Consider the following 144,179-nt stretch of genomic DNA (forward strand, 5'->3'; position numbering starts at 1 on the left):
ATACCACTTCCCTGATACTTGCTATTGGTGAGTCCTGTGTTAATCTGAGTCCTAGAGTCTGTAGCAGGAGAACTCTAAGGACAGATTGTGACTGCAAAGTGCCGAGGCGGTCCGTTCCAAGAGCCTGTGGCCACTGGGTTGAAGGAGCCGGGTACTTCCCATGGTCACCTTCTGGGTGGGCTGGGGCTACCAGGCTGAGTGCTGAGGGGTTCCGTTTGTTCAAAGCAAGATGAGCAAACCCGGGGACTTAGGATATTTTCTTGGATGGGTGGGTTTGTTTTGGTGGGGTTCCCAATCAGAAAAGTTGGTAGCTGCCCTATTTCTGCAGGATCCAGGCTTTCTACCCGTGCTCAGTAAAAAGTCACAGGTCCAGAAACAGGTTTAACAGAAGGAAGGGTCAAGATTCTGGGCTGGAGAAGACAGCACGGACAAAGATGGGGCCACTGCTGGAAGCCATATTGAGAGAAGATAGAAGAGCAAGGAGATGGGAAATTTTAATAATCCCATTAAAAAATTAAACACCAGGCCCCAGCGGTTGTCGCTTTCCATCCGCTGAGATTCACAACACTTGACATCCAATTATAATTGTGGGTTCCTCTAAAACAGCCCGTTAACTGCAACGATAAATTATTATTGCTTATGTGGAGTAGGCTGCTGGCTTAGTAGCTGATACTGAGGACTCTGGAAATTATTAACAATGTCTCTTGGAGTTCTCTTGCTCTGGGGAAGATGGATGGACCCTGGAGGCATGAAGACAGCTGCCGATTGGAACGACATGTTCTAGCACAAAGTACAGCTGCCTTTGTCTTTGATGGAGGGAGGGCTTTTCTCTCTACTGCTCCTCAAATTTCCATCTGGTCACCTTCCGTAGAAAGGAGCCTATGCGGCTGCGCCTGCGGACCTGGGATGTACAGGCCTGTACACACCCACCCCCCCATCCCCACAGTGCCCCCCCCCGCCCCCCCCAATACACAGATACACACATTGTGTAACTCCTGCCAACAGCACCTTCCTCTGACGGAAATACCAACATACACCACGGATCCAAGGAAATACTTAAAAATTCTGAAAGAGCTTATTCCATTCTCTATCAGCCCCTGACTGGGCATCTTCGCCCCTCTGCCTCCCTCGCTCTCAGGCAGCACTGCTTCCTGTGAAGGGCAGGCCAGCCACGGAGCCCTGGGGGAGCAGCCTGGCCTTGCCCACAGGGCAGAAGAGGCGTGCTCAGCCCTGATGGAGTTTTCTGTCAGTCTGTCTGCAACCATTTCCTATCTTCAAGGAACTCCCTAGAACTTCTTGTCTCTTCTCTCTTTTCCAGGGTTACTACGATTTTTACTTTTTACCACTTCAGTGGTATTTTGGGAGGGAATAGAGAGAGAAACGTGTAGGCTAAATTCGCCCTCTGGAAACCAGAAGTTGTCCATTGCATTTTAAACATTTGATGTTTTTTTTTTAAAGCAACAAAAAGAATAAATAACATTAGTGACTGTTTTGCCAGACATTTGACACCTATCATCACATTGATCTTCTCGAGAAATCTATGAGGTGAGGATTACCATTAACAGCCCTTTTTACAGATGAAGAAACTAAGGCACAGAGACGTCGAGCTCAGGTAGCTAGTAAACGGAAGAGCCAAATCTGAACCTGGGTCATCTGAATCCAAAGCCTGTCCTTTTAACTTATGCCTTCTTTTGGCTAAAAATAGTATTTCTTAATTACTGTCTTTTTTATAAAATGTAATGCCTTTTAAAATCACAAGAAAATATGAAATAAGAATCATTATAAAAAGCTTTCGCTTTTCTTGGCTTACATCTAAGCATAATCTTTATTTAAAGCCCTGAATCTTCTCTTAGTTTTTTTCTTCTGCCCCCTGTAATTTTCTTCTCCTTGCACATCTTTATAGAGGGAGATTTTCTTGTCCATTCCTGGCTTTAGAAAAAAATAGTTTCCGTCAGAGAACCCACGGGTCCTTGTTCCATCTATTTGTCTCAGACAAAGGGGAGATTTGGAAGCTTGTGTTTTTGTAGTTTTCTTTTGCTGGATTGCAGTTTCGGTTGCCTGTGATGAGTAGGAAGTGAATTTCCGGGAGAGTCAGCATTGCAGGAGAGAAGTTTCCTGATGGGCAAAGCAGTTTCCTTTCTGAGTTTATTTCCTCAGCAGAAGTTAGCAGGGCACTGCCCTCTCCTCTAAATGCCCTAATGAGGAGCTCACTGCAGAAATGCCTAGAGTGGCTTGGCGTGCTGCCGGGGGACTCTCCAGGGCCAACAGCTCCCCAGACCTGCGTCCTGTGCTGTCCCCATTGCTCTGAGCTGGGGTTCTTTGTGGAACTCCCACATTAGGCTTGTTGATTGGCAAGATTCCTGTTTCTCAGGGCTGATCTCCCCCAACCCACCTGTTTTTACTTATTTGTCTGTGATCATTTCAAGTGGGATTTCTGAAGGAGAGGCGTTAAAAGCATGTGCTTAACTAATTATAATAAAAATGCAAATTTTAAATTTCCTTTTGCACATGAAAAGGAACTGAAAGGATAAATACCCAAAGGTATATCTGGGCAGTGGAATTTTGGATGATTTTTATTTTTTTCTTTGCGATTTTTCTGATCTCAACTGGGAATCTATTATTTTTACTTGATTTTTAATCTTTTAATTTCAAAATTCCAAGCATATAAAAAATAACAACAGACATTCTTGCACCCACCATAGAAGTTTAACAAATGTTAACATTTGTCCTACTTGTTGTAGATCTTTTTTTTTCTTTTTTTTTTTTTACATCTATTCCTTTTATAATCAAAGGCTTCACTTTAACAATCAGAGAAAGTTAACTCAGGGACTCTCTAAAGTTTTTCTGGAAATAACTTCTTTCTTGACGTTGGAACAGGCAGCCAGCACTGTCAACGGGAAGCCCTGTACCTGGCTGTCCAGGGACCCAAAGAAGATTCTGGGGCACTGCTGCTATTGCCAGAGCCCCCAGGAGGGCAGTTGGGGGTGCAGACACAGCTTTGATGCCTGGAAGCTTTGTTCAAATTCCAGAGTCTAGTGACATCCATCTCTGCCTTACAGAGAGCGTGACCGCTCCAGGTGGGGTCTGCAGACTAATATCCCTTGGCAGGTGTTTCTGTTTTTTATGTTTTGTTTTGGGGAGGAGAAAAAAATCCTTAGTACTCTCTCTCTCTCTTTCTTAGCAGTTTTATTGAGATATAACTGTATACCAAAAAACCCTGTACTTGTTTAATTTATACAATTTGATGAGATTGAACATATGCATATATACCCGTGATACCATCTCCACAATCAAGGTAATAAACATATCCATCATCACCTTCAAAAGTTTCCTTGTGTCTCTTTGTGATTTATTATTATATTATTGTGGTATAAACACTTACCATGAGATTTACCCTTTTAACAAAATTTGAAGTGCACAGTACCAGAGTCTTTACTGCATGCACTGTCGTACAGCACATCTCCAGAACTTGTTCATCTTGTGTAACTGAAACTTCATACCTGATGAGCAATAATGCCCTGTTTCTCCCTTCTCCACTGGCAGTTTTTTAGAAATGCAGAAATGCACTGTTCTTCTCACACGTTCAGGTACATAGGAATCACCTGGGGATCATGTTAAATGTGGATCCTGACCCAGCAGGTCTGGAGTGAGGCCTGAGAGACTGCATTTCTACGAGCTCACAGGGGATGCTGATGATTCTGGTCTCAGGCTCTGCTACCAAGAGTGGTCTCACTCTTGGTAGCAGAGCCTCCGAGGACTTGGCGTGGTCCCCAGGCTGAAGGAGGCCACCCTGGTTATACATGGCCGGAATCTGTTCTCGTTGGTCACAGCCAATGTTGTATGGGTTTTTAAATCTTTTGAATATCACCCTGTTCCTGAAGAAAACATTTGACCACAGAATGCCTTAGATTTTGCTCTCAGTTTTCAGTGCCCCAGTTATTACAAATGATTATCGTTAACTCTTTGAATAGAATCCATCAAGGTAAATGCAAAGTGTAATCTATTCTAGCTAGAAAACAAAGATAAATTTCTGTGTCTCAGATCACTGTCCGTTTTTAGCATATCCCAAAGTGAGATGAATGCCTCATTGTTGGTATGTGAGAGAATTTTACGTATCACATTGATAATTTTTAAAGACTTTAAAAATATTCTTTCCACCTGAATTCTTTTTTTTTTTTAGTTGAAGTATAGTTGGTTTACAATGTTGTGCTAGTCTCAGGCGTACAGCAAAGTGATTCAGTTTTGTGTATATATATACACACACACACACATATATGTATGTATATATATATACTCTTTTTCAGATTCTTTTCCCTTATAGGTTATTATAAAGTATTGAGTATATTTCCCTGTGCTATACAGTAGATCCTTGTTGGTTATCTATTTTATATATAGTAGTGTGTATATTATCCCTCCCCCGCTTCCCCTTTGGTAAGCATAACTTTGTTTTCTATGTCGGTGGCTCTATTTCTGTTTTGTAAATAAGTTCATTTGTATCATTTTTTTTTTAGATTCCACATGTAAGTGATATCATATGATATTTGTCTTTCTCTGTCTGGCTTACTTCACTTAGTATGATCATCTCTAGGTCCATCCATTCACTGAATTCTGAACCAACTGAGAAAAAGGATAAAAGCACAAGGCAGATGGAAGATTACCATGACATTCTTATTATGACAAAGGCAAGGCTGAAACCTGGCTTTATTAACCTTACTAACGCCCTCGCCTCCTTGCTGGCATCCTGGGAATCCCACTTCAGGGAAAGTGAGTTGGAGGAACAGACCCACCTACCCAGATCACTACTTGATGCCAATCTGTGGGGAGAGGGAAGAAGAAAGAGACAAAAACTAGGATTTTGATAAATTAGTTATACCCACCCAATCAAGAAATATGGACCAGTGACTATGCCCAACAACCAGGTAAATTCTCACCCCTCTGGGAAGAGGAGAAAGGATAGATGAGAATCTAAGGGTGTTTTGTGAAAATCCCTTCTCTCTGAAACCAGAGAAATGGGGGGAAAACATCCCCTCATAGCAATAGTTGTGCTTTTGTATTTTAATTAATCAGGGTTAGTGGAGCTGATTCTCCATGTGTGATAGAAACAAAAGCTTTACTTTTAAAATAAATTTAAGTGAACAAAAAGGAGATGATTAAAAGAAAAAGGTTAAAGTAATAATAGTACAGGTAACATGTGGATATATGAAAAACTGTAAAGATGATGCTCAAATATCTAATGTTTGGGAAACACTGGTCCAATTAATATTCCTTGAAATCTCAATGCAACATTTCATATTCACAAACTGCAGATCAGGGTCGGTCTCTCATCCTAATGTTCTCCTAAGGCAGCTTTAGCTCAGTTATTTGACCATTGATAATGGTGTGATTGTTTCATTCAATAGAGAGTGGTTAGAACGAATAAACCAAGACCCTTGATATATTATCAGCTTTGATTTCATATGTATGCATCATTTTTGGGTCAAGTCATACGATCTTAATAGTATTGATCCCAGGCTTTTAATTCCCTATCCCCTCTCCCTCCCTCTCTCTCTAATTTTTTCTAAATTCACTGTGAGAATAGGAGTAGGTAGAATAGCAAATTCTTTTTCTTTGATGGCATAAAATAAGACTGTGTCCTTCAATAATTTGATGCAGCTTCTAGGTGAACTAGAAGCATGTCCTACTGCCACAGGAAACAAGGAGACCAGTATACTTCCATGCCCTGGATGTCAAGGTTACATTCACTGGTTCCAGGAGACAATAGAAAACAGCCAAACCTGTTGGCTAAATGGTGCCAGGTAGAACGAGCTAAATGTGAATTATGCCAAAAAGAAAACCTGCATTTGGCAAAAAAAAATCTTGACATCCAAATGGGAAACATTAAATTATCCTATCCTATCCTATCCTTGACATCCAAATGGGAAACATTAAATTATCCTTCACTTGGTTACCTGGGCACCATTTTGCTGCCAAATTTTCCCAAAAGGTTAATTGCTGTACACTTGTACACGCAAAATTGAAAGCAGTTTCCAAATATGTTTATATGAGGGGTGACAGCTCTCCCCACTAAAAAAGTCCCTTAGAGAAAATGGAGTCTTATATCTGAGTCCTTAAGAGGTATCTAATTTAAAGGGCATTCTCTAAATAACTTTATTTTGAACCATGAGGACACCTGAAGTGAGCTGATTCACTTATCCTAAATGCTAACTTAGGATATTCATATAGATCACTGGATGGACTTGGTAACAGAAAAGGCAAAAAAAGTTAACACTAATTCAGTCGTTATTCCTTGAGATGTGAACTCACAGTGCAAGTCTGGACATAAACAAGCCATTGGAAGGTCATCTTAAATGAGATGTTCAGTGATTATGTTGACGGGATCATGACTTCATGTCTCCTGGGAATGGATACATGGAACTGGAAGACTGCCATGGTAGAGGACTGTTAGATTAACTCAGACAAGGTCCTGATGCCAAAGATTAATGAGAAGAATTTAAATAATATCATTTCATGAAGATGCAAGAAGGTGAACAAAGCAGTATTTTAAGTCCTTATAATTGTCCAGATAATGTGATTTTAAATTCATCTGAGAATCTACAATAAATGAGACACTACAAGTAGATAACTATTCCCTTTAAATTTCTAAAAGTTTATATTAGGTCGGACCATATGAGATTGCGATTTTTTCAGGTTAAAACAGCTGAACGTTGGCAATTTCATATGGTTCAACTTCATAAACTCAAGTTGGCAATACGCACAAAAAGATATTATTGGGAAAATGATGGGTCACCCTAGCTGTGGGGTCACCTTATATGCAGGTGTGTACACTTCAAGGTGAAAGTGGAACATTGGAATTTTCTAACTGCGGAATCTTCAAAGTTAGGGTCATGATGATATTTAGTAGCTTTATTGAATTTTTAATTAACGGAGGACCATTTGGGGAGACAAACTGTTGGCTTTGTCAGTAGTTACTCCAATAACCCTCCTCTTTTTAGAATAATCAAGATTTTAGTTGTTTTCATTATAAACTATCATTTTTGTTCACTATTTGCCCAATTTCTTTATTAGAAGGTCTACCTTCACGTGAAGTCATGGAATACTTATTTCATGTGCTGACTAGTGACATCAGTGGCGAATCTTTTGCCTACACCTAATGCCAAAATCAGGTGGCTGATGCTCTAGGAAGGATAAGATCACAATTATTCCTTCTCAGAATTCTCCAGCCTTTATTTATCCCTCTGTCCATTGGGACCAGCCATCATTTGCAATTCTGCACAATATCACCTTGATCTCCCACAGAATCCCCTTAATAGACTCATCATTCTTACTATTTCGTGTTTATCATCACTTTATGTAAGAAAGACAAATATGTGGATATTCCAGGAGTTCCTGTAAAAGGAATTATCAAGGATACATTATGTTGACCTCCAGCTCTCATGTAAAGATCGCCCTCAGGACATTGATTCTTTCTCCTTTGAGCTTACATTAGGTCGTAGGAAGCACATCACCCATCAGTTGTCCTCTTTGCCTTGACTCTTTGGAAGCTCAGAGCCACTCTTGAGTTCATTCAATGTGGAACATTTATCACATATATTTCTTTTTTTTTAAATGAGATAATATGAATATTTATATTGATAAAAGGCATAGTCCACATAAAGTTACAAATATTGTAAATCAAACAACATAGCATTCGAAGTTAAAACTCTTAGATATATAAGAAGATATTATCAAAAATTATTACCACAACGGGGCACATTAATATAGTGCTATGCAAAAATAATAAAGTAATAAAATTCCCGGGGGGAGGGATAAATTAGGAGTTTGGGATTAACATACGCACACTGCTATATATAAAATAGATAACCAGCAAGAATCTACCGTATAGCAAAGGGAACTCTACTCAGTATTCTGTAATAACCTATATGGGAAAAGAATCTGAAAAAGAATGAATATATATCACATACATTTCTTGATCTGATTCTATCTTCCTCTTGATAATTTAACTTTTGATCTGGAATTTTATCTTGATCCCTGCAGCAACTCTTCTCTCCAAAGTTAGTTTAATTTCCAAGGGAAGGCTTGGGTCAAATCCCCACCTGTCTCTGCTTGCCTTTGTTGCCACAGACAAAACACCCAGACTTGTGCCCAATTTCTTATTTTCTTCACTTCTCAAATATTATTTTCCTGCACTTAAAGAATGCTAGCTAAAAGACAACACATGTCGTTTCTTCATTCCCAGGTCTAACAACATTTGTTGATGTCAAGTTCTTCCTAAAAGACAATTTAAATTTTTGTGCTGCAGCCCAAGTCTCTTTCTCATAAAGAAGGAATCTGGAGTGAGAAGTTACAGATTTGAGTCCTGGCTGTGTGACCCTAGACAAGTAGCTTAAAAAAAAAAATCTTTGGGTCTCGGTTTCTTCCCTCTGCAAAGTGGGAATACAGATCTTAGTTATTATAAAGAGAAAATTATGTAAAGTATATGAAAGGACTTTATGCCCTTAAACAAGTTTATGGTCAAGTTAATATTACTCAAAAGCAGGAGACATTGAAGTCCCGTATAAACATCTTTGTTTCCCTGGATATTAACAAGTTTACGGTCAAGTTAATATTACTCAAAAGCAGGAGAGATTGAAGTCCCGTATAAACATCTTTGTTTCCCTGGATATTTTGCCTCTGCCATTTTATCTTTGTGTCTCTGTATTACCCAGAGTTTCCTGGCTGTACCTCTGCCCGAGGGCTCTGAGTGGCTGCAGCCTCTGGAGAGAGGGTTCAGGACTCTGAAAGTGGCATGAGGTGCCTTGAAGAGCCACTTTGAGGAGCCCAGAACAAACCCCATTAGGACCAGGTTCATCTGGATAGTGTGAACTGCAGGGCTCATACTGGGCTCTGATAGAGCTAGATGCCCAGCGTGGAAGGACAGCCAGGTCAGGGGCTGAGGAGCTGCGGCAGCAAAGCTACAAATGCATCCTTTGCTCCAGGCTTAAGGGGGCACAGAGCCCCATCCCAGAAGCCTGAGGGCAGGACTGCAGGCAAATGCCAGCTCTACTGCAGGGCTGAGCATGAGTCAACCTGGTATTCCTCAGACAAGCTCCCGGCTGAGGTGTGCTGGGCAGGCTATTCCCACAAAGCATGTGTCAGCCAGCCGTGATCCAATTAGCCATGTGTCATCAATCATGTTCTGGTTAGACGTGGGTCAGCCTGACACGTGTCAGTCACACAGACTCATCTCCAATCCTTCAAGGCGCATGGGAGTAAAATAAACGGCAGTCACACACATGGTCACTGGGTGCATGTCTGCCAAACTCTGAGTGAGGAATGGACACCAACCACGTGGTTCCAGCAGGAGAATGTGGATGTAGAAAACTCTCCATCCTCCCCTGCTTTTCTTTCGCCCCCTTTCATTCATGGTCTGGTCCCTTCCCCTGCAGACTGTGTGTGTGTGTGTGTGTGTGTGTGTGTGCGCGCACAGAGGGGGGATGCCAAGGGGTGGGAGGCAAGCAAAGGGAGTTGCCTCTTACTCAGAGAGTGGGTTCTAAAGCCAACAGGCCACATGACAGAGACACAGAAGCCAAACCGCCTGGAGAAACTCCCCCAATCTGACACTGCCGCTTCCATCTCCCATCACTGCTACGGAGGTGTTTATTTATCCAGTTGGGCATTTGAGAAAGTAACTGGCTTGCATTTAGGGGCTATGGAGGGTGAAGAATAAGTAAAAATCTACATTAACCTCACAATCAGCGAGGCAAAATACTCACATGGTGATGGGCATGCAAGGATGGAGGGGACAGAAGACCCCAGCGTCTTCTCATCGTCACTGTCATGAAGCAAAATGGCAGCTAGAACTGCTCACACTGCTTGAATCACCTCTCTGACAGAATATAATTCAATTTAGGTGAATTAAATGCTTGTCTGACATGACTCCCTCTCATTATCGGATGAAATGCAATCTGACTCGTTTAGGCTTGGTTAGGAGGAGTGTCTTTCTGACTTTCTTTTTTTCTTTCTTCTAACTGAAACAGAGATGTGGTGGCCAGAGCACCAGCATCCATCTTGGACCATGAGGATGAAAGCCAATGGACTAAGGATGATGTAGCAGAAAGACAGAAGGTGCCTGAGTCCCTGTTAACATAGTGGAGCTGCTGTACCAGCCCTGGACTGTCCAAGTCCAGACTTCTTTCATTTGAGAGAATAAATTCCTAATTTGTTTAAGCTACTGTTGTCAATAAAAAGCAGTTAGGAATATAGTTCCTAAAAGGCACAGTCATAGTTCCATTTCATACTAGAAAAATGGAATAAATTTTGTTCTAAGTTGTTTTGGAGGCTGAGGTATATATGTTTCTTTCTTTCTTCCTCCCTCCCCCCCTCCCTCTCTCTCTCTCTCCCTTTCTTTCTTTCTTTCTTTTTCTTCCTTCCTTCCTCCCTCCCTCCTTCCCTCTTTCTTTCTTTCTTTCCTTCTTTCTTTCTTTCCTTCTTTCTTTCTTTCCTTCTTTCTTTCCTTCTTTCCTTCTTTCTTTCTTTCTTTCTTTCTTTTTCTTTCTTTCTTCTTTCTTTCTTCCTTCCTTCCTTCCTTTCTTTCTTTCTCTTCCTTCCTTTCTTCCTTCCTTCCTTCCTTCCTTCCTTCCTTCCTTCCTTTCTTTCTTTCTTTCTTTCTTTCTTTCTTTCTTTCTTTCTTTCTTTCTTTCCTTCTTTCTTCTTTCTTTCTTTCTTTCTTTCTTTCTTTCTTTCTTTCTTTCTTTCTTTCTTTCTTTCTTTCTTTCTTTCTTTCTTTCTTTCTTTCTTTCTTTCTTTCTTTTCTTTTCTTTTCTTTTCTTTCTTTTTCTCCAAAATGATAAAAGCAACATGTTTTCCTTATTTATTTATCAGGAAGCCAATTTTATCAAGAGCCAAGTTCATTGTTGAAGTGTGAGGGGCCCCTTGGGGCGTCTGTTTATCCACCTGAATTCGTTCTTCAGCTCTCCAGTGCTGGGCAATGGGAGGTGGGGGAGATGAAGAGATTACGTATGTCTCCCATAGAAGGCATCCAAGCTGACTAGTGGCCCATCTTATCCTGGAAAAAGAGCGGACATCCATTTCTGCCCTTAGTATTGGGTAGGCAGGTGTGGGGTACACCCTGAATTTGTGGAAAGACTGAGAGTAGCCCTGGAACTGGGATGTGGTGTAGATGGGCCCAGGGTCCAATCCAGTGAACAGAATTTAGCCCAGTGCCCTTAATCCTTGTTCCCAGTTGCCCCAACCTAGAAAAACACACTCCTGGGCATTTTGGGCTGGCATGTAACACTCTTCTCCAAAGGATGAATTCCTCCTCATCCTTTAGGACACGGCCCCACTGTCACTTCTGCCAGGAAAGTTCCCGTTCTCTTCCCTGTAGCCCTCATCACCAAGTTTCAGTTTATTACATTATAGAGTAATTGTTTGTTTATGTGACTCTCATTCTCATTAGTCTGAGAGCTCTGTGAGGGGAACAGGAACAAAGGTTCACACAATTGTGTATCCTCCGTGTCCGGCTAGTCAGCCTAAATTGTTCAGGAAATATATGCAGAACGAATGAAATCCCATTGATTCCTATATTTTTTGTATTTCATCTAGTAGTTTCTTCACCACATGTGAGGAGCAGACCTCCTAACTTCCTTCTCGTTCCTGGGAGATGTAATGTCGTCGCACCTGCAGTGTCTGATAAACAAGCTGAGCTTTATGCAACAGGTGGTGAGATTTGTAATAAGGGGAAGGAACTCCCCGTCCTTTTTCATGAAGTCCTCACTGACTGTGTTGTTTCCTCCCTTACACCACCCTCCCCCCTGCATTTGCTCCAATTATTGCCCTGGACTTATTTGCTCACATCTCTCTTGTGTGAGTTACTCCAGGACAGTGTCCATACTGCAGCCATTAAGGGTGTGGCCTTGACACATATATACAGTGGAATATTACTCAGCCAGAAAAAGAAATAAAATTCAGTTATTTGTAGTGAGGTGGATGGACCTAGAGTCTGTCATGCAGAGTGAAGTAAGTTAGAAAGAGAAAAACAAATACCGCATGCTCACACATACACATAGAGTCTAAAAAAATGGTTCTGATGAACCTAGGGGCAGAGCAGGAATAAAGACGCAGACGTAGACAATGGACTTGAGGACATAGGGAGGGGGAAGGGAAAGCTGGGACTAATTGAGAGAGTGGCATGGACATATATACACTACCAAAGGTAAAATAGGTAGCTAGTGGGAAGCAGCTGCATCGCATGGGGAGATCAACTCGGTGTTTTGTGACCACCTAGAGGGGTGGGATAGGGAGGGTGGGAGGGAGGGAGACGCAAGAGGGAGGGGATATGGGGATATATGTATACGTATAGTTGATTCACCTTGTTATACAGCAGAAACTAACACACCATTGTAAAGCAATTATACTCCAATAAAGAGGTTAAAAAAGGGAGGGAGGGGGTGTGACCTTGAGAGGAACGCCTGGTCTGGATCCTGGCTCTGCTACTTGTGTGAACTTGATTTCTCCACTTTTTTCAGCCTCAGTTTCCTCACCTCAAAAATAGGGGTGATATCAGTGACCACTTTAGAATGTGATTCTCAACCCTTCACATGGATTAACTTGACATGGATTAACTTGTCTAATCCTCATAAAGCCACTACGATGTTGGCACTGTTACTAGCACCCCTGTTTTACAGATGAGGAAACTGAGGCACAGAGAGCATAAAATAACTGGCCCAAGATCCCAGAGTAAGAGAGCAGTGAGTTGAGTCAGAACTCAGGCAGCCCATGTTTGTAACCACCACACCCGTCTGCCCTGTGTTCACTGGACTTTGAAACAGGACTTGCTTTGTAGGGTTGATAAGATATGGAAAGCCCAACAGCCGACACAGAAAAAGCATTCAACAAAGGTTGTCTGTTGTGACCTCCATACTCTCCTTTTGCAAACACTCAGTAAACGTTGACTAGTTTTGAGTGTTAATAAGTGTGTATGAGGATATAGGAAAGAGACAGACACACACATACGAGAAGACACAAACCCACACGTAAGCATGCATCCTCAGACACGTGTGCACAGACCAGAGGGACTGAATGTGGAGTGTGGGGAGCCACTACGCATCACGACACCAGTGGGGATGGAGGAGCGCCTCAAAGACAGGGCAGGAAGCTGGGAGGACAGAAAGCATCCTGGATGTCTCAGTGCTACTTTCAGGTGCATTCAGGGCCAGGGAATCTCAGTGAATGGGAGGAATGGCCGTCAGGACTGCCACGCGTGATGGTGCCGTCTGTGCCCTACACAAAGATGTCAGCTGGGAGTGGCAGGGGGCGTGGAGGCTGATGTCCAACCTGCACTCTGTTTGCTATAGTGTGTCCCCCAAAGGCTGTGTGCATACCAAAGGGGCACCCTTTCTATTTATCTGCCAAGAGGGAGTGCCTTTTCCTAACCCTCACAATGGTGCTGTATAGGCTAATAATGGCAGTAAAGACCCCAAGAGACCTAAGAGATCCCAGGCAGAAGGTAGAGCTATGGACAGCATCCTTTCTTGGGGTTAAGCAGTGGGGTTATGCGTTCAGGGTACAGAACCCCAGTAGTTCATTCATTTACTCAAATAATAATTAAGTACCTACTGTACCCTGGGCACTGTGCTGAGGAAGATGGACATGGTCTCTTCTTTCCTGGAGCTTCCAGACCCAGGGGGGAGAAAGGTATCAACCAGTAAACTCACATATAATGCCAGATAGCAGTAAGTCCATAACGGAAGGAAAACAGAATCACAAGACTGAGAATGACAGGGGGAAGGGAGGACAACTCTAGGTAGATATTTGAGCTGAGAACTGGACGATGAGAAGGAGCCAGCCATGCTATCTCGAGGATCAGCTCTTTAGGAAGAATAAACTGCTTTTGGAGTTCAGGGTAAGATCAGAGTAGTAGGTATGGCAAACGGTCAGAACCAAAGAAAACCTAGAAGAAGACTGGACCCAAGGTCTAGGCCAGCAGGAGCAGAACACTGGGACAATTTTGGCCTGGGGGCAGTAAGGACACCAGGGAATTTGCCACCCAAACTGGGGCCCTGCTGAGTGTGGAAGGGGCAGTGTCAATAATTTCTCCAGGACATCAGCTATACACTGGATCTGTCCTGGGAAAACCAGGGTGAGTGATCATGCTGCCCTGGGCGTAATGGGTATTGAGTTTATTGGGCCGAAATCTTTGCAGCTCATCAGTTTAGAGTCAGCCACTTGCTCCTGGGTTGTGAGAGTAACTTAATTCCTAGGCACATTGGAAGAGATAGGATGGAGGAAACTGCTACGAGCTTGGTTCTGTTAGAGCTGCGGTGGATCTAAGCTGACAGGAGTGGTGGATTCCACTGCCAGGAACCGAATAAGTGAAAATAAAGGGAATACAAGTGAGCACCTACTGTGTGTCAGGCGCGTACTTTCTCACCTTAGACTCACAACAAACCCCTTATCGTAGGTACAATTTCTGTCCCAGTTTACTAAGGATAAAACTAGCTCTAAGAAGTTGACAATCTGACCAAGATCATATAGGTAGGGAAGAGCAGAGGTAGGATTCAAACTCAGACCTACTGGGCTCCCAATGATATATTGTCTTTAGACAGAGGCAGGGAAAGCAAGGCTGACACAGGTGTAGGCACATTCGGATAGGCTCAGAGAAACACACAGAGCGACACTCAGACGCAAGAGATCCAGACGCAGCTGGAAGCTTTGATGCGTGGATAGGGTTCTGTGCCCCGTACAGCTAGGTGTCCCCCAATATCTGCTCTCTCCTGCTTCTATAGAAGACCCCAGTTTTAGCCGAGCCCTGTGCCACCAAAATGACAGATTATATTTCCTTACTCCCCTCGCATCTAAGAGTTCTACCCAAGGTGATGAGAGCGAAAAGAGTACCACTATCCTCGCACAAGCTTAGGGGGCGCTGTTCACAATACGAGGAACATGTGAGTAAAAAGGACGTTGCAGCCTTGACTGGCAGAGGTTTGTTCTGCCCATTCTCCCTTTTGCTCCCAGGAGACTGAATATTTGAAAGGAAAGCGGCCAGACCATATATGACAACAGAGCTCTGACCCATACCCCTGGAGCAACTGGCCTGGAACGGTCAGGACCTGCTCGGTGACTGCCAGCTGTCCTACTTTAATGTCCCTGCTTCTAACTGAGGCCCCACCAGAGAAAGTCAAGTATGCCCATAAAACACTCACATAGGATGCCCGCTTCTAGTTAGCCCACCTCCAGCTTCGCGGAGCCAATAGCCACCTTCAGGGCACACCTGAAGAGTCAGGAGGCTCTGCGGGTTCTCTTTCAGGCAATCTCCACTGATTTCTACACTCCCTGCTGGTGAGTGTGGAATGAGCCTTCGTGAACTGTGAGCTCCAGGATGGAAGGAACCTGATTCTCCGGTAGTTTGGAATCACCGTGCACCCTGGACTGTGAGTGAGAGAGGAAAACGATTCACACACACACACACACACACACACACACACACACACTCAGGCCCGGAGGAGGCTTTTTTGTCTCGGATTGAATAGTCAGACCTCATCTATTTAAACCACACTAATTTGGAACTTGTGCAAGTTTGCCCTTGGGCAGCCTGGGAGAAAGTGTACTTTTGCACTGGATTAAAAATCAGAGGTTGCTGAGCAGACTCACGTATACACCTGATTTCACTCGTTTAGGATTTTTAAGGTACTTTAGCGTCTTCATTTGCATACGATGATTGATATGCTAATTACAATAGACTCTGACCTATTTATTAATACTTAGAGGCTACTTAGTCTGGGAGGTCTGTGAATACTAATAATGCAAGGGAATAAAGCTGCATTAATTCTGACCGGATTCTCCCTCATCAGGATAAACAACCGAATTTCACTGCCTCTTTCTTGGGTTTTTCCTTTGTGTCCCAATGTAATTCTATCACCCTCTGGATACAGCCTTGGCCACCGTGTGGCCCGGGATCACAGGACACCAAATACTTTTGGATGGGGAATTTATAAGGGCAATTCATTAATGTCCACATACAACTCATCCTTCTTCTGATCACCAGAGATTCAGGGCTCAGCTTCTGGGTGGTAGCAGCTCCCATTGGCCTCTGTGTCCCTTCTCCATGCCCATGGGGGATGCCCAGAGGGGGCAGGCTCCCAGAACCGGATTCTTGGTACCATGTTCTCAGTCATTTGATCTCCTGAGATGCTTGGGGTGGAAAGATGGGCTAAGACCCAGAGCTAATATCTTATGTTTGTAAGTCTTGTAATCCAGACTCTTATTTCCAGGAAGCTTCCATGACGCCTGACAGAGCAGACAAAGGCAAAATGGCCCCTGGAGGTTCAGCAATCCTTCCCAGCTACCTGTGTGTCCTGTGGAGCTACCTGGGAAGTGTCCCAGAAGTGCAGTTCCATGGGGCATTCCTGTCCATGCCACCAGACCTCCAACATCCATCCACACACTCACACCTTCATCCATCAAACACTTGCTGTGTGCCTACGACAGGCCAGCAAGATACAATCTTGACTCTTAGGGAGTTCACGGTCTATGGTCAAGACAGGCATTTACACAAACGATACTCTAGTGTGATAAAAGCTGGAACTGAGATGCATACAAACTACCAAGTGCAGAAGAGTGAGCGGATAACTCAGCTTGATTGGGGAAGGTTTCACAAATATCAAGGCAGCGACAGCTGAGTGAAGTCTTACAGGAGCAGGGGTTTCCATTAGCTGGAGACACACGGGGGAAAGCATTCCAAGCAAGGCATGGAGACAGAAAAGGATCAAGAAAAGACACGTAGTTCTGTAAGGCTGGGTGAGGGAGGAGACGTGGCTAATCCCCAAACCGACATTGGGGTTGTTTTGGGCACCACGCTGGAGGATTCGGACTTCATTCTGAGGCCACGGTACACACTCAAAGCAGGGCTGTGAACGCAAATGCCTACAGGGTCAGGCAGATGGTGAGGGGGGCCAGGTGGGAACTGAAACACCGAGGAGTGCAGGTCCCATCCAAAGGTGACGGCCATTGTGGCCATGCTGGAGCACAGGCTCAGTGTGGCCAAGTCTCTATGTCATACTGACTGAAGTAAGTCAGACAGAGAAAGACAGATATCATATGATATTGCTTATATGTGGAATCTAAAAAACTAGCACAAATGAACGTTTTTACAAAACAGGAATAGAGTCACAGATGTAGAAAACAAACTTATGGTGAGCAGCGGGGAGCGGAGGAGGGATAAATTGGGAGATTGGGATTGACATATACACACTACTATGTATAAAATAAATTAACTAATAAGGACCTACTGTATAGCCCAGGGAACTCTACTCAATACTCTGTAATGACCTATACGGGAAAAGAATGTAAACAGAGTGGCTATATGTATACGTATAACTGATTCACTTTACCGTACAGCAGAAACTCACACAACAATGTAAATCAACTATACTCTAATAAAAATTTTGAAAATAGAAGCTGGAAATCCATATTTTTATATGAACACTCCCGAGTTTTAAATGTTGGAAATTATTTCAAAACATCATGCTGGCCAAGCGGAAACATGTCCGATGTCCTATCAGCCTCTGGTTTGGCTTCACTTCAGATGTAAAGCTTCAACAGAGAGCTGACACCGTCAGACTATGTTTCAGAAAGAGGATGTCCCCACTGACCGCCCCAGGCTCTGCCAGCAAGAACCTCTTCTTCTCCCTCCTCCACCCCCTTGCTTCTTCCTTCGCTGCCCTCCCAGACCGTCCCCAGCGCAGCCCCATCTTGCTTGGAGGAGCTGGGTGAATGCGCCGTGCTCCAGGCCTGACAGAGAAAGCCCAGCCACGAGGACACGAGAGAGCCGTATTTATTTCACATGGACAAGCGTGGTTCTGTCGCATGCTGAACATGAAAGCTCGTGTGAGGAAAGTACCCGTAACAGCAGAATTATGTGCCTTTGCCCACAGGGAGCAGGGAGAGTCACAGAGCGGTTTTCAAAGACAGTTCAAGCAGAGTTGAGACCACAGGCTTTGAACTCACTGGTTTATTTCATCAGCAAAGGGTCTGTCTCCTAGGAGTGGCCAGGGGGACACTTCCAGCTCTGTAATCTCGCCACGAGCTGCTAAGGTCAGGAGGACGAGGCTGGTCCCCCATCCATCACCCAGGGTGCCTTGGAGACTTAAGCTGAGAGGGGAGGTACATGCCGCTCGAAATTAACAAACCCACTCCAGGGTGGACGGTGACAGGGACAGACTGCTGTGTTCATAGCAACAGACCATCATCCCTTATAATATGTATCATAATTGGAAGATGCACTCCCACTCTTCCTAAAGCAATTTCCCAAGGCCTCTTAAGGGCTGAAGGGAAACCATTCAGAATTGACCAGACATGTCAGAAGCAGATCAGCTTTGCATGGACAGACTGGGAGGGCTAGTGTCAGGGACCCCCCTGGTCTCTTGGCCTTAGCTGGGCTCCCGGGTTCCAGGATGATGAAATCTGAGATGGGAACAGGGGTTGGAGCCTGGGTTCCCTGGGGGAAGAGGGTCAAGGGCTCTCAGGGCAAACCTCACGGAAGAGACAAGTGGAAGAGCCCTGGCATCTCGATGGCTCACTCCCACCTGAAGTCCTGCCCAACAGTTTCATAAAATTTAATATTATAAGGTCTATAAAATTCCCGGAGCTGGTCTATCACTTCCGGATCGATCTGTACATGAGTTCTGCCTTTCGATTTGCCCAGGCATCGAGGCAGGAGGCTCGATTCTGTTTTTTTCAAGCAAGGGAATCCTTTGGTCTTGTTGAAGTAGAAGTGCTTGTCCGTGATGAGCCTCTTAATGCCCAGGAAGTCCTGGACCCGCCCCATCTCGCCGGCTGGGTCAGTGATGAGCCGCTCGCCGCTGACGAAGTGGATCTGGGCCAGCGGGAAGTAGCGCAGCCAGCTCTCCAGGTGCAGCGCGTACATGCCTATGCGGATGGCGTTCCAGGACACATCCACCAGGCCCAGGGTGCGGTTGCGGAAGGAGAGGCCCTCGAAGGTGGGGATGTCCGGCTTCTTGGAGAGCGTCTGCGTGTAATCGGAGATGGCGCGGGTCACGGGGTTCCGCACGACCACTATCAGCTTGGTGTCTCGGGACATGTTGAATATCCGGCGAGGGGCCTCTTGAGTGACGAAGTAGCTGGGGGTCTTCTCCAGCGTGATCTGGCTCTCGAGGGTCCGGGGCATCAGGCTCCTGCGGGGCAGAAACGCACATGATCAGCCGGGGCTCTGTTGGGGGCCTGGCGATCACTTCCTTCCGCCCAGCTCCCTAGTGAAGCACCCGCCCCCTCAGCAACGGGACATTTGAGGCTCACCTGCTCTCATCTGATGAAGAACCCACTTTAACTCTTGTTGACTTTGTTTTTTAGGTCTTTAACAGTTTGCTTTAAGACAAGAACCAACCTAAATGTCCATCCGTGTGAAATAAATAAATTGATGGAATAGCCGATTAATAGAGTTAGGTAGATCTGCGTGTACTCTTATGGAATGATTTCCAAGATTTAGTGCTTAAATGCAAAAAAGCAAGATACAACTTGTTTATCTCAGGAAAGATACCAAGAAACCAATCAAATAATTGCTTCTGGGGAGGGGACTTGAATGGGAGCAGAGCCAGGAGGTCAGGGATAAATGAGAATTAGTTTGTATTGTGTAATCTTTTACGCTGCTTGAAATTTTTATTGTGTTTATTACATATTAAAAAAAACAAAGGAAGCCACCGAATATTGTTCTGGCAAAAGATACTTCTCTAAATATATTAAGAAAATCTTTTGGGGGGAGGAAAGGCATGCTTTGTAGGAATAACATGTGTTTTAGAAATGAGTGCTGATGTCTTTCCCTCCTTGGTATAAGACTGAAGAAGCACAGAACTGCAGGCTGGTTGGGACCTCAGTCGGAAGCCCTAATGCAACCTCTTGCTCCCTTACTTTTTAATTTCCTGGTTTGCTTAAGGTTTAAGGGAGGATGGTGGGACACGCTGATGTCTCCTTCTCAGGTGTGTCTCTTTCAGGCCCTTGTGAAGGAGAACACCTCTGGCTTCCAGTCGCTACAGTTTTCTTAAATAAAATAAAAATTTTGTTTTTATTTTTGGCTGCGTTGGGTCTTCGTTGCTGGGCGCGGGCTTTGTCTAGTTGCAGTGCGCGGGCTTCTGATTGCGGTGGCTTCTCTTGTTGCAGAGCACGGGCTCTAGGTGCACGGACTTCAGTAGTTGTGGCTCGCAGGCTCTAGAGCACAGGCTTAGAGCACAGGCTCAGTAGTTGTGGTGCGCGGGCTTAGTTGCTCTGCGACATGTGGGATCTTCCCGAACCAGGGATCAAACCCGCATCCCCTGCATTGGCAGGTGGATTCTGAACCACTGCGCCACCAGGGAAGTCTGCTACTTCTTTCTGAAGGTTGTGTTTTACCCTTAACCAGTTTTTCTTAATCCTGGCTGTTCATTAGATCACCCAAGAAAGTTAAAAAAAAACCCCACAAATGTCTGAGCCCCATCCTAGACCAACTGATTAAAAATATTTGGGGGTGGGTTCCTTTCTGAAGCTCCTCAGATGATTCTAATGTGAAGGTACGGGTGAGAACCACCAACACAGCATCCTTCCCCCACTCTTAACACTACAGCTTCCCAACGCCCACAGAATGCATCTTCACAGTCCTCTGGAATAGAGGTGCCTGGTACCTGGTCTTCTTCATCCCAGCCCCTATCGTCATCTCTCTTCAGTAATCTGGTCTTACAGTTCTTTGACCAAATATCTCCTTTTTCTCTTCCTTTTAGCAACTCTTTCTCATGGCCATACCATAGGTCTTGTCCTCGGAATTGCCCTAATTCTGAAAAGATTCACACTGAAATTCCACTCTAGGACGATGTTGTGGGTTGAATGGTGATCCTCCACCCAGAACCTATGAATGTGACCTTATTTGGAAAAAGAGTCTTTGCAGATGGAAGTACGTTAAGGATCTCAAGATGAGGTCATCCTGGATTAGGGTTCCTTGTAAGGAATATCCTTAGAAAAGAAGAGAAGGAGAGAAGAGATACACAGAGAAGGAGGCAATGTGGCGATGAAGACAGAGCATGTAATGATACGTCTACAAGCGAAGAAATGACAAGCGCAGTTGGCAGCCACCAGAAGCCAGGAGAGAAGCACGGAGCAGATTCTTCCTCAGAGCCTCCGGGAGGAACCAACCCTGCTGACAGTTTGGTGTCAGAATTCTGGCCTCTAAAACTGTGAAGGAATAAATCTCCATTGTTTTAAGACATCCATTTTGTGGTCATTTGTTATGGCGGCCACAGGATACACACACAGACTACAACCTTCTTTCTTTCTACCTTTACCACGGTTTCGGATTCATTGTATTGATACCCGATCTTCAGATTCATCTGTGATATTCTTGATTTCACTTTCTTCTAAACCTTCTCTGGACCCAGTGAACAATCATTTCAATAGCATCATCTTCACATCTAACCCTAACCCTAACCCTAACCACCATCGCCATCATCATCAACATTAATTTCTTTGTAATACTTGCTCTTCCAATCTCTAATAATGCGTCTTGCCAGCTTTTCTTTCTAATTCCGTCTTTGTGTTGTCAAACAGCAGTAGAGAAAATTGCTGATCCTGACAGAGGATTGCTTCTCCTTTATATATTTATTAATTCTAGCTTAAATTGAGCCCTCAACACTGCTCAATAATCTTTTATGTTTGTCTTTACAGTGCCCCCATCATTCCTCATAGTAAGTGTTCCAAATTCTCACCATAAACTCTCAGCCATGCTCAACCACCCTAACACACAACTAGTCTCCCACTACTCTAGAAAAGGATAAGCTGCCACCCCTCCACTCCTTCAGTCTTCCTCTCCTTCACCTTGAAAGTGACTATTATCCATCCTGAACCCCTCCCACTAATCTCAGAAGACAAGGTAGGCAAGGGCTCACCTGCCCACCTGTGCTGTCAGATCCCTTCCCCTACTGCCTTCCCTGCAAATCTACCCATTATCCCCTTGAATCTTCAAATTCTCTTTGCAGCTGATAAGCTGATACGACTGATAATTTGCTTCTAGGCCCAGAGTCTATAACGCACCCTCATGGCTTGAAACTTTGAAAGTATTTATTAATACTGAGAAGGCCATTTTCTAAGTTGGATATCATTCTTGGCAAATAATCACAGGTGTACTTGAATAGAATTCTTTGGCTGGATTTTCTTAGACATCTGCCTGTAATATTTTACGACCTTGGCATACATTGTAATGAGGTTTTGGCCTTTATGACAAGAGTAGATGAAATTACATATATGTGACAGTGCATTTAAACTTAAGGACTTTCCAAACTTCATGGGGGTTATTGATATCAGCACACAAAAAGTTGACCTGATAAGCCATGAAACAGATTTCTTCACAATATCCTTTTTTAAAAAAGATTTATTTATTATTTAATTATTTATTTTATTTATTTTTGGCCGCGTCAGGTCTTAGTTGCAGCACGCGGGATCTTCACTGAGGCATGCGGGATCTTTTGTTGCGGTGCGCAGGCTTCTCTCTAGTTGTGGCACGCGAGCTTCTCTCTAGTTGCGGTGCACAGGGCGCATGGGCTCTGTAGTTGTGGCACACAGGCTTAGTTGCCCCATGGCATGTGGGATCTTAGTTCCCTGACCAGGGGTCGAACCCAAGTGCCCTGAATTGTAAGGCAGATTCTTTACCACTGGACCATTAAGGAAGTCCCTCTTTGCAACTTCCTTTAATACGCTAAAGAACATCCAAGAGAGGAGTTGAAGGTGCAGCATTTCCAAAGCTTATGTGACCAAGGAGCTGTGAACTTTTGCCAGGAGCACCAATTGACACACCTTTTTGTTACCAGTTTGGGAAATTCTGACCAATTCCAGTGATCTTCATTCCCCCAGCTGTGCACTGAAGTGACGTTCCACCCTTCTAATTCCTAATTGGCATATCAGCTACAAAACCAAATTACAGATACGAAGGAAGATACAAACACCAGACTGTAAACAACATGACACCAAGGTCATCACATCGTGAGTCAAACGTGTACTCCAATCTATCCCACCAAAGGACACCCCTATATATTTATTTCTCATTCGGTCACTGGAATAGAGCACAGGAGGCCTGTGGGATGATAATGTACAAGGAGACCATCTGGACACACACCTCCCTGCTCTGTGGTGGGAAGGGGCCATCAGGCTTTTCCTTAGGCTCATTTTTCCTCCGCATGTCATTGTTCAAATTTTGCTGATTTGTTTCCAGCTGCTAACAAACAGCTGAACTTTTCTCTCACCCTGTAACCCTTTTAAGCTTCAGCGTCCTTTTCTGTGTAGCTCTGCAAAAATTGCTGAAAGAATGGTCTAGCACTCGTCATTTGGACTTACCTCCCATCTGTTATTTTAACCTGCTAAGCAACAATTTCCACCACATCTGGTAGCAGCTCCCAGATTTTTTTAAGGAACCACCACTCCTGCTTTAGATAAAATCTTAGCAGCCCAAGGGGAGGGTGCAGGACTGAAGTTAGGCTAATTAGTGCCAATTGTGTCATAAAGACAAAAATGTATCATAAAGACTGAAAGTGGACTGAATCTTCCAACCAGACACAGGAGCAGGGAAGAGCCTCCCTATCGGTTTCTTTTACCAAATCCCTTCAGCTCTCTGGGTTCTTGCCCTTTCTGAGACCTGCTTTTCCCACTCTCCTCTGTATTCCGTGAGTTACTGCACATCCTTCTAATTTGTTTGTTTCTGGACTACTTTAAGTTAGAGTCCGTTTCTGTAGTTTGCAACCCAAGAACTCCAACGTGCCATACACAACTTGGCTTCCTCTCTGTGGAAGCTACGCTCACCCCTACTTGATTATAAACTCCATGAGGGAGGGCAGGTGCACCTTATTTGCATCTACATCTGCAAAGTCTCCCACAGCCATGGCACAAGTAAAGTTTCCATCAATATGTCTGAGATTACATGAAGCCAACAACCTAATCCAGTTATGCAATGAAGCTCTCATCCCTTTTCACATTCTCAACTCTCTCCAAACCACTGGGAACCTTCCCAGGAGTCTATCTCCCACTTCTCTTACTCTACATCATCTTCCTGGATGACCTCATGCCTTCCCCAGCCATTAGCACTGCCCAGGAGCTGTCGACTCCTCACAAGCCTGTAACTGCAGCTCCAACTTTCCCACTCTAGGGACTGGAAGGTCCAACTGTCTGTGGAGTGGACACCTCATCTCAACAACTGAACTCCCCATTTTCCTTCCAAGCTTACTTCTCTCTTTTGCCTGTTTGTGTAGGTGATATCACTGTGAATCCACTCACAAGGCAGAAAAACGTCAGAGTCATTTTTGACCCCTTCTCACATCTAATGTCTGTCGTTCTTGTAAGTTCTCAAGTTTCCCCCTCCCCCTCCCCCAGCACTCATACACCACAGATTTTTCTCTGACCTCCATGCTTCTACTCTCGTCTCCCTTTCAATTTATTCTGCAGTCTGTGTCCACCAGGGAACTCCTTCTCAAGCAAATCCAATCTTGTCAACCATCAGTTATTCTTTTGAAGAAAGCCCACATTCCTTGACCTGGTACTCAAGGCTGCTGCCTACCTTTCCAGAATTTATCTCTTGCCACCTCCTGGCAATCTGATGCTCATATTATGCTGGACACAAAATCGACTCCCCAAACACATCCTGCTCTTTCATATGTTTTGCACTTGCTGGGTTTTTTTTTTTTTTTTTTTAAGACTCTTGATCATCTCTCTTGTCTCTTTCACCCTGGTAAATGTCTACTCATCTTCCCAAGTCCAAAGGAAAGTCATATCCTCTGTGAACCCTTTCTTGTAATTTCTTGGCACTTCCTGCATCCAACTACTAAGACCTCACCCCCTTGTGTAGAACGTACTAGGTATCCATCCATTTATTTCCACAGACACCAGCATCTTGGGTGTGTTTCTCGTTCGTTTTTGCCTTCCTAGCACAATACCTGGCATGACATAGGTGCTCAATAAATTGATCAAAGATCCAGTATCAAAGGTAGGTGCCTATTCAGAGGTTACCTCGAGTCCTCAGAAGTTACCGGTGTTTACCTTATGAAGCTTGGCCTTTTCTTGACATTCTGGCCTTGGGCAGAGGAAGGTTCCAGCAGATAGTCCTGGGGCGAGGGGGTCGCTGTGCCATTTTAAAAACTTCATCATGGCCACATGTGCTCAGGCTCACAGGCTGAGGGGAATCCAAGCTCTGCTTCAATCAAAACCTCCCAATAGGGCTTCCCTGGTGGCGCAGCGGTTGAGAGTCCGCCTGCCGATGCAGGGGACGCGGGTTCGTGCCCCGGTCCGGGAGGATCCCACATGCCGCGGAGCGGCTGGGCCCGTGAGCCGTGGCCGCTGAGCCTGCGCGTCCGGAGCCTGTGCTCCGCAACGGGAGAGGCCACAACAGTGAGAGGCCCGCGTACCGCAAAAAAAAAAAACCAAAAAAAACCACACCTCCCAATATATGAAGGTAAAATGAGATTGAAAGGAACACATCTTGTGCCATTTCTGTTTTGCCATCTGCACTCTGTCCGTTGCCCAAGGCTCCCTCTAATGTTGAAAGAGGACAGGGCTGTGGTCATCTGTAGTGTGGCTGGGAGAGGAGGAGTCGGGGAAGTCAAGCTGGACTCTGGGACCACCTGGAGGGCTTTGGAAATATGTAAATAACCCCACACCAGACTAATTAAATAAGAATCTCTGGGTGGGCGCGGAGGCCTCGGTACCTGCAACTTTAAAGCTCCTCAGATGATCCCAGTGGGCCCCCCAGGGCTAAGAACCATGGCTGGGGGCTGCGTGTTCCTTTAGCCGCATAGCCTTCAATATGGTAGCCCAGGAGTATCACCTGGGGGTGCGCCTTAAAGAGTCCCAGGACATTCAGCTTCAGTGGGTTTGGGGTACAGCCCAGGAGCCTACATTTTTAACAAGCCCCCTGCCCCAGGACTCACGATCAGAGAAGCTTGGGAAGCACAGCCTTAATAAAAGGCACCCTCATAAGTAACACGATGGCGCTCATTACTACCTGAGATGTTATATATTTATCTGACGGATGTCTCTGCCCACCCCTGCCCCGAGCCATGGACTGGAAGTTCCAGAAGGAGAGTGTTGGTGTGTGTCTTGCTCATGACTGTGCTCTCAGCACCTAGGAGATGGCTGGCACTTAGTAGGGGCGCAGTCAATATTTGCTGAAGAGAAAAAATAGAAAGGCAAGGTTTTGGTTCCCAAGTCTGGGAACAACGAGGAAGAAGCATATTTGTGTATGCCGGTGGAGATGTGTGCACAAAAGTCCATATTTTATCTTCTCCCTAATGGAAAAATCACAGACTTCTGCGGCCCTTACCGAAAAAGACACACACACACAAAATCCAAACACTCACTTGTCAGCTTGAGGCTCTCTGGAAATGGCATTTTCTGACCCACCCAGTGGGACAGAGACAGCTTCTGTGGCTCCACTGTCCACAGAGGGACGTGCTGTGCGGGGCCTCTGAGCAGGGCCGGTACACCCCTGATTATCACTGATAGGGTTCTCTGGAAGATTTCATTTCCTGCTCAGTCTGTACACTCTGTGTATGTGTTCTGAAAGGCCTGGCTGCCTGGGGGACTTCAGTGATGTATTAGCTCCTAGCTGGGCAAGCAGGCTCCTTGAAAAAAAATAATTGCAGTCTCCAGAGGGATAATTAGGAGGGAAAGAGGAGGGGGAAGGCTTTCTTGCAAGAAACTCGTTCTTAAAACTAAACCTAGAGGGGTGGGATAGGGAGGGTGGGAGGGAGACGCAAGAGGGAGGAGATATGGGGATATATGTATACTTATACCTGATTCACTTTGTTATACAGCAGAAACTAACACACCATTGTAAAGCAATTACACACCAGTAAAGATGTTAAAACAAAACAAAACTAAACTAAACTAAACCTGCTCACCCGCTACGTGCTGGCTGAGCGCAGGCACAGCCTGTGTAGCGTAGCTCACAGCCACTGTGAGCGTAGAAATGAGGCCCCTCTAGCATCGTGGCAACTCCTCCTTCCAAGTCCACAGCCCCACATCCTTACATTGATGTGACACAGGAGGAAACTGCTGAGTCCCAGCCTGAAACCCATCAATAATTCTTCACTGCTCACAGGATAAAGGCTTAAACAGGATTCATGTGGCTCATCTTGATCCGGCCCACAGCCACCCTGGGCTCTGGCCAGACTGGACTATTCAGGGTTCTCCCCCGAAACTGCATTTTTCATGCTAAGGGACCTCTGACATGTTTTGCCCTCTGGGGGAAGGCTCTGTAGCCTATCAGGCAGAATTTCTTCATCTCTCAGCTCTTAGCTCATCATCACCTCCACCAGGGAGCCTTCCCTGATTGTGCCCTTATTATTTCCCCCTTCCCAGGAGTTAGGCAATTTGTTACCCTTGTGATTCCATGGTAGTCACTACAGACACATCCCGTTTTTTACACATTATCTGCATCTGTCATCACCCTAGAGTGTTAGGTCACGGAAGGCAGGGACCACCACTGTCACATCTCTATCAACAGGGCCTGTCCTGTGCTTGGTATGCATTCATGTATTCATTGGACAAGGATTTATCGAGCACCTGCTGTATGCCAGGATACAAAGACAGGCATGGTGTAGTCTCTGTCCTCAAGGAGTTAACAGTCTTGTAAACCCCAGGGGTAAGGGGGTTCCCTTTTCTCAGTGTAAGGGGCTGCACTGAACTTGGCTTCCCACTAGGGCTGGTGGCTTCCTCCTCTGCCAGGAGGGGCCATGCCTGAACCCAGTCTCTGACAGTCATCAAGGCCCCCAGGGGCAGGAGAGCTGGCTTTCCCAGATAACTTCTGTACACAGCTGGTCCCTCAGCCCAGCCTACCTGGTGTCCTAGTAGTTTGATTGTCCCCCCAGCTGACAAGGCTGTTCTCACCCCTGCCCTATAAGAAGGGAAGTTCATGTAGGTGTCGGGGCAGAGTCCCTTCGCTGGAGCATAAACCCACAGCTGGTCCAGGCTCTGGTATGTCCCTCAGGGTGATGGTGAGAAGACAGAGTAACCCCTTGCCTGCCTCTTCTAGTGCAAGTTTCCCCAGTGACGCGTATTCATTTTCTTTTTTTGAGATTTATTATTTATTTATTTATTTTATTGTTGGCTGTGTCGGGTCTTAGTTGCGGCATGCAGGATCTTTTGTTGTGGCACGCGGGCTCTTCGTTGCACGGCTCGAGTTTCTCTCTAGTTGTGGCATGCAGGCTCTGTAGTTTGTGGCACGCAGGCTCTGTAGTTGAAGGGCGCGAGTTCAGTAGTTGTGGTGCGTGGGCTTAGTTGCCCTACAGCATATGGCATCGTAGTTCCCTGACCAGGGGTCGAACCCGTGTCCCCTGTATTGTAAGGCGGATTCTTTATCACTGGACCACCAGTGACACCTATTCTTTCACCCATACTTTGTGCATTATGGAATTTGTCTTGAGTCCTGCCATGTGACCGATGGAGACAAGAAAGGGATCCTCCTGGGCTTCCCTGGTGGTGCAGTGGTTGAGAGTCCGCCTGCCGATGCAGGGGACACGGGTTCGTGCCCCGGTCCGGGAGGATCCCACATGCCGCGGAGCGGTTGGGCCCGTGAGCCATGGCCACTGAGCCTGCGCGTCCAGAGCCTGTGCTCCGCAACGGGAGAGGCCACAACAGTGAGCGGCCCGCGTACCGCCAAAAAAAAAAAAAAAAAAAAAAAAAAAGAAAGAAATGGATCCTCCTTGCCTGATATATCCTAGAGATGTTCGGAGGGCAGTGGGCTACTTTAGCAGCTGGTTGTGAGTATAGGATTTGGAATCAAAGAGATCTGAGTTAAGAGTTCTGCCACTTGCTAATCAGAAGAAATGGGCACATGGCTTATTTCACTTCGCATAATGTCCTGTGGGTTCATCCACGTTGTCACAAATGGCAGGCGTTGCTTCCTTTTTTATGTCTGAGTGAACTAAGCCAAGCACAGAAAGACAGATACCAATACTACATGATTTCACTTAGAGGTGGAGTCTGTATGTCGAGCTCATACAACCAGAGAGTAGAATGGTGGTTGCCAGGGGCTGGGGTGTGCGGTGGGGAAATGGGGAGACGTTGGAAAAAGGGTACAAACTTTCAGTTATAAGACGAATAAGTTCTGGGGATCTAATGCATAGCCTGGTGACTACAGGTAACAATACTGTGTTGTATACTTGAAATCTGTTACAAGGGTGGGTCTAAAGTGTTCTCACCACACACATACAAAAATGGTAACTATGTGAGGTGATAGATACGTTAATTAACCTGACTGTGAACATCATTTCACAATGTAAACGTATATTGAATCATTACGGTGCATACACAGAGCATACATCAGCCATCACATAGTCTGCTACAGACTGAATGTTTGTGTTCCCCCCATCCCCAGCCCAAATTCATACGCTGATGCCCTAACTCCCAGTGTGATGGTATTTGGAGGTGGGGCCTGTGGGAGTAATTAGGACCTGAGCGTGGAGGCCTTAGTGCCCTTATAAGAAGAGACATGGGAGAGATGATCTCTCCCTCTCTGCCACGTGAGGACACAGTAAGAAGGCATCCGTCCATAAACCAGGAAGTGAGTCCTCACTGGGAACCAAATCGTCTGGCACCTTGATCTTGGACTTCCAACCCCCAGGCTGTGAGAAATAGCTTTCTGTCATTTAAGCTCCGTGGTCTATGGCATTTTTGTTATAGCAGCCGGAGCTGATCGAGCCGGGGTCATTGATGCCTTCGATGTGACCGAGGGCCAGATGCGGTTCTCAGCTCCGTGTATGAACCACCGCCCTCAGCCTTCACATTAACTTCCGGCACTCTCACTATTCCTGTTTATGGGCTGAGGAATCTGGGACACAGGGAACTAAAGTCAGTCACCAAAGCAATGCAGCAAGTTGCAAAATCTGGATTCAAGCAAGTGTGACTCTAACACTAGAAGAAAACATGAGAATATAAAATTAATCTTGGCACAAGGACAGCCTTTCTAAGCATGAGACAAAACTCATGGAGGAAAAGACTGAAAAGTTAGATACATAAAAAATGGAAGTCTTTGGGATGGAAAAATACCATAAATAAAATAAAGGGAAAATGACTCACTGGAAAAATATTTGCAGATATAAGATAGGGAAACAAAGGATGATTTCATATATTTTTAATATCTATATATGTGTTTATATGTTTTATATATTTTTCAAAGTTCTTGCAAATTAATAAGAAAAAGAGCCAGCTGGTAGAATAAAGGAACACAGGCTGTGAAAAGTTAATAGCAAAAGAGCTACCTATGGGAAATAAATACATGAAGAGACACTCCATCTCTCTTAAAATTAAAGAAATGCAAATTAAAACTAAGATGAGATCATATTGTTCACCTCTAAGACTGGAAAATATACTTTAATAAATTATAACCGTTATTGCTGGCAAGAGTACTTGCCAATGTTGGAGGGAGTGTAAATCAATGCATCTTTAGGAAGACAATTAGATATTATCTACCCAAATGCAAAATACACATAACCTTTAACCCAGCATTTCCACTTCTGGAAATTTAGTTGTGCAAGTGTGTAAAGACCTGTGTGCAAGAATGTTTGTTGCAGTATTTGTGGCAGAGATGGGGAGGTATCCACCAAAGATCCCTGCCCCTCACTCCATAGTGTAGCTCTGTCTCTAGAGGGCGGTGGCCCAGCCAGGGTCTACATTTCCCAGCATGCCCTGCATCCAGGTGGGGCCCTGTGACTGGTTCTGTGTGTTACCTCCAGAGCCAGGTGCTTACAAAGTAGGTGTGTCCTTTTCATTTTCTTTTCCATCTACTAGCTAAATGCAGAGAACTCTGAGGCCCTAGAAGGTCCAAAATGTAGAAGGGGCATGAAGACCCCTTATAACTGGGAAAACAACCCCCTTGGACCACCATGAGCAAGACATACACTTTTCTCTTGGCGTTTGTTACAGCAGCTGGCATTGACCTAATGACTGAAACACTGTTTGTAGCGGAAAGAGACCAGAACAACCTACGTGTCTATTGGTAAGAAGCTGGTTGAATAAAGACAGACAATAGCTTATTTTGTGGCTGTTAAAAAAATAAGCTGGTTCTATAGATATTGACACAAAAAGGAGTCCAAGATGTATTCTTAAGTGAAGAAAAAAGCAAGATGCAGAAGAGCGAGTTCAATATGCACCTTTTTACATACAAAATATATGCACAGATGCCAGTGTGGATATGCATATACCATCTCTAGAAAGATACACAGTAAATTGTTAGCAGTGATCACCTTGGGGGACCTGGATGGCCCGTGGTATAGGATGGGCTTTTTTTCCACCTTTATCTTTCTGCACTCATTGGATTTTTTTTCCTTTGCCATGAGCATGCATTGTTTGTAGTTAAAAAAAAACTAGCTAATAAAAAGCTATGTTAAAAAATCTCCATTGATATTGTTTACGGAGAAGATAGCCTGCGTGGAAACAGTTTTGAGGCGTGAGGGGGAGGAAATGTGTCTGGAGGAGCTGGGGTGTGGGTGAGAAGCAAAGATATGGAAGGCCGGGAATTCACAGATCTGCTCTCCAGAATCTTGGCTCGGAAAGGAGGAAGGGTGACCGTGGGCGTTGAATGAATGGATTTTGCTGCTGCACGTAGAGTTCTGATAAGTTTCCGGGCAACTGGACCTCAGTTTCTCAGGTGCCATCAGGCTAGTCTGGCCTGACCATGGTCACACTAGCAGGGCACCTTGTGTGGGTAACTCTGGGTCTCTCACCTTCTCTCACTGTCTGGGCTTAGCTCCTTCCCCACACCAAGTCTACCCTCCCTTTTCCCCAGGAGTGGGTCCCTTACGTCAGCCCTTCTCACACTTGGAGGCACATTTGTATCACCTGGGGGTCTTGTGGAAAGGCAGATTCTGATTCTATAAGTCTAGGCAGGGGGCCGAGATTCTGCATTTCTAACAGGCTCTGCAGTGAGGCTGACAGGCTGGTCCATGGCCCACAGGTTGAGTAGCCAGGTCCTGGCCAGCCTGGCATGAATTGCACAGTCAGTGAATGTTTATGCACTAAATGGAATTGGCTAATGGATATTGGATGACGAACTGCAGATGATGTGAATTCAGAAAACCCAGATTGGAGGCCCAGCTTTTCCATTTCCTGGCCTTGTGACTTTCATAGTAGTTTCCTCAGCGCAACAGGTGGATGATGAGAAGGTGGGCTTCCCCTGGCTGCTGTGAGGTCTAAGCTGTATGAACACATGAGGGGCCTATGTAAGCCATAAAGCACTGTACCCAGCCATGAATGGATTCCTCTTTCTCTACTTAATTTTCCCGCTTTCGTTTAAGTCTTTTCTTTTTTTTTTGTTCTTTCATTTATTCAGTTATTTTTAAAAATTGAGATATAAAAGACATATAACATTATATTAGTTTCAGGTGTACAATGTAATGATTCAACATACATATATATTGTGAAATCATCACCATTATAAGTCTAGTGGACCTCCATCACCACACAGACTTACACACAGAGTTACCTTTTTTCCTCGCGATGAGAACTTGTTAGAGCTACTGTCTTAGCAGCTTCCGCATATGCTATAGAGTATTATTAACTATAGTTACTGTGCCATAGTGCTTGTCTTTCTCATTTTCAAAAAGCCAATCATCTGTCCCTTCATGCTCTCCTGCTACAGCCCTATCTAAGCTCCATTTCTTCCCAAAGGTCATGAAATAAAGCTCAATGGTTCTGGGCTTCCCTGGTGGCGCAGTGGTTGGAAGTCTGCCTGCCGATGCAGGGGCCACGGGTTCGTGCCCCGGTCCGGGAAGATCCCACATGCCGCGGAGCGGCTGGGCCCGTGAGCCATGGCCGCTAAGCCTGCGCCTCCGGAGCCTGTGCTCCGCGGCGGGAGAGGTCACGGCAGTGAGAGGCCCGCGTACCGCAAAAAAAAAAAAAAAAAAAAAAAAAAGCTCAATGGTTCTACTTTCTCACCTCACATTCATCCTCAACTTGTCACATCTGCCTCCTTCCTCCTCACCCCCTTAAAGCAGCTCTCTCTGAGCACATCCATAAATGCCGGTGCCATTCTGTCCTGGCCTTGTTTTAACTTTCTGTGGCATCTGAGGCATTAGCCCACTCCCTGCTTCTAGAGGAATATGCTCTTTCTTGGCTTTGAGAACACAAGGTCTTGGTTTCCTTTTTACCCCTCTTACCAGTCCTTCTCCATACGTATTTCAGTTATTTTTCCCGCACTTACCACTTATCTCTTTATGTCTCACTTAATGGCCCCACCATCCACCAGTTGCCCCAGCAACACTCACATCTAATCTATAACCAAATCCAACTGGTAACCTCTCACCCAGTCTCTTCTGACATTGGTCCCTGCCAGCTTAGGACCCATCACAGCATCCTCGTTCATGGTCGGAGCTCGAGGAGCAGCTCAGCATCTTTCTCTAGGTAGACTCTGCTTGCCAGCCTCCATTCGGAGCCAGCTTGCTCCACCAAGTGGCCCCAAGGCTACCAGGGGTGGTACCAAGGGGTGGCTTAGGGGACCTTCATCCTCCTTGCAGTCTCCTGAAATCAATCTAAGTGAAAACAGATGGAGGGGAAGAAGCGAAAGTGCTGCTGGAGAACGTCTGAAACTGGCAGGATGGCTGCATTACAAATACCTTATTCTTGACACAAAGGGGGCCTCAGCACAGCCAGCAAATTCCACCACGTTCCTCTGGCCAACTCACTCTCCCATTCTGCGCAATGACTATCCCAGACCTTTTCCATTCTCTGCAAATGATCAAAGCCAGCCCTTTTCTGTCCCTCTCAGCAGATGAGCTCGCACCGTGGAGAATAGAGAAACTGTTAGCATGAAACATCTTCATGATCCTGCTGCCAAACACATAAATTTTTCCACACTGACCAGCCGAGGACGGAGATGGTCAACCCGGTGGCCTTCGGATGCTAGTCCCCCAGGCCTGTGCGTCTCCACCTCCCTTCACCTCCCAGTGTTCCCTGCCTGCAGTGTCCACGGAGGCCCACCTTCCACCTGTGCCTGGATCCATGCTAAGGACCTATCAGTCCCCACCAAATCTGAATGCATCCCAGGTATCTGCAAGTACCCCAGCCAAAGACTGGATGAATCAGTGCGTTCATCTTATTTTTTAATACCAAGCTTTACAATATCACACTCCAGAGTCCCTATGGCTACTAAATTTTGCAGGGTTGAGCTCCACAAGCCTGCCCCCGCTTCCTGCAGCATAACAGTGCCCCCTAGTGGGAGGTGATCCAACTGCAGCTGGTGGCGGCAACACCTCCTGCCTGGTCCTCCACAATTCCGTCGCTTCCCTGGGAGACGTTAGCCACCATCAGGAGTTCTTTCCATTTTGTCTCCCGAAGAGGCAGGTGTATCCGAATACACGAAGCCCAGTGGTTGCAAAGGTGAGCAGGGCTTGGCTTTCTGATCATGCAGGGAGTAAGGAGAGCAGTGCTGTTGAGCAAAACACTGGGGAGTCAGCTGCTCAGATATCACCCAGGCCAAAGCTGCATGTATGGTTACTGAGTCAACAGCACTTCTACAGGGTCCAAGTCTCACCCAAACTGTGCAAATCTGGATTCTTGTCCAGGCTGTGGTGTGGAATTGTCCAGCTCTGCATTTCAGTTCTGGAAGGCATTCAGGACACCTTGCAAGATGAGATAGCAGACACTCTCAGATCCTTCAGCCCTACCCTTTCCTGCCTCCAGGGCTTTTCTGCTCTTTCTGCCTAGAACACTCTCCCCTGACTCTTCCATGGCTCAGTCCTTCTCATCCTCAGGTCTCTGTTCAAATGTCACCACTCTCAAATGTCACTCTCTAAACCCCATGGTTTATTTCCCTCCTCGCACTGAGCACAACCTGTAAATCTCTTGCATATCTGTTTGTTTATCTATTGCCTTTCCCCCAGTTAGTCTGCAAACCCCATCAGGAAAGGATGCTGTCTTCCTTGCTGAGTGTGGAGTCTCAGTCCTTGTCACTGGACCACACCACCACAGGCAGTCAAAAAAGCATATGACTCATGCTGGTCAAATGAATAACAGGGGGAGAATCAAAGCCTAAAGGCAAGAAGATCTGGGCACCTTGAGAAAATGCAGCAGCCTGAGCTCTTTAGAAAGGGTTTCCCAAAGTGCAGTCACATATAATCTCTGGTGTGCAAGTGATTCATGGATGAAAGTTACATTTTTTTTAAAACAGTTTTGTGTTTATTTTAATGCGTTTTAGAAAATTAGAACTAGAAGATCATCTATATTTAATAGATTTTACTGCCTAGGATGAGGCTTAAATATGCAGTGAGCATAGAAAATGTGACTTGATCTAAAGACAAATACTAAGTAAATAGTACAAATGGTACGTGAATATGGAAAAAAGGTGATCCTTATAATGACTCAAGCTTGGGAACCTCTGGCTCAAAACAATGTTAGTTTGGCCAGAGGAAATCCAAGCCAGAGTAATGTGGACATAGACTCATTCAACAGATAATTATTGAGTACCTACTGTTTACCAGCCATTGCTGGTGCCGAGGCCATGGCTCTAAGTAAAACAGATGTAGCACTTGCCCTCATGGAGCTTCTGGTCTGGTGGAGGACGTAATGAACAAAAAATAAGCAAATATATAATTACAATTTGGGGTGGAAGAAAAGAAGAGCAAGTGTAACGAGGGAATTGAGGGGTCGAAGAAACCCCAGAGTGGACATTTGAGCAGAAGTTCAGGAGATGAGTACCGGCTTGGATGAAAAGACCATACAGTGAAATGAGAAAAACAATAGGGTAAGACAAAACAGGTATGGATGAGGTAAGACGGTACTGTAGAGAATCTAAAAATGCACTAGCAAACTACACTGACAGAAATCGAGAGTGGAACTAGCAACGTAGAAAATAAAAATCAGAGCAAACTTGGGCCTGATCTTGGGCTTCTCAAGTAAAAAGCCACAAGATTGAACTCTTGGGAGAAAAGATGACATGGAAGACAGAGTAGTCGTAGGCAACGAATAGTTTGCGATGTTACTGAAGAGGAAACCTGAAACAAATTGGACAGAGCTATTGGCAAAGATTTCATTAAATAGACACTTCCAGAGATAAAAGATGGCAATGTGGGCAGATCAAAAGGCCAGAGTAGTCCAAACAAAATAAAACTTACATCAGTGAACCCATCCATCCATCCATCCATCCATCCATCATCTATCTATACAAACATGTGTCAGGTCAAACATTTAACCTTATACGTAAAATGCAAACATTTTGTAAGTATTATATATACCCAGGATGGATAAAGCAAACAAAACAGTTTTTCTACAAATTCAAGCCAGACAAGGACTTTGTAGCAGCAGTAAATGCTAGAAAACACAAATCATCATTCATAGAGTTTTGCAGAAAAAAGAATTGTTACTTCCAATACTTAGTAGTTAGACAATTTGCCTGTGAAGCCAAAAGAAAAGCACTATAAGATAAGCTTGAAAAGCATTCCACCTCATTCTTCGAAAAGTTTTCTGAAGATAAAAGCAGTGACCTGAGTGATGGTGTGAAGGAACTGGGGAAAGGGAAGTTGAATATAAAAAGATAGTGACTGGGATTGAACTCAGCACAGAGTCTAAAGAATTAATACATTTAGCTCTTAATATCAATAGTTTTCTTTAAAAATTAGATGTAAAAAGTAATAATTTATACCCCAATACAGGTGAAAACATTAATAATTTCATCAATCAAATTCAAGATCCCAGGGTAAATTAACACAGACTGAGAAATTGGCAATAGAGGACGAGGGGGAGGGAAGGGGCAGAGGGAAAGTACAGGAGATCCTTTACCAGAAGGTCCCTCCTACTCATTTGCTCTATTAGAGAAAAATACAATGAAGAATTAAAAACAGGACATGCATCCTTCAAAACACTGGAAAATAGAAAAGCAAAGTAAATGCAGCTCCTATAACAAAAGAGACGGGAAAGGAAAGCAAGGAAAAAAGAGCCAAAATTGTAGAGCAAGATGACAGAGGTGCAGAAGTAGGATTGACTGTGTTAATATTCAAAATCGCTGGAAATAGGCTAAACCCCATAATTAAAAAAAATGACAACAATAAAAGTTTCTCATTCTCACATAAAACCTAGTCAGTCATATTTGTGTTTATAAGACCACCCAGAACACAGGGGTGGAAACATTTTATATGAAAATGGAGGGGTTCAGATGCAGCAGGAAAATGCCAGTCTAAAGAAAGCTAGAGTCACGTTCTTAACACCAGAAAAAGTAGAATCCAACGCAAAAGACATTAAATGAGACAAAGGGCATCATTTAATATTGATAAAGGGCCCAATTCATGGTAGTGCGTTCATAGAACGTGGGGGAATCACGGTGTTCATCTCTCTTCCTTCTCTGGTCACCACTAAGTTGATAATGAATGGATAAAAGGTATAAAGTCAAAATATCAAGAGAATGGGTGAAGAGTTGGTGGCAGACAAGGAAGAGAGACTTACTTTTGGAAGAAGGGAGGCTGACTTATGAGGGGTATTGGTCTTGGAAAAGAAAGCTGAAACTTAAGTGGCTGCAGAGAGGAGGGGGTGTCACTATTGAGAAGAAAGTGGAATCTTCCAATAGCTCTGGAATCGGAGGCACCAGGGACCCTGGTGGGGTGAGAGGGCAGAAGCACAGTCAGTGTTACAGGTCTCTAGCACGAGCAGCTGGACCTACAGAGCTTCCCCCAGCCCTACAGCCGGGCTGGAGCCACTTTTCCTAGTAGGGCAGTGATGGGGAGATTATCTTGTGGCACTATTACAACAGGCAGCCCCCAGACACTGGCCAAGGTGAAGAGGGGGGCGAGACACCTGCCAGAATGCTGGCAGGCAGCTTATCTACCTCAAGCTGACAAGTGAAAGATCCCTCTTGAGAGAAACTGACCAGTCAAGATTTCAAGTAATATCTACCAAAGCACAATTTATTAAGATAAAAGCTGCCACGTCCCATTGAGATCCATATCATTGCATGTAATACAGAATCATAACTCAGTGCAGAAATAGGTCAAAAGGAAAAATGATCCTCTCAACTGATTCTGAAAAGGCACTTAGTAAATTCAACATCCATCACTAATAAAGAAAAAAATTACCTTAAGAAACCAGGAAGGCTGCATCTTTAACATGAAAAAGAATATCCATCTCAAACCCACAGGGACTTGTATATTGAAGGATGAAATAGTGCCAGTAGCTAACTTAAAAAAAAAGTTCTTATTGAAGTATAGTTGATTTACAATGTTGTGTTAATTTCTGCAAAGTGACTCAGTTATACACACATACATATATGTATTCTTTTTCATATTCTTTTCCATTATGGTTTATCACAGGATATTGAATATAGCTCCCTGTGCTATACAATAGGACCTTGCTGCTTATCCATCCTATATATAATAGTTTGCATCTGCTAATCCCAAACTCCCAATCCTTCCCTCCCCCATCCTCTTCCCCCTTGGCAACCACAAGTCTGTTCTCTTCAATAGCTTACTTTTATTGAGAGCCGTGTGGCAGGCATGGTTCTAAGTATTTTCATATCTATTATCTCATTTAAATCTCACCACAATATCACTAGGTAGGTATTTGTATTCACATAAGGAAATTTGGTGCAGAGGAATAATCTGCCAAAGACCCAATGTACTAATTGGTGAAGCCAGGATGTAAACCCGAGGGTTTTGATTCTAGTTGTATGTGCTGTAACCTCCAGGCTATGAGTCTCGTTAAAGTCAAGCAAGACAAAGATGCCTGCTAACACAATTGATATTTAAGATTGTTCCATATTGTATAGACAGTTCAATTAAAACTTTAATAAATGGAGAGATGGGAAATCATAATATTAGAAAGACATCCATACTTCTCAAATTAATCTATAAATCAAATGTAATACCAATCCAAATCCCAAGAGGATTTTAAAAATTGAATTTGACATTACAATTATAAAGTTTCTTTTGGATGAATAAATTAAAAATAAGAGCCAATGCATTGTGTTAAAAGGAAGAATCATGGGAAGGAAGCTACAGTGTCACACAATATATATTATAAAGCTGTAATAATTAAAACAGTGTGGTTCTGGCTCAGAAACAGGCAAATGGATTTATAGAACAGAATACAAAATCAGAAATAAGCACAGCTACATAAAAAACACACGATAAAGGTAGTATTTCAAGTCAGTTGGGAAATTACACATTATTGGGACTTAGTTGGGACAATTAGGTGATTAAGCTGGGAAAAATGTAGTCAGATTTCCTCATTTACATCTATACCAGTATTAATTCAAATTGAATGAAACATTTCAATGTTAAAAAGAAAACAATGGGGTAAGAGATTAAAATATCAGTAAATATGTATATATTCTTGAGAATTGGGAAGGCTTTATAACCATGATATCAAAGAAGAAAGAAAGAAAGAAGTTAAAAGCTAAAGTTTTGGGGGATTCCCTGGTGGTCCAGTGGTTAGGACTCAGGGATCTCACTGCTGGGACCCCGTGTTCGATCCCTGGTTGGGGAACTAATATCCCACAAGCCGCGAGGTGAGGCCAAAAAAAAAAAGTTAAAGTTTTGGAAGACAAAAAAAGTAACCATAAGGGAAAATAAAATGCAAAAAAGCAAATGGTGTTCCAGATATGATAGACAAATATTTAGTATCTTTACTAGAGTTTTTATAAATCAATAAGAAAGACACCCCAACAGAAAACTGAGGAAAAGACATAAACGATTCCTGAAAGAAGATATAAAACTGGCAAAATATTAAAATTCATTAGATATCAAAGAAATACAATCCAAATAAGATAGCATTTTGACCTATCACAAAGTTATTATTTAGTGTTATCCATGGTGCATAGAAATATGCACTCTCATACAATGCTAGGTTTGCAAATAAGTTGAAAGTAGTAGATGCAAACTATTACATATAGAATGGATAACCAACAAGGTCCTACTGTATAGCACAGGGAGCTGTATTCAATATCCTGGGATAAACCATAATGGAAAAGAATATAAAAAAGAATGTATATATGTGTATAACTGAGTCACTTTGCTGTACAGCAGAAATTAACACAACATTGTAAATAAACTACACTTCAAAAAATAGTTTAAAGGAAGGTTCTTGTTAGAATTTAGCCTGTTGAAATGTTAAGATATTTGTATAAAGATGTGTTATAAGGGTGCTCAACACAGTATTCTTTATTTAAAGTGGTGAACTAATAGAAACAACCTAAATACACACAATACTATAATGATTAAATGATGGTATGTGTATGCATTTTGAGAAATGCTAAGCTGTGATTATAAATAACTTTTCAGAAAATGTTTAAGATACGGGAAAATGCTGGTATTAAACTGGTAGTTTGAAAAAAAGAAGTTAGAAAATACCATATTACACATGATAACTGGTCTTCTGTGTGTGTGTGTGTGTGTGTGTGTGTGTGTGTGTGTGTGTGTGTGTTTGGATATCAAAAGCAAGGACACAGTTACCCCTGGATATTCTGGTCTCCTCTACTTCTCCCAACTATGTATAAAAATATACGACCTGCTGTTCTTGATGACTTTTCCTGAAAGATGTGTAGATAGAACAGACTGTTCTTCATTTGATATTTATACAAAATCCTTCCCAGTTTTGCTCCCAAAGCATTTATAAATTCTAAATAGGAAACTTCAGTACAGAGATATGGTCCATTTCAGCCAAACAACTTATAACCACAACTTCAAAGAAAAGAATGAGGTGTACATGCATAGTTATATTGGATGCTACGTAAGAGCATGGTAGAGTGGGCTTCTGGGAAGGGAAACCAGGAGACTAATGGCTGGGATGAAACTCCATTTTCATTACACATCCTTTGTGTATCCTTTGGCTTTTTTGTCAAGTGCATTTTTTCTTCAAATGAAGAATGCAGAAGGGGAAAAAACACAGGCATTGGAGCCAGACATGTCTAAGTTTGAGTCTCTGTTTTGCCACTTATTTGTGTACAGCCTTGGGCAAGTAACTGTCCTCTCTCTGAGCCTCAGTATCCCCAATAAAGGGTAGAAAATAAACCTTACTCTGCAGGATTGTGGAAAGGATTGGAGGTGATGCATGGAAATTTCCCCATGTGTTGGCTGGTGCATAGTAGGCGCTTGTTAGCTGTGGCTATTGTGATTAATCTTGTACCTGCCTGAGACTGTAGGCAGAGCTGAAGCAGAATGTAATTATCCATGTTGGAACAAAGCCAGGATACCTGAACCTTGCAAAACATGCTGTTGAATGTTCAATCAAGATATGTAAGTACACACAGCCACAGAACATAGCCAGTGCTTTCCCCCAGGGTTCAAGAAGTAAAATGCATTTCACCATGGTACATCTGCTCGTTTTTTAAAATTCCTCAACTAATTAACCAGAATCCTCATCAGCCATCTCCATGTGGATTAACTAAACATGTCAGCAAACCCTGGCCCTTTTCTGTTAAACACAGGCAATTTCTTCTCCCCACCAGTGGTTCCAGCAAGATGCTGACTGCAGGGGGAGTTGAACTGCAAAGTCTAACCTTCATTTAACCCACTGTAAGGCATTTCTCATGCAGTAGGCCAGTTTGATAGCTCCTCAACATTAGGAAGGCACAATATCTTAGTGGTTAAACCTACAGTCCCTGGAGTTGGTCTGACATGGCTTTTAATTCTGCTTGATCACCTCTTAACTGACAAATCATGGGTAAGTTATTTAACCTCTGTAAACCTCAGTTTTTTCCATCTGTTAAATGGGGCCAATTATGGTGCCTACCTCATAGGATTCTTGTAATAATTAAGGGTGAAGATGGATGAGCATTAAAGGTATTTTGCATAATGTCTGGTGCTAGGCAAGGCCTCAAAATATGATAACAAAACAAAGATATATGTGCTTTTGCATTAGAAGATTCCAGGGAAGGATCATGTCCTCACGCAGGCAATGGGGAAGTCACCTACTGCAGAAAGATGTATGTAGCTGAGCTCTCTTTAAGGAGCCCTGTAATGACCAGAAAAAGCAGTCACAAAGAAGATGCACATTGTTCTCTGTGTTAAGTTTATAAATAATCTGTTTATCAAATATCCTAAAAAGGAAAATGCGAGGAAAACAGTTTAAAAGTATGATTGCATCATGGTCAAAAACAGTTCATTGGTTTTCAAAGAAAAAAAGAAAAAGCAATGCTCCTTTAAGAAGAAAATCCTTTTAGAAAAACCCAAAGTCTGGTTATTACTGTGATTATCTAATTGTATCTCTCATATGTCAACATTTTTCAAGGGGTGGGATGTCATGTAAATGTAACTAATTATTATTTAATTCCAACCACTTATGTGAAAAGTACTTTTCTGATTAGCAAGGTGGTCAAAGGAGAGATGTCAGAATTTTTTTTTCTCTTTCTGATTGTACAAGATTGTTGTGGAGGAGACGTGGATTTGTCCTTATTATATCAAGAACCTGGACATGGAAGAAGGTAGTCACCATTTAAATGCTATATCTTGAATCACACCTAAGAATAGCCATTGTGGCGGTCCCACCCCCTGTGCCCAGAATGGAGCCCGCATTTCCACAGAGCTGGAACTCCTGGCTCAGGGTCTCTTCCCTCCACTGTCACTGAACGGCCCCGGAGCCCAAGGGGAGGGTGGCCTCACTGAGGCTGCCGGCTCTGGACGGGCCTCAGCAGCTGAAGCTGCAACAGTCCTGGGGACCGCGGGACAGCCGTGTGGATGACAGGCTCTTGGTGCTCCAGCCAGGCATCAGGGTTGTGCCTCTGAGGTGGGAGAGCCAAGTTCAGGACACTGGTCCACAAGAAATCTCCCCGCTCCACGTAATATCAAATGGCGAAAATCTCCCAGAGATCTCCATCTCAATGCCAAGACCCAGCTCCACTCAACGACCAGCAAGCTACAGTGCTGGACACCCTATGCCAAACAACTAGTAAGACAGGAACACAACCCCACCCATTAACAGAGAGGCTGCCTAAAATCATAAACAGGCCACAGACACCCCAAAACACACCACCAGATGTGGACCTGGCCATCAGAAAGACAAGATCCAGCCTCATCCACCAGAACACAGGCATTAGTGCCCTCCACCAGCAAGCCTACACAACCCACTGAACCAACCTTAGCCACTGGGGACAAACACCAAAAACAATGGGAACTACGAACATGCAGCCTGCGAAAAGGAGACCCCAAACACAGAAAGTTAAGCAAAATGAGAAGACAGAGAAACACACAGCAGATGAAGGAGCAAGATAAAAACCCACCAGACCTAACAAATGAAGAGGAAATAGGCAGTCTACCTGAAAAAGAATTCAGAATAATGATAGTAAAGATGATCCAAAATCTTGGAAACAGAATGGAGAAAATACAAGAAACGTTTAACAAGGACCGAGAAGAACTAAAGGGCAAACAAACAGTGATGAACAACACAATAAATGAAATTAAAAATTCTCTAGAAGGGATCAATCGCAGAATAACTGAGGCAGAAGAACGGATAAGTGACCTGGAAGATAAAATAGTGGAAAAAACGACTGCAGAGCAGAATAAAGAAAAAATAATGAAAAGAATTGAGGACCGTCTCAGAGACCTCGGGGACAACATTAAATACACCAACATTCAAATTATAGGGGTCCCAGAAAAAGAAGAGAAAAAGGAAGGGACTGAGAAAATATTTGAAGAGATTATAGTTGAAAACTTCCCTAATATGGGAAAGGAAATAGTTAATCAAGTCCAGGAAACACAGAGAGTCCCATACAGGATAAATCCAAGGAGAAACACACCAAGACACATATTAATCAAACTATCAAAAATTAAATACAAAGAAAAAAAAAACAAAAGCAGCAAGGGAAAAACAACAAATAACACATAAGGGAATCCCCATAAGGTTAACAGCTGATCTTTCAGCAGAAACTCTGCAAGCCAGGAGGGAGTGGCAGGACATATTTAAAGTGATGAAAGAGAAAAACCTACAAACAAGATTACTCTACCCAGCAAGGATCTCATTCAGATTTGACGGAGAAATTAAAACCTTTACAGACAAGCAAAAGCTAAGAGAATTCAGCACCACCAAACCAGCTTTACAACAAATGCTAAAGGAACTTCTCTAGTCAGGAAACACAAGAGAGGGAAAAGACCTACAATAACAAACCCAAATCAGTTAAGAAAATGGTAATAGGAACATACATATCAATGACTACCTTAAATGTAAATGGATTAAATGCTCCAAACAAAAAATATAGACTGGCTGAATGGATACAAAAACAAGACCCATATGTATGCTGTCTACAAGAGACCCACTTCAGACCTAGAGACACAACAGACTGAAAGTAAGGGGATGGAAAAAGGTGTTTCATGCAAATGGAAATCAAAAGAAAGCTGGAGTAGCAATTCTCATATCAGACAAAATAGACTTTAAAACAAAGACTATTACAAGAGACAAAGAAGGACACTACATAATGATCAAGGGATCAATCCAAGAAGAAGATATAACAATTGTAAATATTTATGCACCCAACATAGGAGCACCTCAATACATAAGGCAAATGCTAAGAGCCATAAATGGGGAAATCGACAGTAACACAATCATAGTAGGGGACTTTAACACCCCACTTTCACCAATGGACAGATCATCCAAAATGAAAATAAATAAGGAAACACAAGCTCTAAATGATACATTAAACAAGATGGACTTAATTGATATTTATAGGACATTCCATCCAAAAACAACACAAAACAGTTTCTTCTCAAGTGCTCATGGAACATTCTCCAGGATAGATCATATCTTGGGTCACAAATCAAGCCTTGGTAAATTTAAGAAAATTGAAATCATATCAAATATCTTTTCTGACCACAATGCTATGAGACTAGATATCAATTACAGGGGAAAAAATCTGTAAAAAATAAAAACACATGGAGGCTAAACAATACACTACTTAATAACCAAGAGATCACTGAAAGAATTAAAGAGGAAATCAAAAAATACCTAGAAACAAATGACAATGAAAACACGATGACCCAAAACCTATGGGATGCAGCAGAAGCAGTTCTAAGAGGGAAGTTTATAGCAATACAATCGTACCTCAAGAAACAAGAAACACCTCAAATAAACAACCTAACTTTACACCTAAAGCAATTAGAGAAAGAAGAACAAAAAAACTCCAAAGTTAGCAGAAGGAAAGAAATCATAAAGATCAGATCAGAAATAAATGAAAAAAAAATGAAGGAAACAATAGCAAAGATTGATAAAACTAAAAGCTTGTCCTTTGAGAAGATAAACAAAATTGATAAGCCATTAGCCAGAGTCATCAAGAAACAAAGAGAGAAAACTCAAATCAATAGAATTAGAAATGAAAAAGGAGAAGTAACAACTGACACTGCAGAAATACAAAGGATCATGAGAGATTACTACAAGCAACTCTATGCCAATAAAATGGACAATTTGGAAGAAATGGACAAATTCTTAGAAAAGCACAACCTTCCAAGACTGAACCAGGAAGAAATAGAAAATATAAACAGACCAATCACAAGCACTGAAATTGAGACTGTGATTAAAAATCTTACAACAAACAAAAGCCCAGGACCAGATGGCTTCATAGGCAAATTTTATCAAACATTTAGAGAAGAGCTAACACCAATCCTTCTCAAACTCTTCCAAAATATAGCAGAGGGAGGAACACTCCCAAACTCATTCTATGAGGCCACCAACACCCTGATACCAAAACCAGACGAAGATGTCATAAAGAAAGAAAACTACAGGCCAATATCACTGATGAACACAGATGCAAAAATCCTCAACAAAATACTAGCAAACAGAATCCAACAGCACATTAAAAGGATCATACACCATGATCAAGTAGGGTTTATTCCAGGAATGCAAGAATTCTTCAATATATGCAAATCAATCAATGTGATATACCCATATTAACAAACTGAAGGAGAAAAACCATATGATCATCTCAATAGATGCAGAAATAGCTTTTGACAAAATTCAACACCCATTTATGATAAAAACCCTCCAGAAAGTAGTAGGCATAGAGGGAACTTTCATCAACATAATAAAGGCCATATAGGACAAACGCACAGTCAACATCGTTCTCAATGGTGAAAAACTGAAACCATTTCCAAGATCAGGAACAAGACAAGGTTGCCCACTCTCACCACTATTATTCAGCACAGTTTTGGAAGTTTTAGCCACAGCCATCAGAAAAGAAAAAGAAATAAATGGAATCCAAATTGGAAAAGAAGTAGTAAAGCTGCCACTGTTTGCAGATGACATGATACTACACATAGAGAATCCTAAAGATGCTACCAGAAAACTACTAGAGCTAATCAATGAATTTGGTAAAGTATCAGGATACAAAAGTAATGCACAGAAATCTCTTGCATTCCTATACACTAATGATGAAAAATCTGAAAGTGAAATTAAGAAAACACTCCCATTTACCATTGTAGCAAAAAGAACAAAATATCTAGGAATAAACCTGCCTAAGGGGACAAAAGACCTGTATGCAGAAAACTATAAGACACTGATGAAAAAAATTAAAGATGATACAAACAGATGGAGAGATATACTATGTTCTTGGATTGGAAGAATCAACATTGTGAAAATGACTCTACTACCCAAAGCAATCTACAGATTCAATGCAATCCCTATCAAACTACCACTGGCATTTTTCACAGAACTAGAACAAAAAATTTCACAATTTGTATGGAAATGCAAAAGACCCTGAATATCCAAAGCAATCTTGAGAAAGAAAAATGGAGCTGGAGGAATCAGGCTCCCTGACTTCAGACTATATTACAAAGCTACAGTAATAAAACCGTATGGTACTGGCACAAAAACAGAAATATAGATCACTGGAACAGGATAAAAAGCCCAGAGATAAACCCACACACAAATGGTCACCTTATCTTTGATAAAGGAGGCAAGAATATACAGTGGAGAAAAGAGAGCCTCTTCAATAAGTGGTGCTGGGAAAACTGGACAGCTACATGTAAAAGTATGAGATTAGATCACTCCCTAACACCATACACAAAAATAAGCTCAAAATGGATTAAAGACCTAAATGTAAGGCCAGACACCATCAAACTGTTAGAGGAAAACATAGGCAGAACACTCTATGACAGAAATCTCAGCAAGATCCTTTTTTAACCCACCTCCTAGAGAAATGGAAAAAAAAACCAAAAATAAACAAATGGCACCTAATGAAACTTAAAAGCTTTTGCACAGCAAAGGAAACCATAAACAAGACTAAAAGAGAACCCTCAGAATGGGAGAAAATATTTGCAAATGAACCAACTGACAGAGGATCAATCTCCAAAATTTACAAGCAGCTCATGCAGCTTAATATCGAAAAAGCAAACAACCCAATCGAAAAATGGGCAGAAGACCTAAATAGACATTTCTCCAAAGAAGATACACAGATTGCCAAGAAACACATGAAAGAATGCTTAACAGCATTAATCATTAGAGAAATGCAAATCAAAGCTACAATGAGATATCATCTCACACCGGTCAGAATGGCCATCATCAAAAAATCTACAAACAATAAATGCTGGAGAGGGTGTGGAGAAAAGGGAACCCTCTTGCACTGTTGGTGGGAATATAAATTGATACAGCCACTATGGAGAACAGTGTGGAGGTTCCTTAAAAATCTAAAATTAGAACTACCATACGACCCAGCAATCCCACTACTGGGCATATACCCTGAGAAAACCATAATTCAAAAAGAGTCATGTACCAAGATGTTCATTGCAGCTCTATGTACAATAGCCAGGACATAGAAGCAACCTAAGTGTCCATCAACAGATGAATGGATAAAGAAGATGTGGCACATATATACAATGGAATATTACTCAGCCATAAAAAGAAACGAAATTGAGTTATTTGTAGTGAAGTGGATGGACCTAGAGTGTGTTATACAGAGTGAAGTAAGTCAGAAAGAGAAAAACAAATACCGTATGCTAACACATATATATGGAATCTAAAAAAAAAAAAAAGAGGTCATGAAGAAACTAGGGGCAGGACAGGAATAAAGACACAGACCTACTAGAGAATGGACTTGAGGATACGGGGATGGGGAAGGGTAAGCTGGGACAAAGTGAGAGAGTGGCATGGACATACATACACTACCAAATGTAAAATAGATAGCTAGTGGGAAGCAGCCGCATAGCACAGGGAGATCAGCTCGGTGCTTTGTGAACACCTAGAGGGGTGGGATAGGGAGGGTGGGAGGGAGGGAGACGAAAGAGGGAGGAGATATGGGAACATATGTATATGTATAACTGATTCACTATGTTATAAAGCAGAAACCAACACACCATTGTAAAGCAATTATACTCCAATAAACATGTTAAAATAAAAATAATAGCCATTGCTCCAAAGGCAGCTCTTTAGTCTGTTTTATTTTTATTTTTAAAGAAATATTTTTGTCAAAAGTCCATTATATCCCAGAACAATGTTATAGGTAATAGCCCAAATCTCAGGTCTTATCCCACCTCCTAGTTGTGGTGAAAACCTGCTGAATGTGTCAAGCATGACTCCACAAGGAAATGATTTCAGTGCAGTGAAAGCTCTGGCCTGAGTTCTGATCCAGTCTCCACCACTTACACTGAACAAGTCACTTCAACTCTGAGTCACTTTCTACACATATGAAAGGGAGAAAGTGATACATTTCTACAATGGAAAATTTCAACTATAACACTAATGTTAAGTGTCAACTTGACTGGGCTAAGAGATGCCCAGAGAGCTCGTAAAACATGATTTCTTGATGTGTCTGGGAGCTTGTTTCTGGAGGAGATTAGCGTTTGAATCAATAGACTCAGCTGAGAGAGTGGCCCTCTCTTTACTCCCAGCGTACGAGGGCATCATCCCATCCACTGAGGGCCTGGCTGGAACGAAAAGGCGAGGAAGGGCGAATTCAGTCTCTTCCGGAGCTGGACGCCCATCTTTCCCTGACTTTGGACTTTGGGGCTTCTGGTTCTCAGACCTTCGGTCTCAGGCTGGGATTTACACCATCGGCCCCCCTGGTTCTTAGGCCTTCAGACTTGGATTGAATTCCACCACCTCTTCTGTCCTCCGGCTTGCAGACAGCAGATGGTGGGACTTCTCAGACTCTGTAACCACGTGAGACAATTCCTATAATAAATCTCCTTTTATATATAATCTATATATGTCTTATTGGTTCTGTTTCTCTGGAGAACCCTGGCTGATACAGTCTCTCACAGAGTTCCTGTGAGGGCTAAAGAAAGCGTATAGAACGTGGTAGCACAGTTCCCCGCACGTGATCAGTGGAAGGATTTGAGGGAGCAAGGTCACCGGCTGCAGGGCTGGGAAGAGCGAGCAGAAGATGAACACAGAATGAAAGGTCTGAGGTGGCCACTGAAGGATGGAGAGAGGGGGCCTCAAGGCTCACACACAAATCACTCAGAAGTGCTCGGGGCTCTGATGAAGTGTAGGATCCATAATTCAACAGTAGCGTCAAGGCCATAGTAACATCTTTCAAATGTGGGGTGTAATCCAGCGAAGGAGAGTGGAGCAAATGTCTCCTTGGCTTCTCGAATTTGTTTTTTTGATTTTGCTTTTTAAAAAAAAAAAATTTTTTTTTAAAAAAAAATCTATGGGGCTTCCCTGGTGGCGCAGTCGTTGAGAGTCCGCCTGCCGATGCAGGGGACACGGGTTCGTGCCCCGGTCCGGGAAGATCCCACATGCCGCGGAGCGGCTGGGCCCGTGAGCCATGGCCGCTGAGCCTGCGCGTCCGGAGCCTGTGCTCCGCAACGGGAGAGGCCACAACAGTGAGAGGCCCGCGTACCGCCAAAAAAAACCCACAAAAAACTATGAAGCAGAGGTCACTTTCTGGGCAGCATAAAAGTACCTGCATCAGGCCCACGACCTAAAGTTGTACAAATTGTCTCCTGCCGCTAGGTGTTCCAGCCGAGGGAGAAATGGGGTAGAATCCAGTCGCCCTCAGGTTTACTAAGTTTCTCCCATGCATCTGGTTTACTGGTAGTGATGACTTTGTCTACTTTCCAGGAGGCTGGTGGTGACCCTGGGCTTCATACAAGGAGTCCTCTTTACCAAGGTTTGGGGCCAATGTGGCTGCTCAAAGGCGGGCCATCCAGGCCCCATGTCCAAGGGAGTGATGTGAACCTACCCTTAACTTACAGCTCCCCTTCCCAAGCTGTATTTTCCCGGAAAGGTTTTCCCCATCAGTGTCAGAGAGAGAAGAGCTATATTTCAGTTTGTTTATTGCTCTGAAGCATCTGTTACTTTGCTATGTTTTGCAGGGAAACTTGGCATCTCATATTCATAAACTGGGCTGCTTTGGGTTTAATTGTGTAAATAACTCAAGCTATACACTGGGATCTGTGGTGGTCTGGAAAGATTTTCGACAGAGAAGCAAGTGAACCTCCAGGGTTACTTTCCTGAGAATATAATCATGTGTTAACTGCACCCCTGTAATTGATGCAAATGTAGCTCTCGGTCTTGGGTGTGAGGGAGCCTGGAGCCCCACATGAGAGAACAGCTGACTTCTGATGACCTGACCCTGGGAGAGAGCCAGGCTGGGCCAGAGGTAGTCTATTGAAATCTCTGAGTCCCCTGCTTTTGGCAACCAGACGGTATTGACCCCAAGACTGTGGACCAGACCTTCCACTTGGTGTTGTACCCAAGACCTCATTTCTTCCAGATACACCATGGTTAGGTCAGTGCTGTTCTTCTAGGGAAGGGTCCCCACTGTATCCCCAGTAGAGGAGCATCTCCGGTAAAAATCTAGAACAAAATGGAAGCTACAGGGACATACAATGAGGCCACTCTGGTAGGAAGTGACATTTGAGGGCAAGAGCCCCAAGTTCAAATGTTCTGTTCTTTCTGGGGTTTTCTTGGCTTCTCTCAAGTCCCTCTTCAGAGACTGTGGACTGGGTTGGCCTCTGAAAGATTCTCCTGTATTTGAGGTTTAGGAAAACAAGGGTGGGAAGGCTTTCTTCCTCCAAGCTACCTCTCACAGATCCTTAAGTTAAAGAGGCAAAAATGGGGGAAGGGGGTTGGTACTGTGGCTGTGTGTTTTCATATAAGAGTGAAGAACACCACGGTCTAGGTCTGAAGATGTATCCGGCAAAAAGGAATAACAATCAACGTAGATGTCTAGATGGAATCAGATCCTGCCTAATTTTTCACAGGGGATAAAGCTGACAGTAGATATTTTCCCCCCCTCCATTTTACAGATGGAAAAACTGAGGTTAGGGAAGTTACCCAAGGTCATCCAGCTAGAAAGTGGTGGAGGTTTGAACTCAGCTCTGTCTGACCCAGCGCCTGCCCTGGAGGGTGAAACTGCAGGACGTGGCATCCAGGGAGGAGATACAAGATATGAAGGCCCTTCTATTACAGAGTCCTGGGCCAATGGGCCAGGGAGACTCCTGCCAACACTTGTATCCTCTCCGAGAAGCATCATGAATGAAGCTTCTTCATTTCCTTCTATCTTGGCAGGAGTCAGATTAACCTGGATTTGAAGCTCAGCTCAACCTTTTACTAGTATGTTCTCAGGCAAGGAAACCCCTCTGTTCCTCAGGTTTGTTATCTATAAAATGGAGACAATAATAGTAATACTTCAGAGGGTTGTTGTTGCAAGGATTAAATGAGATAATACGAGATAGATCACGTGAAGCCCTTAGAATGGTCCCTGACATGTAATAAGCACTTTGTAAGTGTTAGATGTCAGAATTAATTAATTACATGGTGATATTTGGGCCAAGCAAGGCTCAGCTTCTTTCCTGACCCTGTGTTTCTCCCTCTTCCTCTGTTTCTGTGACTTGCCTAGAAATGGAGCCCTTATCCCATCTGGGGCAGGTCCTACCTGTTCTGGTTTCAGGAGACAGGTCTGGAAACCACCCTCTGGCTTTTCTCAAAAGAGGGTGAGGCAGACCCAGAACCTCTCTGTGGCTGGCTGGTGGGGTGCCCCAACTTTTCCTGCAGGCTGGCCCAAAGTCAGGTTCAGGGGGTGGTGGGAACTTGTGGGATGCCTACTTTTGGTCTTGTGTTCAAGATGCATTCTCCAATCTAGCTTAATTTCCACCTACAACTATTTTTTAAATTTCGTTTAGAATCAGGAAGTGAAGAGGGGTGTGATTAATTGCTAACCTCAAACCTCAACAGAAGGGAAGTATACAGTTCAACTACCATCTAATATTTTATCCTTAAGCCAAAAAAAAGGAAAAACCCAGTTAAGTGGTTATTCCAGCCATTCTAGTGAGTTCTCAAGATAGCTCACTTCATTTTTTTTTTTTGATTGCGCTAATGATGACACCTTGAACTTCCCCTCCATCATCCACAGCACAGGCAGGCCTCCCATCAACGGCTCCTCTGTGGAGCAGTTTGCAAACACTTCTATCTTAGAACTCTCTGGTCCTGGCAAAAGTGCTCCTTTTCCTTCAACTCTTGCCCATCGGACCAGGTTTTTTTGGTTTCCTCTGGCCTCTCCGATGTATCTGGCTCCCTCTTAAAGGGTATGAAAACCCCTCTGCATTGCTGGGCTAATGATCTGGGCAACACTTGCCTGACACAGGGAGCCTGGAGAGCATTCCCTGGGCTTCTTCTGTCACTTTCTCTCATCCTGTGACTCTCAGAGAAGGAAGCACAAACGGTCAACATATTTGGAAACTGGCATCTGTTTGCAGTTTATAATGTTCTGCAAGTGCTGTAAAGTGACCTGAATTTGCCCCAAATGGAGCATATGGTTGGCGGGATTGTTGCTACGGTCTGGGAATCTTAACGGAGCTGAGTTCACCTCCCTTACTGATCCCCAAGACTCTTCTTGGAAATCCCACATATGCTATTTTTTAAGTGAAATGAGAAATAAAGATTTTCATATGAAAGTTCTCAATTATAAAATTTTGGCGTGTGTTTTTAAACAACATCAACAGCCACTAAAAACATGATTAGGTCCAAATCAAATACGTTCCGTGACACTACAGCCTACTGGCTGCCAGTTTGCAAGCTCTGTGCCTTAGGCCACTGGCATGTTCTTGCTTTTACCAGATGTTTATTAAGGACCAAGTAAATGCCAAGAACTTGAGATGATGTGGGGAGAAGAGAAGCAAGCAAAGGACCCACAGTTCCTGCTATTGCAGGTCTTGCAAATAAGTAAATTAAGGCAAGAACCTAAGGCGTCACTTTCTGAGATGCTATGACATGTCTTCTCCAGCTTCCCAAGGTCACTGGAACCTTCCTGTCCTCATTTTGGTGAGCAGTGAGGATTCTGCCATGGAAGTCAGCTGCCCCTATGGTAACCTTTGTTTCCACTCCTGTGGGCTTCCTGCAAGCTCTGCTTTCTTTCAGCTTGGTTTGATTTGATACTTTCCATTCTGACATGGCTGGACATGCATTCTGGTACCCTCTTTAGAACATGGAGGGGGCTGGTAACTGAGGGACACAGAGGAAAGGGGTAGAGATAGTGCAAGAGCCGTGCCTGAGAGCAGCCCTTAGAGCCTGCAGAGTTCATGTGGATCCCGCCGTATATCCCCTCCTGACAGCACTGATGTCTGTACTGCCCACCAAGAGGTAGAGCACCAGGGAAGGAAGGGAACCAGAACTGCACTGAGCACCTGTTGATGCCACGAAATAATCAGGAGCGCTCGCGTTTGCCCCTCCCAACAGCCCTAAGGAAAACTCACGTTGCCCCTCCCAACATGTCCCCCAGGGACATGCTTTATTATTCCTACCTTGCAGATAAGTAAAGTGAATGTAGATGAGGTAAATTCTTTCCCAAGATCACAGAGTTAGTAGATGGCAGAGCTAGGATTTGAACAGAGGTCTATCCCTTGGTTGCAAGTGCCAGAAACTCAGCTCAGACAATAAGAGAATTTATTGCCACACACACTTTGGAACTCCAGTGATTCATCTAGTCTCAGGGGTATCCAGATCTAGGGGCTCAAATGTGTCACTGGGGCTCTCTGTCTCCATCACTTGGCTCTGCTGTCCTTGGTATGCTGGCTTCATGTTGCAGACCGTTCCTTCCATGTGACTGGCAAAGATGTCCTTTGGCACAGCCTGAGGTCCCAGAGAAAGAGAGACTTATTTCTACCGGAGTCCATATATCATATCTTAGGGAAGTTCTGACTGGCTCAGTTTGAGTCACATGCCATCCCTGAACAAATCACAATGGCCAAGGGATAGAGTTCCCTGATTGGCCAGCCTAGGTCATGTGCCCACCTCAGTGAACAGGGTGCAGTCTATATACTCCTCAACCAGGACCACATGGCACAAAGGAGGTTCCCTGAAGTGAAATCAAGGTCTAGTGCCAGCCAAAGAGGGGAATGGACGCTGGGGGAGCAAAACCAATAGATGTTGTCTACACTTTCTGATATCAAAACTTTCCCCACACCTTTATTGGAAAGAAGACAAATCGAGATAGGATAGGAGACAGTAAATTTGAGCCTTTCTGCATTCATTTGATTACTCTTTAATATCTAGGTTGGCAGAATGTCCTTAAATAATTTTGGGCTCTATGCCGTCTGGAGCTTTGTGGGGCTAGGGTGTTCTTTGTTCTCTCTCACCCTGACCCACCCAGTCCGCGGCTGGCAATCAGGGTCTCTCTCCCGGACCAACGGCACCTGAATCCTGCCTGGGAACCTTGGCCATGGGAGATCCCCAAGCGTTTGTGGCAGAAGAAGAAAGTGGCTGCCTTACCCACTCTGGGAGCCCAGGGAAAGATTTCAGACTCAAACATATTTGCAGAAAGGATTCGGCGGTGGAGTTGCTACCTCCAGATTAATTTACACTCCAGTGGCCCCCAGAGAGGCTGACAGACTGATGGATGGTGATGCCTGCTGGGTGTGCAACCACATTAATGCTGCCACAAGCTCAGATCATTAGCTCCAAGGTCTTCGCCACACCTTGAACACAGCTAATCTCATGTAAAATGGGGCCAGCTCTAGGGCCATGTGCACTCAATGGCAGATCCCTGGGGTGGATACCCAGCTGGGCTACCAACACTGCAGAGGGTGCTCCAACTGCCCCTGCCCCCCACCTCCATCCATCATCTGCTTTCATCCTTCCAAGGACATGGTGCGGGACGCGTAGGACGCCTGGCAAGAACATCCTCCGCGCGAGGAGCTCAATTACCTGCCCGTGGGGAGCTCAGTGACAGTTCCGAGGATAGAACCCTCCAATTCACAGTCCCACCCTGCAGGGGATTAAGCAGAGGAAGGCTCCTAAGTCTATGAGACGCTGAACCTCTTGGTGGATTCTGTTGGAATCCAAAGAAATAATCAGTCAAACTGGTTATTTGCTCAGAAAGCAGAATCCGAGTGTGTAGCCAGAGCCCAGGTACCCTGCATAGATGGTCCTGGCACTGGCTGATGAAGGCTGGTGCTCAGCTCGTGAGAACAGAGCACACAATGGCTGACCGAATTTTTCACATATTCTCCCCAAAGACTGTGGCAGGAATATATAGATAGGGCTTTGAGTAAACGCCAGGAGACCTTCTGCAACCTCCCCCTTCCTTCTGTGACTCCATCACCCACCACTTCCCCCCTCCTCACTCCAGTCCAGCTTCACTGGCCATTTTGCAGTTGAACACGCCAGCCACACTCCCACACCCGGGCCTTTGCACGTGCTGTTCTCTGCATGGAAAGCTCTTCCCTCGGAGCTCTACGCCTCCCTCACCTTTTTCAAGTCCGTACTCAATGCGCCTTCTGGAGGAAGACATCCCTGACCACCCTACTTAAAGTTGCAACACCCCTCCCCCAGCACTCCTTGCCCTCATGTCTTGATTTATTTTTCTCTGCCTCACTTACCACTTCCTAATATACTCTATAATCTACTTATTTCTGTTGTTTGGATCATGTTATGCCCCTGCTTAATATCTTTCAGCGGTTCTCCATGTCTTACGGGTCTCCCATAAGGGTGGGTGATTTGGTTGGTCCTGGGGCTCAGCATTTATTAACATTGAATCATAGACCAAAAAGTTTAACCTTTCCACCCTCTCCTGCTTAGTCAAGAACAAAGTCTCAGTCGGTGTTAGCGTGTCTCTAACATGTTATTCTCCGTTTTTAACAAAGAGAGATCAGTTCTCACGCTCTGAGCTTTCAGCAGGCGACAGTGTCTAATCAGAATTGAAGAATATCATTTTGTGTTTGTTGTATTTACTTCTTTGACAAAAGATACCAGGTTTTCATTTACCAGTGGTAAAAAGTTCACTTTCTAAATAATTTAAGTAGAAAGCCCAAGTACCTGATATGAAGAAAATCATGAAGGGGCTACACGAATGACACAAGTTTAAGAAATCGTTATGTATACAACAGACTCAAAATGTCCTTCAACGGTGCACTCAGCCTTTCACGACCTGGCACATGGTGCAGTCTCTTAGATACTCTCCTCATGCACCTTGACTCTGGAAATACAGGAGGATTTACGATTCCCCTGGCATTTTTTGCAGTTTCACACATCTGTGCCCAGAATGGGCATCCCAGCATTACCTTCTGGGTGAAACCCTGCTCATGCATCAGAAGTCAGCGTCACCGTCACCACCTCTGAGAAGCCCCTTGCAATCTCTCTATGCAAGACAGAATTCATCCTTTGCTTCTCTCTGCTGCCTGTCTACCGTGTTTATACCTGTATTGTTGCACGAATTACACGGCACTTGTTTAGACAACGGTTCCTTGGGAGCAGAGACTGCCCTATGCCTCTTGTATCTACTGTGTGGAGTGGCTCGCACACATCAGATGCTCAATAACTGTTGAGTGAAACACTGTATCTCATGGACACTGCAGGGCAATCTGATTGCCTGGCACTTTGGGGTCAGGGATGAGTCTAGAATGAAATCCAAACTGAACCTGGCCTGCACCGTCCTCAGGGTAAGTCAGGACCTTGGGGTTCCCTCAGATTCCTCTCCTCTATCCGAAGTGAGACTCTCCCAGCCCAGCACAAAAGGACATGCATCCTCCCCTGAACACCGAGTCACCTGGCCAACTGGGTATGTCAGAAGGACCTCCATTTCCCTGCCCACTTAGAACCATGTGGAAAGTCTTCAGCTAGAATAACACTCCTGGTCTCTCTCGCTACCCTGCAGTCACTCCTCACATTGCCCTGATTAGCTGGTGAGTTTGGAAGAAGTAACAAACCATGCTGTGGTCAGCAACCCTCCCAGAGCCCTGCCAGAAGCAGCTATCCCCCAAAAAGTCAGTGCCCACTCCTCTGGTCCATCGACGCTGAGGGACAGCGCTGGGGGATGCCCAAAGTCCCAGCTCTGCTGTGACCAGGTGTGAGTCTAACTCAGCAGGGCCATCGGCAGGCTCTTTGGACCACATTCTCAGCCACCTTCATCAGTGACAGAGCTGACCTTTTTTTTTGCAGTATGCGGGCCTCTCACTGTTGTGGCCTCTCCTGTTGCGGAGCACAGGCTCCAGATGCGCAGGCTCAGCGGCCATGGCTCACAGGCCCAGCCGCTCCACGGCATGTGGGATCCTCCCGGACCGGGGCACGAACCCATGTCCCCTGCATCGGCACTCCCAACCACTGCACCACCAGGGAAGCCCAGAGCTGACCATTTGATCGCCATTTGTCTGACTCTTGACAACTGGTCCTGAACTTGGGAAGGGAAGAGAGGAATGCAATCTCACGTGTTGCCCTCCTCTCCGCGCCAACTTTCAACAGGGTATAAAGTCTTGGAAGTCTATAGAGGCTAGAAGTCACAGGTTCAGGCAGAGGACCTGGGCTTGAGTTGTCAGGGAATCTATAGTCAAGACCCAACTGGGGGTGCTCTTGGAAGACTGCCCCACAGAGGCTGTATTTTACCCCCAACATACACCTACACTCATGCCAAGGCCCCAGGGTCCAAGTCCCTTCAGAGGGATCTGATTTGTGTGAGAACCCCACCACGGCAAGAGCCCACCCTTCTGGGTTCACTCATCCCCCTTTTCCGCTTTCATCCTCTGAGCCCACAATTCCAACCACTCCTCCCCGTCTTTGGCATCCAGGTGTAGCCAGTTAAGGGCATGGGCCCCAGGGTCAGACAGACAGGCTAGGGCTTGATCATCATCCTTTCCACTTACCACTGGCTGGGCCAGTACAGTGATGGCATCTCCTGGGGTCTCAGTTTGCCCTTATTTAAATAGTGATAACAATAATAGCACCTGCAGGGTACATGCCCAGTATGGTGCCTGGCACACAGCAAATGCTCTGTCAATGTTGGCTGCCGTTATGATGGTCCCACTAGGGCATGTCTCTGCAGCCTTGGCCCCCGACACCCTTTCTTGTTCGTGTCTGGTATTGACCTTCCTACTTTAGCCACAGGTAAGAGTCCTGCCCACTGCATCCATCCAGCCCTAGGGGAGCCGCACAGGGGGATGTAGCCCATGTTGCCTCCCCACAGGGTACAAGGATCAGGCAGGTCCCAGGTTGTCCAGATACAGGCAAAGTTCTGGGGTGTAAACCCTGCTGAGTATCTTCTGAATGCCTGAGGGGCTCAGAACACTAGTCCCCTTTAGTTCTAGTGGCCTAAGGATGTAGGACCCAGGGATCTCAGGAGAACCAGGAGAGCTTTCATTAGTCCAGCTGCTTCAGCTTCCTGGGGCCTGTGGGTACAGCAGGTCTCAGTGCTCTTCCCGACTGTGACAGGTTCCAGCCCCAGCAGCTGCCTCTGCCAGTTCTCAGCAGTGACGTTCACAGTGAATAATGCCTTTTCCCAGACAGCATATGGCTTTGGTAGAGTTTGGTATTCAAAAGGCACAAACTCACGGTCGCATGGGCCCGCCGCCCAAGCTGCTCTGGCCAAGTCAGGCCACGCAGGGCAGCAGGGGTTGGGGGACTTGAATGAGTATCACCGTGAACCAGCCTTGAGGGGAGCAGAGTACCGGCCCCGCTGGAAGGCTGGCTGGTGCATCCGCCAGGGAACAAATTCCCCACAAGTCCAAGAATGTGGAAACTGGAAGTAAGGGAGGAATACTCCCTTTCTAGATTTTCCACTTGTTAGAAGTCAAGGGAGTAGTTTTCCAAGGAGGCTCACAGTCATGGTTTGCAAAAATGGTAACAACTCCCCTTCCTGTACGAACCCCCTTCGGTAGAGCCCTCCCACAATGACTTGAAACTTGGCCACGTGACTTCCTTTGGCCAATAGGATAGCAGCAAATGTGAAACATGCAGAAACGTGAAAATCGCTGTTGCATCGAGGCTTGCCCTCCTGCTGCTCCTGGAACCCCGTGGCCACCACGGAGAGCTCCCAGGCTCACCTGCTGGGGGATGGGAGACTGTGTGGGGGTGGGGCTCCCATCATCTCAGGCATCCTGGACCAAGACACTGTCTACCAGGCAGCCCGGCCACTAGCTGGCCACAGATGCACGAGGGAGTCCAGTCAAGTTCAAGTGAGCCTGGCCCAGACCAGAAGAACTGTTCAGGTGAGCCCAGGCCAAATTGCCAAACTGCAGAGTTGTTGAGCTTAATAAATGGCTGTTAAGTCACGACGTTTTGGAGTACTCTGTTACGCAACAAAAGCAAACGGAAACACATGGATTTTGTGTTGTCAGAGATCGCCAGAGTAGACACAGCTTAATCCAGCTAGACTCTGACATACCTGTTTAGAACATCCCAGGGTGGCAATTTATAGAGATTTAAAGAAAAAGGGAGTGATTATGAATTCAAAGTGACCTGTATCAGAAAGAAAAAGCCATCTCCCAGTGCTTCCTCCCTTCCCAGTCTAGTTTATCTGTCCCCCCAAAGTTTTAGGCGGATGTAAGTTGAAATAAGGGAAAATGGTCCAAGAAACTTGCCGTTAAAGTAAGATAAGACTTAATGGACATTTAAATGCCTACCATGTGCCAGGCTTTGAACTTGGTGTTTTAAACATTCTCGGTTTCATTCGCCCCCGCTTAACCTACGAGATAGTTTCTGCTTCCGCAGGTTCTGAAGCCCAGGCTCAGAAAAGAGGCGTTGTTTTCCCCGGGAGTGGAGGAGCCAGGGTTTGAAATCTGCTCTGCTAATTCAAACTTCAGGTGTTTTCATGTTACCACAGGATCCCTATTCCAGCGAACTCCTGTTGACCGCTACTTATGTGCCAGGTCCTTTTCTGAGTGCTTTCCATAAAGAATTTAATCCTCAACTCTAAACCAATGGGGTAGGAACTGTTGTTACCATCACGGAACAGATGAGGAAACTGAGGCATGGACAGCTTAAGAAACGTGTGCATGGTCACACATCTGATGAGCGGTCGATTTGACACCAGGCCTTCTGCCTCACGGGCTTATTTTAGCCAGATTGTTCCATATTCGTGGCTGAAAGCCTGGAAGTCATTATACAACCACCTCCTTCTCATTTTGCTGTTTAGAAACCAATACTGGGGCCCCAGGCAGGGAAGCAGATTGCCTGACAAGCCCATGTTTTGGATTCTCTGGGATGAAGTTTGGGAGAATCTTATATTCTGGGGTCCAGAGCTGCCCCCTTCTCTGTCCTCAACGGAGCAGCCCACCACCTAGTGGACGGTGCTAGAGTTGCCAGTTTAGGCACTTCCATGGGTCAGGCAGGTAACTGGTGAATGCAACGGGCTGGGTGGGGCTGGTGCGGAATCCTTGGCTACACACTTCATCGAAAGAGGAAATTATTTCTTTCCAGATGATTGTTAGCAGGCAGGAATATGGGTGCACTGTTGCCCAATTTTCCCATTTTTCAAGGCAAGCCAGAAATTTAATTTTTTCATGTGTTTTTATTTTTAAGTTGGCATCCAATAAATTTTTTTTTCTCAAAATACCACGTGAGCCAAACAAAACTTCTTTAAGCCAAATATGGCCCAAGAGCAGCATTTGCTCTATTTGGCAGAGGAGATCAAACTCGGGGTAAATGACAATAAAAATCAGAATGAATTTAAGGGGGAATTTATCTCCTAGAAAATAAGTCTGGAATAATCATCTTTAGGGTCGATAAGAGAAGTGAAGGGTGGATTATTAAATAGTCTTTCACTTGGGTTTATCTCCAGGGCTGCCATTTGACATCCTAATACTCAGCTGACAAGTCCCAAGACTGTCCCATTTCTGTGTAGAGAACAGATTTACAAACCAAACTCTGAAATCTTCATCTCAGAGAGTCTGCTGTGCTACTGGCTCTGTGGGTATCTACAACAGCATACAGATCTTGTTTCCATCAACAATAAACACACAGTCTGGAGAAGAATAGGCACCATCTGTAATCGTTCTACTGGCGCCCAGCAAAATGTTTATATGCCTGGTCAGTTCCCACAGGCCTATTCCAGGATCGTTTGTACCTCCCAGGTGAGCCTACCCTGGCTCTGAAAATGAATCCTTTTCCCTGCCAACATCGGAGTCTGAGCCACACAGGTGTCTAGCCCATGAGGTATTGCTGATAGCGGCTGCTCTCAATGTGGGAGACTTGCTGGCTTCCTTGGGAGACTTTGCCTCTAAATCCCAGGCCCCTGTGGGTGGAAGGATATTGGACCAGGTTCATTCATTCATCAGATGTTTATTGAGCACCTACTGTGTGTGAGGCACTGTTCCAGAGTCCAAAGGTAGACTGAACGAAAGAGACAAAAACCCCTGCCTTCATGGAGATTGTGTTGTGGGAGATGGACAATAAACAAGATGAATAAGCAAAATAGATAGCATATTAGAGAACATAAGTGCTAAGGAGAAGAAAACAAAGCAGGGACGGGGATGATGAAAAGTAAGGGGATTAAAGTTTTACAAAGAGTGTCTGGGGAAGGCTTTACTCAGAAGAGGTGTTTGGGCAGAATTTTATAGCAAGTAAGGGAGGGGGCACGAGGCTCTTGGAGGAGAAAGCATTCCAGGTGGTACAAACACAGGTGCACGATCCCTGAGGTGACACTGTGCCTGGTGTATGCCAGGGACAGTGAGGAAGCCATGCTGCTGGAACAGAATAGCAGGAGAGGAGGTCAGAGGGACAAAGCACAAAAGGCTGGGGTGTGGGACATGGGAGGTCATAGAAGGACTTCGATGTTTATTCTGAATGAAATGAGAAGCAGAGGGGTAATCTAATCCATCTATGTTTTAGCAGATCCCACAGGCTGCAGTGCTGGAGACGGACAGAAGAAAGCAAAGGGCAGAAGCAAGAATCAGTTAGGAGGCTATTGACAGTCATTCCCAAAAGAGATGATGCTGGCTTGGCGAGAGAGGGTAAGAAGTGGGCAGACTGGTCAAATCCCCAAATTCTTGATTATTACTGCCACCACAGCTTATTGGGCATTGCTGGTGGGCTTCGCTGGGGCCCATGGGTCCCCTGAAATTGTCTGCAAAATGCTGTTTTGTGTATTGTATATATATGGGAGGGTCAGTACATGACAGTACATCCCAGGGATTATAAACTGCCCTGTGCAGTCACATGGCCTGAGCTCAAATTCCACGTGAGCACCTTACCCTCTCTGTAACCCTACACAAGCTTTTAAACCTTAGTATACTCACCTGTAAACTCAAGGATATTAATAACTATGCCTACCTTATGTGTTTTAAGAATTGAAGACTACATTTGTAAAACACTTCATAGTAAATATTCAATATACGTTAGCTATTTTTATCCCATTTTTTCAAAGTGTCAGTAACCCAAATAAGGTTGAGACTCTAAGGCTTTGCCTTCACCCTGAGCTGGACCACATCTGGAATAAAAGGGCTTCTTTTGTTCCCCTGACTTAAATTTTAAAAAGGTTGAAGATCTTGAGGTTTTAGCTTAGGCCTGCTCTGTAATCTTGAATCAGGAAACCGAGTCTTGGTTAGGCTGAGTAGACTGCAGAGCTAGAAAATGGCAGGGCTGAACCCCCAGCTGTCTGATGCTAACCCATGTCTTTACAATACCATGCTGCTTCCCGAATGTGATGGAAGACTTTCTCCTCAAAGATTTGTCCAGCAAGGCTGACGAGGGAGGTCTCTAACAGAAGGCAAAGTCAGAATCAGCCCTGCCTCGGAGGGCTAGTTTTACAGAGAACCCGTTCGCCAGCTTCCCTGGGCTTCCCTCTGCTCTTCCAACAACATATATCGCAGCGGCAGGTCTCGCTGTTGAATACCTGTCAGGAAAATGCTAATTTCATTGTAGGTCCCACCGCTGTTCAGACGATCACAAACAGGTCCATCAGAAGTCCTCAGGGCACAGCATTTATAAGCGATTGCCCCTGTAGACTGTACCAGTGGAGGCTCCTAAAACTGCTGTTTCATTAATGGGCCATCTTCATATTTGTTAACGTCTAATTACTGACACTAATGGACTCATGTATTTTAAAAATGAAATGATGGGTTTTATTCAATTAGGAAAAGCACCAGATAAACTGCTGAATAAATCTAGCAAGGGACACAAAGGACTGCTAGCTAAACAGGCACCCCCAGCTCAGGAGACCTCAGGATGCTGCAGCAGCAAAATTAACTCCAAAAAGAAACAAATCAATGCCGGGATTATAAAATGGAGCACAGTTGTGGATGAATTCATCTTTAGATTAACAACAGTCCTGGGGACGGCCCACCCTCAGAAATGGATCTGAAACTTAACTGCTGCTGACTTTCAAATATTTCCTGACTTTGCATTCTCTGGCTGATTTACATTGAAATAACATATCAGATAAGTAAAAAGGAAAAAACAAAGATCCTGCGTAATCCCACCATATACAAATATACATTATTAACAGTGTGTTGTATATTCTTCAGACTTTTTATGTTTCTATTTATATGATTTTGTGCGTGTATTTTCAAAAGCTAAACAGAATCACACTAAATGAACGTGATGTTCTGTAACTTTCTAAAACTTGTTAATATACAATGGATAATATTCCATGTTAATAGTTTACACTATGGACTTCATCGCTTTAAACAGTTGTATAGTATTCCATACCAATCTCTTATATTGGATATTTGTTTGTTTGCATTTTAAAATATTCAAACAAAACTATATTAAACATCCTTGAAGCTAAATATACTTGAACTTGTTTTCTAAAAAGCAGAGTGTCTGAATGTGACTGAGTCTAAGGCTTTCCAACAAACAGTCAAATTTCCTTCCAGAACAGTTATACCAATTGACATTCATAATAGCACTACAAGAGGGTATTTTCACATTTTCCAATTTCATAAGTGAAAAAATGCTGCCATTATTTTACTTCATTTTTTTCATGACTACTGAGTTGAGCACTTTTCTTTCATTTGTAGATTGTCCATTTGAATTTCTGCTTCACACATTTGCTTTTTCACGCTCATTGCCCCATTTGTTATTAGGGTGTCTGTCTCTTTCTTATTTATATGTTATAAATCTTTACAAGTTAAGGATAGTTAATGCTTGACTGTCTGTGTTGCATATACCATTATCCATTTTTAACTTCTGCTTCACCTTTATAATTTTTTTGGTGTAAAAATGCTTTCACAATTTTATGTAGTCCGATTTCTTAGTCTTTTCCTATATGTTTTCTGTCTTAGTGTCATGCTTAGAAAATTTTGACCACTCCATAGCTATAAAGTGGTTTTATTTTTAACAAGCATGTTGAGACATTTTGATATATGTGAGGGAAGAATTATTTTCCAAATGGCTACCCAGTTGTCCCAATACCATTTCTTCAATAAGTCTTTCCCACTGATTCAAGTGCCACATTATCATATAACAAACTCAAATATTTTATGAATTTTCTATTCTACTCCACTGAACTTTCTTATAGAAGTACTATACTTTTAATTATTATAAACTTACATTATGTTTTAATATAACCATATTCTCCAAATTCAAAATCATCTCCAGTGTTCTCGCTGATCTCCAGATGAACCTTAAAAGTCAAGATTTTTCTTTTCATTGGTATTTCCATTTAAGTGAATGAAAGGAATAGATTAATTTGAGGAGAGTTGACATCCAGGTACATGCCATGCCCTCCACTCATTCAGGTCTTTGTTTACATTATCTAGTAAAGTTTTATAGTTCATACACATTCTTTCTAGGCATTTATTTAAGTATTTAGCATTTTATTTCTGTCATAAACAGTCCTCCTCCCTGTATATTGTGTGTAACAATACACAATATTCTTAACTGATTATTGTGTGTGTGTGTGTGTGTGTATGTGTGTAGGTATTATTCCCTCTGCCAAGCTCTGCTAAACTCTTTTATTAGTTCCTAAACTGTCAGTTGATTCTCTGGTTTTGTGGGCAGACAATATCATCATCTGCTAATCAAGAAAAAGGGTGACTTCTTTTCAGAATCTGTGTCTAGTTTCACCTTTTTCTTGTCTTGTTGCATTGGCTATACCTTCCAGAACAATACTAAATAACTGCAGTCATAATGGTGTTGTTCTGGGCTTTAAATGCCACTTAAACATAATGTAGGAAGCTAGTCAGATAAATAAAAAGACTATCCACTAGTCCTAATTTAGTATTTTGTTTTCAGAAATGACCGCTGACTTCTAGCAATGCCTAATTTAAAAGCCATCCAACTGATTGTGAATTTTTCCTTCCTTTTACCCACTATATGATTTACTCATATTATTAAGCACCCTAATAACCAGCCATTCCTAGCATTCTTGGAAGAAATTCTACTTGGCTACAGTAAATACCCCCTCACCAATTCTCTAGATATATATTTCTTTGTGTTAATTTAACTGAATATTATTTGCTCCTTTATCATTAGGTTTTCTGCATTAGTGTTCAGAATTTGGTATCAGGGAAATACAGTTGCTTGCTAGTAAAATAAACAGGGAAGTATGTTTTTTTTTATGTCTGGAATAGCATAAATTATCAAGCTCCTTGAGGATTTGATTGAATTCATACATGGACTAGCATACATGGTCTAGCAGCTTTTGGGGGGACATTATTTTCAAATACGTTCATGGTTGTTACTATGTTTTCAGTTTTTCTACATCTTCTTGAGTCAATTGTTTTCCCGTAGAAAACCATCTGCTTAAATGAGGTTTTCCCTTTTAATAAGTGAAATACATATATTTTTAAATCTGCTGTTTCGTCTTTCTAATATTGTGCATTCAAGTTTTCTTCCCGCCCCCCCCTCCTTGATTTACCTATCCAGAGATCTAGTTTGCATTTTTAAAAAAGCAGCACTTGGGTTTATTTATCAATTGAAGTGTCTTGAGGGCCATGCTCCTAGCAGAAGTTGTAAATGTGTGATTTGTAGGTATTCAGTCATATGTATACAGGGCTGTCTGCTCAGTCTACATCTCCCTTTCTGCAAGCGACCCCTTCACTCGCAGGAGTGGCCCCTGCATTCTGTTTGTACTGAGTAGCCTGACCTCCTAATCTGGACCGGAGCAGCTGCAGACACTTGGCTCAAGCTACAGCAGTCAAGCAATCTTGTGAACTTGGAACTGAGAATCAGATACACTAGTTAATATTTGCCATTTGCTCAAATAGGTAATTACTGCCTTGGTTCCTGGCTACAGTTCTTCATGAGGTCCTGCCATATTTCCTATACTTGGTTCCATGAAATATCCCTGTAACTTTATAATAAACCCCCTTTTCTGCTTTACCTAATTTGAATAAGTTTCTGCTATTTTCAACCAGATGATACTTGATTCAGACGGTCGCTGAGGGTCAGACATCCATCACAACACCTCCTCCAGAAACAGAGAAACTGCATGTTGGTCATGTTGGTGTGGCCTTGACTGAAGGGACAGTGTGGATCAGATGACTTTCAGTCCCTCTATATTCTTACTTTTTAAGTTTATATGTTACCTTGAGACTTCAATTTCTACCCAACTTACCAAAGGAACGTTTGTCCAATACATTTGCAGTTACTGTGGTGCTGAGAGTTTATCTAAGCTACTCCCTGGTACTGCTGCCTTGGCATCCATTCTGTTTGGTCAAGTGGGCTGTGGAGGCTTTAAGCTGTCACTAGCCCCCGCATGTCAGCACATGCCCTAGGTAACAGCCCCCAGAGTCACAAGCAAATGTAACTTCCTGATATGACTTTTCCAGCAGCCCCACACTCCTCCCAAGGTCTTCCCCTTGTGTGCCCCTTAGATAAGACCCCCATGGAGCTTTCCAAAACCCTGCTCTTTCTGGTTCAAATTGACCAATCTGGCCTGAGCCCGGGAACCCCAAAGCACTCCACACACAGACCCTAATAAAGGCCTATTTCCCAGGTTCTATCTCTCTTTCGGCCTGCCCCCTGCCTTGACTTCCCTGTGTGGCCCTGCGAGATATGCCATGTACTTGCGAGATATGCCATGTACTTCCTCCAGGACGGGTGAGTAATTAACTTCTCTATTTCAGTTTCTCTTGTGGTCTTTTGTTAAACCTCCTCACCATCCAACACCCTGTTGTTCCACTTAGCAAATGTTAATTTAACAAAGTCTTAAAACCTGGTCACATGAGCGCCATGATTAGGGACTTTCAGATGGAGTGAGGAACCCTGCCAAACTCAACAGAGGAAGGAACGGTGGAGTGCTGTCATGGGTGCTGGGAGCTACAGAGGATGAGAGGAAAGGGTGGTGGTTATTTGCCACTGAGCATCTTGGATGGCCTGGAGAACTATGGATTGTACTAAAACAGCCAGAATCTTTGCCTCACTGATGGGACTTTTGGCACTCCCCTGCGTGTAAGCCTTGTGAGTAAAGGACACTTGCTGGATCAGAGGTGTTGTAGCAGGAGTTGATGGTCTTAAGGACGTGGGTCCTTCAGAAGGGCCCTGGCCTGGAAGGTCGGAACATTTTGAGTGCTTCTCAGAGGAAGAGGGCCATTGAGTCAGGGGACCTGTGTGTGGAATGACACCAGTGAGTGAGATGGCTGTTTTCATAAGCACCATGAGAATAAGAACAACTTTATGGCCCTAAGGTGGAGACAAACTAGCAATCACATCTACTGATGTAACATCCCAGAAGGCAGGATTCAGGAGGCACATCATTCTCAAACACATACCGTGAATCTGCTCCTCTGGGGCACTAGTGGGGTTACCAGGAATCCCAGGAGAACTTATGTAAGGTCCTGGGCAACTTGTAGTGCTTCACTTGCAGCACAGCACAACTAGGAAGACTTTGTGTAGTTGGTGGAATAATGGCCCCAGAGATACAAGGGCCTAACCCCTGGCACCTGTAAATGTGACCTCATTTAGAAAAGCAGTCTTTGCAAATGCGATAAAGTTAAGGACCTTAAGTTGGGGAGATTTTCGTGAATTATCAGGGTGGGCCCTAAATTAAATCACAGGTATTCTTTGTAAGAGGGAAGCAGAGGAAGATCTGACACGCATAGAGAAGCAAGTGGTGTGAAGACAGATCAGAGAGAGATTTAAAGATTGGAGTGATGTGGCCACTAGCCAAGGAATGCTGGCAGCCACCAGAAGCTGGAAGAGGCCAGGACCAGATCCTCCCCAAGAGCTTCTAGAAGGAGCACGGTCCTGCCAACACCTTGATTTTGGCCCTGATTTTTGGACCCTGGCCTCCACTATGTGAGAGAATAAACTCTCATTGTTTTAAGTCAAGGACTTTGTGGTAATTTGTTACGGCAGCCTTAAGAAACTAATACACTGTACTTGTGGCTTCCCTGAGAGCATCCATGGCCAGTGTGTCTATTCACAGAATGTCCACGAGAGAGGACATTCACAAGAATGTTCTAGGTCAGGAGGCAGAGAGCCAGTCGTGAGTGCCAAGCAGAGCTCCGGTGTCAAGCTGGCAAGATCTCAGGGCAGAAAAAACCATTTGCAGGAGCTGGTGGACCCATGACTGTTAAGAGGTTGGAAGGAGTCTTTGAGTTGCAAACAGAAACCAAAACAAAAAGGGTTTGAATGGAGAGAGAATTTTTGCCACAAAATGGAAGCATGCAGACCCCACTGGATCCGGGGGTTCAGAGGGTGTCCCCAGAGCTCAGCCTCTCTCTGCCTCTCCCAGTCCCAACGCCCTCACTGCTTTATCCACATGCCAGGGGCAGGCATCCTATCAGCCCGGTAACTTCAGTAGAAAAATGAAGTTGCCCTGATGACTCTGGCAGGAAAGTCCTGCCGCAGACACTACGGTTCAGCTCGTACCGTGAACCAATCCCCACAGCCAAGGGGGCTGGGCATTCAAGGAGGTGTGAGACTTGGAAGTGGACGTAGGGGCAGAGATGCAAACTGTGGTTGACAAAGCTGAATGGCAGTGCAGAGATCTTGGGATTCCAGTGGTGGGCATGGGTGGTTAATACACTGCAGAAGGCTTGACAACACACCTTCATCTTGAGGACCAAAGGTCCTTCTGCTCCAAGTGAGTTGTTACCCGTCAAGTTCAAGTTGATGGCAGTGGGAAGCTTGTGCCAGGAAATTCTCAGGATATGCTGGCCTTGGCAGGCGTGTTGCATTTTTTATTGGGCTACCCACACACGCTATTACTTTTGCCCCACTGCATCTTTAAAGGCATCCCAGGACACCAAAATCACCACTATCTGCTTTCTCTGCTCTTCCTACCAGGCTGATGGGGAAAGTAATAAAACCTATAAATGGGGATGCTGTAAGTTCAAAAGCAAGCACGGTCATCTTAGCCAGGGCCATTTAAAAAATTGTACTCAAGTATTTCCTCAGCATCCACTATTTTCCAAGCTGTGCGGGGGCAGAGGACATTAGCATTGAACAAAACAAACCTGTTTCCTGCTCTCATGGGCTGCCTCCTTCATCCCCGTAGGGCATGTTCCAAACCTTTACTCTTTTCCTCTCGGCTGTCAACCTTGCTCAGCTCCTTTGGAAAGATGAAAGCCAGCAGGCATAGCTTGCTACCCACCCCGAGCCTGGGAACATCAGAGACACGTGAGATGACTGGTTCCCCAGCCAGCTTCCTGAGAACGGACTCTGATCCACGCCGGGAGCCAGTAGAAACCACAGAAGGTGTCTGAACAATCTGAGTCCGAAAGATCCAACGGTCTAGGGTAGGTAAGCTCACATGCTGCCAGAGCCAGGCAGGGAACAGAGACGTGTGAGATGGGAAGGGTGTAAGACAAGTGATGCTAAACAGCTGGGACTGCAAGAATAACAGGTGCCTGGTTAGTTTGCCTTTAAAACACTGTGGGAGGCCAATGAAACCACTTCAGCAAATCCACAGGCTGCATCTCGCTCCACATTCCACCAGTTTGCAATTGGTGCTGCTGACTCTCTTCAAAGAAACTGAGGAGAATCCTGCCTCACAAATGAGACACGCAGCCACACCAGCTGCCTTTAGATCCTAAAACAAGAATGCCTAGTAGGCCTTTTGGTGCATTCACTCACGTATTCATTCGACAAGTGTTTATTGAGCATTTATTAAGTGCAGGATGCTGTGCTAGGCATTGGTAAATGAACTCCCCCGATCCCCACCGTCCCACAGAGCTCACATTCCCAAGGTGGGGTGGAGAGACAAGCAGTGGACATTAAACAAGTGAAATACGTCATAAAGAAAATACACAGGATGGGAGACGCTACTTTAGATAAGAAAGGTCTCTACAGTGGATATACTGGGCTCACGTTTGAAGGATGGGAGGCAGCCAGGACTGGGGAGCAGAGTGCTCTCTCTAGGAATCAAGTGCAAAGGCCCTGAGGCAGGAAAGTAGCTCAGTGGGTTCAGGAAACGGAGAGGACCCCTGTGACTCTAGTGAGGGCGGTGAGCCAGGGGCCACAGAGGTCGGCAATAGCCAAGATCTTGGAGGCCGTGGTAGGAGGTTTGTATTTTATTATTTTAAGTTCCATTGACCCATGACTCCTGGAAGGAGGCCCCCCTCCACAGCTCTGGACTAAAAATTAATTTGTATTCAGATAATGGTACAGGTGCCTGCCTAAGAAAGAGGACAAGGCTGGTCTGAGGATCTCATCTCCTCCAGCTCCCCTGTGACATTCCAGAGCACAACCCCATGTCCAGGCCCCTCTGAAATAAGAACCACCTTCCGCCAACTCTGACAGGAGAGGACCACTCTGGCCCAACAAGGAAGTCTTTGAGACAGGAGAGTAGGCACAGCTCAGAAAGGCTCTCAGGAGACCTGACAGTTGGAATACCGACCATGAGACTGAGTAGCAAATTACTGACTCAATTACATTTTCAGCAAAGAATCACAGAATAGGTACTAAATTCAGTTATCCAGCCTTCTTCAAATTGTGAGTTCCCACTACCTTTCCCCAAATATCCCCTTTGTGCCAAGAATTATTAGAGGCCGTTTGCATTGTTTGCAAACACGAACAAGAATGTGTACCGTGAGTGTGGCAAAATACTTCGTGCTGTTCTCGAGTGTGGAGGCGTGGGTCTTTCCTGAGTGTGGGTAACATTTGACTGGGATCATTGGGTGGGGAGGCAAGATCAAAAAACGAGGACAGAGTGGTTTTATCATATTTCTGGTCAGCAAGACTTGGTGTTTTCTTTATTGTATATATTATATTATATAGCACTTTGCAATATATCCAATGAATTCATGTACATCATCACAGAGACACCCAGCAAGGGAGGCATTTCCCTCATTTTGCAATGCAGAAACAGGTTCAAAGAGGGGAAGGGACTTGTCTAAGGTCATACAGTACAAAGCAGGGACTTGAACCCAGGCTGTCTGACTGGATCTTTAAAGCTCTTACCACTCTAGCCTCCTTACTAAATTGACTACCTCCCCAGAATAGCTCACTCCCCCTCAATCAGAAGAAATTGATTCTAAAATAGGTCTTCCTGGAATTATATTTGTAATAATATAGTAATCTACTTATGCTATACTTCATAATTTGAGAACATAGAGAATTCTGTTGTCTCAGCGGGTGAGTTTTCTGGTTTAAAAACAAGTACCATCCACACCACAAATGCATGTGCTTACACATCCTCCTTGACAGCCCATGTGCTGCTCAAGAGGGCCTCAGCACACGTTCTTCTTTTACCTTTTGTGTCTAGCACTGCACCCGGCACGCTGGAGATGTCAGGAAAGGTTTGTAAAATGAATGAATGAACAACAACGGAAAAAGCTATCCACTTAAGAATCCCTCACATCTCTCCTTCAGCTCCCCTCCGATGCACTGAGTGGCTTATTAATTATGGATGGAAATGGAAGCTCTGAAACAGAAGCTGATGTGGGTATAAGCACACCCTGTGTTTGCATAATCATAAGTAGATTATTAAAAATGGATAAGGCAGCCATAATTGAGCTCCAGCCCACCAGAAATCTTAGAGGAAGCAGATGGAGCATTTGGGCATTTTCTGTGCTTTAATCTAAACCAGCAGAAAAAAAAATTGATTAGAAGATTGTCTTTCACATTCCATTATTGATTTCCAGGCTCTCATTAGCAAATGGGTCACTGTAAGAGCTTTCCCCAGCGCAGAGTCAGAGACATGGGGATTTTATTTAGAGGGAGTTAAACTTTTCTCTGTTTGTCAAGCTCTTTTGAGAGTTTGGGCTTCTGGCCAAAGTTGTAAGTGAATTTTTCCCCAAACACACTTTCCTTTCGTTTTGAAGTGGGGCTGGAAAGGAAATGATATTAATGCATTTTCCACTGTTTATGCTTTAAAATCATCTCAAATACTCATCAAGAGGCTCCAGTGGAAATAACAAGAAGGCTTTCTTAAAGGGAAATCACGCAAAGGCTTGAAGAAAGAAAATGATGGTTGGATAACACACGTGAGGAAAGACGCAAGAAATGTCTTGTGAAAGAGTACACGTTGGCTCACGTGAAAAATCACAACTGTGGAAACCCAAGTTAACAAGTAAATAAATGTAAATAACCAAGGAGGAGCATTTCCTGAGTGCTTATATCATTGCCAAGTGGTCATATCGACTCATTTCATCCTCCTGACCACGAGGCAAATGTTATCATCTCCACTTTACAGAAGAGAAAATACGTGCTCGAGGTCAAAGAGGTATTGAAGAACAAAGGTCAAATCTGAACGCAGCCCTGTCTGATCCATGTCACATGCCATCCACCTTTGTTGTACAGATCTGAGTCATTAAAATTAATGTTATTTTTTTTCACTATATTCAGGAAATCTCACATAAAGTCACGCGTATGAAAGCTAACTGAATTTTTATTATACAAACAGGTGTCATTCAGCCTCCCTGAGCCTCACTTTCTTTCCTCACTTATAAAATGGGGGTGATAGTAATATATACCTGTGGAGTTGTTGAAAGGGTTAAAGGATGCAGTGTGTATAAAACGCCTAGGTCAGGGCCTCATACATATTAGCGTTGAATAAAGTGTTGTTACTGAGACTACATAGCATCAGTTGAAATGTTTCTATTCTTACATTTGAATGACACCCCTAGGCATCAGCTGAGAGCTGGAAAAAATTCATTCAGAAATGACCCAGCACTGCTCCCTCATGTAAAGGCCCAGAGGAGAGACATGACATGCCCAAGGCAGAGAAAAATCAGGATTCCTGCTTCCTGGGACACTTTAAGGTCACTACCAACTGATGACACATCAGTTACCAAATGGAAGCAGACATGGGGCTCTCCTTCTCTCCCAGAGCCTAATCCACCTGCCCCAGAGTGGACTTCCTACCACTCTTTACCACCAGAAGTGCTCAAAACCTAAGAGGTAAGAGATGGGGAAAGCTTTGGTTTCTTAGTGAAGGTATATGTTTTGGGGCTATAGGCATGGAGGCAGGAAAGAAGAATAATCCTACATTAGCAATAGGATTTCTATTTCTGGGGAATGACACAGGATTGAGGATTTACATACTTAAACATGCAAAAATAAGTTGAAGAAACTGCATCAGGACTAGCAGTTTAGGGAAAGCAATTACAGATTGCAGAAGGAACCACTGAGTAAAATACACCTCGAGAAGCCTGCCATTTGATATCAGCCTTTAAGCCACCTTTATGCAATTAGTAAAAGATGCCCCATCTGATACTTGCATCTGTTGGGAAACTGTAAAGTTTACACAAATCTATAATGTCTATGATGTGACTTGGGCCCCTTTAAATGTGGCATGGCTGTGTAGTGCACGACCTGCCCAACTGTACATTGCATCCCTGCTGGGCCAATTCACTACTTACCACTCTGAGGAAGGAGAGTGGTTTCACAGAATTAAGTGGAGAAGGTTTCTACAGTGGACATCTATTGTTTGTGTCACTACCATCCATTCATCCTTTTTATAGTAATAGTACCCTAACATTTCTTTTTTAGGATTTGGATGGGGTAGATTCCAAACCCTGCTTGAGAAGTAGGACTATGACCCATGCCAAAACTGGGCAGAATATCCCATCTCCTAGATGGGATGAGTGGTTCAAAGATGGGCATGTGATCCAATTGGAGCCAACGAGTCTACAACCAGACTTTTCCTAGGAATTCTGGGAAAGAAGAAAATATTCTTTCTGGTGTATTTGGAGCTGTGAGGATATGAGGGCTGAAGCTGTGGTGGGCATCATGCCACTGTAGGGAGCCTGAGAATGAAGTCAACACACAGAACAGAGAAAAGAGAGAGACTTGATGCGTTGTTTCTGATACCCCTGTACCCAGCCAGACCTAATGACCCCTGAACTTTTCAGTTATATCAGATAAAAAGTTCTCTTTTGCTCAAGGCAGCCTACGTTTGTTTTAATGTTACCTGCACACAAAAGAGTCCTGAGCCTCATGACCCCTACTGATTTTGAGAAGTCTGGACATCTGGAATGTTCAAAACCTGTGATGTTGGCCTGGTCAATTGTGGAGAAGGCATAGCCCAGGGCTGGGACTGTCTGTGGCCTCACCTTCCTTCTCTGCCTCCCAGGATGCTCAATCCAGGAACTTGCAAAATCTTCCAGCTCAGGATCCATGTGAGGGAAAATTATTAGGAGAATCCACTGCCCTCTACTTGGGAGGAAATGCCAGAGCTGGATGCAACTCTCATCAATTAAAAATGATAAAAAGGCAAAGTATGGAGCCTCAAAACTGCATCATAAAATGGACAGAGCACAATTATACCTTTGAAAATGGTTTACTGAAGGAAATACAAGTAAATTCCAATAGTATTTGCTTCGGGCTTTCAATAAAATTAAAGAAAATGCAGACATCATGAAACAAAAACATAGATGAGATGAAAAGAAAAAGAGATGAAAATGATTCTGGTTTAGAGGCAGAAAGAAATTAAACCATTTAAAAATGCATTTGATGAATGTCTATCGACAGATGAATGGATAAAGAAGATGTGGTACATATATACAATGGAATATTACTCAGCCATAAAAAAGAATGAAATAATGCCATTTGCAGCAACATGGATGGACCTACAGGTTATCATACTAAGTGAAGTAAGTCAGACAGAGAAAGACAAATATCATATGATATCACTTATATGTGGAAACTAAAAAAATGATGAAGGTGAACTTGTTTACAGAACAGAAACAAACTCACAGACTTAGAGGGTGGGCATGTGGTTGCCAAAGGGGGAAGGTGGGGCTGGGGAGGGATGAACTGGGAGGTTGAGATTGGCATGTGCACGCTACTATATGTAAAATAGATAATCAACAAGGACCTACTGTATAGACAGGGAACTATACTCAATACTCTTTAATAACCTATATGGGAAAAGAATCTGAAAAAGAATAGGTATATGAATAGGCATACCTAAATCACTTTGCTATACATCTGAAACTAATGCCACATAGTGAATCAACTATACTCCAATATAAAATTTAAAAAGTTTTTAAATGCATTTGATACAGTAACAGCTAAATGAACAATGCAGAAAAGCGACTTAGTGACAACATGGCAAGTGTGAAAAAGTTCCCCAGGATTCAGAGGAAGAGAACAGAGGTGAAAATTGTGGAAGATGGGAGATATTAAAGGCAGGCAGTGTGATGCAGCACCAGGAAAACTTGTATCTGTGAACAAGACGCCAAAACAAATGTAACAGAAGCAATGTGCGATATGAGAAAAAAAGTTTCCTGAGTGAAAGAAAAACCAAATCTGTGTTTCAAAAGAATGCAAAAATCACATCAGGAAAAAAAATTCATAAAAGACACCAAAACCTAGATGTGTATTCTGGTAAAGTTCTAACTTCAAGGAAAAGAGCTACAAATATTCAGGGGAAAAGCTAACCTGTAAAGGATGAGTCAGCCTTGCCACAGACTTCACCTCTGCAGCGTCAAACAGAAGACAATGTCGAGTCTGGGGGGTTCTGGAAGCCTGCAACCCCAGGTCTCTAAACACACAGCCAAGCTGCTGTCCTCATGTGCCACAAAAAGGAAGCTATTCTCAGCTGTTGAAGGCTCAGAGGTTCAATGGCCATATTCTATTGCAATAATATTCCAGCCAACCACTGGCTGATTCAAAATACAATCGTGAGACCATGCGTGTCTGCGTTTATAAACTGAAAAGTTGGATGAAATGGATGATTTTCTAGGAAAAGATAAATTACCAAAATTGACTCAAGAAGAGTCAAGCTGCTTAGACCAATAAAGGTGCTAGGCTTCTTGTTCGACCAGACAGGTAGCCTTGGAGAATGCTAGCCCCAGAGAGATGCCTTCCATAGAGCTTTGCGGCACACGGCAGCCTTCCAGTATGGAGGGAACCCAGCCAGCACATGGGCTTCTGCTTTAGGGATCTCCACCCACCCTAGGCCCTCTTCCTTCCTCTCAGGATGGGAAAAGTGAGGCTGCCTTCCAAGGCACCTTCAGACCAGACTTATCTGTAACCGATCTAGTAGAAAATCCTTGAAGTTTCTACCAAACAGGTGAAGCTATTCTTAATATCTAAAACTAATGCATTGGGATTAACAGATACAGACTAGTATATATAAAACAGATAAACAAAAGGGACCTACTGTAGAGCACAGGGAACTATATTCAATATCTTGTAATAACCTATAATGGAAAAGAATTTGAAAAAGAATAGATATGTATATGTATAACTGAATCATGTTGCTGTACACCTGAAACACTGTAAATCAACTATACTTCAATAAAAAATAAAAATTATAAAAAGATAAAACAAATGCAGATTTTCCTCCTATTGTGTTGATCCTTGTCATGGGCATGAGGGAGAAGGGGAGGAAGACTTAGATGCCCATCCTCTTCAGAAGTCTCTAATCCTGAAATACAAATCAAAACTACAATGAGATATCATCTCTCACCGCTCAGAATGGCCATCATCAAAAAATCTACAAACAATAAATGCTGGAGAGGGTGTGGAGAAAAGAGAACACGCTTGCACTGTTGGTGGGAATGTAAATTGATACAGCCACTATCGAGAACAGTATGGAGGTTCCTTAAAAAACTACAAATAGAATTACCATATGACCCAGCAGTCCCACTACTGGGCACATACCCTGAGAAAACCATAATTCAAAAAGAGTCATGTACCAAAATGTTTATTGCAGCTCTATTTACAATAGCCAGGACATGGAAACAACCTGTGTCCATCAACAGATGAATGGATAAAGAAGATGTGGCACATACATACAATGGAATATTACTCAGCAATAAAAAGAAATGAAATTATTTGTAGTGAGGTGGATGGACCTAGAGTCTGTCATACAGAGTGAAGGAAGTCAGAAAGAGAAAAACAAATACCGTACGCTAACACATATATATGGAATCTAAGAAAAGAAAAAAGAGGTCATGAAGAACCTAGGGGCAAGATGGGAATAAAGACACAGATCTGCTAGAGAATGGACTTGAGGATATGGGGAGAGGGAAGGGTAAGCTGGGACAAATTGAGAGAGTGGCATGGACATATATATACTACCAAATGTAAAATAGATAGCTAGTGGGAAGCAGCCGCATAGCACAGGGAGATCAGCTCGGTGCTTTGTGACCACCTAGAGGGGTTGGATAGGGAGGGTGGGAGGGAGGGAGACGCAAGAGGGAAGAGATATGGGAACATATGTATATGTATAACTGATTCACTTCGTTATAAAGCAGAAACTAACACACCATTGTAAAGCAATTATACTCCAATAAAGATGTTTAAAAAAAAAAAGTCTCTGATCCTCTCTTTTACCCATTCATGGACTCCTGGAATAGCAGTGGTAGAAATGTTACCAAATCTTTCCTCTTCCCTGTGGAAGAAGCCATTTAGCATCCTCTAAATAATACACTCAACCACATGGTTGAGTTTCAAAACATTACGTGGATGGAAAGAAGCCAGACACACATGAATAAATACTGCATGACACACTGTATAATTTCACCTCTATGAAGTTCAAGAACAGGCAAAATTAACGTTTGATGATAGAAGACAGAAGAGCGGATGACCTCTGTGGGGGTAGTGATTGCCTGGAAAGGGGCACAAGGGGACTTTCTGAGGTGATGGAATGTTCTAGATCTTGATCTGGGTAGTGGTTACACGGGTGTATACAGATGTAAAATTTGATCAAGCTGTACCCTTCAGATTTGTGCATTTCACTGTATGTAAATTTTACAGCAATCAAAAAAAAAAATCCTTCCAAGTGGATGAGGAAAGGTGAGCTGGTATGAAACGGGACTGCATATTCAGTAGGTAAAAATGTTTCTATAATTTTTTTAACTTTTAATTTTACACTGGAGTATAATTGGTTAACAATGCTGTGTCAGTTTCAGGCGTACAGCAAAGTGATTCAGTTATAATACACATTTCTTTTGTGCAGATTAGTCAGAACCTGATTCTTTTCTCAGTTTGAGAACCAAGACTACATTAAAACATCCTCAGGGAGGTGGAGATTTTATAAAGGACCAAAAGGAACACTTTTCATCTTTTCTGAAAAAGTGCAGAATGAATTAAGATCCTTGGGGATACGAGTCACCATTGAATGCACGTAGCCGTCGGGACTGGAGAGTCTAGCCTGGAATGATGAGAGGAAAGGCGAGCTTTTCTGCAGGAGAAAACAAGCATTAATAACCAGCTGGAGAAAATTCTTCAGACAAATTGAATGTGACAGACAGGGGAAGGGGCAGACCTTGTGAGGCAGAGAGACATTAAGGGCTTCGGGAGGCAAGAAAGAGGACGACATGAAGCTTGAGGGAGGAATCTTTGGGGCTTAAGGTGGTGTCCCCCTTCCCCAGGAAGTAAGAATCCAAGCTGATCTGCTGGGCTGCCCTTTGCCAGAGGATATGCCTGGAGGACAGAGCCAGCAGGGAGATTACAAAGCTTAGCTGGGAGGAACCAATCATGAGCTTGCCCCATAAAACATGCTTCTCTCATTTGCCATCCTATCTGCCATTTATTACCTCTAATTCTGCATTAAAAACCTCCCTCCAAACTCAGAGGTTTCAAAGAACAATCACTTATTTCTGTTCGTGTGTCTACAGGTAGGCTGGAGTCCAAGGTTTCTCAACCTCAGCACTGCTAACATTTTGGGTCAGATAATTCTTTGTCACGGGGGCTGTCCTGTACATTTGTAGGATGTGTAGCAGTATCCCTGGCTTCTACCCACTAGATGCCCATCGCGCCTTCCCCTTAGTCATGACAACCAAAAATGTGTCCAGGCATTGCCACGTGTTACCTGGTGGGCACAATCACTTTCCGCTGAGAACCACTGGTCCAGGCTGAGCTTGGGCTGGGCTCACCTGGGCTTGAGCCTAAGCTTCTGGTTGAGGCCAGGCCTGTTCCACGTGTCTTCCATCCTTCTAGGACCAGGTGGTGGTTACAGGAGCACAAGGGAGCAAGCCCAATGACACAAGCACATTCAAACCTTTGGTCATGTTACATCAGCTAACATCCCTTTGAGCAAAGCATGTCACATGGCCAAGCCCAACACTGCTGGAGGGGAGACGAGTGATTATTTATGGAATAATAACCCAAACTATCCCAGCCATCAACACCACCATTGGCTGAACATTATATTAGTCTAATAAGTTCTTTACCTTTTATCTTAAGTTATCCTAGGGGAGACCCAGGAATGAAATACAACAAGTGGGGAGTGGAAAATTCCCATGAATCAGGGGAATATGGATTATACCCTCCTTCAGGAGGATGGGTTTTCATCTTTATTCTAAAATACATGTATAATAATGGTCCCACTCCAAAGAATAGACAGCTGGGCTGCAATGGAGAAAAAAAATAACTTTGACTTGGAATTGGAAGACCTGAGTTCTAGTCCTTGTTTTGCCACTTAGTAGCTGTTTGATTTGGGGCAAGTCTTTTGACTCCACCGAGACTTTGGTTTCCTCGTCTATAAGATTGGGCTACAACAGTTTCTACCCAGTAGGGTCGATGTAAGGCTTAAATTACATAACATACATGAAATGCATGTGGTTGACAGTCTCCAAGATGACTCCATCAATCCCTTCCCTCCCTTTACACACATGGCGTCTCCTCTTATAAGTGATGGGGTCTAATTCCTTTCTGCCCTTGAATCTAGACCAGCTTCAGTGACTTGCTTGACTAACAGAAGCCAGCAAAAGTGAAATTCTGGAACTCCTGAAGCTAAGTCATAAGAAGTCCCGCAGCTTCTGCCTGGACCTCTTGGAACACTTGTCCTTGAGATGCTTCTTCTCAGAACCCAGCTGCCATGCTTCTAGAAGCCCAAGCCAGGTGGAGAGGCCACACATCATCACTCTGGTTGACAACACCAGCTGAGCTCACAGCCAACAGCCAGCATCAACTACCAGCCGTGTAAGTGAGCCACCTGGGACATTCATTCCAGTAGAACCTTCAGATGGTAACAGGCCCAGCTGACGTTTGACCGCAACCGCATGAGAGATGCTGTGTAAGAGCTGCTCCGACGAGCCCAGTCGTTGCATGGAACCATGAGAGACAGTAACAAATTATTGGTTTAAGTGACTAAGTTGTGGGGTTGTTTGTTACACATGCCATTGTAAGGTATTATTTCAGAGCTATATCACACATATTCTATCATATATATCACACATATATCACACATATACATCTAAGAGAAGCACCACGACCATTCAGCCCTAGCACAGTTATTATGGTGAACAACTTGTGGTTGATGACACTAAGTCGTCTCTTATTCTGACAATACAGCAACCACTCTTTGCTTTGAAGGAGCCACTGGCTTGGGAAGGGGGTTCCCATATGGTGTTGCCAGTTTTAGCAAATAACATAACAGGATATCCAGTTAAATTTGAATTTCAGATAAACAATGAATAATTTTTTAGTGTAAGTATGTCTCCTGAAATAGTTGGGATTTACTTATACTAAAAAAAAATTCTGTGTTTACCTGAAATCTAAATTTAATTGGGTATCCTGTATTTTATTTTATGGGAACAACATTACTCCCATACCCAGCCCTAAAAGTGGAGATGACTACACTAAGCTGATAACGCATTGTATTGCCCTAGCCTTGGTTATCACTTCAGGATGGCGATATTACTCAATCCAGGACGAAGAGAGAGGGACTTCGGGGTTTGTGTGGGAACTATTTGAGGGAACCCTGTCTTTTTTGCTGAAATGGGTGCTGTGATGATGGGAAGCCTAGAACTGCCAGAACCTGAGGATAGAAATAACCCAGAAGAAGCAGGTCCAAAGGATAGAGCATAACGGCCTTGTTGGTGCCCTGGATCAAGCCTTTCCTGAAGCTACTTCCAGGCAGAAATGTTAAGAGCCAGTGCATGTTATTTGCCACATTCCCTTTCCACTACTGTGGTGAACTTGGAAGCCCATGTTGAGATGAGGTCTCCATGAGCTGGGTCCCTCAGTGACCACAAGAAGAGGTCCCCTGCTGACACCTGAAGGACATGTAGCATAAGCAAGAAACAAACCTTTGCTCTGCTAATCTTAATGATGTGTTGGGGTTGTTTGTTATGCAGCATGACTTAGCCTACTCACTCTGTCTAAATCGAGTTAGAATGAGAGCTAGACAATAAAATGGATGCTATTCCCACATACTGAAGTTGAGCTGTAACATGTCCATACAGCAAACATTTCAGTAAAAGGTTTTTTCCGCCTCTTAATTTATGGTCTTAGTATCTGAGTGGGCTGGCTTATCTTAAAGAGACAGAGGACCCAATTATTTCAAAGAGGTAAATGCATATGTCTGTGAGCTCCTGCTGGCTGGCAGTGGTGAAATAACATGAGTGGGGGAGTGATAACTACCAGCAAGTGAGAGTGTCTCTGTTAAACCTGCTATTTAGGGCTCGTTGCTTGCTTCACGACACTCTGGGTGTTTAAATACACCCTGCTGAAGATCATTCCCGTTTCCTAGATGAGAAAAACAAGGCCTAGAGGGGTAAGAAAAACCCACACAAATCACAGTGAGTCAGCTGCAATGTCCCAAACCTGCTGGATTTAAAATGTTCAAAATGGGAACGCTTTTAAAGACTTTCAGGTTGAATACAAGATTTTAGAAAGCAGCTGGCTAATTTTATAGCGTGTATAACCTGCTGCTAAGATGAATGCAATCAACCTAAAGCCCTCGGAAAATCATCACAGTCCGCGGTAGAGTGTCAGGGTTTCTCGACTCTGTGGCAGGCGTGGGGATAATCATCTAGCCTCGCGTTAAGTTATGGTCTCTCCAACAGACAGCAGAGAACAAAAGGGAGAGAGAAATCAGCTTGAACACACAAGAGTCCTTCTCCCCAGGACCAGTGGGGAGGAAGGTGAGTGAGAAGTCACAGAGTCCTCGAGCCTGAAACAGGGCCGGGAAGTGGGACGGCAGAGGCATGTGTGAAAGCAGTTCCTTTCTAAAGGTGCTCAAAGGAGAATATTTCACAACCACACTCAGAAGCGATCTGGATGCTTTAAAACAACGCTGTGCAGAAGCTCTGTTTTAGCTACACCTAAAGCCACCATCTTCTGCTCCAGTCTATGTAAACATCAGTCCATTTCTGTTCAAAAAATCTTGCTGGAACACCTAGGATATGTTGGAGACTATAGAAAATATAATCAAGGAGAGGAGGCTAGGATTTACTGAATATCTACTACAGGTACTGTACTGGGGACAATGGTTCATATCTCCTCATTTCGTCTTGGTAAAAATCCTCAAAGTTCTTTGCGCCCCTGTGTTCCAAATGAGAAACTGAGGCCCAGAAAGATAACATGACCTTGCCCAAGGTCACACAGTCAGTGGAAGAGGCTCATCTGGCCCGCAAATCCATCCTCTTTCAACTACATCTGGCTGCAGCCATGTAACAACAAATAAGACATAACTCTTGCAATCAAAGAGCTTATCAGTGAGCTGGAAGGAAAGGACACACATTAAAATAATAATTACAGGGTTCTAGAAAACACACAAGGCTGGCCTGATCAGGCAAGAATTCAAGGAGAAAATGAGACTCCCAACTGAACAAATGTTTCTTTCTTATTTATTCTTCTGAACACCATGTGTTGAGAGTTAATCATACTCCTTGCTCTCTGGCTTGTCATCATCATTGGTCTGTGACAGCCCCTTTCTTACGTATTTATTAATTAATGTACACACTTTTCTCTTCATTCCCCTCTCCCACAGGCAATCCATTCTCATATATTTATTGGATATCTTTTTGCTTGAGTATGTTCTTGTAAAATGTATATTGTTTGGCATGTAGGTTTAAAAAAATTTACGTAAATGGTATTACGCTGAATATCTCATTCCTTTTCCTGCATTGTTCACTCCACGCTCTACGTTTTTTTTTTTTTTTTTTTTGCTGTATGTGGGCCTCTCACTGTTGTGGCCTCTCCCGTTGCGGAGCACAGGCTCCGGACGCACAGGCTCAGCGGCCGTGGCTCACGGGCCCAGCCGCTCCGTGGCATGTGGGATCTTCCCAGACCGGGGCACGAACCCGCGTCCCCTGCATCGGCAGGCGGACTCTCAACCACTGCGCCACCAGGGAAGCCCGGCACTCTACCTTTAAGGTCTATCTGTGTTGCTTCGTGTTCATCTATCTGCTGATGCTGAGGGCTGCAGGAGGCTCCACCTGTGCATCCCCACCCCTGTCCACCGACTTTCCTGGGGATGGAGACTGGGTCCAGCTCCCCACCTCTATAACTACACTGCAGTATCTTTCCCTGTACGTGTCTTTTTACGGAAATTTGTGAGGCTGTCTTTGGGTTATCTGCCCAGGAGTGGAACTCTGGAGTTTTTGATATGTTTAATTTGACAGTCATGTCAGATCGCTGTACAGAATTACACCAGTCTGCCTTCCCACCAGCAGTGCCCGAGAGCTCTCATACCCTCTTATCTACTCTGACACATAGCATTTTTCTAATTTTTGCTAGTTTAATAGGTGTGAAATGATATCTCAGATTGTTTTAATCTTAATATCTCCAATTACAAATGAGTTCATATAAAGCATACAGGTTTTTTTTAAACTGCCTACTATGTGCTTGGCACTGTGGGTGATATGGAACAAGTAGGTGACTTGGTCCAAGATCTTACTAAGATTACCTGAGGGTACAAAGTAAGACCAAGCATATAACAAGGGAGGCATTAAGGGTGGGAAGACAAAAGGGTTTGCAATGAGATTTGGAGCATCACTGTCCAACGCCAATAATACGTTAACAAGGGCTGACTGGACCTCCTGGCTCAATGCAGCAACCAAGCTGAAGGACCAGTTTACACCTGACCACCCTGAATGAAATCAGACAATAAAAATCTTTTGTTAAAGAAAAGAAAACTCAATTTGAGAAGACTGGAGGGGGCTTCCCTGGCGGTCCAGTGGTTAAGACTTCGCCTTCTAGTTCAGGGGGTGCAGGTTTGATCCCTAGTCAGAGAGCTAAGATCCCACATGCCTCGGGGCCAAAAACCCAAAACATAAAACAGAAGCAATATTGTAACAAATTCAATACAGGCTTTAAAAATGGTCCACATCAAAAAAAAAAAAAAAAAAAAGACTGGAACTTTACCAAAAGTTGAATTTGCTTTATCAAAAAGCCTTAGGGGGCTTCCCTGGTGGCGCAGTGGTTGAGAGTCCGCCTGCCGATGCAGGGGACACGGGTTCGTGCCCCGGTCTGGGAGGATCCCACATGCCGCGGAGCGGCTGGCCTGTGAGCCATGACCGCTGAGCCTGCGCATCCGGAGACTGTGCTCCGCAAAGGGAGAGGCCACAACAGTGAGAGGCCCGCGTACCACAAAAACAAACAAATAAACAAACAAAATCCTTAACTTCAACATCCTACTAAGTTGCTGATCGTATTGCTAAGCAAATACAGCCATAATTAAAGAGACATCATATGGCCCTGTGGCAAAGTAGCCTGAGTTAACATGGACTCTCCTATCAATAGAAATTCTAGATAAAATATTACAGTAAAAATACATAGTTGAGTTCACAAAAAAGAAAGGGAAATCCCTGAATGGCAGACATGAAGAGAACTTTGATAGTTAGAATGATGGCACAGTGGCCATAGAGATAACAGACCATATATAGGCCTGAGTCGATGGAATTGTTATGCCCTCAGAAGGACTGAAGGTGTGACCCTAAGCTCACGGGAGGTGGTTACCTGGAATCAAGACCCCTGTATAGAGCTGTGAAACTTGCAAGGGTTGTCATCTTTGGGAAGGAAGACTAGAGAAATTTGTCCCACTGGCCCAGGGGAACTGTAAGGAACTTTGTCTTTATTCAGGGTTCTGGGAGGAAAAACTAAGTCTTGTAAAACTGAAACCTTGAGCTTGTGTTGAGCATGGTGCAGGAGTCCCAAAGCAAGAAACTAACACAAAAGTCTGTCCCAGTGCAGCAGAAGCAAATGCAAAGCCACTCAGTAGAAACACTTCCAACCCAGGACACCTAGAACTCACATGGCGGAAACAATCCCCACTAGGATGAACTTGAAACTTAAAAATTAAAAACACTCCAGGAAATAATCCATCATAATGGAGAATAAGATGATATGACAAAAAGGGAATGGGTGTTCCCAAGAACTTGAGATAATAAAGCCATTTAAAAGAAACTATGAAATAAATATGTTGAACATAATTAAAGAGATTTAAAAAAACCCCAGAAACATGAATAAAAGAATAGCCCATTAGGGGGGAAAAACCAGGCAAATCCTAGTTTTGGTAAAAGTTCTAACCTTTCCAAAGTGAGCCTTTCTCTTGTTAAAAACAAATACTCTCCAACAAATGAAAAAATACAAAGGAAATTTTCTATAGTTTGACACTGAGAGATTAAAGAAGGCAAACAGGGGAGAATATTAAGAGATGAGAGAAATGCATTAGAATGTACAACATGTGTCTAACAGGAGGACCTAGGAGGAAGAAGGGAGAATAGACAATGGGAAAGAAAATACTCAGAGATGATGGCTGAGAATTTCCCAGAATTGATAGAAAGCATTAATCTTCAGATTTAGGAAACAAAGTATGTTCGGATCAAAATAAAACAAATCCATACTTTAGATACATTGTAGTGAAATTACAGAACATCAAAGAGATAGTGAAAAGCAACCAGAGATAAAAGACATATTTGCCTATAAAGGAATCACAATCTGATTCAGAGCAGATTCATCAACAATGATACAAAAGTTCAGAAGATGCTGGAATTATATCTTGCAGGATCTGAGGGAGAATAACTGCCAACCTAGAATTCTGTACTGAGTTAACTATTAATCAAGAGTGAAGGCAAATAGAGACATTTTCAGACAAAGAAGATATTGACAGAATTTAGTAAAAACTAGCGAAGGGCATACTTGAGTAGAGAGCAAGTGAACGTAGAAGGAGGAAGTGGACGAAAGATGCAATGGTGACCAAAGGAATTAGGAAACCTCTGGATAGATCTACAGAGAAGTTTCCTGTTTTTAGAAAAGGAGGTAATAATGATAATAGGATGTGGGCTGGTAAAAACCAGGTGTAACTAAAATCCTAGACAAAAACACGGTAGATGGGGGCTGGTGATAGGGATTTGTATGCTGAGGTTCTTGTATTTTGGGGGAAGAAGGTAAAGTATTGACAGGTTGTAGACTATGAAGTTAAAATTATAAGGATAGCCCCTGAAAGCATCTGAGTATTACAGATAACGTCCAAAATAGTTGAAGGAGAGGAGTCAGTGTGGCTTATGGTGTGGGGCAGTGGAAGAAATGTAAGACGTGCCTCGGTAGGACATTGTCACCCACTCCAGAACCACCGATGTCTCTCCTAATAGCATGAGGCAGGTCATGAGGGGAATGATAACTGCGCCATTCTCTCTGGACTTGCAGGTGGACAAAATCGCTGCTCCCTCCCAGGGCAGCCAGAAGCTCGTTTTCACCTCTTATATGCACTCTGACACCATCAGAGAATTCCTATTTTGTGAGCTCCTTTGGGTAATTGCAAAAGCAGGCGACATCTCTGAAAGAATAAAGTTTCTTTGCCAAGCAAAGAATATGCAGACTGAGAGAGAGGTGACCTCCCCGACATGAGTACAAAGGAAATGATGTGGTATGAATGCAACTTAAGGAGTCTTGGGGAAATGTGCTCCTTGACACCAGGCCATTCTCACTGGGCAAAGCAACCCACTGAATCTCTGATTTCACTTGCTTCTACTTACCTTTGTAAGTCAGGTGCCCATCGCCATGAAAACCAAAAGTCATAATTGATTTGATGTCAAAGATGACATGCACACTGCACCACAATCTCAGCTTCTTGTACCAGCTAAACACTGGTGGCAGCATCATTGAAACTTCCTTTTGAGTAAAGTTAAAGGCTACTTTTTGCCTTATTCTGCACAACTCTGAGCATTTTTTTCTAGAAAATGACCATTTATTTTACATTAAAAAGCTGAGGTAAAAAGATGCTTTTTGCAAGCATCACATTCATAGTGCATGGACTTGAAGGCAGCCAATTTCCATTGCAATAAGATGAATTCTGCAAAATGTTGCAGGTACATATTTATAAATTTGAGGGGAATGGGAATATAGTTTTCATCATGTTCTTGGAGACATTTATGAGCAAAATGAAGTTAGAAGCACCTAAGACATTAATTCTAACTAGCAGGAGGGATAGGTATGGGGCATATTGGAACCTTTGGGTGAAAGGGGACAAAACTGTGTGTCATCTAAAAAAAAAAAAGCATATAATATGCTACCTTGAGTTGGAAAAAAAAGAGTGGAGTGGCTTCTACCCTGGAAAGAAGATTTCACATAACTTATAGAAGTTACCCATGCAAAAGCTTTTGTGTCAAGAAGTAAACAACATTGAGAAACACTGCTCTAAAGTATGATTTAACTTATCAAATGTGATTGACAGGCCATTCACAATTACAATTACTCTAAAGCTATAGGCAGAAAGGAACATTGTACCTCTCCTCCTTCGCTACTTACAATTTTGTTGTTTTCAAGAGCTCTTTCCAGATTTCCTGAGAAGCTTTTCATTCTCTTGGGAGTCAGCAGTGCAATGTGGTTTCAGTGGGTGCCTGTGAGTGAGGCTGAGTCCTGCCCTGCTCAGGTGCTACAAACCCTCGTTGATTCATTCAACAAACAGGTAGCAATGTTATTAGGTGCCAGGCACAGAGGAGATGGCCAGGGACAAGGTTGGGCTTCATTTTGCAGTAATGCACAGATGTTTGAGGACATTCAGTGTAGTGACGGAGTGTGTTACACAGCGTTGCTAAGGGCCATGTAGGGATGCACTGTGATCATCACAGTTTAGTGCAGTTCACAGATGGGGTGACAGTGCCAGCTGGCGTTGCGCAGGGAAGTGTGGGCTGGGCGTTCATGGTTGGGCAGTAAAGGGCAGCATCGGGTGGGGCTGGGCAGCGCTGGGACCCTGTGGTAAAAACAGTAGATCAGCATTACTATACCTGAGTCCCAGGGTAATGAGACCAAGGCAGGATCTTATAGGAAGAAAAAGCATCCCCCAGACTCTTTCCGAGGCTGCAAATGGCAGTAGGGCACACACCCTAGCACAGGGGTCCCCAAACCCCCGGGCTGCGGACCAGTCCTGGTCTGCAGCCTGTTAGGAACCCGTGCCACACAGCAGGAGGTGAGTGTCAGGCAGGCGAGCGAAGCTTCATCTGCCGCTCCCCATCGCTCGCGTTACCACCTGAACCATCCCCAGCCCCCCAGTCTGTGGAAAAATTGTCTTCCATGAAACTGGTCCCTGGTGCCAAAAAGGTAGGGGACTGCTGCCCTAGCAGACCCTGTACCACCCACCCTGCCACCTGGAACGAGGAAGAACTGGATTTGCAGTGGTCACCTGCCTGCATACGCTGTGGTCCTTTCAACAAATTGTCTCTTCTCTCAATCCCATTCTTGCACTTCTCAATGACCCCTGCCCTTTCATAAATGCAGCTCCAGGAGCCTCCACTGCTGGGTTTCAGCAGCTGTGGACACCTAATCGATAGCTTTTCATAACAATTTTCTCCCCAGCAAGAACTCTGGCCCAAACTATTCAGCTACGACACACCTGGATTGACCTAAACAAAGATGTCAAAGCAACCAAAGAGGCAATTTGTTATTTATGCTTTTTAAGGACTCATTCTGCAGCTGCTGTAAGAGTTAGGAGCCTCCACCAACTGTCAAAAAAGCCTCTTTGATCCAACGTTGCAGAGGATATTGAATCTGAAGGGTGGTGCTTGGTGGGTCTGCTGGGAACACCTTCCAAAGGAATCCAACATGGACCATTCAAAATCCCAGGCCATGGAATGTTTCATCCTGAGTCCCAACTGCATGATGGACTTTTGCTCAAAGAGATTCTAGAGTGAGACAAAGGAGCTTTAAGTCCATTTTCTCCAAATTCAGTCATTCAGATACAGCCCACACAATCCTGGCCATATTCTTGCGCTATTGTTTACTTTCTATTTCTCCTTAAAATCCACTCACTTTTTTTTGCTTACATAAACATATTTTTTTTAGTTTTAAAAAAACTTTGTTAGAACCATAAATGGAAAACCATATCTCTTGCCACAAATGGTAGGTAACCGTAAAAATAAGTACAGAGAGGAAAAAAAGATTAAACTCTAACTAGGTAGCATTGCAGTGTTAGCTATGAACACCAAGCAGATCTTCTCCTTGACTCAACTGGAATGAGGAATGGGTATTGAAAAGGGCATGTTTTCACCATGAACTTTGATGTGTGTAACATGAGTATACATCATCCCAAATCACCTCAAGGATCACCCCAAACCACCTAGTTATGACACATTCTCCACTCAGGTTACACAAACCTAGTCTAACTCCCTGATTCTACAAATGAAAACACTGACACTAAGGGTACACAGTCATCCACCCAAGAGCAAAGGCAAGTTGATGAACTTGTGGGAACTGGAACATGGGTTTCCTAACCCAAGACCAGAGCTCTTCTGACACCACTGTTGGACTAAGCTTTCCTTCCTTCAAGACTCAGGACCTCTGAGCATCACATACTTCCCCTGGGAGACCCATGCTGGAGACATTAGTCTAGGAAGGCTCAGCTATCTCCCAGCCACCCGAGGTCAGCACTGACTGGACACAGTGGAGCACAGAGCCCTGGGAATGGCTGGCTGCCCTGGCGCTGCACCTCAGGGACCCTCCTGGAGGAGATGGCCTGGTCTGAAGGATTCCGAGCAAACAAAGGCCTGATAGGCACCTTTTAGCAAGAAACTAAGATGGGACTGAGAGACTAAGATGGGACCCTCTGTCTAGACCAAGCTCAATCTAAAAAACTGGAGGACTTGAAAGTCACGGCTGAGCTATCACTACTGAGCAGCAAAGTAGATCCCTGGTCCTTGGGAGATCTCTGCGTCTGCTTCCAGAGAAAGTAGTTTGGAAGAGTAAGCAGCTGGTTAGTAACCCTAACCTACCCTTGACTTCTTTTTGAGCTCATGGGCAAGAAAGAGTGCACGATATGTTATGTGACAGATACATTCTGTGCCCTGTTTCACTCCCCTTAGCCCACCTTGGACTTCAGCGGCAGCTATGATGGACAGTTCCTGTGAACGCTGACAGCACCCCTGCTCACTTTCCCCTCACCCAGGGCAGTCCAGAAAGAAGCACAGGGAGGGAAACACCCCTTGGAGAAACTCCTATGTCTCTATTGGCTCTCCTATGAGAGCCAATGGCTCTCATCTGGAGAGACAATTCTGAGGCACTTTCTAGATGATTCCTTAGAATTCCTTGGATTCCCCAGCACAATTGAGTCCAAGTCACCACCGTGCCAACCAGCTATTCGTAATTGACTTTCCCCCCTTCCCCTTGTCCCTCTATCCACTATCCTTCCTACTTCCGGGAATCATCTACAAAATAGGTCAACTGTCTACTCCTGTAGAGAAAAGAGAAAAGATCACCAGATGTGTGGAAGAATAAAGTACTGTAGCTCATAAATCAGTGCGAGAAATAAGAGTAAACGTTCAAGCACGATAGTCGCTACAAGGAACAAAAGTAATATTAGAAACAGCTGCATTCTCAACAAGACTCAGAAAACACTACATCCATTCAACTGTAGAGAGGGAATAATCTGAAGTCAATAAGGGTTGCATGGAAAAGAAGAACTGATTGATAACGTAAAAGCCACAAATGGAGATGGGACTCCACATTTCAAACTACATATCAGTGAATAAAACAACTCAGGAGACACTTATAGAATTCCGAGGCAAAAGAAAAAAGTGATAGAAGAGAAAAGAATTTTAGAGGACAAATCTGTAAAGTTTATTAAGAATTCAATGGACAATCCAGATGAATGCTATTGATCAGAGTAGAAGTGCTAGTAAGTAGCGAGGTAAATTCATGAACCACATCTAAACATATCCTGATTCAATGTTTTAACTTAAACAGTAGAGAAAAATCACAAAGCATCCAGGCAGGGAAAAAAACAACCACACAAAATGGAACAGTTTGTCTGCAGAGGAAAAAGATGAATCCAGCTGACATCAAACTTCTCTTCTGTCACACACACACACGCACACACACACACACGCGCGCGCGCGCGAGCACACACACACGCCACAGGACAGTAGAACGCTGTTTTCAGAAGGGTTTTTGTTTTCTTTTTTCAAGGTTTTGCCCTAAAAATTTTAATTCAGCCAAATTGTTGTTCATGTGTGAGAAAAACAGAAAGATATGCTTAAACCTACCAAAGGGCTCAAATTAAAACAGTAACTTAAAAAAAAAAGTTATTGATAAAAGTTCTCCAACTGGCTGAGAGATAAATAAAAACAAACAACTAAAGAAAGGTATAAATTAATGGAGGAAGGAAGGTGAATACCGGCACCAGTAAACACAGACTTATGCTGTGAATACAGTAATGAAGCTTACGGACAATAGCAAATGTAATATTTGAACTGAGATACATTATATGAGATGATTTAATAATAATTACTTAGAAATAAAGCCCTCAGCAACAGCAGCTGTCACTTACCATTCCATTCTCACCCTCCTTGGCCCCTGGCAATGTCTCTTTCTACAGTTCGCAGGTAAGCTTTTTGTTTTTAGCTGTTACACTTGAACTCTTTTATCAATTATCTACGCTTTCCTAGCACTTCTGTGATTCATCAGCAGATAGAGTTTGGGGGAAATGATACCCAGGTGAGTTCAGGATGTCATGTTAAAAATTATTTTTAAAATCATGAGAAAAAGTATCTTTAAGATGCACTGTTTTATGAAGATTAAATACGAATTCGATTTTATCTAGTTCTTTATCAGCATTATAAAGATGCTTGAGCCCTCCGCAGATTTTTTTTAAACCTGGCTCTACTCTTTTTCTCATTCCTCTTAATTTTGCCTGTTTGTGCTCTTTTTTGTTCTTGATTAAATACCACAGCTGTTTGTCTATTTTATTGATTTTTTCAGAGAATCAGTTCTTGGGTTTTTTGTTTAAACAAATATTACTGTTTTCCTAGATTCATTTCCTGTTTTTATCTTTCCCAATGATTTCTTCCTTGTTTCCTTACATTTGTTTTATCATTCTTCCAACTTTGGGGGTGGAGTCCTTAGTCAATTCATCTTCTTCATTTAATAAAGAAGCTTGTCTGCTGTGGAGTAGAGCTCTGACTACATCTGACTAGTTTCTAAGTATTGTACACATTATCATTATTTTCCACATATTGCACAATTACAATCTTGAAATTCTTCACTTACCTGAGTAATTAAGAGGTGCAGGTTTTTTTGCTTGTTTGTTTTTGCAGTACGCGGGCCTCTCACCACTGTGGCCTCTCCTGTCGCGGAGCACAGGCTCCGGATGCGCAGGCCCAGCGGCCATGGCTCACGGGCCCAGCCGCTCCGCGGCATGTGGGATCTTCCCGGACCGGGGCACGAACCCGTGTCCCCTGCATCGGCAGACGGACTCTCAACCACTGCGCCACCAGGGAAGCCCGACCACCATCATATTTTAAATAGGTTAGTAGGAACAACGAGAGCTGACCATGGAAAAGTCCGAATAGACCAATAATCATGGGAAAAAGGTAATGCTAGGAAATACAAACCATCTTTTCCTCAGGCGCCAGCACAGAGTAAGAGATGTCGGAGGGATGGACACCTCAGACACATCTGGTGCGCCTACCCCTGGCTTCACTGTGGTTTATGTGCGGACCGCCCGTCTCTATCCCTCCCCATCGCCGTGTCCATTTACTTCCTGGTCACGCCACACCTTGTGACCTCCCTCTCCAGCGGTACAGGAGCCTGAGTTACTGCAGCTCCTTCCGTGAATTCAATTAAAACCCACAGGCTGGCAACACTCACATTTTTGCCTCCAGCCCAGGTGACTTCAGCATAACCACCCAAGTTGCGTCTTCATCACCTAATGAAAAGAAATCCGTTCAAACTAACCCAAGGGAAAACTGGGGTCTGTGAAAGGATGCTGGGGTGGGTGCCTTGCGGACATAAAGTGCAGGCAGTACAGTCAGACTTTAATGGCCTCTCTCTATTGCACACACAGTCTCTGTGTCTAATTCAAGATGGCACGGAAAGAAAGAACACGATTGCTGGCCCTTCTATAGTGGTGGCTGAGGAGTGAAGTCTTGTGGGGCTCTGGGAAGCATGGGTTCTTCACCAAGTACTGAGAGGAGGGAGCTGTGGGCATCTCCAGTCCAGCTCTGGGGGTGCTCTGGCAGGAGAAGGTGCCTAGGGAAGCTTTTTGTCCCTGCTGAGTTGGCTCGGGACGGAGGGAGTGGGGAGCGGGGGAGGCTTCTGTCTCTGTCCTTAGGCTGTCTGGTGCTCAGGTGGTCAGACCTGCTGTTGGTAGAGTGTGAATGGGTTTGTTCTGAGGGGGAAATCCTTGGATACCTCTTCCTCTGTGGTTTGTGATCCATTTTTCCCCATCGCACATGCCCCGCCAACTCTCCCCAGGACCTCAGCCAAACCTTCTCATCCAGCAACAGGCACTCTGATTATGAGATGCATTTTGCACTGCTGCCTCCTCCATGTCCTGACCTCAGACCTTTAGGTGGAGGCCTGGCTGGACATCTGCACTGGCCACCAAGGCCTCAGACCACAATGGAAACCCAACCTTTGCATCAGACCCCAGCATCGTTCAGAAAGGTGGGTGTGGGGTGGGGAAGATTTAAAGGCTACCCACATTCTTGATTCTGACTCATAACAAAGACGGAAGGTAGGCTTGTGAACTCCAAAAACATGGGAGCTAGTTCGCTTTGATAATTAAGAATTAGGGGGCTTCCCTGGTGGCGCAGTGGTTGAGAGTCCGCCTGCCAATGCAGGGGACGTGGGTTCGTGCCCTGATCCGGGAGGATCCCACATGCCACGGAGTGGCTGGGCCCGTGAGCCATGGTCGTTGAGCCTGCACGTCCGGAGCCTGTGCTCTGCAATGGGAGAGGCCACAACAGTGCGCGTACCGCAAAAAAAAAAAAAAAGAATTAGGGATATAAGATGGCCCTTCAGTAGCCGAGTTCTACAATCATGGATATTTTAAAAATAAAGCTTTATTTTTTAATTTTATCTTTAAAAGTATTACACAGGAAAATAGACTTTTATTAGTGTTAAGCACTATGAATTTTAACACATGTACAGACTCATGTGATCACCACGACAATCACGACACAGAAGGGTTTCACTCCCCACCGCGCACCTGCCGCACATTCCCTCGTCTGCCTCTTTATATTCACACCCTCCCCCTGCCTTAAACCCTGGCAAGCACTGATTTCTTCTCCACCATTTTAGTTTTGCCGGTTTGAGAGTGTCATGTAAACGGAACCATACAGTACGTAACCTTTCTCTCACTCGGCATAATGCCTTAGAGCTTCATCCAAGTCACAGTTTTTGTTGTTTGTTTTTTGCTTTAAGGAACAGTAAATAAAGATTTTACATAGGCCATTTAGGTTGGAATTGTCAAGAAACTTTGGGTAGCCCTCAGGTAATTGGTCTTATCAAACCCAGAGTCCAGAAAAAAATTATACAAAATCGGTCCAGAGAAAAAGATCTAAAAATACTACATAGCTGGATCTTTTCCTTCTGTTCTTCACGTCTGTATTTGCTTTTCCCATGATGCCCCATCAATTTGCAATTTAAATTGAAATCACAGTTTTTTTAACCACCCAGACTTTGTAATGTCAGCCAGTCCCTCCCAAGCTGCTGATGGACCATGACAACCAAGTATGATAAAATAATACAGTGACATCAAAGCGAGAGGGATCCAGGTGGGTAGGTCAGCATTTCCCAAAGTGTGAGATATGTACCACTACTGGTTAAAAAAATATTTGGGGGGCACGTAGACATGCCTTTAAATGCCACCTAATCACATGATTACAAAATAATCATCTTTCCTTTTTCATTCTATTCAAATCTTCTGATTACGTCATGGAGAAAGTCTTAGGTGCTATGATGTTAACACCTCCCTAACAGATTTTTTTTTTTTTTTGCGGTATGCAGGCCTCTCACTGTTGTGGCCTCTCCCATTGCGGAGCACAGCCTCCGGACGCGCAGGCTCAGCGGCCATGGCTCACGCAGGCTCAGCGGCCATGGCTCGTGGGCCTAGCTGCTCTGCGGCACGTGGGATCTTCCCGGACCGGGGCACGAACCTGTGTCCCCTGCAGCGGCCGGCGGACTCTCAACCACTGCGCCACCAGGGAAGCGGGAAGCCCCTCCCTAACACAGTTTGGTCTCTCTCTTTAACAGAAAAAAGAGGCTGCCTCAGGCAGAGTGGCACAGGCAACAGTATCTGGCTGGAGTCTAATTGCATTGTTTGGTTTTTACTGCCTTGGTTTCTATGACCTGTTTCTGGCAAGTGATGATTCTCATTTAAGATAGTGATATAAAGTTTCATGCTTAAGTAAATAGGTTAAAGCAAAAATTATGAGTGGACTTTAACACCATGTAAAGGTTATAAAAGTATTTGTAGATGGCATCCGAACGACTGAAGATTGGGAAACAATGTGTCAGATTTTAGACAGAACTTTGCTGACTGTGTGATCGGAGAAGCTTGTTGACAGATTACCCCAGAGGCAAGACAAACCTGGATGATTGCCTAGCTCTTCCACCAATGGTTCACACACACAGACTCTCAATACTCATCATTCAACCAACCCAGTGGAGCTCTCTCCACATCAAAGCTCTGCTTGGCTTTAAAGGGAATTGTGTCAGAAATGACACAGTTCATCCTCCTGAGGGGTGGCTGCCTTCTCTTCTCCATCACACCCTTCTCCCTCCAGTCTCCTCTGCACCACCGTCCCAATGTTCTCCTGTCGTTCTGCAGGTGTCAACTAGGCTGGAGAGAAGTCTTTCCAGAATGATCTTTATGGTCCACCCCTGCCCATCCCTTAGCCTCTCCTTGCAACCAAGACCTCACTCTCCAGGTTGGACTTCTATCTGCACCAAACCACCCAATCAGAGAGGCTCTCACATCCTGTGCAAGCTAGGTCATCTCTAAAACATGAATCTCTGAGCATCTCCGCACAAGCCAAAGGAAACGTGTAGAAGAATGGAGAGCTCTGAGCTGCTCTGAATATGGTACCATGGGCTGGGGACAGTGACCAAGCTGCAGAGGATTTCTATCCCCTGGAGAAGCAGTTTAGAGCAGTGGTGGCATCACAAACTCAAAATCCTCAGGGACTCTGTGAGCATGTACAAGAATGACAATAAGAAGCAGTGGGGATTGCTGGCTCCCTCCCTGGGGGTTGGTTCTACAACCAAATGGGTTTCTCCAACCTCGGGTCATCCTGGCTCCAGATTCTTCTCCTCCCCATCGGCCCAACAGATAAGGTCCCAGCTTTCCTCACCTTGACAAAGATCCACATTATGCCTTTTGTCTTCCAGGCATTCCCATCAGCTTAGTGATGGTCATATCTCGTCCAAGCACAATCCAGGAAGGGGGACCCTCAACAGTAATAAGATCTAACACGTACTTATGACATTGAATCACTACAACAACCTAGCAGGTAGGGATGCTTGATATCCTCATCTTATAGAGGAGAAACCAAAGCTTAAGAAGGTAGCAGCTAACCCCACAACGATCACGTGGCAGAGGCAGGATTAGAAAGCCGTCCAGCCTGCATCTAAGGCCCACCCTCTCAGGGTGATGAGAGGACAGCTTATGGGTAGCATCCAGCCCACAAACATGTTCTGTTCGGTCCACAAGGGTTCTATAAAAGGTGTGAATCAGTAAAACACACTTACAAATCGAGAGTTCACATTTTTTAAAAATGCCATATTTCAAGCTTTTTTCTAAAAAAAAAAACAACAAAATACCTAGAAGATCTGGCAATATAGGATGGCAAGAAAAGTCTGTTAGGGACTGACTACTGGGACAAGTGTCCCCCCACCCCTTAATGCCCCACAGCCAACTTCATTTCTTCACATACATGCCCACAGAGTCCCTATAGGATGTTGAGTCTGCGATGCCATCACTGCTCCAAACTGCTTCTCCAGGGGATGGGAGCTCTCTGCAGCTGGGTCACCACCCCCAGCTCCCAGGGCCATAATCAGAGCATCTCAGAGCTCTCCATCCTTCTACACACTTCCCTGGGCACCAGCCACCTGGACTGGGTAGAGGTGCTCAGAGGTTCATGTTTTAGAGATGACCTTGCTTGCAGAGTTGACATTTGAATCATGTCCAAGTTTGAGTACCTATAAAAAATAGCTTTGAAATAAGTACCTCTCAGAGTCTTTGTGCCTATTTCCTCCTTGTCATCCTTGGTAGGAAAGAACAATCGAATTAAGTCAAATTCTTTCCCTCCTGACAAAATGACGGTCAGACAGAGATCTGGCCAAGTTGCCCAAGAATTTCTTGGTTAACGGAGATGTTCGTGCTAGAGAAAATAGGAGAAAGAGGCCTCAAAGTAGTAGGGATTTTGCCACCACAGAGCTTTGCAGTGACTTAACTCATTTCTCACAGAATTAATAATTCAGATCCCACACTGTTTCAGCCAGAAGTGGCCATAAACTGTAGAGAGTTTAACCAGCCACTTCTAAAAATGGGGCTCGATCCTGGGAAATGCTACCTCCACTTTAAGCCATCTCACTTGAGCAAAATGAAAGCTGTCGGATGATTTCATACCTTCATTAAAACCATCAAAGCAGAAATGCACTGCAAAGAGGCTGTCGAGGCAGAGGACATTTCCTCATGCTCCAGCAGCTCTGGCGAAGGTGGGGAGATTCAGGTCCTGATTACCTTGGGGGAAGGCATCATGGTGTTCGATTCTGTTTGAAAGAAACCACACGTCAGCCCCCTAAATCTAGCACGCCATCAAGGCAGCTCCCTTGCCAGGCATGTTTATGAGGCTGGGACAAGAGTGAGAAGCTGGGTGATACACACACTGAGTGACACATGCCTTTTCTGGGTTGGAGCAAAGCTAATTCAATCTTCAAAAATCTCAAGAGGTTACCTAAGAACACTGCATTTATAAAAAGGGCCTCAAAGACCCCTAGAAAGAGGGACTCTGCCATCTCTCACCAATTTGGGGGGGGGGCCCTGCTGCCTCCAAGCTACAGTAGAACGTGACATTCCTTTCTTTGGCTAGTTCAAGGATACCTACACGTAGAGGCTTGGCCCGTCAAGCCAGGGGCTGTATTGGGAAGTATGTTAGGTTCAGACCCCAGCCTGCTGTCACTTGGAAGGGTCTGAAAGACAGCAAGCCCTTAAGAGATGTCATCATCACACCAGCATCTTCCCTGACTCCCCTCTCGTACCTGGTCCCTATGAATCCATCCGCAAAACCTGCAACTGTACCTTCAGAAGGTACCCAGCACCTGCCCACCTCTCACACCTCCACCGTTACCACTGCAAAAGCCTCCTAATCAGTTTCCCTGCTTCTGTCAAGCAGCCCAAGAGATCCTTTCAAAATATAAGTCAGATCGTATGACTGCTTAGCTCCAAACCATCCAATATATCTCCCCACTCGCTCAGAGGAGAAGCCAAAATGCTTGCAGTGTTTTGGAGACCATTTTGGCAGTTTGTATCTCGAGCCTTTAAAAAAGTTCTTCACTGTGACCTAGTAATTTCACTTCTAGGACTCTATGCTAAAGAAAGAATTAGAGATCTAGGCAATGGAGAGTTACTTAAATAGAAAAAAAAAAAAAAATTGGGGATCAGCAACTAAATGTCCAAGAAGAGGGGAATGGGTAAGTGCTCCACGGGACCACATGATAGAATGAGACCCAGACACTGAAATCAAGGTTTGGAAATATTTAATGGTGTGGGAACATCTTAACGATGGAATATTAGGCAGAGAATGCAGGACTGAAAATCGTGCTTTATGTGTCTATACTACGGGTCTTCATTTTGTTTGAAACAAACAAAAGTCCCAGTTCTGCTGCTTCCCAGCCAGGTGGCTTTGGTCAAATCTTTGAGTCTCTGAGAAGACCAGTTTCTTCAACTCTAAAAGTGAGAGGGGAACATTTTGGATCTCTCAGTTTTCACTGGTACATGACACAGCATAGACTTTTTTAAAAAGTAATAAATCATAAAAAAAAAATTCTTGCAATGCCCTTCATGGATCTGAATGGGGGCCTGGCCACCTCTCTGAATTGACTTCCCATAACTCACCTCCTTGCTGTGGCCAATCCAGCCATTTTGCCCCTAGATTTCCCTCAGTCACACCAGAGACCCTGCTGTCCTCAGAGCCTCTGCATTTCTTTTCCCTCTGCCTACAGTGCTCTTCGCTCAGATCACACATGCTTTGCTCCTTCACCTCCTTCAGGTCTTTACTCCAACATCACCTTCTCTGTAAGGCCTTCCCGAAAACACCGCGTCTAGAATCGCGGTGCCCCCCTCCCTGCCCACCGAGCTCTCTCCATCCTCCTTCCCTATGCTTTCCCACAGCACCTGTCACCATCGGACATAGATGTAATTTACTTACTTCTTTATTGACCATCTCCTTCCCACCCCATAGAAAGTAAGCACCACAGGAGCAGGGATTTTTGTCTGCTTTTTTTTTTAACTGCTCTCTCCCCGGGGACTATAACAGTACCTGGCATGGAGCAGATGCTCACTAAATATCTGTTGAAGTGGTGGCTGAGTCACCAGCGCCGCACCCTGCACTCTCTCGCCCAGCCTCCCGAGACCCACGTGTGAAAAGCCTAATGAAAGGCTGGGGCCAGCCTGTAGCCTTGGGACAGACTCACCAATTCCTAGTCATCCTGTACACCTAAGCATAGTCACTCAACGACTATTTATTGAGCACCTACTGTGTGCCAGGCACCACTCTGAGCTCAGGGGACACAACCATGCACAAGACAGACAAGATCCCTCCTGTCCCGGAGTTTTCGGTCTGGTGGGGGAGACGGTGAGTAAAAAGAAAAATGAACAAGATCATTTCAAATTGCAATAAGAAGTAAAAAGTAAATAAACCAAGGGGGAGACAAGAGATAGAGGGTAATGAGGAAGGTGAGTCAGCTTAGGCTGGGTAGCTAAGGAAGGCGTCTTCAAGGTGACATGTGAGCTGGAACCTGCACGATGAGAAGCAGCCAGATCTAGGGATGCTCTGGGGGAAGAGTGATTCAGGCGGAGGAAACAGCCACTGCACATGTCCTAAAGCTTAGGCATCAGCTCCCTGGAAAGTCTCTCTGACCCACCCTGAGTGGGGGCCCCTCCTGTGACCCCAAATGCCAGGAGTATTTTCTCTCTCAGCATATCTTGTTATTGGATTTGTCTGCCCCTTCAATTCTTTAAAGGAGAGTCCTTTTGTATCTTAATTTTTCTAGGACTTAACACAGTGCCTGGCATACAGTAGGTAGTCAATAAATGCATGCAGAACTAAAGTGATTTGAAAAAACTTTATTTTTTGATTTGACTGTAATCAGAAGTGAAATTGTGCAATGAATGTATTTAGAAACAGAATCCCTATAGGGCCACCCCTTTCACCCGCCTCCTGCAAAAATCCCATCTGCCCATTGAGACCCAAATAACATACTATCTCCTCCAGAAAGCCTTCCCAAATTCCCCCAATCGGATTTTGTCTCCCCGCCATGCTACAATAGCTCTGCTTGCATCTCTGTTATGGTTCCTATCATCAGCTCTGACTTGCGTAAAAACGTCCCATGAACATTTCATAACCCATCAAACTGGGAGGAACCCAGGAGCAGGACCTGTGTCTTATTCACCTTCAGGTTCTTAGCACTTAGCTCAATAAAGGAATGACGAGAAAATCAACGACCGATAATGACAGCCAACACTTGTTGGACACCTTCCACATGCTAGAAATTTTCTGAGCACTTTTACATGATATCACTCGTTCAGTCCTACATGTAGGCAAGAGGGTTGGTCCCCATGTGCAGATAGAACTGGGGTACTTGTTGGTGGACTGACACTCTGTGGTAGAACCAGGATTCCAACTCGTTCATTCTGATTCAAGAGCCCGAGCTTTTAATCACTGTGCTGAAACTGTCTTCTGATCTCTATGTTGAGTTCATCTCATCCATGAACTCAGGGCTGCCCTCCTTCCCTCTTTCCGGTGTTCCCTGAGGCACTGCTTGAATGCCAGCTCTTTTTTCCACCAGGCCTAGGGTGGGTCTGGGATTCCATTACCTGCAGTGAGCACCAAGACCCAGGGGCCCTGAGTGAGCAGGAAGCCACCACCTCATCAGGGTTGATGACTACTTACCCATCTGAAGGCAAGCTTGGGGAGCCCTGCTATCACAGACACCCTCTAAATGGGTTCTGTTGACAACATTTGGTAAGTCCCAAGGACAATTTTTCCCATCGGAGCTCCTTTTATGCAGCTAAAAACTATTTACAAAGATATGACATTGTCTTCCCCTCTTTATACAGTGAGATCAAACTGTCTGAGAAAGCAAGAGTGACACCCTGCCCTGCCGTTATGTTTAAACCTCACATCATGCATCGCAGTGGGGAAAAAAAAAGGACTTTGCATCCTGAGATTTCAAAAAGACATCCTCTCTCACATGAGCCTCAAAATTTTAAAAACAAAAAACAGAAAAAAGCTCTGAGCCCCTTTCACATAAGTTGCCAAGTCCCTAGTGGAAACAACTTTACTTTTGACTTTTGTAACTCTGATGCCTGCAGGTATGTAACGACCTATGGAGATACGATATCCAAGGGGGAGACCGCTGATTCTCCACCAGCAAAAGCGGTGATGAAACCAACAGTAAACTTGTGGGATTTTTTTTCTTTTAATACCTGCTATGCCTTTTATTCAGGGAATCCTGTTCTTCTGAAGGCTAGATTACTCTGTAAATATTGCAAGCACCAATGCTTTCTGAATGCTCATACTTGTGCTGAGTTTTCCTTTGGCTTGTCTCTTCCAATCATTAACACATCAAAGGAATCTGAGCGCTAGACACATCACTGGATTTACTTACACTGGATTTTCTGCAGACTAGTAGTGCTTCCTATGATGTTGTCGCATAGCTCATCTCAGTAATTTTAGATACTACATTAGACCTACTGGGGAGAAAATTTATTATCTTTTCCACTTCACTTTCATTCCTTCTGATTACATTAAGGAGAAATGTTTCACATTGATATTAGTATTTCTTTAACTGCTCTTCTTAGTATCCCCTGACGTCCTCTTTTAAACAAAGATAGAGCAGGCTACAGGCTTGGAACATTCTAGCCACTTTCAGTAGCAAAAATTCAATAGCACTGTCTGTTTTCAATCTACGTATTTTTACAATTACTTTCTAATTATGGCAAGTGATGCTGGTTTTCCATTTAAGGTGGTTTTCAAATAAAGTTGTTTTCTAAAAATATGTTTTTGTTTTTGTTTTGTTTTGCGGTACGCAGGCCTCTCACTGCTGCGGCCTCTCCCGTTGCGGAGCACAGGCTCAGCAGCCATGGCTCACGGGCCTAGCCGCTCCACGGCATGTGGGATCTTCCCGGACCAGGGCACGAACCCGTGTCCCCTGCATCGGCAGGCGGACTCTCAACCACTGCGCCACCAGGGAAGCCCTAAAAATATGTGTTTTGACTACATTTGCATAACGGGTGTTAGGTTTACAAGGGCACAGCACATCTCTAGAAGGACACACAAAAACGGATCCCGTGACTGCTGGGAAGAGGAACTGCGTGGTGGAGACAGAGTGGGAAGGAGCAGAATGGTTTTCATTGAATATCCTTTGTCACTTTTGAAGTCTGCACTATGGGAACATATTATCTATTCTAAAATGTACACACTGCAGAAAAATCAACCCAGTGCTTCATAAAAAATATAATTTTAAAATGTTAACATAAACATACAAATTATTAAGAAAATAATAGTAGAGGTCGTGCCAGGTTTTGGCAAATATGAGGCGGTCCAAAAATGACTGAAGCCTGGAAAATGCTACCCTCCGAAGATGTGGGCGTGATGCTGCCTCTCTGAGAACAGCAGGGAGAGGTCCTTGGGCCTCCACCCAGAGCAGACACCCTGGGTTTCTCACTCATGGGAGCCGGCGGCCACAAGCACTGAGATGGAACCACAATGAACGCCGCTGATTTCTGAGCGTGGGAAGCCACTCCCAGTGGACTTGTGTCCGGGAAATCATGTGATGCTCAAGCCCCAGGTAACCCAACCAGTCCATCTGGCCCAAGTTCCTTGGAAGCACACGCTCAGTAGTAACCCCTTGCCCCCCTCTCTCTCTATGCCGTTATCCTCTGAGGAAGCCCCGTGAGAGAAGCATCGGACCAACAGCCCAGCTGTGGAGCTCGACAGGCAGCAATTACCTCTGAAATGCTAAGTTATTTCCATCACTGTGGCTTTCACCCACCTCATCCAGCTGCCCATGGACTACAGCCCATCCGCGCAGCCCACTAGGAGAACACAGTGGCAGCAGAGCCGGTCTACAGCAGCTCGGCACTGATTCCGGCAAATGGTAGGCGTTTGACAAATAAATGGACTAACCCGCCCTGGGGTTAGTTCTGGAGGGGAGAGAGAGTCCCACAGGTTTAGGTAGACTGCGTGACCTTGCAAACGCCCTCCAACCTGACTCACAGCCAGCGAGCTTACCTACCCGCCCCAGACCCGCGGCCGAGGGCGTGCCCTCCAAGGGCACTCATTTCAGGCGATCTGAATTCGAAGCTGTGTGCTTCCGCCCTCGCCCCGCCCACTCGGTCTCTCAATCATTCAGGAATGATGCGTGGAGGTCTAACCAACGATAAGAAAACTATTCTACAGTCCTGCACGCCAGATGCATGGAACAGAAGCAAGCCCTGCGGGTAACAGCACCTGTTGGGCATCAAGCATGCCCTGAACCTGTTAGGGACTCTTGGGATATGACTCCAAATATCTGGGCAGAACAGCAGCCCGTGAAGAACATGACCTCCAGAGCACCTTGTTGTCTCGTGGTGGCTGTCAACCCACACTTCCCCTCATTTCAGGATAGGAAATGGCACGGGTAACAATCAAAAATCTAAAATGGGTACAGCTCCTTCACCAATCAGAAGAGACCCCTGCTGGCTGCAGAGACAAGCAGGGTCTTAGGGGCTCCCTGCTGGGCCGGGCATTTGCCACCTAGTTGCTGGCCCTTTGTAAGGTCCAGTGAGTTTCCAGAGCAGAGGGCATCTCTGGGGGAGAGAGTTTCCATCCAATATGGAAACATCGTATCTCAAGGACTTAAGACCCCATCAATCATTAGACACATCCTAATTTCAGAGATATTAAAAGGTGAAAGAGAAAATGTGCTTCTTAGAATCTATGTAATAGTTTAACATCCAAAACAGATGTAACAATGTGTGCCGGTTGAATAGCACTGGGGCTGGTCCGGGTCTTTCCCCCTTAGATAGCCACATACCAAAGGCCATGGGGAAAGCCCAGTCTTCATTCCAAGCTCTTCCACTGTCCCACCCAGCTCTAGGGGGAAGCCAAGCCAGGCTTCAAAAAGCCTCCTTGAGCGATGACAGTCCGTCTTGCCCATCCTGAATGTTCCTCGGTGCCTGACAAGAACTGTACATGCGCTGGAACTAACTACTATATCTCCAGCTGCTGCGAGGCTGACAGAGACCTACAAGGCAGACAGAGGATTTATGGACTCAGCGGATCCATTTAATCAGCCTGTGTGACATCCTCCTGGACAGAAGCAGGAAAACTCCTTATGAAGACGTGTCTGCACAGACACTGGAATTGTGTGTGCGGGTGCCCACGTGTGAGCTGTGCGTGCACACACATCTGTGCACACGGCAAGCATGGGTCCATCTGTGCCATGTGTCCATCAGTTTGTTAAAGGTGGTAAAGCCTTCCACATTCATTACTTCCCCTGCCTCCTGCCTTTGGTTTTATTTCTTCTTAAAGTTTGCCTTTCTAGAGTTTGGCTTTGTTCTTGAAATTTGATTTCTTGATTGAAATGAGCTGGATAGGGTGATAGACCTTATTCTGTGCTTTTAATTCTCTTTCTCACTTAGACTATTGCCTCTAGGGCAAATGCTATGTCTTCTTTGCCTTACGCCATCCGCAGAACACCACTGCCACTGAACAAATAAATAACCAGACTTGTGGAGTCTAAAATTTACAGAACAGGCTCATCTATCACAATTTTGACACCAGAGCACAGAGTCAATTATCACATATTAACTTGCTCTTGTTGGCATTTCAGTGCATTTAGAGAAGATTCACTTCGTCTTCACACTGGCACCCCCCAACCCCAGTCGCTGAAAACTAGCAAAACGGAGGACACTTTACACAAAATTCAGGTTCCCCTAAGACTTTAAAAACTACTGGACAATGCACAACTTATGTCTCTTTATGAAAGATGAAGGCTCTGAATACTCTGTCTCATACTCAACCTCTGATGCATCCCGAATACAACCTTAGATTGGGAGAAGCATTTTCACATACATTGTCAGATATCATTCTCATTTTAAAGGTGAGCAAACTGACAGCCAGAAATGAGAAGTGACTTTTTACCAATGCAGGAGGAAGGAGAGAAGAAAGGGAGGGAGGGGAAAAAGGACAATTAAAGCAGAGCTGAAAGCAGAACTTAAGGCCAGGACCCCTCCCAGGCGTTCATGAAACTACTTTTCCAGCAATTAATTAATTCCTGAGCCCCATGTAGTAACAGCAGTGGGGAAAGAAACTGATAGTTTTAATACTAATAGTACTGATGGTGGTAAAAGGAGTGTTAGTGAAGTAGTAGTAGTAATAGCGATAACAGTGATAACATTACTGTCTTATCTTTATACACCAGGGAATTTTCCAGGGCACTTTCATATACAGGGTTTCATTCATTCTTCAAAACAACCTTCTGTGATAGTTACCACAGGCGCCATCCTATGACGAGGAAGCCAGGACTCTGTTTCCAATTACCCAGCATAGGGGACTATCTCCTGCCTTCTGACAGCAGGTCCTATCCTGGGTCCCTTGGTAGCATGGTCTCACCCTGCCTCCCTGTCCAAGCAGCTAGCCGACCCCACCCTGCACACCCAGCTGCTGAAAGTAGAACTTAAGTCCAGGACCCTTCTGTGTGTGGAGCAAGTTGGGAGAGGGGAAGCTAGCCAGGTACAGGGGTGAGGTAAGCTTCAGTGATGGGCCTTCCTAGGGTGGCCAGAACTGGGCTAGTTCCAAGAGAGGGTTCAGGCTGGGGGTAAGGAAGGAGCAGATTCTGTCTCCTGGTCTCTGGCCAATGGTGCCTCTCTGGATGTTTCATTTTGCCTTCAGGCACCGTTTGTCACCTCCTGGTTTATCTCCACTTACTCACAGAAAGAAGTCTCTCCTTTTGATTTTTCCATTGTCTACCTGACTGGGGCCTCCAGACCTGGGAGGTTATCCCCAGGGGCTTCAAGGTGGGCAGATCATAATGAGATCCACTGCCTGCAACTCTGCAACTCTACCTTTGGAAAACACAGTCCCCTACAATAGGTGCAAGGGCTCTTTGGCCATGTCTACCCAGTGGACACTGGCTTTATGGTGGCAAGCTGTGTAGAACACTGGTTAGAGTACTTGGCTGGAAATGCACACACGCCTGAGCTCACACACACACACACACACACACACACACACACACACACAGCGTGTATGTGTAAATCTTGGTGGGACAGTGCATGCCAATGACTTTTGGGCCTAAATTTCATCAGCTTGCTTTGGGTCTCATTCCAGATGCTCTCTTTTTGGGTTGCAGTTTTCACATCTGTGAAATGATAAGGGCAACAGGCAGAGAGAGAAGCATCTTACCACCTGCCGTCCTAAGTCATGGAATTCAGGAATAAAGTGAGAGCATGGGTTTTAAAGAAAACCATCTATCCCCATCACTTCTGCAACTAATGCATATTACTTGAGTGATAATAAAGAGTAAAACACATATAGAGAAATGTTCTGGAAACAGCATCCAAATGGGGCAGTATTACCTTAGGCAGAAATGACCATCCACATCCGAAACCCTGGGCTCCGGGGGTGTGGATTTGCAACCCAAATAAGCACAGATCACACAGCCCCTCCTGATGCTAGAGGCTCCTAGCCTTCCTGGGGAAGTGACGGGGATGGGGCTGTTACTACCAGACCTACAGGCCAAATGTTCTTTCGGAAATATAAAGGGAGAAAGGGACGGTAAGACAGACCCTGGGAAGTGGGGGGTAGTAGAGAGAGAAGTGGAGCTGTCAGCATGCTTGATGTTAAATAAAACCTACCAAGACTCAGTTGAGAATTTTAGCAGAATCCAAATGTGCTATATAAAAAAAAAAAAAAAAAAAAAAAAAAAAAAGGCACGGCTCCCATCTCTAAGGTTCACAGCTAAGCTGGCTTAGAATCACACACGCCAAGGTTAAAAATAAAAAGCAGCCATCCCTGAATGACACAGGCTCCGAGAAGGAAGCCTGAGGTATGGTGTTTGGTGGCAGAGCACAGACGAGGGAGTGCAGGGGCTGGGTGCGGGGAATAGGTGTTTAGTGGAGGGCCATAAAAGCCAATGCTCACAATTTTGCTATTTTGCACTTAAAAGGCACTGCACTTTGGCGAAGGGGTTCATAATGATCTTTAGATTTTCCATCGAGGAAACCCTGCTGTGTATTAGAGTATGGCCAGGGCTGACCCACATCGTGCTCTGCTGTTAGATGTGTTTGCCTCTCTCACCCCACGGTCTGGCTCAGACGCTGTCCTCAAATACTTCGTACACCCAGATGGGATGCCTGGGGGGGGTCACAGCTTGGAAAGCACCAGACCTGCCATTCTGTGCCACCCTCCCTATTCCATAGAGCCAGCATAAAGGTGCTGGGGCCACCCCCAGACCAGCTGTGCCCTTGCTGCACTCCACTGGAGATGGACTGTGTGTCTGCTTCCTGAGGAAGGGGCATGTCCCACCCCTGGTCCCATAAGCCATGACCACTGCAGGCCAGGGCTCCCTGGCAAAGGGGATACGTTGGCCCTGTTGCCCCGATTCTTACAAATCCAGGGTCCTTATTATGAGTCCAGTGGGGTCCTCCTTCTAATGAAGTTGTCCTTTATCCAATATGCTTATGACTTTCTACTCCCTAGAGGGTTTACTTTAATAAAATTTTTAAAGAATAGCCTCAGCTACTGTGTCAGCTACCATGTTACCCCTCCCCAGTTCCATTACTAGGCAGACATTTCTAGCAAGTCTTCAAGGGGTCAGGCAAATGGTGAGAAATTTGTGACCCAGGTTTTATGGGGACCACATACATTACACCACCCCCAGGGATGCCCTGCTCAGCCCACACATGGGCCAGTCCTACACTTCAGCACCATACAGGGCTTGGGAGGGAAATGGGCATTGAACAGTGGAGGCAACTACCTTCCAGAAGTTTCAGGCTATTCCCAGACACCACCAGCTTGGGTGACTGTCATCCCTGGCAGTGCAGTGGGAGTCTGCCTATGACTGGTTGCCCCTATGACCCTAGCCAGCCTTCATCTGAGGCGCCTACAAGTATTCCAAATTCCACACCCTGGCTGCTGGTTTAGAAGCGTCGCCCAGTGCGAAGTGTCTCTTTGACACTTTTAGAGCGCTTAGAAAGGCCTTGAGAGGCACACAGGGCAGGGACTTTTCTTGATCCTTGTGATGGACCAGAAAATCAAGGCTCAGTGAATTTTAGGAATTTGCTCAAGCTAAGTGCAGAGCCAAGACTCACATCCAGGGTCCTTTCCACTATTCAAAAACACTAATTCAGGGTCAGAGTGACTGGGAGTCTCAGGCCAGATACAGCAGCAAATACCTGGAGCTCAGACTGAGACTCCGGAAGGGACCTTTGTCATGCCCACACCTCAGGGGATGCCCTGTCCTTCGGCCTGAACTCCGGGGACCTCGCCCAAGCGCAGAGCCCTGCCGCGAGGGGGCCCTCTTCGGACTTTCCCTTCTCTGGGTCCGTCAAATGCCAGGAAAGATCTGGCGAGACTCAGCACAAGGCTGTGTTCAGGCAGCACCTGTCCCGGCTGACCCTTCCCTGGGCACTCGACTTTACCCCAGACGCTGGACACGGAGCCAGCCCTCCAACTCGCCCCGAGGTCAGGCCAGAGATCTCCCTTCCCTTCCGGCGATTCCAGAGCCAACTGTCCTTCGCCGTTCAAGAAACCGGGGCCCGTCTGCACAGTCACTGGGAAGTTCTGGATAAATCCTTCTGCTAGAGTTCCCCCACCCCCTCACGTGTCAGCCGGAGCCCACTCAGCCAGCCGGGTTAAGGGGAAGCGAAAGCGCAGGAGATGGCTCAGAGGACGGAGCCGATTGGAGCCGGGGCGCGCTGAGTGGGGCTCCCCTCCTTACCTGTACCAGTCCAGCCCGCGGCCGTAGTTCCTGTCGAAGAAGTGGGGCTCGGTGCCCAAGGCCCGCACATCCGGGTGCACGCGGATAAACTCCAGCACGGCGCGGGTGCCCCCCTTCTTCACGCCCACAATGAGGGCTTGGGGCAGCCGCTTGGTACCCAGCTTTGGCGAGCCGGAGTGGTTGGAACCGGAGAGGCGAAGGGCAGGCGCGGCAGCGGCGGGCGCGCTGGGAGCGCTGGGCTCGCTGGGCGTCGGGCCCGGCAGATCGCAGGGCCGGGACTTCTGGAGAAGTTTCTGGCCGCCCGCGCTGGGGCCGCGGAGGCAGCGAGGCGCGCCGAGGAGGCGGCTCTGGCCGAGGTCGTCGCAGCAGCACAGGAGGCTGTAACACAGGTAAGTGCAGGAGAGCGAGAGCGTGAAGGCGAAGAGCAGCCTGCGCGCCCTCCGCGGCTGAGGTGGCCCCGCACGGCCCAGGACCCTATAGGCCATGGCTCCATGGGCCCGCTCCGGGGGTCATGGTTTCCGAGGGGGCGCCGGCGGCGGAGCGGCTGGGGCCCTGCGGCCGCCTAGAGGGCTCGAGCCGCGCGGCCCGGGCCACGGGGGTCGGGCATAGGGGGCGCCGTCTTCTCTGGGAGCTGCCGGCCCGGGCGCGCACCATGCCCGGGGATCCCGGAGGCGGCGTCTCCTCGGGGAACGGGCGGCGGCGCCTCCGACATCCCCGCGTCCTGGGCTCTGGGGCTCCGGACAGCGGGGCGGCGCCTGGCGCTCCTCGGCTCTCACGTGCGCCGGGTTAGAAGCGCGCCCAGCGCCCGAAGCCCCATCCCGGATCCTCGCGCCGCGGCGCCCCGAACGCTCGGCGGCGGCGCGGAGGTGCGGGCGGGCGGGCCGGACGGTGGCGCTGGCCGCCGGCCGCGTTCCGGCTCCTCGAGAAATGCGGGGCCGAGCGCGCTGCCGGCTCTATTTAAGGAGTCGCCTGACGTCAGCCGCGCGGGTCCCCCGAGCCCGCGCCCCGCCCGGGGACCCGGCCAGCCCCTTGGCCCCCCCTCTCTATCCCTCCCAGGGACACACCACCCCGGGCCCTCCCCACGTAGGCAGCTCCCTAAGAAGCCCGGGCCAGCTTGGGGTGGTGAGGGGAAGGTGTCGGGGCATTTGCTCCTCCAGGAGGCTGGATACCCCGGCCACCAGGGCCTCCCGACACCCAGGGGTTCGAGATTGCGCCAACATCCAGACCCAGACAGAGACCCGGGCACCGACGCAAGCACCCTGCACTGATAACAGGTCCCACCACACTGACACACGCACGCACGCACAAACACAGGTACACGCGTACCTGAGCGGGATACACCCCCAGACCCCACACGGGGAGGGGAGAGAGAAATCTAACCTGGGCGCAGAAACACCCACAGGGACACTCCCTCTTCCGCCCACCCCCGTTTCACCCAAAGGACACCCAGAGCCCGGAATCGGACATCGTGCGGTGTGCGCACGCAGGCGCAGGACCGGGACACACGCTCTAGACGGGATGGGCGGAGGAGCCGAGCGTGAGTGAGATTCCGTGACTATCCGTGGAGCTCCTTGGACCCCCGCGTGCTGACTCACACCCAGGCGGCTCGCTCTCACACCCATGAAGCGTGCATCTCCACCCACTGTCACCCCACCTCTCCTTGGGCCTGGCGGAAGAGCGAGCCCCAAAGGAGCGGGCTCCCCGAGGGCGGGTCCCTCTCAGCCGCCGCCCTCTAGCGGTGGGCTGCTCCCCGGGGAGCTGACCAGGGTCCCACAGCGTCCGTAAGGTCCAGGACTTCTGCACGCAGTGGCACTGGGAGGAGGAAACAGAGGGCGCGGAGGACTTATCCAGGAGCAGTTCCTCCTCGAATGGCTCCTAAGAGACTGCCCACAGGACAATTATCAGTGACCGTGCCCAGAACAGGCTTGAGTGACCAACCCCAGTACTGCCCTGCGTGACCACACTAGCGGATCAGAACTGTTCAACAGTGCCTAAGTGACCATGGCCAAGAATGCAGCTGGGCTGTCACTCCACAGTGCCATGTCATCCTGTCCAGGTGTTCACCAAGTGAGTACCCCCATGAAATGTCTGAGTGACCACCACCCTCACTGCACCCCTCTCTCTCCCCAAACTGAACATCCTTTTTCAGGGTCCTTCTTCCGGGAATAATCTGGTCAGGTTCTGTGGACTTTAGCCCAAGCTAAGGGAATATTCTGTCCCCAAACCAGACCCATCCCTAGAAACCTTAGGCCAATCCCTCTCCTACAGATGATAACAACTAGGAAGTTTGTTTCAAGCACGGGGCATGTGTTAGCTCATTTAATATTCACCACAACCTATGGGATTGTTACCATTATCCTCACATCACGTTGCTTCCTTAATCCTAACACTTATTGAGTGCTTGTTTTGTGCCAGTAACATGCAGATCACTTGGCATTCACTACCTCATTTATCTTCAGCGACAGGTACTATTATAATTCCTAATTTACAGACAATGAGATTAAGGCTTAATGAACACATTCTCAGTACTTGGATGAGCTGGGATGAAACCCAGGCAGTCGGACTCCAAGATTCAAGCTCTTAGAGTGCTTTGCAGTTTCCTAAGTTCCTTTGACCATTCCTCACATAATTCCATCCTAGATCTGAACTAATTTGTCTATGTCACTTCTGAAGTCTGACACCTGGGACTGAATGAGGAATTCCCCACTGTAGACTGAAAAGCTCAACAGACTGAAAATTTCAACAGGACTCTCCCCTCCCTTCCGTAAACTCTGTTTCTAGTAATGCCTCCCATGACTCCATCATCTTTTTCTTGTAGCTACATCACACTGCTGACAGCTCAAGCTTCAGCCAAGTAATGTCTCTAAGTGTTTCTTACAAGTGCTGCTGATTAAGGCACATCTACCCCATACTGTGCTTGTACAGTGGGCTTTTTTGGACCCAACATGTAGGTCCTTACACATTTGACCTGATGAAATTGTATCTTATCTCATCATCTCACTCCATTAAAAAAAAATGTCTACTTGAATCTTGAATCATGACATAGCTTTCATTTATTCAAAAAGGAAAAGTAGAAAGAAGGAATGCCAACAGCTTTACCCTAGATTCCAGGTATACCTTGGGCAATGGATTGACAGCTCTGAGCCTCAGTTTTCTCATCTGTACAATGGGGAGTTATGACAAACTTAAACCTCTTGGGGTTCTGACATTGCATAATTCTGATTCCATTATTCAAGGAATGAACCGTTCTGTTGGCATCATCCCATCTCTGTGTTTGATTACAATTTAATTCCTCACTCAAATTCTTAATAAAAATGTCAAAACAAATTTATTGAAAGAAGTTCTAATATGTATTCTCAACAGTTTTCCACATTGTGAGCCTGCTATTTCTACATTTCACTGTTAAAGTTACAAGGTTAAATGTGGATTAATCCACTCTGACAAGTGCTTTTTTCTTTAGGGAAAATAAAACATGGATATGGTTATTTCTCATAATTCTGTGCTTGGCTCAACTTTAAAATTAGTTTTGTCTTTGAATTCATAAGCTCTGAAATTTCTGGATATTCAGATACATCAGAGCCAGGCAGATTTACCTCTTCAAATTTCCAAGCAGAGTAATGACCGTGACTGAGACAAAATTTTTCAGGGAGTGAGACAGTGGACATGCCTGCACATCATCCCTGCCCCTATTTTTTCCAGGAATGCCAGGATTTTCCTTTGGGGGGTTCTGGTAGGATTACGTTGGGTTGTGTGGTTTGTCAAATAACACTCAGTTAAACAAGACATATGTTTACTTTTCTAGTTAAACAAGACATATGTTTACTTTTCTATCACATAAAAGAAGATAAAGATGACTCAGTGCTGATGTGGCTCCACAGTGTTAAGGACCCAGGCTCTAACATGTGTTTCCTCCATCCCCAAATCACCATGTAAGTCCAAGATGACTTATTCAGCTCCAGCCATCCTGTCCACATTCTGGACACAGGTAAGGAAGAAAGGACAGAAAATCATGACATATTCCTTTGAGGATGTTTCCAGGAAGTGACCTGCATCACTTCCACTTGTATTCAGTTGGTCTGAACATTGTCACCTGGCTTTCTAGCTTCAAGAGCTCCTTTGAAATGTAGTCTTGATTCTGGGTGGCTATATTCCTGGCTAATATGTGGGTGTTCTGTTACCCAGAAAGAATCTGACAAAAACTTATGGAGGACAATTCATAATCTCTACCGTTCTTAGAGCATTTCCCCTCATTCTTTTCCTATGTGGTGTGTGTTCACCTAGTTCAAGGGCAGGCATATGACCAAGCCCAGTCAATCACAATTTTCCAATCACGTTTCAGTGACTGAAAGCTACTCAGCACTTTCCAGTGAGCAGCAACCACAGAACTTTTGTTGAAACTACTGGAAAGAGAAACTTTTTCTTCTGAGATGATAAACTAGTACAAAATAAGCCTGAAGCTTCCAATGGCCATCTCCGCCATCAAGAGGGGAAACCCTGGAGAATGAAACAGACACAAAGGAGAGCGGACTGAACGATGGAGAATCAGATTCCTGATGGTATGTGAATCTAGCCGTGCCAGAAGCATGGTCCCTGGACTTTTTGCGCCAACTGATTAGTTACCTTTCTGTTACTTGCAGTAGAAAGAGTCTTGATTAATACAAAAAACAGGTGCCACCTCAATTACAGGGAACAGGGACCATTTTAATTTAAAAAATGGTGAAGGTGGGGTGGCGGCTTATTTTTAAGGAAATACACAGACTACGACTGGAATCCTTCAAAATCTGGGCAGTCATAGGATCCAACTACTGTCTCCATCTTCTCTAGTCCTCTTTGTGTCTTGTTTTCTTCTGACTCTTAATTGCCTTTTTTTTTTTTTAACATCTTTATTGGAGTATAATTGCTTTACAATGGTGTGTTAGTTTCTGCTTTATAACAAAGTGAATCAGCTATACATATACATATATCCCCATATCTCCTCCTTCTTGCATCTCCCTCCCACCCTCCCTATCCCACCCCTCTAGGTGGTCACAAAGCACCGAGCAGATCTCTCTGTGCTATGCGGCTGCTTCGCTAGCTACCTATTTTACATTTGGTAGTGTATATATGTCTATGCCATGCTCTCACTTCGTCCCAGCTTACCCTTCCCCCTCGCTGTGTCCTCAAGTCCATTCTCTATGTCTGCGTCTTTATTCTTGTTCTGCCCCTAGGTTCCAGTGGTAGTTTGATAGGGATTGCATTGAATCTATAGATTGCTTTGGGTAGTAGAGTCATTTTCACAATGTTGATTCTTCCAATCCAAGAATATGGTATATCTCTCCATCTGTTTGTATCATCTTTAATTTCTTTCATCAGTGTCTTATAATTTTCTGCATATAGGTCTTTTGTCTCCTTAGGTAGGTTTATTCCTAGATATTTTATTCTTTTTGTTGCAATGGTAAATGGGAGTGTTTTCTTAATTTCACTTTCAGATTTTTCATCATTAGTGTATAGGAATGCAAGAGATTTCTGTGCATTACTTTTGTATCCTGATACTTTACCAAATTCATTGATTAGCTCTAGTAGTTTTCTGGTAGCATCTTTAGGATTCTCTATGTATAGTATCATGTCATCTACAAACAGTGGCAGCTTTACTTCTTCTTTTCCGATTTGGATTCCTTCTATTTCTTTTTATTGACTGATGGCTGTAGCTAAAATTTCCAAAATTATGTTGAATAATAGTGGTGAGAGTGGACAACCTTGTCTTGTTCCTGATCTTAGAGGAAATTGTTTCAATTTTTCACCATTGAGAACAATGTTGGCTGTGGGTTTGTCATATATGGCCTTTATTATGTTGAGGTAAGTTCCCTCTATGCCTACTTTCTGGAGGGTTTTTATCATAAATGGGTGTTGATTTTTGTCAAAAGCTTTTTCTGCATCTATTGAGATGATCATATGGTTTTTCTTCTTCAGTTTGTTACTATGGTGTATCACATTGATTGATTTGTGTATATTGAAGAATCCTTGCACTCCTGGGATAAACCCCACTTGATCATGGTGTATGATCCTTTTAATGTGTTGCTGGATTCTGTTTGCTAGTATTTTGTTGAGGATTTTTGCATCTGTGTTCATCAGTGATATTGGTCTGTAGTTTTCTTTTTTGGTGACATCTTTGTCTGGTTTTGGTATCAAGGTGATGGTGGCCTTGTAGAATGAGTTTGGGAGTGTTCCTCCCTCTGCTATATTTTGGAAGAGTTTGAGAAGGATAGGTGTTAGTGCTTCTCTAAATGATAGAATCCTGGCTTTTGTTTGTTGTAAGATTTTTAATCACAGTCTCAGTTTCAGTGCTTGTGATTGGTCTGTTTATATTTTCTATTTCTTCCTGGTTCAGTCTTGGAAGGTTGTGCTTTTCTAAGAATTTGTCCATTTCTTCCAAATTGTCCATTTTATTGGCATATAGTTGCTTGTAGTAATCTCTCATGATCCTTTGTATTTCTGCAGTGTCAGTTGTTACTTCTCCTTTTTCATTTCTAATTCTATTGATTTGAGTCTTCTCTCTTTTTTCTTGATGACTCTGGCTAATGGTTTATCAATTTTGTTTATCTTCTCAAAGGACAAGCTTTTAGTTTTATTAATCTTTGCTATTGTTTCCTTCATTTTTTTTTCATTTATTTCTGATCTGATCTTTATGATTTCTTTCCTTCTGCTAACTTGGAGTTTTTTTGTTCTTCTTTCTCTAATTTCTTTAAGTGTAAAGTTAGGTTGTTTATTTGAGATGTTTCTTGTTTCTTGAGGTACGATTGAATTGCTATAAACTTCCCTCTTAGAACTGCTTGTGCTGCATCCCATAGGTTTTGGGTCATCGTGTTTTTATTGTCATTTATTTCTAGGTATTTTTTGATTTCCTCTTTGATTCCTTCAGTGATCTCTTGGTTATTAAGTAGTGTATTGTTTAGCCTCCATGTGTTTTTATTTTTCACAGATTTTTTTCCTGTAATTGATATCTAGTCTCATAGCGTTGTGGTCGGAAAAGATACTTGATATGATTTCAATTTTCTTAAATTTACCAAGGCTTGATTTGTGACCCAAGATATGATCTATCCTGGAGAATGTTCCATGAGCACTTGAGAAGAAACTGTTTTGTGTTGTTTTTGGATGGAATGTCCTATAAATATCAATTAAGTCCATCTTGTTTAATGTATCATTTAGAGCTTGTGTTTCCTTATTTATTTTCATTTTGGATGATCTGTCCATTGGTAAAGTGGGGTGTTAAAGTCCCCTACTATGATTGTGTTACTGTCGGTTTCCCCATTTATGGCTATTAGCATTTGCCTATGTATTGAGGTGCTCCTATGTTGGGTGCATAAATATTTACAATTGTTATATCTTCTTCTTGGATTGATCCCTTGATCATTATGTAGTGTCCTTCTTTGTCTCTTGTAATAGTCTTTGTTTTAAAGTCTATTTTGTCTGATATGAGAATTGGCTACTCCAGCTTTCTTTTGATTTCCATTTGCATGGAATATCTTTTTCCATCCCCTTACTTTCAGTCTGTTGTGTCTCTAGGTCTTAAGTGGGTCTCTTGTAGACAGTATATATATGGGTCTTGTTTTTGTATCCATTCAGCCAGTCTATGTCTTTTGTTTGGAGCATTTAATCCATTTACATTTAAGGTAGTCATTGATATGTATGTTCCTATTACCATTTTCTTAACTGCTTGGGTTTGTTATTGTAGGTCTTTTCCCTCTCTTGTGTTTCCTGAGTAGAGAATTTCCTTTAGCATTTGTTGTAAGCTGGTTTGGTGGTGCTGAATTCTCTTAGCTTTTGCTTGTCTGTAAAGATTCAATTTCTCCGTCAAATCTGAATGAGGTCCTTGCTGGGCAGAGTAATCTTGCTTGCAGGTTCTTCTCCTTCATCACTTTAAATATGTCCTGCCACTCCCTCCTGGCTTGCAGAGTTTCTGCTGAAAGATCAGCTGTTAACCTTATGGGGATTCCCTTGTATGTTATTTGTTGTTTTTCCCTTGCTGCTTTTGATATTGTTTCCTTGTATTTAATTTTTGATAGTTTGATTAATATGTGTCTTGGCGTGTTTCTCCTTGGATTTATCCTGTATGGGACTCTGTGCGCTTCCTGGACTTGATTGACTATTTCCTTTCCCATATTAGGGAAGTTTTCAACTACAATCTCTTCAAATATTTTCTAAGTCCCTTTTTTTTTTTCCTCTTCTTCTTCTGGGACCCCTATAATTTGAATGTTGGTGCATTTAATGTTGTCCCAGAGGTCTCTGAGACTGTCCTTTATTCTTTTCATTCTTTTTCCTTTATTCTTGTCTGCGGTAGTTATTTCCACTATTTTATCTTCCAGGTCACTTATCCGTTCTTCTGCCTCAGTTATTCTGCTATTGATTCCTTCTAGAGAATTTTTAATTTCACTTATTGTGTTGTTCATCACTGTTTCTTTGCTCTTTAGTTCCTCTAAGTCCTTGTTAAACATTTCTTGCATTTTGTCCATTCTGTTTCCAAGATTTTGGATCATCTTTACTATCATTACTCTGTATTCTTTTTCAGGTAGACTGCCTGTTTCCTCTTCATTTGTTTGGTCTGGTGGGTTTTTACCTTGCTCCTTTATCTGCTGCGTATTTCTGTGTCTTCTCATTTTGCTTATCTTACTGTGTTTGGGGTCTCCTTTTCGCAGGCTGCAGGTTCGTAGTTCCCCTTGTTTTTGGTGTCTGCCCCCAGTGGATAAGGTTGGTTCAGTGGGTTATGTAGGCTTCCTGGTGGAGGAGACTGGTGCCTGTGTTCTGGTGGATGAGGCTGGATCTTGTCTTTCTGGTGGGCAGGACCGCGTTCGGTGGTGTGTTTTGGGGTGTCTGTGACTTTATTATGATTTTAGGCAGCCTCTCTGCTAATGGGTGGGGTTGTGTTCCTGTCTTGCTAGTTGTTTGGCATAGGGTGTCCAGCACTGTAGCTTGTTGGTTGTTGAGTGGAGCTGGGTCTTAGCGTTGAGATGGAGATCTCTGGGAGAGCTTTTGCCGTTTGATATTACATGGAGGTGGGAGGTCTCTGGTGGACCAATGTCCTGAACTTGACTCTCCCACCTCAGAGGCACAGGCCTGACACCCGGCCGGAGCACCAAGACCCTGTCAGCCACATGGCTCAGCCAACAGCTGCGGCAACTCCCCTTTTTTTCTTTATTTGTAAATCAGTAAGGGTTACTGAGTTGTGGGTAACAGAAACTGACTCTGGCTAACATAAGCAAAAAGCAGAATTTGGAATAATTCACACAGAAGAAGAACTTCCAGGTAATACCTGAATTTAATGAGAAGAATGGAGAACTGGGCTTATAAACAGAATAGCAGCCACAGAACGCATTTCTTTCTCATCCTTTTCCTTCTGAGTCTTTGTTTTCTCTTTTGCATCCGCAGTATCTTGAATCTTCCTTCCCACTCTAATACTTTGCGTGTAAGACCTCCTTGAATTTGAAATTATAAAATGACATTTTCTTTCCCTTAAGTCTTTGGACCCAATCAAGTCTTATTATTCAGTTTTATTTCAGTGTCATTTTCAAAAATTTCCCTAGTGCCGAGGTTTATAAAATGTGAGAAAAATGTTCCAAAGAGGGTGGTTCTTATGAGGCGAAAGGCTGGGAAATGAAGTCTCATGGTCGGCAGGTTGTGTGAGATGCAACATTCACATCTGAGCCGAGAGGATGTGAATGAATATTCCACATTTAAGAAAGAAGTTAGGAGTGAGGGTGAGAGAAGACTTTACACATGCTCCCTTCTCTGGATAAAATCAGAGGGCAAAAGTTCAAGGGACCAGGTACTTCCTATAGAAGGGAACCAAATCTAGAAGACCAGGAACCATGGTTGATTTTAAGTACTTTGTTAGATTCCAAGCCTTTTGTCACTCTCCACGACGGTTTACTTTTGCCATTGGCAACAACAATCATAACAATAATAGGCACTCCTTACTGCGCCATTTACTCAGTAGCAGGCACTGGGCAAAGCATTTAGATGCATTAACTAATCTAATCCTCTCAATAAACATGACACAGATTGTTACTATCCCTATTTTAAACATGAGGAAACAGTGTCAAGTAGGTCGATTTGTCCATGTTCTCACTCAGATACTTCAGGGTGAAGAAGGGGGAAACTAGTGCAAAAAAGCATGAATGGGGTGATTGACGATCAGTTTTACCCGTAATGTTCCTTTGGGTCAGAGCTGTTACACGGCCCCACCTCCCATCCTGCATTATTTAACCAACATTGTCTTATATCCACCCTATCTTACCATCTTGCCCTCGTAATAAGACTGTAAACTCCCTGGTGGTGGGGATTAAACAGCTAGTTCCAGCTCAGCCTGGTACTTGGAATTTGGGCTGCATATTCACTTTGGGACTCCCTTGGTTTCTTTATCTCCTTTCTTCTTCTTCTTTTTTTTTTCACTATCGCAAGTTAACTTTCTTTTTTAACATCTTTATTGGAGTATAATTGCTTTACAATGTTGTGTTAGTTTCTGCTGTATAACAAAGTGAATCAGCTATACGTATACATATATCTCCATCTCCTTTCTTCTTCTTGATGGACCACTAAATAATACCACCCCATCAGGGCTTCCAAAAAAGAACTAATATTTCATTTCAGAATTTTTCCAAAGTGAATTATTTGTAATGTCAGGGAAGATACTAAGCCTGTTCACCTGTACAATAATATGGTAGAGCTGACCTCCTGATACTCCCTCTTTGACCACAAGGAAGCAGATAAGAATGTCACTGCTGGTGTCGTCACCCTGAATTTATCAATTTCCTGTGACATAGATTTTAGTAGTATAGGAGTGGAAGATCTACCTAGGTACAGAGAACAATTTAGGGAGATACATTTGTCAGCTTATATTGAGTTTTTTGTTTCTTTTCAACATTTTTATTCTACAGATAATACATTCTCCAGTGGAGAAACAAATGAAAATACTGAGAAGCAAAAAGTCTCCCAAATCATAACATTCAGAAACAACTGTCATTAATTTTTTTTAAATCCTTCCAATTATAAATGCATTTGTTTGTTTATTTATGGGCCAGCCCATAGCTACTGTTTTGTAAGCTGTTTTTTTTTTAACTTAATGATATTGTGAATCTATGTCATATCACTAAGTATAGACCCGTGTAGGTCTAGTGCTTTCAGAAAGAGAAAATAACTTTCTTCCGGAAATGCTGGATGTAAGGATGGTGTAAGCCTGCAGCTACCATGAGTGGAGAGAACCTAGCAGGCATGTGAATTAATTCACCACAGAAGTGAGCAGAGTGGGAGGAAAAGACCGGGTCCTGGTGATAATGTTTGAATCCCTGGATCCAGCTTTGCCTGAAGCTATCTCTTCAAGAGACAGTAAAGTACAGTGGTTAGGAGTGCAGTGTCTGGAAGCGTACTGCCTGAGTTCAAATCCTGGCTCTGCTAATAAGATTAAATGCAGTGCACTTAGAACAGATCCTCATTAACGATAAGCCCTCAGTAAACATTAGCCATTATTATGCTGCAAACTTTTCAATTACATCCATGAATAAATTCTTTTTGACTTAAGCTATTTTGATTGATACAGGTATGTACTTTTCAATTAAGTATGTATCTTTCAATCTATTTAAAAGTTTTATTGACAATAAAGTAAATCTCTGTTCTCATTAATCACCGAAGACACCTCCTGCTTTGGATCTAACTTATATCCTTGATATTTTAAATGTTTCTAGGGAAGTAACCAGATATCCTCTCTGGACAGTTCATGGCAGGTGTTCAATAAATGCTTATTATACAAATAGATAGGTAATACCTTCAAAGACCCCTTTGCTTGGAGGACAATAATTTTAGCCCTGAGGATATGGGACAACTTAACTTAAAGGACTGAATTCTCTGTTTATTGATCACCTCCTTCATACCCACTCTTCCCTCTTTATTCAGTGTAAATTCCGTGGATAAACACAATAATCACTTTTTTGCTTATGTCATCAACTCCCTTGACCTTCTCTCACAGTGCTGTATTTCCTAGTTAGAATCAATTCTCTGCCCACTCAGTGCCCAATGCCTGCACCCAGACAGTTGAACACAGAAAATGCACAAGCACGATGACTAATCCTCACTTAAAATTTACCATTTCTAATCTCAAGTGGATCCTTAACACTTCCTAGCAATCATACTACCTTTCCCTAATCCATTTTCCCATTCCCCTATGTAACCATTTAGTTCCTTCTCACCTCTTCTTAAACCTCTAACACCTCCTCCCCCTCCCCCTGCTTTCTGCAACACCCAGTGACTCCAAAGCTCAGCCTTTTGAAGATTCTCTCCAGCAGTATTTCCTACTTTAGGCGTTCAGTGCAATTTTCTCAGCTCTGCTGTGCTGGGTGCTGTGTCCAATTTTTTATTGTAATTTCTCATTTGCTGTTGTGTCCTCTCACTTTCTTTGTCCCTGTAGATTAATACTTTTATTTCATGCCTTTAGACTTAGTGGTATTGTAAGAAATACAGTCTGTGTGACAGAGGGGTTCTGAAAGAACCTTGAACTGCTCCAACAGAAAGCACTCAGGTGGTGGCTTTCAAGCTAATCTCTGTGTGCCAAAGAGGCTGCTCCTCCAGGTCCGAGCCTTAAGCTCTGACAGTTCTCAAATGTGGACCCTGCAGGTGGCAATCAGCAGGCAAGTAAACAGTTTAAGAAGGTCCGCTGGTGGGTATGTGGGAAACCTAATTAATTTGTACCATACAAGTAGTACATGAATCATTCCTTTTGTAAAAATGTCGAATACTGCAGCCAAAGATATGGTGCCCTTTGACCATGCCCCGGCAATTTTTGTCCTCTCCCCAAAAGTTACTAACATTATCACAGTTTAGGTAGTATACTTTCAGTCTTCCTTCTACGCTTTCGTGTATAGAAAAATCGGGCGAAAAAAACAGCATTCTTTATTGGGGGTTTAGGGAGTAGTACTCATATACAATTATGATATTCTGCAACATGCTTTCTTCACTCAACATGTTAATGCCTGTAGACTTAACTCAGTCTCTGCAAAGTGCTTCATCGTATATATGCTGCCTCAAGTTGTTTCCAATTTACATCTTTTATAGATCAGGGTTGATTTAACCATGTTCCTGTAAATAGGCATTTAGCTTTGTATCCATTGTGATTTAATTTGGCTGCATATAACTGAGAAACCCAAAGCAACAACAGTTTGAATAGGATATCAATTCATCTCATTTAAAGGAAGTCCAGAAGTAGGCAGTCTGTGTCTACACGGCGGTTCCGAGAAGTTACTAGGCACCCAAGCTTCCAGCTCTATATAACCTTGGGTGTGTCTCACCTCCTTGTAGTTGAAGATGGGTGCTGCAGTCCCCACCATCACATCCTCAATAGAGGTGACTGCATGGAGGAAGGAAAGAAGGGTGCCCATCCTAACTTTTAAGCTTTCCCAGACGTCCCACACAACTGTCAGCTCACAGTTCACTGGCTGGAATTTAATCACATGGCCACCTGGCTGCAAGGAAACCTGGGACATGTATTCTTTTGACAGGCAGTAATGTTATTAGGTTCAGTTGTTTTGAAAGAGACGAGGATATTTGGCAGGCTGTTAGCAGTTTCTGCCTCAAGTTATTTCCATCTGTAGTTCTTACAACAATGCTTCAATGAACATCTTTTGACACAAGAATCACAGTTAAATATCCCCAGCCAGCTACAGCCGTCCCTGGGCCAGGGCTGGAGGGCAATCCAAGCTCCCTCTGTGCCAGTCAGTTAACTCACTATAACTATTTAGTTGCCGGATCACGGGACAGTAGGGACAGTTTGAGGCTGAGGGGAAAATGTTCAAGTGCCCTGGGCAGTGGGGATTTAGAGCACCTGTAGGACGTGAGGTGGGGCTGTCTACCAACCCAAAGAGAAGTATATCAGTATTTTAGCAACTGGTAGAGGCCGGCTTTTCCTTGCCCTTACTGTGTACACATGCTAGTATCTCTCTAGATGGATTCACGGGGTTATAAGGTGTGAATGTTTTAAACTTTAATAGATCCTCCCCAATTTCCCTCCAATGTGACTTTGCCGATCCATACTCCTGCAGCAATTCCTCCCAACCTCAGCAACTCTACTATTAAGAAAGTATATTTTAAAAATAATGTTGCCTGTCATATGGAAGAAAAGAATGGTAACTAATTGTTTTTATTTGCATTTCCCCGATTATCACTGAGGGTAAAAATCTTTTTATATATTTCTTGGCCATTTGGGATTCCTTGTACGTAAACTGACTGTGGACTTCGCCAATTTTCCTGGAATCTTTTTGTATATAGTCTAAGGTAGCATTCTAATGTTTTCCAATTGAATAAGCATTTGTCCCAAATCAATCACTGAATAGTCCTCTCTTTTCTCACAGATATAAAAGACTACATTTCTCATTCTTGGACTCTCTCTTTGGATCCATAGACCTAGCTGTCAAAATTTTCAGACAATATTGCCTTAACATGCATTAATTTTGTAACAAGTTTACAAGACTTTTCCAAAAACATATTCGAATGAGGATCATGAAGAATAGACAGAATGCTTTTGAAAATAAAAATAATGTACTTGGTGAGATCTTAAATGATAAAATTGTAGTAATTCAAACAGTGTGTTAATAGATCAAGACAGAACAGACATTGATGAATGAGACAAAAAAGAAAACTCCCAAACAGACTCTTATGTTCGGTATGTGAGGGAGCTGGCATTTGGGTATTGGAGTTAAGGCCATTTGTTAGCCAAAACAAATTCCAGATGAAGCAAAGCATTCAATATTAGAAATTAGGTCATAAAATAATTATAAGAACATTTTGAGATAAAAAGAGAACTTTTTAAACCTAAAAGCAGTGGAAGATACCATAAAGGATAAGACTGGTACATTTGGCTACACAAGCAGCTTACAGTTATATATCTAAAACGTCTCAAATAAAATTGAGAGCAAATGACACCAAGAAAAATATTCGTAATGTAAATGACACAAATTTTAATACCCTTAATACAGAGGTATATAGAGAGAAGTATATTAAGAGTTTTATACCTCTTATATAAAGAGTATATGAAAAAAGAAAAAAAAAAAAGGGCTTACCTGGTGGCGCAGTGGTCGAGAGTCTGCCTGCCGATGCAGGGGACGTGGGTTCGTGCCCCGGTCTGGGAAGATCCCACATGCTGTGGAGCGGCTAGGCCCACGGCTGAGCCTGCGCGTCCGGAGCCTGTGCTCCGCAACAGGAGAGGCCACAACAGTGAGAGGCCCACGCACTGGAAAAAAAGAAAAAAAAAAAAAAAAAAAAAGAGTATATGCCTCTTATAAAAGTATAATAAGGAGCATTTAAAAATCAGTAAGAAAAGATGAACACCACAATGGAAAAATGGTCAACTTATATGAATGGCTATTTCAGAAAAAAAGAAATACAAATGACTAATATACAAATGGAAAAATCGAACATTAAAGAAGTACAAAGTAAAATCATGTTAAGTAGAATTTATTACCAATCAAGTTGGCCAGTAATTTTAAATGATAAACTCCAGGCCATCAAATATATTGAGAAAGGGCTCCCTCATGCATCCTTGAGTATATCAATTGGAACAATTGTTCCGGAAGACAATTTGACAATCTACATTACAAACTTTAGGAAGTATTCATACCTTTTTACTCAGGGTAGAAATTTATCCCAAGAAAATAAATGATGGATACATACACAGGTTTGTGCATGAGATTATTGGCTAGTTACAGCATTATTCATACAAAACTGGAAGCAATCTTAAAACTGCATCAATTGGTTTTTGCTTAAATAAATTACTGTCTCTTGCTCTCTCAATGCCAATCCCCTATATCCACCCCAATGCAGAGTGTACTAGGGAGAGGTAGGAGGTCACAGAGTAGAGAAGGAACAAGATTGCCGTTGTATATCTGTGTCTGAACTTGGCCCCTAATGATCTAGCCTAGTGGTTCTCAGCCCTGACTGCACATGAGAATCAACTGGAGTGCTTTTAAAAAATGCTGATATCTGAGGCCTCACCAATTGGTCCTGGGTGAGGTCTAGGACTGGTATTATTTTTAAAGCTCCCTAGGTGATTCCAGTGCACAGCCAGGGTCAAGAACCATCGCTAACAGCACTCCCTTTAAGTTGATTAACTACATAGGTTATTGACCAAAGCTGGAACTAACAGCCTCCAGAAGCCCCAGGGAAGCCAAACCATTGCTTGAGCTGGGCTCATCGCAAGTGGGCAGCGGCCAACCTCATGCCCCAAGAGACTGGCCTCCCTAGCCTTGCTACAGCCTGGCCAACCAAGTGTCTGTTAGATTTAATACCAAAGAGGTCATGGGTGACCTTGACAAGCACACTTACTGGCGAGGGAATCTTGACTGTTCGTGACAAACTGCCACAACAAAGCTACACACCAGTTCGTGTTTCCATTTTTAGCCTCTTTATTACCTCCATCTGTTGATGGAGATGCAGCAACAAACACATGGCGTGTGAGCTGCAGCGTTATCTGGTATTGTATAAATAAGGACAGCCAAACTCCTACGGTCTCCCACTTGCAGTGGGGGCTGATGCTTCCTAAGTGGGTCCCTCCTTCTTTCCGCACATTCCATCCCTACCCCCTCAATCCCTGCTCCCTTCTCCTCCACCTCAATAACATGTTTGCAGTTTACGCTCCATTTCACACAAACAACTTTCTAGCACTTCCTTGCTCACACAGTGATGGCTTGAGGCTTAGCTGCAGACCTTGAAAATGCTTCTTTATTTTCATCGGCGACTGCGCCTTCCCTAATCCTTCCCTCCACCCTGTCTCTGCCTCCCAGCCATCCCAGCCCCTGTGTAATGATACTGTGAGTTGCAAGGACACATTTCTGATAATTTATTAACATACTAAAAGAGGTGATGTATTCATGTCTAGAATCCCCCTTCTAAGTATAAGATGAGAGAATAAAATGGAAGGAGGAAAGGTGTGGCTACTGTTTATTGGGGTTCTGTAATTTTCGGTGCCCTTCCCACCATGCTCAGATTCTCAAGAGAGAGAACGCAGGGAATTGGTGATATTCCAGGGCAGCGTTTCTCAAACTTCAGTCATTTACATGCCACCTTCGTGATTTCTGCCCTACCAACATTATGATTATTTCTGTAAAATTTCTTTATATCATCTCACTTTTTACAGTTAAAATGAACCTGATCATTATTAAAGTGAGCCTGATCATTACTAAAAGTAAAAAACCAGCATCGTTTCCCCAAATTGGAGGGAACTTTAAGAACTTATACAATAAAGACAAAATGGAGTTATTTCATCCTTTAGATATTGTTGTCTGTTAGACACTGAGCTTGAGCCTTGTCTCCTTGTTCAAAAGATGAATAAACAAGACAGGTGTTAAGGACATTTTAGCACCAGACTGAGAAGTCTCCTCGATGTATTCAGAAGGATTGGAAGATGTTTGTAAAAGAATAACTTTCTTTGTGAGTTGATGGCTGTGTGACACCTGAAATTATCTTGGTGCCGTCACTAACAAACACCCCACAGTGAGAGAAGCACTGCTGTAGCCCAGTGCTGACTTTTTATTTCTGGTGGGATCCTCTCTCTGTCCAGACACCATTTTGGATCATTTTTCCGTTAAACCAGGCCAACTATCTATGCACCAGGGTGACACATGCTTACCTCCCAATCACTTGCCCTTTCTTCTCCATTGCTACTGGGACTCTTTAGCCCTATCTCTACAACTTTGACCTCTGGGAATCCTTGGTCCTAAAGAAGACTGGTGAGAGGGAAGGGTATCAGGGCAACAGTGGTAAAGTATCATTCACCTCAGCTTGATAGCCTGCTCAGGGGACACACCTACAGTGAACTCATCCCACTGGGTGTCCCTATTCAGGCTCAGACATTTGTAGGGGGTATTATTCAGGTTTTCTACAGTCAAGGCAAATAGCTATTAGCACACATTTTGATTTTTAGGTTCAAAATCATCTCTACCAGTCTACTCTATAGAGGATACCCAGTGTAGTGGTAAAGCTTGTAGACCCTGGAGCCAAGCATTCTTGAGTTCAAAGCCTGTCTTTGCTACTAGCTGCCCGAGTGACCTTGACCAGGTTACCTAACCTCTTAGCATCACAGCTTTCTTGTCTCTGATGGAGGTGGCAATAACAAAAGGGGCTACAGCTTAGAGGATGAAATAAGATAAAGTATGTAAGGAGGTTTGCACGGTGCCCGACAGAAATGAGTACTCAATAGATATTAGCCTCCATCATCATCATCATCATCACCAAGTATGAATCTCTGAGATGGCAATGGATAACATCTAAGTGTTAAAGCATCATAGTAAACATTTATTCTTCTTTTAGGCTGCCCAGCTCTGAGCATCTTTCCTATGTTTCTGGAATTCCCCATGCTATGAGTCTTGGTAGCTGGCAGAACCTATCCTCTACTAAGAAGCTGAAAGTGTCAGATCTCACTTTCCTGGACTCCCTTGCAGCTAGGGAGAGCCAGATTCTGGCTGTGTCCCTTCCCATGGAGTGAGGAGTCCACAGGACTAAGGAGGTGTGCTCACCCCTCCTTATAGACCACATTCCAGGTATCCTGGATCCTGGAATACCTGGTCAAACAGCCTCAACTCATTTCTAAGTCCACACAGATCTCTTCCCCACGTTTGTCCTGCCAAGGGTGGACTGCATCAGCACCCTGAAGACCAAAGGGTGGCCAAGAAATGACTCTTTACAAGAGAGGGTGTGAATGGAGCTCTGATGTTTACATGCTCGTGTGAAGGAAGAGCCAGGAGTGGAAAGAGAAGTGGGGTGGCCCACAGGCCGGGCGGGGCGGGGGTTTCCCCATACCATCACCTTCAAGTGTAGATCTCCGAGGAGTCAGAATTCTAAATCTGAACTTGGCCTTCCAGGATGCTCTGAAGGTATATCTGTCAGGATTGGATTATAGAACATACTTTATTTAATAGTTTGTAGGTTTTATTCATAACTTTTAAATGTTTAAGCATATAGTATGTGGACCTCCATTTCTGTTCTTGCTCCAGATCCTGAAAATGATGAGATTTGCTTGAGTACCTGCTCCAGGCTTTGAGTCAGGAGCAAAGGATACCAGGAAGCAGGAACGAGAGAGATCTTTCTTTCTGTCTCCATCTCTCCCTGTGTGTGTGTGTGTGTGTGTGTGTGTGTGTGTGTGTGTGCGGTAGTGGTTGCAGCAAGATTGAAGTTCTGGAGGTAAGTGGTAGCAGGGAAATTGGGGGCACCCAGTCCATTGCCTGTGATGCTGATGGGCAAGTTATGTCATCAGAGCAGCTCAGGGCAGCAACAGTGCTGCCCCAGCCAGATCCTTTGAGGGAACCTGGCCAGAGATTCCTGCTGCCCAGCCCCTCCTGGTTCTTCCCCACTTTTCTTTCTCCAGACAACTCAGCGATTCTGTGAGCTACTTACCCAACAGCCTTTTATTTTCTTTTTTTAAATGTTTACTTATTTTCACCCCACTAATCCATGTGTCCAGTAGAAAAAATAAAACATACACAGAAATAAAAGATAAAGTTACCCATAGTCCCTCCACCCAGAAGAATTCATTATTATCACTTCAGCATATATTCCATATTTTATACCTAACTATTAATATAAATACACGAAATGATCAAAATAAATTGTTTCTTTATTGTATTCTTTATTCCATTTTGTAACCTAATTTTCTCACAAAACCCTATATTGTGGACATCTTTACATGCCAAGGCATTTTTTTAACTTAAACTTTTAATTTTGAGATAATTATGGATTCATATGCACTTGTAAGAAATAATACAGAGAATAATACAGAGAACTGCATACTCATTACCCAGTTTCTCCCAATGGTAACCTCTAGCAAAACTACGGTACAACATCACAACGAGGATATTGACATTGGTACAATACACTGATCTCATTCAGATTTCCCCAGTTTTAATTGTACTCGTGTGTGTGTATTTATCTCTATACAACATTATCACATGTTCATGTATCCACCAGCACAGTCAACGTACAGAACAGTTCCATCATCACATGGGCCCTTCATGTTGTCCTGTAATAAGTATACCCACCTCTCCCCCAGCCCATTCTCCACCCCTAACCCCCAAATCTGTTCTTCACTTCTGATAGTTTGTCTTTTCACAGGTGTTACATTAAAAGAACCATACAGTATGTAACCTTTTGAGGCTGGCTTTTTTCACTCAGCATAATTCCCTGGAGAGCCATCCAATTTGTTTTGTGTATCGATAGTTCATTCCTTTTTATTTCTGAGTAGTATTTCATGGTACGGATATATCACAGTTTCTTTCATCATTCACCCATTAAAGGACCTTTCCCATTTTTGCCTATTACAAATATAGCCTCTAGGAAGATTCATGTACAGGTTTTTGTGTGGACATAAGTTTTCATTTCTCTGGGATAGATGCCCAAGAGCTCAACTGCTGGATCAAATGATAATTACGTGTTTAGTTTGTAAGAAACTGCCAAGTTATCTTCCAAAATAGTTGCATTGTTTTACAGCATGTAAGTGATCCAGGTTCTGTACATCCTCACCAGCACTTGGTATTGTCCCTGGTTTTTATTTCCGCCATGCTGGTAGGTATGTAGCGATACCTTACTGTGGTTTTACTTCTGTTTCCCTGACGGCTAATAATTGAACATCTTTTCATGTACTTATTTCCTATCTACATATCCTTTTTGGTGAAATGTCTCTTCATGTCTTTTGCCCATTTTCTAATTTTATTTTATTTTATTTTATTTTACTGTTGAGTCTTGAGAGTACTTTATATATTCTAGATACTAGTCCTTTGTCAGATGTGTGGTTTGTAAATATTTGCTCCCAGTCTGCAGTTTGTCTTTTCATTCTTTCAACAGTTCTTTGCCAGAGCAGAAGCTTTTAATCTTGATGAGGTCAAATGTATCAATCTCTCCTTTTACAGATTGTGTTTTTTGTGTCAAGTCTAAGAACTCTTTACCTGGCCCTAGACCTTAAAGGTTTTCTCTTGTGTTGTTTTTTTTTTCCTGAAAGTTTCATAGGTTTACATTTTATATTTAAGTCCATGATCCATTTTGAGTTAATTTTTGTATAAGATGTGAGGGTTAGGCCAAGGTTCAGATTTTGTATATAACTATTAATATAAATATATGCTCTTCATATTTTTCCAGATTTTGTATATAACTATTAATATAAATATATGCTATTATAAAAATGAATTATGTCATATCTTATGACGTATTCTATAACCTAATTTTCTCACAAAGTGCTATATTGTGGACACCTTTATACCCCAATACATTTTAATCTGTATGATAATTTCTAATGGCTGTATAGTAAGTCATCACATGGATGTATCACACTTTATTAAGGCAAGCATATTTTAAAGCCTTCTTACGCTGTCCCAATAACCATTCAATGGATCTCTTTTACGCAGGCAGCGTCAGTATCTGTTGCTTGAAGCTAAGAACTCTGACACAAGCACATAAGCTGCTTTTTGAGAGGTTATGTAAGCAAACATCACATGTCAAGTATGTCAGAAAAAGAGCTGGAACCTAGAAAACAGTTCCTTCCTTGAATCCTTTAGGTCTCAGTGTTAGACTGAATCAGAGAATTTTGCAGCTTCAAATGTAACCTCATCTTCCTGTGTTAAAATACTCCCCAACCCATGGTGGTCATCTTATTTATGTTTCTATTTCAGTGTGTGTTTGAAGATGTACGCAGGTTTTTTTAAAGAACCTGAGTCATTGCAAGGTTGAGGTTGGGGCTTGTAGAGGTCATCCCCCTCGCTCAGTGGTTCTTCCCTAGGCGCGCTTAGCAGTAGCATCTGGAGAGCTTTTTCAGTCCATACCTGCTCAGCCCTTACCTGACTTTACTAGATTATAATCTTCCAGAGTGAGCCCTGGACCTCTGTACTCGGGGAAACTCCTCAGGTGAATCTTACCCACACACAGGGTAAACACCTCTGCTCTGGTCCAGTCTCCCTCCCCTTTAAGTATTCCAAAGTAGGGATTTCTTCTTGAAAATTCTCTTGCTTGATTACCTCCAGAAATGTGGAGCTCACTTCTGAAGCTTGTTTAAATTCTTTGACGACTAGAAAGTTCTGTCGACTGGGTATGATTTTATTTGCCTTAGAGCCTCTTCCCACGGGTTATCATTGCATTATAAAACCGTGGTTCTTGCCCTTGACTACACCTTGGAAACTTGGAACCATTTTGGGGGCTGTAAGAAACACTGCTGCCTGGGGCCCACCCCCAGAGGGTCTGATTAATTGGTCTGGGGTGCAGCCTCAGCACTGGGATTTCTTAAAGCTTCCCAGGTGATTTGATACGAAGACAAAGTTGAGAACCACTGGATCAAAGGCCCAGGGGGTCACAAATTCAAATGCCTGCGGTGATCTAACAGGTAATGAGGTGACGACTGTAATGAACTAGAGAGCTCTGGATTCATCCAAAAGAGCTGTCAGCTACTCAGCAGCTCCAGGCAGTTGTTGCCATGCCGGAAGGCAGACCCAATGTAAGCATTTTTTAAAAGGAAGATTGGAATTCAGATCTTTATGTGAAATTGACAATTGATAGAAAAAGAAAAAAATCTGCAGGCCAGATCCAACCCGGGGGCTTGGGCCTCTGTTCTTAACCTTCTTAGTGTAGGAATTCCTTCTACAGCAGGTTTCTCAAGCTCAGCACTATTTGCATTGTGGACTGGATAATTCTTTGTTCTGTGCATTGTAGGGTGTTTAGAAGCATATTAATGTAGATCAACAATATCTCTATCTCCTGGGGGAGGAATTCCTCCTGAGAACCACTATTCTCAAACAACTCTCATTACTTGCCTCCAACCATGAGAAACTCACTCCTGCACCCTCCCATTCTATTGTCTGGTACATCAACGATAAGGACGTTGTTTATTTTTCTAAGGAGAACTTAACCTTCCCATAACTTCCATCCATGAGTTCCAGTTCCATTTTCTCAGGCCACATGAAGGCAAGCCTTCCAAATTTTAAAGTCACCTCCTGTGTTCCCCTGTAGTCTTTTCCTCTACCCGCTATGTTCCCCGATTTGTTTCCTGCCCCTCACAAGGCACGTTTTCCAGACCGTTTGTCCTCCACCAAATGCCCTCCTGGTCTTGGCTGTCCCTCACAAACTGCGGAACCCCGTCCAACACAACATTCCAGGTGTGGCCTAACCAGCAAAGCCAGCAGAGGAGCTATTTCCTGCCTCAGTTCGAACATTGTGCTTCTATTAATGCACCTTTGGATCACACTCGTTGTTTTTTTTTGGCAACCACATTCCACTGTTGACTCAGACTGAGCTTGTGGTCAATTAAAACCCACAACCTTGGTCATGCTGCTCTTAGGCCAGTTTACGCCATCCTGTACTGCTGTGTGTGTGTGTGTGTGTGTGTGTGTGTGTGTGTGTGTGTGTATGTGTGTCCGCACATATGCCCTTTAACCTAATTTTAGTATCTTACATTTACTGTTGTTAAATTTCATCTCCTTGGTTTCAGTTTATCATTATAATATACTAAAGATTTTGAATCTATATTCGTCATTCAACAGAAGAGCTGTTATGCCCAATTTTGTGTCATTCACATGTTATTAGCTTGGCAGCCCTACTTTGTCCTCATTTAAGACATTGTTAGAAGTGCTGTCCCAGGCAGTCTGGACAAGAGGACTGTGGAACTTCCCCCACATGACACAGACTCCAAAATGTCCCAGTATCCCATCCCTCAGCCCCCATTCCTGCCGATTATCCACAGGATGTTGGGAGAAAATTTGTCTTAAGTTAAAATTCAGATACACTATTACTCAGTCTTTAAAAAGGGAGGAAATTCTGACACACTTGACAACATGGATGAACCTTGAGGACATTACACTAAGTGAAATAAGCAAGTCACAAAAGGACAAATATTGCACGATTCCACTTACATGAGGTTCCTAGAGCCGTCAAATTCATAGAGACCGAAAGTAGAATGATGGTTGCCAGGGGCTAGAGGAGGAGGGGACCTGGGAGTTATTGTTTAATGGGTACAGTTTCAGTTTGGGAAGATGAAAATTTTCTAGAGGTGGTTGCACAGCCATGTGAATTGTACTTAATGCCACTGAGATGTACACATAAAAATAGTTAAAACTGTAAATTCTGTGTTATATATATTTTACCACAATAGAAAGAAAAGAAAAGAAAAGAAAAGAAACATTATATAGTAAAAAAATATCGAGATACACAACTTCTATGTCATATATATCCTGAGTCCGATCCCCTCAGAATCAGGAAATTAAATCAATCTCATACCCCTTTCTTGGTGACCAGGTCATTCTTTTCCAAGTGCTCACAAAGCAAAGATGTAAGGATGCACTTAGGGTTTTGCTGCTTAACTCTCTTGTGCATCTTGAAATTTGCCTTTTTTTTAGAAACAGAGATTAGCGTTTTTTCTAGTCTCTGGTTTTTCTTCCCATGAAGTCTGCGGCTGCTTGCTGTCCCAGGTTACAGAGATTAATGAGACTCAGTTTCTGCCCCTCAAGAAGTCAATTGGTTACTGGCAGTTGTCTGGGAATCCCATTTTCATGTATTTTAGAACTACTGTATTTCAAAGTGAGTCAGGAAGGAAAGAATTCACAGCAAAATATAGTAGGTCGGCTAGAGAGACTATGATCTGGAATAGATTTTCCTAGAAAGAAAAAGGCATGGAAAGTAGGTGGGGAAGCTGGCCTCCCAGGTTGAATCAGTAGGTCTGGTTTCCAAGGAGTATGACGAGCTGCGGTCATGGTTTAAGTGCGTGGTTGGTTGACACAATGGCTATGAAGAGTGACGACATATGGTGGGGGGAGACCCCAGAGGAGCAGTGCTCAGAAGCCCAGGCAGACAGAAAGGCAGTATCTGAGAAGGCTCCTCGTGGGTGACAGGTCCCAGCCCCCAGCTGGAATGAAGACAGTGTCCTTCTGGGAGATAAAAGGCATAAACTATTTGTAAGAATCAGAACAAAGAGTGGAAGTCAAAACGGAAGCCATGCCTCTGAACTGGGAATGGGGTGTATACTGGGGGACAGAGTTGGATCCCAGTGGTTAGATGACCACATGGAAACCCAGTGGTCAGTCCAGACTACAATAGTCAAGATCAGTCTGTCAGGGAGACAATGGGTAAAGTATGAGTTTGGCCTATGAAAAGGAGAGGTCAAGAAGAGCATGATAGGGACAGGTCAGTGGGGAGAGGGGCAGCAAATTCTAGAGGAAAGAATTTGTACGTGGATTAAAGCATATTAATCAAAGCAATAATCAAGTGTTGAAAAATACTTTCCATTAGTGGCAATAGAAAGAATGGGAGAAGAGGGAGATCTGGACGCAGGATTAGGATGTGAAGCAAACGGTTCCATTTGCTGTATTGTATTAGGCCAGAATTATGATCTGGGATGGTGAATATTGCTATCCATCCAGAATGATGCAGAGGGTATCACTTTGAAAGATATGGTCAGCCATTGTTATTTGGGACATCTCTCCAACAAACTTCCCAGGGTTTCCTGCATCTCAGGAACATTTTGTGGGGCTCCCAGAGAGAAGGAAAGGTCTTAGAAGCCGTTCTTGGAGTATTTAATGGGAAGTGGGAAAATCCAAAAGTATGTCTCTGTTTGACTTATTAGCAGCAGGGGAGCAATAGCCCTTATACACCCCAAACTCTCCTATCTCTGGTGGAGGAGATGCTTGGCTACAGTAAAGCCTAATTCACTGTCATCAGAAGACACCCCCATATATGCACTTGTACATATATGCAATACAACCAAGCACGTGGGTGCCTACCTGCTCATGCCCCTTCTAGTCTGGTCATGGATAAGGAGAGACTCCTCTACCCACCTGATATGGCTCCCTAGTTGTCTCTTTCATCAGACTGAGCTGTAGAACGAGGTGGGAATATGCCCAGAACTAGATGGGTAACCTGATTGCTAAGCTTGGGGGGAAGTAGAAAAAGACCCATGAAATGAAGTGGGGGATTGGGTTGGCAATTACATTGGAGGCTTAACCTCATTTAATGAAGCAGAGTTCTGTCTCTTTCTGTATCTCTGTTGCTCTTTAAGTCTCATTTTTAAGGATTTCTTATTTCAAATCTAAAGACCATTTTCTTTGTTGGAAGCAAACTAAGACCCGAGTTCTGCTTTTAATCTGTCATGTGTTGGCACAATCCTGTCATTCATCTTGCTTCAAATGTGCCCCCAAATCAATTTTTCTCATCCTTAACGTTTTTGCAAACCTTAGCTTTTTTTTGGCCACAGACTCCCTGAAACCATTCTTGTCCATGCTTAACATTCTTCTGTATTCACCTTTGGTTTTGTGCTCATCTTTCCATCTTTATGTACTGATCATTTTAAGATCACAACTTACCAAAGAATTCCCTGTGAGAACGTGCTAGTTTCTTAGGCTAGGGCCCTGACTCTTTTTTTCCCTGTGGGAATTATATAGGAAATCATCCAACATTCCTTTATTGAGTTCTACATATTCTGTTTTGCATTTTGGGCCATGGGACTATGGCCTATGAAAATGTCTAATCTTTCTGTCTAACGGTTAAGGCATTGGATACAGGATAAGGAGATACAGGATACAGGATAAGGATACAGGAGGGAGGGAGACGCAAGAGGGAGGAGATATGGGAACATATGTATATGTATAACTGATTCACTTTGTTATACAGCAGAAACTAACACAACATTTTAAAGCAATTATAGTCCAATAAAGATATTTAAAAAAAAGTTCAGTGTGGACGTGCCATTGACTGGAATGAGGCAGAGTGAGAGAGGAGCAGTGGGGCTTGGTGTGGAGGAGACTGAGGATATGGGGCATTTAGCGATCACAGTTTAGGAGTTCCAGAGAGTCAGTGGAAAGGTTTGGGAGAATGGTATAGGGGATGCAGAGAAATATGGGGCTGAGAACGTCTTCATGATTCCAGACTTGCCTATCCAATTTCTTCCTTGGCCACACCACTTGGAAGTCTTGGTCACGCAAACTTAACAGGTTCGAAATCAGTCCATTGATATTTCAGCCCTAAACGTGTGCCTCCACCATCATTTCTCACTTCAGTAAATGGCGGCCCCCTTCCCAGTGCTCACACCTGAAACCTGGAAGCCTTCCTTAAGTCCTCCCCTTCTCCACCCCAGTCCTACGGCTACCTATCCCCAATCCCTGTGACATCACCCTCCTATAAAAGATACCTCCAATTCAAGTACCTCTTTCTCCCCAGCTATCACGTGCCAGTCCAGGCCTGCATCACTTCTTGCCCAGCATATGCAAAAACCTCCCCATCCATATACCCACCCCGCTCTTAGCCCCCCGGTCTGTTCTTTACACAGCACACTGGATTAATATATTTTAAACATCCATCAAATCATATCACTCCTTTGCTCAAAACCCTTAGAAAAAGTCCAAACCCTTCCTGCTTCAAAGCTCTACATGCCAAGATCCTTTCACTTGCAGATATTTTTTTTTTAAATTAAGGGTACTTTAATTAATTATTTATTTATTTTTATTTTTGCTGTGTTGGGTCTTCGTTTCTGTACGAGGGCTTTCTCTAGTTGCGGCGAGCGGGGGTCACTCTTCATCGCGATGCGTGGGCCTCTCACTGTCGTGGCCTCTCTTGTTGCGGAGCACAGGCTCCAGACGCGCAGGCTCAGTAGTTGTGGCTCACGGGCATAGTTGCTCCCTGGCATGGGGGATCTTCCCAGATCAGGGCTCGAACCCATGTCCCCTGCATTAGCAGGCAGATTCTCAACCACTGCGCCACCAGGGAAGCCCTCACTTGCAGATCTTTGCAGTACGGTTCCCTCTGCCAGGATCTGTAACGTGTTTTCTATTGTCTTCATACGTGAATACCAGCGTGGATGCATGTGGAGTCACAGTCTTCTTTGCTTATAGTGGTACAGGCACCACTCGAGTCAATCATGGCTCATGGCCATTTCTGAAGCGGAAAGGTGTGAAGCTCCCAGCATCCTTTCTTTAATATATATTTTGTTTTCTTTGCCTTTTGTGTTTGTGTTTTTTTTGAAGATCATTTTTTTCCTGCTTGGATGCTTGCTGCATAATTTCTTTATCTTCAAAATGTAAAAGACATTTCTAGATCGTGTCTAGTGACAGGTCTCCTTTCATTAACTTATTCCTCTGAAAACATAATGAAGTTTTTCATTTAAGAACAGGAAAGATTTTGCTTGTTCTGTCTTTTATAGTTCTATACTCACCGTGCCGCTATTTCCCTGCCCTCATTTATAGTTTACTTCCACTAGCTACGGTTTTGCCACAGTGAGGGAGAACGCAAATCTCGTGAATCGAGAGCCTTGGCCAGATCAGTGGCGGCCTCCCTCCACAATCACGGGGACCACTTTAGAGTGCCTGGCGTGACTTCTCTTATGGGGTTGCTGTAACAGAAGCACGAGCTGTGCGTTTGGAGATACACACAGCCCCATCCTCAAGGACCAGAGGAGCCAAAGGAACACAGTCTGGAAATAACAAATAAGATTAGAGGCAATATTCTGCTCTTGATGTCTTCGTCAGGTTCTGAGTAGAATAGATCAAAGTTTGTCTTCATTTCCACAGCCCCCAGAAAAAGGCCTCAGGCCAAAAAATGTCACTGCTAATTCAATTTTCTTTTTCTAATGTGTATGTCACTCAGCACCTTTTGATTTTGTAGCCCTCCACCTGCTGCTGTATTTTTTAATCCTGTTAGAACTGAACTTCATGACCAGTTGCTTCAGTCTTAGAGAGGCACAAATGAGACCCTTTGGGCTACCCTCTGCCTAGCAGGGATTTCGGTTATGAAGTTTGAAATTACTGGTCTCCTATAAGCCTAGGAGTCATTCGGTATAGTCTTTTACCTAAGGCCAGCCTTCTCCCTTTCCCACTTTTCTTCTGAATAAAACAAGGAATTGGGGGGTGAAAGAAATGACATTTCAAGTGTTTCTTAATAGCAGAAGTTAATTCCAGAGGGCAAAATCAGAGTTAATTCCACAATGCTCAGAATTTAGTCACAGTCATGGTTGAACTAGTGCAGAGCCCTTTAAGATCAGCAAAAAATCATTAGACATATTAAGTTTCCAGAATTTGTAATCCACATCTGTAAACAGATTTCCATACACTGATGTAGAGAAAACGCAATTATCATTCATCATGGGTCTGTGGTTGTCAGAGCATCTGAGCTGAGGCCAGTCCAGCAGCCGAATCAGGCTTCTCCATCGTGCCCCAACTGAAGCCCGAGCAACGGAGCCGTGAGACAGATGCTGAATAATTCAGGGCCCAAGTCACCCCCGGACCCCCCCCTCTACGTGGATAGCTCTCTGTAGATCGGGGTGGTTTTGTGCACATCTATGGGTGTGAATCAGGAAATTACCTCTATTGATTTTGTCAGACTGTGTGATGCAAATTTACATTCTGTCTCCCTGCCCGCAAGTTAAATACCAGCAAGTATCCCCTTCCAAACAGCCAAGTACACCAGACTTTCAGCTGGCCCTGTGGTTTGGGAGTCTCTGCTGGGTTAAGTGATGCTCTGAAGGCATTTTTATTGTGATCACTTTAATTTTAAAATTTTCATTTATGAACTGTGTCAGACATACAGTAAATAACAAACATCAATGTACCTGGCACCCAAATTATACAGGTATTCACATTTTCCTACATTTGCTAAAGATTTGTTCCCACGTAGAATGTCACAGGTAAAACAAAAGACATCCCTTCCCCCATGTGCACTATTTGAGTCCCCTCCCAGCCTTCTTCCTCAGATGTAAACACATCCTGAAGCTGATATGTATTCTTTCCATGAATATTTCAGGATTTTGGCTACATATGGAGGCATCTTTAGTAATTTGGAGAAATGATGCCATGCTCTCCATATCTTCAACATTATGATTTTGAGATTTCTCAGTGCTGGAAAATGTAGACCTAGGTTCTTTTAACTGCAGGACAGTATCCCACTAAGTAGGTAAATATGACTGTTTTCATTGCACTTTAGGCTGTTTTCAGTTTTCGCTATTACAAACAGCACTGCAGTGAACACTCTTATCTCCACTTCCTTGTGTACAAAAGTGAATTTCTTTAGGGCATCATCTGTTAACTTCTTTTTTTTTTTACCATGACCAACCCCTAGAAAGCATATGTTTACATTGCCACCAACACACACACCACTTTTTTTACAAAACCAAGACCTAATCTTACTGTGTGTAATGCACCTTAGTATTTTCTTTTTCTTCTTTTACTTTGAAGGCTGTTTGGGAGTTTTTGACTTCACAGCCCACGAATGGGTGGTGCGTATGCCTAGAGAATACCGAGTTGGAGGGTACGCAGGTGCTAGTTTATCTTGATGCTTCAGAACTGCTCTAGCGTTTACACCACTAGCAGCAGTGTTGCAGCTTTCCATCATCTCACATTCTTGCCAATACTTGTCATTGTCAGACTTTTTTGCAAACGTTTTGCCACACTGATGGATGTAAAAGAATCTCATTGCTATTTCTCTTTGCATTTCCCCCATCGCTATTGAACTTGACCTTTTACTCTTCCATATGCATTTTTAGACTCAGTATCCTCAATGTTTTAATAGGAAGTGTTTTTCATTGTTATTAATGTCTAAATATTTTCTAATTTTCATCAAATTTTTTATAAAGCATTTTATTTTATTTTTTAATTTTATTAATTTATTTTTGGCTGTGTTGGGCCTTCGTTTCTGTGCGAGGGCTTTCTCTAGTTGCGGCAAGCAGGGGCCGCTCTTCATCACGGTGCGCGGGCCTCTCACTATCGTGGCCTCTCTTGTTGCAGAGCACAGGCTCCAGACGCGCAGGCTCAGTAGTGTGGCTCACAGACCTAGTTGCTCCGCGGCATGTGGGATCTTCCCAGAGCAGGGCTGGAACCCGTGTCCCCTGCATTAGCAGGCAGATTCTCAACCACTGCGCCACCAGGGAAGCCCCAAATTTCTACTATGGCACATGAATTGTTTAAATGTGTAATAGTTTCCCAATGGAGCGGGAAGAGAGTTGGACTGCCTTTCTGCCCTTTTTTTCCAATTTTATTGCATCGTCAAGGAAGTGGTCTACATGATGTTGATTCTTTGGTATTTTTTGAGACTAGCTTTGTAGCCTTGAATATTTTTCATAAATATTCTGTGGGTGCTTAACAAGAATATATCCTAATTTTTAGGTTTTATATCCTAAACATGCTCATTAGACCAAACTTATTAGTTGTGATGTTCAAAATGGCAGTGTTCTTATTTTTCATTTTCCTTTGTGCATCAGTTTCTGAGAAATGTTTATTAAAATTTCCCTCTGAGGGCTTCCCTGGTGGCGCAGCAGTTGAGAGTCCGCCTGCCGATGCAGGGGACATGGGTTCGTGTCGCCGACTGGGAAGATCCCACATGCCGCGGAGCGGCTAGGCCCGTGAGCCATGGCGGCTGAGCTTGTGCGTCCGGAGCCTGTGCTCCGCAACAGGAGAGGCCACAACAGTGAGAGGCCCGCGTACCGCAAAAAAACAAAAAACAAGAAACAAAAAAAAGAAATTTCCCTCTGTGATTGTGGATTTGTCAAATTCTTCTTGTAATTATTTGTCAAATTCTTCTTGTAATCACATTTGCTTTATATGTTTTGAAGTTATTAGTTGACTATAGGTTTGGGTATTTGTATTTTACTGGTGAATTTTCCCTTTAGTAATTATAAAACAGTCATTTTTATCCCTAATTATGCTTTGTTGTTTTAAACAATATTTTATCTGATTCTGCTATTGATACACCAGCCTTCTTTTCATCAGTATTGCCTGGATTTCTTCTTTCATCCCATCACTTTCAAAAAGTACTTTTAGGTATATCTCTAATAAATAGCATTTGGGGTCTTCCCTGGTGGCGCAGTGGTTGGGAGTCCACCTGCCGATGCAGGGTACATGGATTCGTGCCCCAGTCCAGGAGGATCCCACATGCTGCGGAGCGGCTGAGCCCGTGGGCCGTGGCCACTGGGCCTGTGCGTCCGGAGCCTGTGCTCCGCAACGGGAGAGGCCACAGTGGTGAGAGGCCCGCGTACTGCAAAAAAAATAATAAAATAAAAAAATAAATAGCATTTGGATACATTATTTTTTTAATCCAATGCAAGAATCCTTCTGTGTTAATTGATGACAATGGTCTGTTTACATTTATTGTGATTGCACATTTGGGTTCATTTTGACCATCTTATTTTGTGATTTTATCTTACATTTTATATAGTTTCTATTTCCTTCTTTTACATTGAATTAATTAGATATTCTTTCCTCTCTACTTTTTTGGAAGTTATACATTTTATTTCTATTCTTTTAGTAGTTTCTCTTAAGTTTTTAATATGCATACTTCATCTCTGTAGTTCATCGCTATTTCTACTCTCCTCCAAAATAATACAAAGACCTTAGAAACCTTTAACTCTCAGCACTTTCCTTTCATCTGATTCATTTTTGTTGTCTATTTTATTTTCTCCTTGCTTTTACCCTCTCCCCCAGTATTAGTTACTGTTTTTAGGAGAAATGCTTTCTTTACCCACCGATATCACCAGCTTGTTTGCTCAGTAATGCTTCTGGTACCCTACTCTTTCATTCTGTGTTCAATATATTTTTACTGCAATACATTCCTGGGAGCATTAAACTCTCTTCATCTTTTCTGTCTAGAGATTTTTTTTTATTATCTCCACATTGATATTTAAACTGAGTATGGAATTCTAGATTGATAGGTTTCTTTTTCAGAATTTTGAAGGGACTCTTCCATTTTTCTGGGCCTCTATTGTTGTTATCAATCTGTTTTTCCTTCTGCAGATAATTTCATTGTCTTAAAATTTTCCTTTCCTTTGTTATTTTTCAATTTCAACTTGATGTGTCCAGATATGGATATATGTTTATCCTGTTCAGAACTAATTGTGCTTCCTAAATTCTGAAAATTCTCATTGAATATTGCCTACTTTTCATTCTCTCTATTTTTTTCCCTCTAGGACTCTTCTCATATTCTGTGCTCCACATCTTTTTCCATCTTGTCCATCTCTTCTTTTCTGTGATCTTTATTCTAGGTAGTATTCTTAGCTCTATCTTATACTTCAACAATTCTCTTTTCAGTGTTTAATCTGCTGTCTAATGTATTTATTGAGCTTTTATTTTCTGTGGCCACACTTTTTTATTGGCAGCATTCTATTTGATTCTCTTTCAAATCTGCTGTTAGTATTTTCATAGTATCCTGTTCCTTCAGGATGATTTCTATTATGTTAATCTCTTTAAAAATTTAAATGAACTTATTGTGTCTTTCAGATTGCTGTTCAGCTACTTGACATTCCTGGGGTTGCTAATTTTATTGTTTGTTGTGTCTGCTGACTCTTCCTCATGGTTGACAATTTCTTTCTACTATTTGTAATTTTTTAATGACAGTGAATTCCTAGTAGGGATTGTTTATATCATAAAAATCCCATGGAACCTAAGGTTATGGTAATGTTATTACAGAGTAACTTTGCATTTGTAACTGCAAGGAACCCTGGACGTTTTACTAGTAGAGAACAAGCTTTTCATGTGAATTTATCCCTTTAGAAATCCAGGTATCAATAGTGTAAATTTGATTTTTAACATCACCATAAGGTGCGGACTCAGCATTTCAGTTTCTCATGGAAGAGTTAATTTTGTAATTTTCCAATCCAGAGCCCTGCTTAGTGACAAATTCCCCAATTTGCTTCCCTGGGCTGATGGGTAAAATTTTTCTAACCCCCCTTTCATTGAGGCAGTAACCCTATCAGGGTTCTAGCTTTACTTACTTAGACCTCAATTTTCAATACCTCCTACCATCCTGGTAGGGACAGTGGGTAGAACAACCCAAACAGATATGTAAGGGTTTGCCTTTCAGTGACCAGCCATGCTGACTTGGGTACAGGAAAATTCTCTCCACTCACCATAATGCAGGCCACTGTCTCCACATTCCCCAAGGCCAATTCTTTTTCTATTCATCATAGGTATACATTTCAAATTTCAAACTCAGATAAACTCAATAAAAATTCCTTCTTTTTTTTTTTTTTCAGTTCAACTTGATTATCTGACTTCATGCTCTCCACCCCTCTGATCTATATAAAAAGCTTAACTTTGGTCCTTCCTGGGGTCAGTCACATCTATGTCTTTTGCATCCAAAGAGTAGCTGCATTTGGTTCTCAGTCATGGGTCTACACAGGTGGCCACTGAAACATCCATTGTCCCTGTCTGCATGGTTTCTTTTCATCCACTCCCTCTCCATGCTTCCTTGTAATGCTTGGAGAATAAGAGTCTTTTGTTAGGCTTCCTGTGGTCCCATCTACCTAGAAACATCACACAGCCTTTCTTTCCTGGGATTTTGCGATCTCCTCCAGTGATGCTGCCATGAAATAAGGTTCATCTCTACTGCTCAGGGATCAAATTTTTTTTCTCTCTCTCTCTCTCTCCTTTCCCTACCTTGCTGCTCATTCTCTCCTTCCTCCTCCAGGGTAGCAAACCTTAAGTCTAATGGAACAAATGACATCTTCCCATTTCTTCAAGTCAATATACTTTGCCTGTGGTCTTAAATCTCTTTTCCCTAATAAAAGGCTTAGGCTTTGGAGGGGGGAAAGCCCAAAAGGAAACTCTCTTCTGATTTCCACTCCTCTACAAATGTCTCATGAGGAAAGCACAGAGATTGCTCCCTGACTGAATAGAGGGAAAGAAATGGGA

At 43.9% G+C, this 144,179-nt stretch overlaps 1 protein-coding gene across 1 annotated transcript; it reads right to left on the reverse strand.

Annotated features, from left to right (window-relative positions):
* Positions 1–17,802: 17,802 nt before the first annotated feature.
* HS3ST2 (heparan sulfate-glucosamine 3-sulfotransferase 2) lies at positions 17,803–110,412 on the reverse strand. Its single transcript, XM_030872121.2, has 2 exons — positions 109,540–110,412; positions 17,803–19,172 (listed from the first exon to the last, which is right to left on the reverse strand). Exons 1-2 carry the CDS (start codon positions 110,022–110,024, stop codon positions 18,554–18,556), a joined length of 1,104 nt encoding a protein of 367 aa, XP_030727981.1. The 5' UTR covers positions 110,025–110,412; the 3' UTR covers positions 17,803–18,553.
* Positions 110,413–144,179: the final 33,767 nt, after the last annotated feature.

This window comes from Globicephala melas, chromosome 15 (genome assembly GCF_963455315.2).
Source record: "Globicephala melas chromosome 15, mGloMel1.2, whole genome shotgun sequence".
Lineage (NCBI taxonomy): Eukaryota > Metazoa > Chordata > Mammalia > Artiodactyla > Delphinidae > Globicephala > Globicephala melas.

What these genes read in the sequence shown, in the direction of transcription:
- HS3ST2 (XM_030872121.2), bottom strand. Translation starts at nt 110,024, where the DNA reads ATGGCCTATAGGGTCCTGGGCCGTGCGGGGCCACCTCAGCCGCGGAGG. An exon ending in CGCGGGCTGGACTGGTACAG is followed by an intron (nt 19,173 to 109,539) that starts GTAAGGAGGGGA and finishes TCTGCCCCGCAG; the next exon opens with GAGCCTGATGCCCCGGACCC.